Raw genomic sequence first — 118,804 nt, forward strand, 5'->3', positions numbered from 1 at the left:
TGCAAATTTCAAAGCAGAAGACCTGCGCCGATTTCTGTGCGCACCAATAAACGGCATGTGTTACTTTTGGCTTTTGGTGTGGATTCGATAAAGTTTTTGAATAGATCTCGGTCTTCTGTTCAAACTGATGAAATTCTCACCAAAATCACACAATTGACATGCTGTGGATTTCTAAATCCGCACTGCAGGTTACCGTCTGTGCCAAAATAACCAAAGAGGGACATTCATCAATAAAGGCGCGTTTTGCGCCAGAAAAATACTAACATTACAAATCATGTAATCTGCAACGTGTGCCGGTGACCTTAGGGAGAAGACGCAACTAAGAAATGGCTGAACAGCACTGATCCGTTTCTAGGAACGATGGGTGACCAGTAAGCCCTGCCATGCTAGGCCACTTCTATTCAGCTACTTATTACTTTTATCGATTCCCAAATACAATGTACCAGTTTTGGAGAAAGCCAGATGTTAACTACTATGGTATTTTTTGCCTCAGGCTGCAGGAGAGCTATGTGCTCCCCTCAATGCTTTGTGGGAAGGGGGGCCCCCAAGCTGAACTCTTGCATCAGGGCCCATGAGCCTTTAGTTACACTGTCATCCGAATGGAAAAGCTGCCAGTTAATTGGTTAGCTCTGCCACAATGCACCACCCTACTCATATATCCAATGCATAATCAGACAGAGTGGCCATTCAGGAGCCTAAGGCCCCTTTCAGAAGAGCGAGTGTCAGCGACACAGCTGGCCTGACCTTCCAGCACTGCCGGGGTCACAAACAAGCGAGACACTCACTCTTCTGAAAGGGGCCTAGGAAAGCTGGGGATCCACTTTTACTATTTAGGAATTCTGTTTTGCTCTGGATTTGTAGAATAATTTGGAGTGCATCTTGCACATATTTGGCGCTGTGCACTTTCCACAGGCACAATGACTTGTTCTGTAGTCTAGGACACCCGCTGAGCTCCTCAGAAGACAAGGACGTTCTGTTCACAGACTTCTCCTCGCCAATCACCTGGAGCACAATACAGAAAACAGGAAGATTTGCAGCACTGATAATTATAAGGAGCGTGCTCCGGGCTGAAGCCCAGTATACAGACACATAGCGCCATCTGCTGACAGACGCTAACATGTTATCTGGCAGGTTCAAAAGTAGAGATTAATAGCAGGGGAGGGGTCCACTTCCTTCAACATTCTTTATAAGCAGATACGACCCTCCCCCCCCTAATAAATACATGCAATGGGAAATGATAAAGTAGCCCGATAGCACTGCAGATGCTTGGAGGAGTCAAGTGGACACTAGGTTGATCCTTTCATTTTCTAAAGGAGCTCTGGAAATGAAAGGTGGAATCTGGTTGCTATGGGCAACTAAGCCAGTTTTGATAAATCTGATGTTTTTGAGTCCTAGGTATGCACTGTCACCAATGTGTTCAAACTATATGAGAATAACTGCTGTGGACATGTCTGCCCTCTAGGCTTGCGTCGAACGGGAAGGAAGTAGGCTCTTCCATAACACGTTATCACACAGGTCGAATAGATACACCTCACGCTGTAGAACTGAGTGTACAACATATGTGCTTATGGTATATGGATATATACATGTGAAAGTATGTGTGCAAGAATGGGTATATGCGTGTCTGTATGTACGCGAGTACACGCATGTGTCCATAGAAAGTTGCCATGTTATCTCTGGAGCCAAAAATGGCTGTACCATAGATAATCCCTCTGACCACAGATGCACAAAGGCAGACTTAGCATTTCTGGGCCCCCAAGCAAAGGCACTTTTTGTATAGGAAAATAATACCGGTAACATCTTGCCATTACCTCACAAATACGGTTTTACCAGCATCATATTCTGTATTTTTAATACAGGATATCAAAGCTGATAAAACTGTGTCTGTGAGGTAATAACACGATATATTACTAATAACCATATATAATGCTGATAAAACAGCGTCTGTGAGGTAAGAACACGATATATTACTAATAACCGTATATAATGCTGATAAAACAGCATCTGTGAGGTAATAACATAATATATTACTAATAACCGTATATAATGCTGATAAAACAGCATCTGTGAGGTAATAACACAATATATTACTAATAACCGTTATATAATGCTGATAAAACAGCATCTGTGAGGTAATAACACAATATATTACTAATAACCATTATATAATGCTGATAAAACAGCATCTGTGAGGTAATAACACAATATATTACTAATAACCGTTATATAATGCTGATAAATCAGCATCTGTGAGGTAATAACACGATATATTACTAATAACCATATATAATGCTGATAAAACAGCGTCTGTGAGGTAATAACACAATATATTACTAATAACCGTTATATAATGCTGATAAAACAGCGTCTGTGAGGTAATAACATATTACTAATAACCGTATATAATGCTGATAAAACAGTGTCTGTGAGGTAATAACACGATATATTACTAATAACAGTATATAATGCTGATAAGAGGGTGTCTGTGAGCTAATAATGTGATATTAATAATAGTCTAATATATTACATTATTACCTCACAGCCACCATTTTTCCAGCATTACATCACGTATTCTCAGTAACTTATTGTGTTATTACCTCACAGAGACCACGTGATGTCATAGCTCTAGCTTCTCTGGCAGCTAGACACAGTACTGCATCATTCTGCCGAGACTCCATACTGTGCTTCTTGTTTGTGGGAAGCAGTCTCCGTCCACGGGCTTTAATCACATAACCCTCAGCACCCAATCACGTTTTGACTGTGGCGGATGCAGAGGCCTGGGGGCGATCGACAGACAACAGTTAAACACTGTCAGCCAAGTGACGTTATGCTACGCCAGTGCAGCGGCCCAGGCTGACAGTTAAAGAGATTGCCACCATAAATGGCCATTCTTGTCTAGCCGTTTCCAACTGTATCTGTGTCCTTAGGCGGCACATACAGTTGAAAGCTGTGGCGATACCTGACCCGCCTTTCAAGGGCATGGTACTTGATGGGGGAACACACATATTGCATGGTGATAAAGACTGCCACTGCAGGCACATACACCCTCCCCCATGTGGTCACACATAATCCCATGTTTTACACAAGTTAGGATTTCTTTATTAACAAGTATGAAAATCTTTGGTCTGCTCTTGCTCACTTTCTCCTCCACAATGCCGTGCTGCCAGGAGTCGGGTAAGAAATGCTTCAATGTGCAGGTAGCAAAAAAAACAAAAAAAGAATACAAAAATACAAAAAACATCGGAATTGCTGCAAGCCCTGTGGTTACAGTGCATGCAGTTGTGCGTCTCTCTGCCGGCTGTGGCCGCCCCAGGCTACATCGTCCAGTGTATGTCATGTAAATCTCCAGCTTGTCCCAAACCAGCATCAGCTTCTAGAAAGTTCATGAGGGTGGCTTCATCATTCCCAAAATCAAACGGTAAGCTGCCATCTATGGGGGCAAAACACAGTTACCATTAAGATTCAGCCCTCAAGTCCGTTGTTGTAAAAAAAAAATTCTAGACTCTTAATAGCAAAATAGGGGTCTTGACTAGGGCTTGAGCGAATCGACCTTCAGATCATAGATCCGAAGTTGATTCGTTCACGTACTTTGATTTTAATGCTGTTTCCGTACAGCATTAAAATGTATTGGCTCCGTGGAGCTTAAGTCCGTATCGGCCGAAGTCGCGCGAGTATTTACTGAATTCCTACTGTATTTATATCTGCGTATTTAGCAATCCGAAGTGGGCTTTGGTACTGGCTGGCATCTCGGTACCCACTTCAGATTGCTATTTTAAATTGCTCTTTAAATATACAGATATGACTACAGTAGTAATTCACCGAAGTCTTGCACAACTTCGGACAATATGATCTTTGGCTCCACAGAGCCAATACATTTTAATACATTAAAATCAAAGTATGTGAACGGATCAACTTTGGATCTATGATCCGAAGGTCGATTCGCAGCAGCCTAGTCTTGAGCATATGGAGGTTGGGTGGGGGGAGGTGGGGTGTAGTTTGTTCAGTGGTACAAAACGGTTCATGTCTTACTTAGCAAGTCTGGAATTAGGAATGAAGGCATGATGTTGTTCTGAGAAGACGCGTCTAATTTCTCAATTTCTGAGGGAGACAACCGAACCAAGTCATCCTTCTGTGCCTGGGGAAAGTGAAACCAGATGTAAATATACAGAATACACAGAAATTATACCATATGATGACATTATATATAGTCTGATTTCCATATAAGCTGCTGCTGGGGACCTTATTTCTTCAAGCAGTCACAAGTCATACTACTTGCCATGGCAGCCATGATACCAGTAGTATAGCATGTGACCACTGAGGACACTGATTACAAGTGGCCAACACGAGGTCGCTGCAGCCTACAAAGACCAGGGGGACCAACAGAGGTTTTATTTGTTTGTTAACTCACAAGTCATGGCCACCAGGGGTCTCACTTCCACCTAAATTGCTATCCACTGCCTGTTGTCAGACAAGGGCCGCCCCAGAGACTCAGGTGGCAGAAAGGAAATGGGGGGGGGGGGGAGTCACAGCTAGCGGAGATCCTGAGCCTGATAAAAGAACTGCTTCTGGACATCACAGGAGCCTCCTGCCTTTCTGTAAGGGCTCGTCCGTTGCCGCATTGCGGACTGCATTTGCGGATCCGCAAAACACGGGCACTGCCCCGTGTGCATTCTGCATTCACTTCAATGGATCCACAAATCCGGAGATGCGGAACGGAATCACGGAACGGAACACTACGGAGTGCTTCCGTGGGGTTCTGTTCCCTACTTGCTCTATCTTTTTGCGAAATCCAGGTCTGGATTCATCCCGGCAGCTGTATAGAGGTTACCCATGCATTGGGAACCGCAAATTGCGGTCCCCAATGCACGGAACAGCCCACCTACGGCCATGTGAATGATCCCTAAGGGCTCATGCACACGAACATATTTTCTTTCCGTGTCAGTCCCGGTTTTTTTGCGGACCGTATGCAGAACTATTCACTTCAATGGGTCTGCAAAAAAACGGAAGTTACTCTGTGTGCATTTCGTTTCCGTATATCTGTTCCGCAAAAAAAATAGAACCTATCCTATTTTTGTCCGCATTACGGACAAGGATAACTATTCTATGAAGGAATAATATGGCTGAAAAAACAAAAACATTAGGAAAGACCAAGCATACCTGCTCCTTCACAGTTATGATTGTACAAAGAAGCACAGCCATTATAGAAACCTTTGTTGAAAATTCATGTATGCGTTACAGGTTTTTTTTGAGACTTTAAGACTGATGACCTATCCTCAGGATACGTCACCAGTATGTGATTGGGGGGGTCCGACACCTAGAACCTCCCCCAATCAGCTATTCGAGAAGGCAGCAGCGCTTGTAATAGTGACGCGGCCTTCTCACATCTTTTACTAGGCCAGTGAAGACAATTAAATCGCAGCTCAGCCCTGAGCGCAATACCAAGCACAGCCGCTATTCAATGTACGGCGCTATGCTTGGCGAGCACGGACAAGGCTGCAAGTGCCTTCTGAAACAGCTGATCGGCGGGGGTCCCGGGTGTCGGACACCCACCGATCAGATAGTGATGACCTAACCAGAGGACATGTTATCAGCATTAAAGTCTTGGAAAACTCATTTAATGACCTAGCCCTTGTTCCCATTTACCTTTCACACCATGACTCTGCCCCTATCACATGCAGTACTCACTGATATCACCGCATGTGGCCCAGTAATTTTCCCCTCCCCCACCCACAACAACAGCTCACACTTCTTTTGAAATCCTCTATGCTGCTGTATTCTGACTAGTTGAGGAAGAGGGGGCAATAAATATTACTGTGCAAAAAGTAAAACCGCACCTCACAGGGTTGTGGGTCCAAGGCTGGAGAAGACTTCTTTAGGTGGTCACTGGGGCTTATATTACCATTGAACGATGGAGAGTGCAACCTGCAGATGATAACAGATGATGAGAATACTTCTTTATTTCCCTGTCTTTACCACAATGGTGCTAACCACAGAGGTAATTAACCATAGAGACTTTGCATCTCGTCATTAGGCCTCATGCACACGACCATATGTATTTTGAGGTCCGCAAAAAATACGGATGACGTCCGTGTGCATTCTGTATTTTGCAGAACGGAACATCTGGTCCCTAATAGAATAGTACTATCCTTGTCCGTAATGCGGACAATAATAGGACATGTTCTATTTTTTTGCGGAACGAAAATCCCGACATATGGAAACGGAATGCACACGGAGTAACTTCAGTTTTTTTGCTGACCCATTGAAATGAATGGTTCCACATACGGTCCGCAAAAAAACGGAACAGACGTGGAAATAAAATAAGTTTGTGTGCACGAGCCCTTAGCCAGATGAAAAGACAATGGACAGAATTGCTTTTTAAATGAGGGACTCCTGCAATACCACAGTTTCACTCTATCGCAGTGATGGCTGACCTCCGGGACTCCAGCTGTGGTGAAACTACAACTCCCAGCATGCTCCATTCAATTCTATGGAGTTCTGAAAACACCTAAACAAGTGTGCATTTTGGGAGTTGTAGTTTTACGACAGCTGGAGTGCCGGAAGTTAGCCATCACGGCTCTAGGGAGAGTGAGATGTTAAAGGGACTGTTCCCTTTAGAAACCAGCAAAGGACCCCTCCACCACCAAAGTGCCCTTCATCTACTCCCCAAAAAGTCCAGCTACAAAAAGTGTTTTTCTCTCTATAGCAGGCATGCTCAACCTGCGGTCCTCCAGCTGTTGCAAAACTACAACACCCAGCATGCCCGAACAGCCTACAGCTATCAGCCTATAGTACGGCATTGTGGGAGTTGTAGTTTTACAACAGCTGGAGGGCCGCAGGTTGAGCATGCCTGCTCTAGAGGATCCGACACATCCATGTATGAGCTGTACAATACTTAATTTCTCCTCTGGAGACGATGCAGGAGAATTTAACTCTTACTGTTAGTTCTGCCCACAGATTACAATTGATCACTGGAGGTCCCAGTGGTAGGAAACCCCGAGATCATATCATTGTCAGGGGATCAGGGCGAGATCAACCAAAGTGGACATCCCCTTTAAGGTTATCTGAAGGTGTTCACCTGCAGATGGAATGGAAATATACCCCACCTTTGCAGTTCTAGAATTTGCTTTGCAATCTCCCTGCCGATGTTTGCTGCTCCAAGCAGAGTTCCACTGGACATCCCGGGCACACTGAGGAAAGAACGCTTGGAACTATCTACAGGGGACAAAAAAAGACCTTACTAAGATGAAGCTGCCTCATCTAGTACGTGAAGAGAACATTCGTGTTGTCACTTACCCCCTGAGGAATTGGAGCTACCTGGGAGGGATGCCGTCTCCAGCGATGAACCATGACCTCTGTAGCAGAGAGGAATATACACGTGTAATGATATTAATACATAAGCAGCACAATGGAAGAAACTCTAGTACAACTCCACCTATCATGTCACTTTACATAGATGACCCTGGTAGGAGACCATCCTGAGCAGCTGGAAAACTGTAGAATGTTAAAGTGTATATATAATTTCTTATTATGGCTTTGATTAGCTCCCATAATGCCTGACTAGTAAACAAAGCACTTACGACACAACGGTGTTGATGGATACAATGTATTCAAGCTCTTTGGTCCATGGATTGATGAAGCTGAACCATTGGCTTTGTAAAATGATGAAGGACCCATGTTTGGCCTTGAATTTGTAAGGATTTGTCAGGATCTTCTCCTTGCTTTGTAAAACTAGTGATAAAAAAAAAGTAATGACAGATGAGCATGGGAGGAGATGGGCGTGAGATATGGGAGGGATGTGGGATATAGGGAAGGGTCGGGAAGGGTTACTGAATAGCAGACTAGAATGAATACAATGTATTGAAACAAACAGCGTACAGGATCATACTATGCAACATATGCACTCACTAGTTCAAAGCAGATCTTTGCCATGGTGACTTGTCATGAACGAACATGATTAACTGTTTCAAGGAACTTTAATTTATTAAAAAGTGGAGAATCCCTTTAAGCCATTTCAACATAATTTAATTATTAGCATGCGCATTTTTTTACTATAATTACCACTTTCTAAATTGCCGGGGTTCCAAAAATAAATAAATAAATAAATAAATATATACAGTTGAAACCAGAGGTTTACATACACTATATAAAAAGCCACATATGCATGTTTTTCTCAATATCTGACATGAAATCTAAACCTTTCCTGTTTTTGGTCAAGTAGGATTACCTTACTTATTATTATTATTTGCCAAATGCCAGAATAATTAGAGAGAGAGAGAGAGAGAATATGTTTTAAGGCATTTTTATTACTTTCTGCAATGTCAAAAGTTTACATACACTAAGATTACTATGCCTTTAAACTGCCCATATGATGATGTCATGTGTTGGAAGCTTCTGTTTGTTGGCAACATCTGAGTTAATTAGAGACACACTGTGGATGTATTTAAACGCACACCTGAAGCACACTGCTTCTTTGTGTAGCATCATGGGAAAGTCTAAAGAAATAAGCCAAGATATCAGGAAGAGAATTGTGGACTTGCACAAGTCTGGCTCAACTTTGGCTGCAATTTCAAGATACCTGAAGGTGCCTTGTTCATCTGTACAAACATTATATGCAAGTACAAACTAGATGGGAATGTCCAGCCATCATACCGCTCAACAAGGAGACAGATTCTGTGTCCCAGAGATGAACGTGCTTTGGTCCGATGTGCATATCAACCCAAGAACAAAAGGAAAAGACCTTGTGAAGATGATGGTGGAAGCTGGTAAGATTGTGTCAATATCCACAGTGAAATGAGTACTGTATCATCAAGGGCTGAAAGGCCACTCTGCCAGGAAGAAGCCATTACTCCATAAAAAAGCCAGATTAATGTTTGCAAATGCACACAGGAAGAAAGACCAACATTTTTGGAGACACGTCCCGTGGTCTGACGAAACTAAAATTGAACTTTTTGGCCATAATGACCATTGTTACATTTGGAGGAAAAAGGAAGAAGCTTGGAAGCTTAAGAACACCATCCCAACTGCGAAACAGGGGGGGTGGCAAGCATCATGTTGTGGGGTTGTTTTACTGCAGGAGGGACTGATGCACTTCACTAAATAGATGGCATCATGAGAAAAGAAGATTATGTGGAAATACTGAAGAAACAGTCAGGAAGTTAAAGCATGGGCAGAAATGGGTCTTCCAAATGGACAATGACCCGAAGCATACTGCCAAACTGGTTACAAAGTGGCTTAAGGATAACAAAGTCAATGTTTGGAGTGGCCGTCACAAAGTGGCCTTGCCATTTTTCTCCTTAAGGACCAGATTGTTTACTCGTCACATATTGTACTTCATGACAGTGGTAAAATTAAGTAAAATAATTTAATTTTTATTTATAAAAAAATTACAAAATTTACCCAAAATTTTGAATAATTTCCACATTTCAATTTCTCTACTTTTATAATAGATAGTAATAACTCGAAAAATATTTCTTACTTTACATTCCCCATATGTCTACTTCAGGTTTGGATCAATTTACGAATGCCATTTTATTTATGGGGGACGTGAGAAGGCTTAGAAGTTTAGAAGCAAATCTTAACATTTTTCAGAAAATTTCCAAAACCCACTTTTTAAAAGGACCAGTTCAGGTCTGAAGTCACTTTGTGAGACTTACATAATAGAAATCACCCAGAAATGACCCCATTTTAGAAACTACACCCCTCAAGGTATTCAAAACCGATTTTACAAATGTTGTTAACCCTTTAGGTGTTCCACAAGAATTAATGGAAAATGGAGATGAAATTTTAGAATCACTTTTTTGGCAGATTTTCTATTTTAATCCATTATTTTTTTCCGCCAACAAAGCAAGGGTTAACAGCCAAACAAAACTCAATAATTATTCCCCTGATTCTGTCGTTTACAGAAACACCCCATATGTGGTTGTAAACTGCTGTACGGGCACACGGCAGAGCGCAGAAGGAAAGGAATGCCATATGGTTTTTGGAAGGCAGATTTCACTGAGATAATGTTAAGCTGCCATGTCACATTTGAAGACCCCCTGATGCACCCCTAGAGTAGAAACTCCCAAAAAATTACCCCATTTTGGAAACTATAGGATAAGATTGCAGTTTTGTTGGTACTTTTTGATCGCTTGGTATTACACTTTTTGTGATGTGAGGTGACAAAAAATGGCTTTAATATTTTTATAGAGCAGGTTGTTACGGATGCGGCAATACCCAATATGTCTACTTTCTTTTTTTCACTTTAGCACAATGATAGCAGTTTTGAAGCAAAACAAATATCATATTTTAGTGTCTCCATAGTCTGAGAGTGATAGCTTTTTTATTTTTTGACTGATTGTCTTAGGTAGGGTCTCATTTTATGCGGGATGAGGTGACCGATTGGTACTATTTTTAGGGGCATACGCCTTTTTGATCGCTTGATGTTGCAATTTTTGTGATGTAAAGTGAAAAAAATGGCTCTTTTACACCGTTTTTATTTAAAAAATGTTACGGTGTTCATCTGAGGGGTTAGTTCATGTGATAGTTTTATACAGCGGGTTCTTACGGACGCGGAGATACCCTATTTATTTAAATTTTACACAATAACAGCATTTTTTAAACAAAAAAATATCATGTTTTAGTGTCTCTATAGTCTGAGAGCCATATTTTTTATTTTTTGGGGGGAGATTGTCTTAGGATATAATTTTTTTGTGGGATGAGATGATGGTTTGATTGGCACTATTTTGGGTTGCATATGACTTTTTGATCGCTTGCCATTACACTTCTTGTGATGTAAGGTAACATTAATCACCAAACACATGAGCAATATGGGCTGGGAATTGCATTTCTACAGTATGGATCCGCAAAATACGGATGACATATGGATGTGTTCCGTGTGCATTCCGTATTTTTTGCGGACCCATTGACTTGAATGGGGCCTCATACCGTGATTTGCGGACAATAGGACATGCACTACTTTTTTGAGGAACAGAAATACGGAAACGGAATGTACACAAAGTACCTTCCGTTGTTTTTGCGGACCCATTGAAGTGAATGGTTCCGCATATGGTCCTCCAAAAATAAATAAATGGAACGGAAGCGGAAAGAAAATACGTTCGTGTACATAAGCCCTAATTGACCAAAAACAGGAAAGGTTTATTCTGATTTCATGTCAAATATTGTGCATATGTCTTTTTACATAGTGTATGCAATCTTCTGGTTTCAACTGTACATATTTTTTTTTTTTTTAACTGAAGGAAATCAACTAAACATGTTGAAAGAAAACTACAGATGCATTGTATATGATGCATATAAAGTGGTAATGTACAAGTGAAAGTTTTAACACACCGAAATGTATAGTGCATCTGTAAGAGATAGTTGTTTCAAGGATTGAAATGCGTTGGGTATATATCAGATCGTTTCAACCCATTGAAACACATGCTAAGGATTTATTTGTCAGGCATAAACTGTGTTGGTACAACTGGAACACAAACCAATACTTCTAAAGACTGGAATAATTACATTTTATTGGTATGAAAATTAAAACAACGCAGAATAAGCAGAAAGGTCAATCTACAGCAAATGAGACCCAATTGTTAAAAGGAATGAAATGCGTTCGAAAAATTATAAAACATTAACCTGTTTTATGTTGTTCTGTAAGATGGCTGTGGTCATCTGGATGGAAGTATTCATAGCAGGAAGTGCCGAGAAGCTCCTGTGGAAGATAACCTAAAATGGCTGTAGCTCTGAAAGAAGAGAATATTTTTATTTTGATGCATAAATAAACTGCAAAATTCAATACTTATAATCCTGGAATATTTCTTTAGAATAAAAAAAATAAATTATAAAAAATTCTAACTTTAATTAAATTACCATAGTTCAACCCAGACCATAACAGGAAGAGTATTAAAGGGGTTGTCTCACTTCAGCAAGTGGCATTTATCATGTAGAGGAAGTTAATACAAGGCACTTACTAATACATTGATATTATCTTTTCCATAGTTACGACCACCCTGCAATCCATCAGTAGTGGTCGTGCTTGCACATTAAAGGAAAAAGTGATAGACTCTTTGGTGGCCGGGAGTGTTGGAGCTCACATAGGCTGGTGCTTTTTCCTATAGCGTGCAGGCACGACCATCCCTGCTGGATTGCAGCGTGGTTGTAACCATGGAAATAAGCAGTGTATAATGTGATGGAAAAATGAATCCAGCCAGCAAAGGAAGCAATATGGATAATAACAATACATTAGTAATTTGCTTGTATTAACTTTCTCTACATAATAAATGCTATTTTCTGAAAAGAGACAACCCCTTTAAGGAATTACCTATGGCAGTAGTTATGCTGAACAGCAGAGAAAACAAATTCTTGCAGCCAATTACGTTTTTTAAATATTGGTCATTAGGAAAACCTCACAGTTCAAATATATTTTAATCACTATTTAAATTTTGTCACAGCACCGGATTTCCCTGTAACTTCAGATTTATCCTTTGGAGACATGTGGGAGGAGCTTCGGCCTCTGAATGTCCTTACCGTTGATCTACATAAACGAATTTACCATCCATGGTATAACGGGTGACAAACTCTGTGGGTTTCACTTTAATTTCTCCAGTGCTCTCTGGCACAATGTACGGATGTAACCGACCAACGGCTACAAGGCAGCAGATGTTGTATGAATCTTTGTCCACCTCACAATCATCTTTATTGCCTACTTCGCTGGAACGGCAGGTCCTCAAATACCCCGTGCAGTGGATAGTGCAATATCGTCGGTGCTCTGTGAGAACGACAGATGTATGTGAGAATATACACATCCTTTATAATGCAGATGTTATCGAATCAGGGCACTTTATGGGTAGAAAGTGGTAATAAAGGACTGTACATAGTTGGTACGAGAGACACTTGGTCGTAGACATCAATAGTGCAATGAATGTAAATACCTAGTATGAGAAGTGCTCTGGTGGAGTACAGTACAGTGGCAAAAATATAAACAGCTGGTACAGGAGGGGCCCCCAGAGGCCGATAGTGGTAGTGTATTGAATGCAAACAGTTCTGTAGAAAGTCCTCCGGTGTCGCTAGACTGTGGTAGTGCAAGGAATGTAAACAACTGGGTGTTGGACGACCTCTGGTGGTAGACAGTAATAGACCAGCGGTGGCAAACCTATGGCATGGGTGCCAGAGGCGGCACTCAATGCCCTCTCTGTGGGCACCCACACCCTGGAAAAAGTCGATAGTATACCAATATGACTTAGGCTTTTCCTGCCATTCATCAGCGCAGGCCGCACTATGAACAGCACAGACAGCGCACTGAATGTGGGCAGGATATTATAGCCATTTGATAAAGTGCATGGAAGAGATACTATATTGGTATTAAGGTTAAACAGCCGTGTTGGCACTTTACGATAAATAAGTGGGTTTTGGGTTGCAGTTTGGGCACTCTTTCTGTAAAAGGTTTACCATCACTGATGTAAACTGTAGAGAATGTAAATGATGTAGAAGGCCCTCTGGTGGTAGACTGTAGTAGTGTACAGAATGTAAATGATGTAGGAGGCCCTCTGGTGGTAGACTGTAGTAGTGTACAGAATGTAAATGATGTAGGAGGCCCTCTGGTGGTAGACTGTAGTAGTGTACAGAATGTAAATGATGTAGGAGGCCCTCTGGTGGTAGACTGTAGTAGTGTACAGAATGTAAATGATGTAGGAGGCCCTCTGGTGGTAGACTGTAGTAGTGTACAGAATGTAAATGATGTAGGAGGCCCTCTGGTGGTAGACTGTAGTAGTGTACAGAATGTAAATGATGTAGGAGGCCCTCTGGTGGTAGACTGTAGTAGTGTACAGAATGTAAATGATGTAGGAGGCCCTCTGGTGGTAGACTGTAGTAGTGTACAGAATGTAAATTATGTAGGGGGCCCTGTGGTGGTAGACTGTAGTAGTGTACAGAATGTAAATGATGTAGGGGGCCCTGTGGTGGTGTACAGTAGTAGAATAATAAATGCAAACAGCTGGTCTAGGAGAGCTTCTGGTGGTACACTGTAATACAGTGTAGGGTAGAGCATGTAAATGATGTAGGAGGCCCTCTGGTGGTAGACTGTAGTAGTGTACAGAATGTAAATTATGTAGGGGGCCCTGTGGTGGTAGACTGTAGTAGTGTACAGAATGTAAATGATGTAGGGGGCCCTGTGGTGGTGTACAGTAGTAGAATAATGAATGCAAACAGCTGGTCTAGGAGAGCTTCTGGTGGTACACTGTAATACAGTGTAGGGTAGAGCATGTAAATGATGTAGGAGGCCCTCTGGTGGTAGACTGTAGTAGTGTACAGAATGTAAATGATGTAGGAGGCCCTCTGGTGGTGTACAGTAGTAGAATAATGAATGCAAACAGTTGGTGTATGAGAGCCTCTGGTGGTATAAACATAGAAGATAAAAAAGAAAAAGAAAAAGAAAAAAAACACAAGGTCCATTATTTTCGATTTCAGGATAGATGTGTGTATCCCAGGTTTAAATTCACTCACTGTACATTTTTCCACTACACCTGCTAGAAGTTTGTCCCAAGCATGCATCCACTAAGTTTTAAGTAAAATAATATTTCTGAACTAGTTTCTAATCTCACCTCCTATCCCCCCAACAAATACATTTCAGATTGTGCCTCTTGTTCCTGGGTTCATAATGGGCCTATTACACTTGACAATAATCGTGAAGATAATCGAGCAATAATATGATAATTGGAATCTTTTAGCAGGTTTAAAAGTCCTAGTTTTTCGGTAATCGCGATCTGCTGCCGGAAAACAATGACTCAGTATGGGGACAAGTCATAGCATTAGTGATCGCTCCTCCCTATACTAGGGAGAAGATCTCTACATGTAATAGCAACGGTCTCCTCCACTAGAGAGCAGGCGATTGCCAGGAAGGAATACTGCTTCATCTGCCGATGTAATAGGACCTTACCTTTCCCCCTGAACCTTATTAACATATTGTCACGGTCCCTGACTGACTGATGTCAGGAGATCAAGAAGACTGGCTGAGCGTGGAGAAATCTAACAGCCTCCTTGATTTCTCTTTATTCAGTATCGACAGGGTTGATGACCACTTCCCTTTTCTCAGCTGTTGCTCAGTGGTCATCACTTCTATGCTTTATAGTCTGACCCCTCCCTTCTGACTATGCGGTAGATAGCTTAATTTGGGTTTGGCTGTGCTGGTGTGAGGTAGTCTCTGGTGTTCCTTCTCATCCCTCTCTTCAAAAGTTAAGTGTCGCGTTTGTTTGTGTTTTGTATTATTCCCTGTTTGTATCTGGGCCTGAGACAGAGACTTCCATTCGTCCATTTGGGGAGGAATGGGTTGTTTCTGGTCCTAACCTTTTTCCAGGGCCTTATAGGGAAATTGGGGCCTAGGTATACTGCATTTGAATATTCCTACCTTCAGGGTCTATTAATATTGATAGGTAGTCAGGGCCCGGATCAGGGTTGTTTAGGAGGCGACCTGTTTCTTCCAAAGTTTCCAGGCCCAGTTACTGTTCCCCTTCCCTCCTGTGTTCAGTGTGGTTGTTTCCCCCCACACTGATCGTGACACATATAAAGGGAGTGGGTCGCCCAATTTTTTTTTTCTCTCAGCTAAAACCAGATAGTAAAACTTTTTTCCCAAATTTTATTTTAATTTTCTGATTACAGATTTTTAAAATTCTGTTTCCTGAACATGATTATGAGAGTGGAATGCCTAGTGACCCATGCAAAAACTGCAGCATTTTTTTATTTTTTTTTTAAAGGGGATCTGCCAGCAGATTGTGCCTATGACACCGGATGACCTGTTTGTAGCTGTGCTCAGCAGCTGAAGGTGTCGGTTCCATGTTCATATGTGCCGGTGTAGCTGACAAAAATGATGTTTTTATGCATGCAAATGAGCCTCTAGGAGCAATGGGAGCGTTGCCATTACACCTAAAGGCTTTACTCTGCTGCGTCCTCTGCACAATGACTGACAGAGCCAGGCAGTAAAAACATCATCACACCTGGCTCTGTCAAAGTGCAGGGAGCACGGAGGGGACGCAGTTAGAGAAAGCAGAGCCTCTATGTGTAATGGCAATGCCCCCATTGCTCCCAGAGGCTCATTTGCATATATTAAAACATCATTTTTCTCCGCAATGTGGGCACATATGAACATGGCACCAACACAGATGTCTTCAGCCAGGGCTGGCTCCATGTTTATGTAGGCCCTTGGGCGATAAATCTCAGTGGGCCCCCTTGTGCCATTTGTTTTCATTTACATGTCCCCCTCTGGCTCCCACACTGTATAATGACCCCCAGTGGCCCATAACACAGTATAATGACCCCCCCAATTCCCGCGCACACACAGTATAATGACCCCCAGTGGCTCTTCACACAGCATAATGACCCCCCCCAATACCCCCACTCACAGTATAATGACTGACAGTGGCCCCCCACACATTATACTGTGTAATGGGCCCTCACAACCCCCCAGTGGCCCCCTCACATACCTATCACTGCTGGAGCGCAGGGGAGTCGGCAGTCCTTTCATTCACTAACTGCAGCTCATCCTCCCCCCCCCCCCCCCAAAAAAAAAGGGGGCATGGGCAGGGGATACAGTTATTGCCATACTGTAACTGGATAACACCGCCATACAGTCACTGGATAAAAGGGTACAAGAGGGCACAGTACAGGGTATGGTAAGAGGGCACAATGCAGGGTGTAAGGGGGCACAGTACAGGGTGGGGGGCACAGTCACGTGACCCTGTGACGTTAGAAGGTCCTTATGGTGCATGCAGTTTACACACTAGTATAATGAGAGGCAGAGGAGTGAAACAGGTTACTGGGGCACTGCATGGACAGGAGAGGTGGATACAGCAAGTAGGTGGAAGGGGCTCCGAGGAGAGTCATACAAGGAGGAGTGGCAGGAAGTTGGTGCAAGGCAGCAATAGAAGGTAGGAGGGGTTCAACAGGAGCTCTGGATAAGTGAGGGAGGAAAGGAGACAGCAGGGGCTCCATGAGGATGAGATAAAAGAAGGACAGGATATGTGGGGCAGGTGTCAGGGAGTCTATGGAGGCTTAATGAGGCAGTAAAACAACTAAATAGCATGAAGCTGCTGGTCTACTACAGCATCCAGCAGCAGCTTGAAGAGCTCCCTGACCACCACTCCCTGTCCCACAGAGAAGAGACAGTCACAGTGCAGACGCACTCACAATCTGCATCTCCTCACACTGCTGCTTCAGCTGCTGGGGTCTCTCCTCCTCCTCAGGCAGCACATCCACCGTAGAGGTGGCATGTCTGAAGCTTGTAAGGCAACATGTCCTGCTCTGCTGGAGTGCAGAGGGAGCGTGTCTGAAGTTCCGCAGAACAGGAGCTTGTAAAGGGGACCGAAGCAGTGGCTTCCCCGATAGCTACACCCCTGGAGCTGCATTTAGAGAAGGAAAGGACTGCAGCTCCTGGCGCTCCAGCAATGAGCGCTTGCATCTGTATTGATGGAAACGCTCATAGCATGGCAGTGGGGCCCCCCAGGGCCCTGCTGAAAGATGTGCTTTAAATATAAATATTGACATGGAAAATTAAGAAACATCACCAACAATTACTCATGATTTAAACAATAGGTCATTTTCTGATGACACATTCCCTTTAACGAATTAGATCATGTTTTGCTTTTCTATTCTTTCCTAAAGGTTATACAAATGAAGTTGTTTAAGCCTCTTAGTAAGTTTTATGCTTAAACCATTCACAAGCAATTTTCTATATTTTTTTTTTTTCTTTTGTTTTCCTTTTTTTACTCCCTGCCTTCCCGAAGCCATAACTTTTGTATTTTTCCATTCACATTGCCACATGAGGGCTTGTTTTTTTCCAGGTCAAGTACTTTCTAATGGCACCAATTAATATGACATATAATGTAGTGGGAAGCTGAAAAAAAAAAATCCAAATTGAATGGAATTGTAAAAAAAAACTGCAATTCCACCAAAGTTTTATGGATTTAGTTTTTACAGTGTTCCCTATGCTGTAAAATTAACCTGTTATCTTCAATCTCTGGGTCCATAAGATTACAGGGATACCATATTTTATAGTTCTTCTTGTGTTTTAATACGTAAAAAAAAAAAAAACTTTCCTTTGCAATGCCATTTTCTGACCCCCCACAACTTTTTTATATTAAAGAGGACCTTTCACTAGAATAAAAAATCTAAACTAAGCATACAGACATGGAGAGCGGCGCCCAGGGATCTCCCTGCACTTACTATTATCCCTGGGCGCCGCTCCGTTCTCCCGGTATAGGCTCCGATATCTTCATATGTTCGGCTCAACTGGGTGGAGCCTGCCAGCATCTCCTTCTCCCAGGCTGTATCGCTGGCCAATCGCAGCGCTCAGCTCATAGCCTGAGAATTTTTTTTTTCTCTCAGGCTATGAGCTGAGCGCAGCGATTGGCCAGCGCTACAGCCCGGAGAAGGAAACGCTGGCAGGCTCCACCCAGTTGAGCCGAACATATGAAGATACCGGAGCCTATGCCGGGAGAACGGAGCGGCGCCCAGAGATAATAGTAAGTGCAGGGAGATCCCTGGGCGCCGCCCTCCATGTCTGTATACTTAGTTTAGGTTTTTTATTCTAGTGAAAGGTCCCCTTTAAGCTGTGTGATAACTTGTTTTTTGTGGGATGATCTGTAGTTATTATTAATACCATTTTGGGGTGTGTATGACTTTTTGATCACTTTTTACTCAAGTATTATTGGGAGGTGAAGAGATGAAAAAAACTCTGATGATATGGGGAAAGGGGGGTGATTTGAATTTTTATTATTTTAAAAACGTTTTTTTTATTCCCCCACACTTATTTTAGGTCACTCTAGGGGACTTTAACATGCAATCATTTGATCGCTTCTCCCATAGACTGCAATTATTTAATATTGAAGCCTATGGGAGGTTCACTATGTTCCAAAGGCAGGGCTCCATAGGAACTTTACTATAGCAGGCCTCGGAGCCTTCAGAAAGACCGAGGCTGCCATAGCAACCGAGTGGCTCCTTTGCTCTCTGGGAGCTATTCGGGCCCCAGGAGTACCACCACTCAGATGCCATGGTTGCAATTGACCACAACATTTGAGGGCTTAAAAGTCTGTGTCAGCGTTATTGCCTATCATGGACTCTGCTCCAGGTGTCTGCTACTCTTTAAAGATCCAACATCTGCTGTACTTGTACAGAGGATGTTGGGAAGAAGTTAAAGGCAATGTGTCATCAGAAAATGACCTATTGTTTCAATCACGTTTTAATGCTAAACATTTTTTTAGGATTTCTTGTAATTTTCCATGTCACTATTCCTAAAGAAATACCTAAAATCATTCAGTTATCCCACTGACTACTAGGCATAATAAATTGAGACCTTCCATTCGTTACAGGTAACTTTGAACTGCTGCTCCATTCTTGAACTGCTGCTCCTCATTTCAGAGGGCTATGCAGGATATGGGGCTCGTTCTCATGACCAATGGGGGGCTTACAGTAAGACCCCGATCAATCTAACTTGAAATAAATTTAAAGGGAACTAGTCATCAACTTCATGCTGCCTATACTAACGGCAGGTGAGTTGATTTCAGCGGTCTGTCATTTATAAATTAAAAGTAAGTGGTTGCCGAGAACCAACATCACAATCATTGCAGATTATGCCTGGAAAAGAGTCATGGCCACCTGAGAAGAGTCCTGGTTATCCATGGATTGCTGCTCTCCCGCCCACCTGCTGATGACTGACAGTCTTCTACCTAGTTGTCTGCCTTTCTCTCTAGGAGAGAACTGCCAATCATCAGCAGGTGGACGGGAAGAGCAGGAGATTATAATAACCAGGACTCTTCTCAGGTAGATTTGACTCTTTTCAGGGCCTGGGCTGCAATGATTATGATGTTGGTTCTTGGCAACCACTTGCTTTTAGCTCATAAGTGACACACCACTGAAATCAGCATTGCTGTCACTAATTTATGCTGCCCTCAGTGAGATCAGCATAAAGTTAATGACAGGTTCCCTTTAACACCCCTTAACAGAGGTAGTGTAATGAATGAACACAATTGACATTGAAGGCCCTCTGGTGGCAGACAGTGGTATTATAAAGAATGTAAACTGTTGGTATAGGGGGCCCTCTGGTGGCAGACAGTGGCAGTGTAATAAATGAATACAATTGGCAAGGAAGGCCCTCTGGTGGCAGACAGTGGTAGTGTGGGTGATGTAAACAGCTGGTGTAGGAGGCCTAGAGGACCTACACCAGCTGCTGTCTACCCCTGGAAGTCCATGATGCACGCAGTAACCATTGTTTCTTGACAGCAATAGACCTCTGATCATTGACCAGCTACAATAAAGATAGAGCAATATTTTCATAAAGTATTTTGCCCATGTGTCAGTCTTCAGTAGAGTTGCAGCATTCAAATCATGACCCATGAGGCTCAGGATGAACAATGGTGCAAGACCCATTTTTACCCTAAATATTGAGATCAAGTGAAACCTACAGTCATGTAAGGTCATCACTGCAGTGGAATCTATTATGGGCATTAAGAAGCCTCCAATCACCTTTTTTCTTTGGACCAGGTAAGAAGTCGCTGCCTTCTTTCCTTGATGGTCGGCCAACCTTCATCCGGCAGAAGAATGAGCGCCTGGAGCCCCAGTGCAGTCGAGAACGGTCAGTCTGGAAGTGATTGTGCACCTGCAATCCAGCTTTCCAAAGGGTATAAAAAGACTGTGTGATTAATATAGACGAGGGTGAAGAGATAGATGGAGGCTATGTTCTCATAGACATACAAATAATCTAATGGGATCTGCCCCTGCCTAGTTATCTATAGATGGATCCATGCTCCAATATAGGCAAGCCTAGTGGATGGTCAGGATTCTAGTAAAGCTGGGTGAAAAGACCCGTGGAGGTTGTAATAGTGACCATACTGGCTATCACCCAGCACTCCCAGATAATACTAAGGGACAGCAGAATCTAATTTTTATAATCTCTAGAAATTGTAGGGGCGGCATTAACAGCACCCAGGGAAATTGGCAGGACTGTTTAGCAGTGAGCTAAATAAATCCATAGTGCTAGTCTCTCTAGCTAACATGCTACGTGCTAATAGCCCTTAGCTGCACAGATAATTCTGTATGCAGACAGCAAGCAGAGATTTGGAAAACACATGTCTACTAAAAAGAAGAATGTTTCACTATACAATAAGTAAGGTTTACTTGCATATGTCTGGAAAACCCCTGATTCACCTGTTGTAGAGAGTGGACAATTGTAAGTTTGAGGCTAATCTGAAGTCAGCCATAATAAGCACTATTAGACCTGGTATCTTTTAGAGGACATCTGCTGCATTCATATATGGATGATGAGACGGTTCAGTTTTAACTCAATGGTTTAACATAACGGAGCGTCCGCTACAATCACAATGGAGGAAAAGACGAGCGTTACTGCAGACTTTTGACTTACTTTTGGCATCAATTAGCTTCTCCCTCGCAGAGGTGTCAGGGGAAGACAGCTGCTCTTTGACTTTGGCAACATCTTTGGGATGCAGATAGTCAAACAGACTCTGTCCTCTGAGATCAGCCTGAAATAGGAAACGGGAGTGTATTACTTCTACTCTTAACTATAACTAACTACACAGGCCAGGAGTTGTAGTTTCCCAACATCTTGAGAGATGCAGATTGCAGACCTCTGATATACTCCTCTTCAGTAATACAGCCTGCACTATACTGGTGGAGTCACTATCTACACACATCAATTATCCTGGACTGATCCTGAGTTACATCCTGTATTATTCCCCAGAGCTGCACTCAATATTCTGCTGGTGGAGTCACTGTGTACATACATTACTTATCCTGGACTGATCCTGAGTTACATCCTGTATTATGCCCCAGAGCTGCACTCACTATTCTGCTGGTGGAGTCACTGTGTACATACATTACTTATCATATACTGATCCCAAGTTACATCCGTATTATTCCCCAGAGCTGCACTGACTATTCTGCTGGGGGAGTTACTGTGTACATACATTACTTATCCTGAGAGACATCCTGTATTATACTCCAGAGCTGCACTCACTATTTTGCTGGTGGAATCACTATATACATGAATTACATTACTTATCCTGTACTAATCCAATATTACATCTTGTGTTATACTTCAGAGCTGTACTCATATTCTGCCGTGCTTATTCTAAATTACAGGGTAAGAATAGAGCTGCAATATCTTTTAATGTGGGTCAACTTCTTCCTAAGGGGATTTTAAAATATTGTGCAGCAGCAAATGCCTTACATAGACCCCGATAGCAGTCATTTTTATATACTGACTTGCTTTGACCTCCCCAGATCTATTCCCCCCCTGCACAGAACAATGCTGTTACAAAGGAATAAAGGGTCAACCACACAAGACACAATTAAAGTAGACCAGTCATCTTTCTGGGTTACAGTTTTCTGAAGGGCTGAATGGGCGTGAAGAGTTTAGAGAAAGGGAAACCAGGTCACAGATAGGCTGGGTGCAGATGTAACGCACCTGACTGTACTTCAGGGTCTTCGAGACAGATTCAGACACAAACAGGATCTTCCCTCTGTCACAGTCAACCACAAACAGGAACCCATCAGCTGCCTATAATACAAAGAGGGCGCAAGTCACCAGCCAAAATTTTGACCAACTTTGTACATAAGGTTTGCTTCTTCGTCCACATCCAAAGCTACGCTCAGAATTTTTATGGTGTCTAAAGTGCATTGTGGGGATCAGACGATATACATTGGTGCTTGAAAGTTTGTAAACCCTTAGAATTCTCTAGATTTCTTCAAGAATTTGACCTAAACCTACATCAAATAATCCCAAATCCTAAAAGTAGATCATCAAATTAAATAGCAGACTTGGCCACTAATTTATTGATGGAAATTATCCAATATCACATGTCTGAGTTGCAAAAGTGTGTGAACCTTTAGGATTAGCAGTTAATTTGAAGGTGAAATTAAAGTTAGGTGTTTTCAATCAATGGAAGTTGGGGTCCTGTTTTATTCAAAGAACAGGAATCTGTCAAAGTCTGATCTTCACTGCACAATTGTGGATGCACATCATTGCACAAACAAAGGAGATTTCTGAGGACCTCAGAAGAAGAGTTGCTGATGCTCACCAGGGGTCACACCAGATACTAAAAGCAAAGGTTCACTTATTTTTGCAACTGACAAGCATGTGATATTGAATCATTATTCAATCTTTATTAGCTTTTAGGACTTGTGTGAAATTCTGATGTAGTTTTAGGTCAAATGTATACAGATTCTGAAGGGTTCACAAACTTCCAAACATCACTGTATATTCAGTTACAGGTCAGATATTGGGTCACACGTCAGAAACAGTAACCAGCAGAATATTTAATTTGGCACTGGATGTGACTAGACAACTAAACAATAACTGAAGCCAAGGTTTTACAAGATTACACCAATGTCAGGCATAGTTAAAGAGGACCTTTCACCTTGAAAAACATTGTGAACGAAGTATGCTGCCATGGAGAGCGGCACCCGGGGATCTCACTGCACTTACTATTATCCCCGGGCGCCACTCCGTTCTCCCGTTATGCCCTCCGGTATGTTCACTCTCTAAGTTATAGTAGGCGGAGACTGGCCTTGTCCTGTGGGCGTCTCCTTCTCCTAGGCTGCAGCGCTGGCCAATCGCAGCACACAGCTCACAGCTTGGGAGTTTTTTTTCTCCCAGGCTGTGAGCTCTGTGCTGCGATTGGCCAGCGCTGCAGCCTAGGAGAAGGAGACGCCCACAGGACAAGGCCAGTCTCCGCCTACTATAACTTAGTGAGCGGAGATACCGGAGGGCATAACGGGAGAACGGAGCGGCGCCCGGGGATAATAGTAAGTGCAGCGAGATCCCCGGGCGCCGCTCTCCATGGCAGCATACTTCGTTCACAATGTTTTTCAAGGTGAAAGGTCCTCTTTAAGAAAAGATCAGAGTTAATCATTATTCAATAATTAATACAAGACCGGATGTAAATAAGGACTTGAATAAAAGGTTGCTTACAAGTCATTATCTGCTATGAATAGAATGGCTCAACTATAGAATCCACTATTTAGGCTTGGGGAATTCTATGTCCCCGTGACAGCGAAGCGTCCGACCCCCAGGAGGCGCCACATAGCAGAGCCCTGTCCATCGTCCTCACTGTCTACCTGCTGCCCAATCCTATACATTCCAATAACAATGAGTGACAAACCGTCAAAATTAATTGCTTTATGTCATCCTGCTGTAAGAATGATGGCTTGTAACTCTCCTCAGTGAATGAGCTGCTGGAACCTGAAATGAAAGGGGCCATAGTCATGATAAATGCTACACTCCAAGACTGCTGCATTTCCAACAACGTGACTACTGGGGGTGCTGTTGCATTGGTGTCTATGAAAAGTATTTAGTTAGAGTACTTCTGCACTGTCCACATCAGCAAAGCAAACATAATAATAATCTATTTATATAGCGCCAACATATTCCGTAGCGCTTTACAGTTCAGGGGTTCATGTACAAACAGTCAGAAATAACATAGCAACACACAAGTCAATAATTACAACGAGAGGAAAGAGGACCCTGCTCGCAAGAGCTTACAATCTATGAGCAAACAGACATATCCCCACAGGCTACTGCCAATAACATCTCTATTATATACATACTTATAATACTAGTGAATAAAGTGAAAAAAACTGTAAAACATGATCAACATTCACTGGATTTGTTTGTTCACGGATAACTGTGTGTGGTTCTATATAATCATATAATGTGTTAAAACGTAAGCCTATATTATTTAGGCAGATTTTCTGCCAGATTATCGCTAAGGAGTATTCATAGTAGCGTTCCTTAGCGATGATCTAGCAGTCTAATACTGCCACTGATTACCCGATGAATGTTCATCAGGCAATCCAAATCTTTTGACATGTTTAAAAATCTGCATTTGCAGGAGGCCGATCATGGTGTCTAATCACGATCTGCCGGCAAACAATGATTCAGTATAGGGAAGAGCGATGGCAATAGTGATTGCTCCTCCCTATACTGAGGAGAAGATCGCTGCATGTAATAGCATCAGTCTCCTCCACTAGCGAGCAGGCGATTGCCTTGAAGGAATGCATCCTTCCTGACAATCGCCGGCAGACTCAACTGTCTAATAAGTCTTAACGTTTTTTCCTACCAATAACTATTTATTATAGAATTCTTTCCATTTACTTATCAAGATAAAAGAGAAATCCAAACAATGAGCCATGGTGAAGAAGGGGGAATTTGGCAGTAAATTTACAGACAGCAGCTACCACAGAATTTTAATGCTATTAAAGAGGGAATCCTGAAAACTGCAGGCTTTACTGTCCACAACAAGTCATTTGCTGATTGTATCTCTTTCAGAACTGATATACAGCCTTGCCCCAGAGGATCTGTTTTTGGAATACAAGGCGCACACCACATAGAAAAATTATTTCTAAATTATTTCTAAATCCTGGGTCCAAAGGGGTCTATGAAAAAGAACACCACATAGAAGTCACTGTCCCAGTTCAGGACTCACATACCCTTCAATGACTTTAGGTGCTGGACTGCCATCTTCAGTACCGTTAGTTTGTCCAGCTTACGGGGTAAAGGGTCCGACTGGGGAAGCATCGCAGAAAGTTCCTCGATCAAGGTGTTCATTTTATTCCGCCGTCTCTTCTCTGTTTCACTGTGAGCCTGTCTGCAAGGAACAATTAAAAGTAATGAGAAATGGAGAAAGGAAGGCAGAAAGGAGGGACAACAAGATTTTTTTTAAAAAAGGGAAGGTAACAAAGTTAATAAAAATAAAAAAAAAAGGAGGAAAAAAAAGCAAGGGAGGAAGGGACAAGAATAAAAAAAGACAAAAGGAAAAGAAAGGAGGAAGGAAGGGAGTAAGAGAAAGCAGGGGAATTTAAAATATAATGGAGAACAAAAAGGAACAAAGGAAACGAAGAAAGACAACAGAAGGAAGGAATGCAAGTAAAGAAATGAATAAAAAGAAAATAAAAAAGTGAAGAAAGGAAGGAATATATGAAATGTAAGGAAGTATAGAAAAGGAAGAAAAAAGGGATATTGGGTTAAGGAGTAAAAAAAAAAAAAAAAAGGCAGGAAACCTAAAGAACAACAAAGAAGTCAAGGAGGAAGAGAGGGGAAGAATAAGGAAAACAACACAAAAAATAAATAAAAGACAGTAAAATTCAAAGCCATACAATGTGGCAGTTTATATCTTACTTGCTTTGGACATCGCTGCTGTCTGATCCTTCAGTGGTTCTGTGAGAAACAAACGAAGAAACGGTTAACTGCAGGAAGTGACTGCTATTTTTTTGGGGTAAAGGGGGAACTAACTCTTCTTAGGGAGAGAGCACCTTCATCGGTGTGAGGAGACTTATAGGCCACACAGGCTCCTCTGGAATTCTGGGAGGGAAGGGATGCAAATGAGCTCTTAACAAGCTCTGCCTCTAATGCCCCCAGATGTAAGGCAGCTATCCTATAAGTCAGCTCTTAAAATAAGCCTTGAGACATGACTTGGATATTAAATAAGCCAGCACATCATCTCACCTCATTTGATATCCAAGTCATGTTTCAAGGCTTATTTTAATAGCTGAACATCCCTATTTTTATTTTTTTTGTAAACGGGTTTAATTTAAAGATCATGTGAAGCACATGGCATATATGAATGACATATATGCTAAAAGCAGATTCAGCAAAAGTAGTAGCAAAGTTACAATCCCATTACAAAAAGATAAGCATGATCATATCAAAGCAAAGTATGGCAAACCAGAACTGTTCCAATACATGAATCAGTTCCAAGTATTCAATGGACAGACAGCTAAAAGGGGTTGTCCATTTTTTTTTTTAAATATTGATGACCTACCCTCAGGATAGGTCATCAATATCAGATCAGTGAATAGGAAGGAGCCACTGAAGTGAATGAGGCAGCTGAGATGTAAAATTACCTGCTCACCACTGTGGTTGCGATGGTGAGCTGGTAAACAATGAGAACACAGCACTTGTACGAGCACTGCTTTCTCTTCAAACAGCTGATCGGCAGGGGTGCCGGGAGTCTGCCCGTGCCAATCTGATATGGATGACCTATCCCGAGTGACCTGGACATACATGAAAGGTAGTTTGCCTACATATTTTCTGTATGCCAGATCAACACATAAAATATATAATCAGCTTTTGGGCTATGGAATATTTTAGAGTACAGCACGCATTTGTAAAATGGTGTAATGTGTCGTAGGAGGTCTCATTTATAACCCCAATACCTGACCTAGTTTATTGGGACAATTCCTCTATTTAAAGATGACTGCATCATATGGGATAACCTGTTTTGCCTGAGATTTATACATAGCTAACATGGATGTAATAGGGATATACCAGCAAAGTGCTGTACACCTTCCGGCTAAAAATAACATCTCTCAGAAATATTCCCTCATGATGCGACCAGTCGTTTTCAGCCAGGAGACCTAAAGGACAGACCTGGGGAGAGCAAGGAACTGACCAGGTAAGAAGAGTGGACAAAAAGTGGTAACATCTTTCCAAAAGTCAGCAATCAGCTAACAGGTCCACTGCATGTGCCAAAAATCTGCACCAGGACAATGACACCTAGGACAATCAGTATACACAACTCTGCCTGTCCAAAATAAGAGGACCGGGGTTAAATAGGAGTGATAAATAATGTATAGTTGGGTCTGTCTATTGTTTACTGAAGATGAAAATTTCAAGTGTGATAAAAATAAATTGTAGATATCCCATACCGAGTGGGTATTCAAGCTTTTCATCTGTGACCTATCTTCAAGGAGGGGTCAGCGATTTTATTTGAGATGAGGTGGGAGTCTAAAGCCGAAAGGAGCCCTCTAGGGCCTGGGAGCGCAAGACACCCATTAAGGGATACTTTGATATGTTGGGCCCAGGTGGCAGGATTAGGAGAGAAAAAGCATGCCTCAACAGTAGGTATCTGCAATTGTCATATCAGGAGCGTTCCATTTTTTTGTAGCTCTGAATATGTCCGTTCCTATTTTATATATTAGCATATAAAGTGCATTTGGAAAGTCTTCAGACACTTTCACCTTCACGTTTTGTTTTGTTTCAGCCTTTTTCTAAAAAAAATTAAATACATTTGAAACTTCTCCCCATCAGTCAACAAGCGACCAAGTGAAAACAGCATGTTAGAAATCTTTGCTTATTTATTGAATAGCAAAACCTAAAATCTTGCACTGATGAAAGTATTCAGACCCTTTACTTAGGACTTAGGCTACTTTCACACTTGCGTTCAGAGCGGATCCGTCTGGGGTCTGCCCAGACGGATCCGCTCATATAATGCAGACGTTGGGATCCGTTCAGAACGGATCCGTCTGCATTATATTGTAGAAAAGTAGCTGCAGACGGATCCGTCCAGACTTTACATTGAATGTCAATGGGGGACAGATCCGTTTGAAAATTGAGCCATAGTGTGTCAAATTCAAACGGATCCGTCCCCATTGACTTACATTGTAAGTCTGGACAGATCCGTTTGCCTCCGCACGGCCAGGCGGACACCCGAACGCTGCAAGCTGCGTTCGGGTGTCCGCCTGCTGAGCGGAGCGGAGGACAAACGGTGCCAGACTGATGCATTCTGAGCGGATCCGCATCCACTCAGAATGCATTAGGGCTGGATGGATGCGGTCGGGGCCGCTTGTGAGAGCCTTTAAACGGAACTCACAAGCGGAGCCCCGAACGCAAATGTGAAAGTAGCCTTAGTTGAAGCATCTTTTCCAGTTTTACAGCCTCCAGTCATCTTAGGAATTTGAGGATTTTTTTTAATTCTTCCTGTAGATCCTCTCAAGCTCTGTCAGGTTGGATGGGGACTGTCGGTTGACAGCCATTATCCGGACTCTCCAGAGATGTTCTTAAGTCAGGGTTCTGGCTTGACCACTCAAGGACATTCACACAGTTGTCCCTAAGCCACTCCTGCATTGTCTTGGCTGTGTGCTTAGGGTCATTGTCTTGTTGAAAGGTGAACCTTCGGCCCAGTCTGAGGTCCAGAGCACACAGAATCAGGTTTTCATTAAGAATATCTCTATACTTTACTCAATTCTGCTTTCCCTCAACCCTGACCATTTGCCCAGTCACTGTAGGGATGGAATTGGGCAGGTGATGAGCAATGCCTGGTTTCCTACAGACAGGACACTCAGAATTGAGGCAAAAAAGTTAAATTTTGATTTAATTAGAGTAAGAATATTGTTTCTCACAGTCTGAGAGTCCTTTAGGTTCTTATTTGCAAACTTTCATGTGTTTATTATTGAGGAGATGCTTCTTTCTGGCCACTCTGCCATAAAGCCCAGACTGGTGGTAACCTGCAGTGATGGTTGACCTTCTGGAAGTTTCATCTACACATAGGATGTTTGAAGCTGAGCCACAGTGACCATTGTGTTCTGGGTCACTTCTCTTAGCAAGGCCCTTCTTCTCAGATTACTTAGTTTGGTGTGCCAAGCAGATTAGAGTCCTGGTTGTTCCAAACTTCTTCCATTTAAGAATTATGGAGGTCACTGGGCTCTTGGGAACTTTCAGTGCAGCAGAAAATATTTGCACCCTTCCCTAGATATGTGCTCCACACAATCCTGTCTCTGAGCTCTACAAGTGTCCTCCCCATGGCTTGTTTTTTTCCTCCAATATGCATTGTAAGCTGTGAGACCTTATATAGACAGGACTGTGTCTTTCCAAATTAAGTCTATTCAACTGAATTTACCACAGGAAGACTCCAGTCAATTTCAAAGATGATCAAGAGAAATGGGAGGCCACCAGAGCTTAATTTCAAAAGTCATAGCAAAGAGTCTAAATACTTATGCCCAGGCAAAATTTTATTATTTCCTTTTTAATACATTTGCAAACATTTATAAAATTATGTTTTTCTTTTTCATTAAGGGGAATTGTGTGTAGAATGATGGGGAAAAACTTGAACTTTTTTTTATTTTAGCACAAGGCCCCAACATAATAAAATGTGAGAGAAAAGTGAAAAGGTCTGAAGACTTTCCAAATGCACAGCTACATTCACACTCGCGTTTGGTGCGGATCCGTCATGGATCTGCAGAAACGCATCCGTTCAGAGCGGATCCGTTTGTATTATCTTTAACAGAGCTTTAACGGATCAGTCTTGAACACCATTTGAAAGTCAATGGGGGAAGGATCAGTTTTCTATTGTGCCAGATTGTGTCAGTAAAAACGGATCCGTCCCCATTGACTTACATTGTGTGCCAGAAGGAATCCGTTTGGCTCAGTTGGACACCAACTGAACTAATGCATTCTGAGCGGATCCTTATCCATTCAGAATGCATTAAGGGCAAAACTGATCCATTTTGGACCGCTTGTGAGAGCCCTGAACGGATCTTACAAACAGAAACCAAAACGCCAGTGTGAAAGTAACCTATGCTGTACAGGATTTTCACAAGTTTGCAAATAGACCTTATTAGGTTGTGTAGTCTGACCCTGCGTTCAGGTGTTACTCCACTCCCTCGGTTACTCTACTTGATAACCTACCGACAGTAAAACAGATAGTTAGCAGAGAGTAATCGTGGATTTAGACGGGACTATTCTGCAGGCTGCGGATTCAGTGAAGGAGACTGCTGTATTTACATGCAGTGATCTCCTTCACAGTACGAGGAGCAGATCACTATTTAGACTACACAATCTGCTGCCCAGAAACTATCATCTGTGGTGCCTGCATGAACAATAGGATCACCCGATGATCATCGGATGATCGGCAGCACATTTGCATGGGCAGAATGTTTGGAACAACCATTCGCAGGAACGGTCGTTCCCAATAATCTGGACAATTATTGGCTCATGTAAATGCAGCTTAAAGGGGTCTTCCAGGAATACAGAAACATGGGTGCTTTCCTCCAAAGACAGTGCCATGTCTGTCCGTGGGTTGTTTGCGCTATTGCAGCTCAGCCCCATTCCTTTCAAAAGAGCTGTACTGCAATTTCAGACATGACCTGCGGACGGGTTTGGCACTCTTTGGGTCCATTCACACATGCGTGTGTGTTTTGCGGATCCGCAAAACACGGACAGCAGCAATGTGCGTTCCGCATTTTGCGGACCACACATTGCCGGCACTAAGACCCGCAATTCCGGATCGGGGTAGTACGTCGTGCGGCCCCATAGAAATGTATGGGTCCGCAATTCCGTTCCGCAAAATGCGGAATGGAATTGCGGATGTGTGAATGGAGCCTTAATGGGAGTAAAAAGACACAATCCTCTAATTCTGGACAACCCCTTTAACATATGATTGTATGAGAACACTTCACAAGTTTTCTTTGTAGCCTGTGCCCATGAAGACGCACAGGTTTCAATAGGCGCTGTATAAACAAACCAGTAAGAAATTTTATTCAAGACTATTTGCAAAGTTTTAGGTGGATTGGAGCCAGGGTTGCCAACTGTCCAGAAATTTCCTGGACCGTACATAAAATAGGCAACATTTTTTCTGTGTCCGTTAAAAAACAAAATAGATGTGTCAGATTTTTTTTGAGGCTGGTGGTAATTGACTAGCTTATTTTGGTGGTAATGATCATTTTACAGCTCTCAGTAATTGCTGCTAATGAGGTATTATCAGTATATTGAGCTGCCGCCCCATATTACTTATCACCTTTATCATTCATTAAGGTTTTCCAATTTGTCCGCAAAAATGCTAGCCGATTGGAGCATAAGAAACTTGCTGCAAAAGTATACACTTTTTCCCTGCTACTCTTTTGTAGTGGTGAATTTTTGGCGATTTCACCATTAACCCCTTAGTGACCACCTATATACCCTTTTTACGGCAGTCACTAAGGGACCTTAGGCTGGGCCGCCCTTTTTTCATGCTAGCCCAGTCTAAGCGCTGCATGGGTCCCCAGTGCAGCGGGGAGCGGGGACCCGGCTCTCACATGATCCAGGCTATTTGACACTTTACATGCTGCGGGCAATGGCGCCCGCTGCATATAAAGTGTTGACAGAGGGAGCGGACTTCCCCTGTCTCCCATCGGCACCCCGCAAATGCGATCGCGGGGTGCCGATGTGTGTGAAGGGTGCCTGGGGTCTGATGTAGGCCAAAGACCAGCCTTCAGTAATTTTCAGCAGGCTGCGCCTCTCTGGCACAGCCTGCTGGTCAATGTCAGAATAGCATTGCCATTAAAATGCAATGCACTATAGGGATAGTGCATTGCATTTTAAAAACAATCAAAAAGCTGTCTGTTATAGTCCCCCCCCCCCCTTGTGGAACTATTAAGTGGTAAAAAAAAGTGCTTTTTTAAAAAAAAAACATAAATAAAAATCATTTATTCAATAAAAAAAGTCCTATAAAAAAAATTACACTTTTTTTCCCATTGAAAATACTCCTTCAATGAAAAAAATTGCAAAAAATAATAATCTTCCCCATATGTTTGATATTCCCGCATCCGTACTACCCGGACTACATAAATATCATGTAAATATCCTCTACGGTGAATGCCTAAAAAAAAATAAAAAAATACACTGAATTTCTAATTTATTCTTTTGCAACCGAAAAATCGTAATAACAAGCGATCAAAAAGCGCCATTTTACTCCAAAATGATACCAAGTCGTCTCCCAAAAATCAAGCCCTCACACAACTTCATATAAATAAAAATAAAAAAGTTATGGCTTTGGGAAGTGGCAATGCAAAAACATTTTTTTCTTTAAGTTATAGCTCTTGGAATGTGACGATGGAAAAAAGGAAGAAAAATGCTTGGTCAGTAAGGCCCAAAAAAGGCTGGTCACTAAGGGGTTAATAGCAGACTAGTCATGATCAGTAAAATAATTTTCTGGTTTGCATCCACATTCCTTTAAAATAATCATTTATGAAGGCAGCTATAATTAATTTATTTTACCTATATTGCTCCTATTTTCAGTTCTGGATCACATGACCATGTCCATGCAGCTCCTTCTTATTTTCTGTGATGTCCATGGGCAGTGATAGGAGAGTGTCTATGTAACTAGTTGGGCGGGAGGAGCTATAAACCAGCTGGGGGTTGTTAGGGGCAGTTCTGGGGCAGTGGCAGAAAAAGGAGAAGTGCATCATGGGTTTGGTTGGATACAGGAACAGGAAGTGCTACATACAGGATGGAAAAGAACCAGAGTGATTGGTTTACATCAGGCATGCTCAACCTGCGGCCCTCCAGCTGTTGTAAAACTACAACTCCCACAATGCCCTGCTGTAGGCTGATCGCTGTTCGGGCATGCTGGGAGTTGTAGTTTTGCAACAGCTGGAGGGCTGCAGGTTCAGCATGCCTGGTTTACATGATGAAAATGTTAGGATCCCGAAATTTCCATATGGAGGGATCGTCATGGGATTTTGATCATCCCATGTTGTTAGGTGGTGGTTTTGGCTGGAGTTTTCCCGCCAAAAGTGGTGGTCAGGGTGCCTAAAATTAGCCATTGTCTCTGGGTAGGGGGCAAAGGTTTAGGGATTGGATACTCAGGGCACCTATGGAGGGACGTTGCTGGGAAGATTAAATGTTGATGCCCAGCAACAGTTAGGGCATTGGGTGATGTGTTGTTGGGAGGAGGATCGACTTGTGTATATATTGCGGCGGCTGACAGTGATTTTGCAGTCAGCCAAGCCCCCTTTTTTATCTTCATTGTCACGGCTGCTTTATTAGAAGGAGGGGTAAAGTCGCTCACTGAAATGGTGAGCGGACGACTCTTATTCTGGTATTTAGGCCGAGCTTATGGCTGGTCTAATCTGTGGTTATTAAGTTAGATGGTCCGAGCTTATGGCTGGTCCAATACGTGGTTAGTAAGTTATATGGTTCATGGTTTTAATGTTCTAATTGGTTTAAGCTGTTCTTTAATAAAGCTGGTCGTGGCCAAATCCACCATATTAAGTGTCCACGTGTCTTATTTTATTTATGTCTTATGATATTTATGTTATTGACTGTGAAGGGCTATTGCTTTATGCACTGATGTATATGATCTATAATCCATGGATCAGGAGAGTCCAAATTGGAAAAAATTAAAAAAAGCACAGTGAAGATGTACACGAGCTAAGCAACTACTTAAGCATGTTGGTTAAAAACCATGCTAATCCCCACAAAACCTTTAAGGCCAAATTATACATCCTTACAATCAATCCCTATCAGGGTACATATCCTAGTACGTAGCTCCAGCCTCTCATGGCCCTCCCGTTACAGGAGACCATGCTTCTACAGCCAGCTCGGCTTTACAAAGAGGAAACAAGAATTCCTTTTCCTCACAAACATCAGTGACATCTAGTTTAAATAGACAACAAATATTTCCTAGTTTGGGTGAATTGTTTTGCGGAGCAGAATTCTGCTGGAATGATTTGGCTCCGAAAGTGAATATTTTATAGCTGTTGCAGACTATTGTATTCCTTGGAATGTGCTCTTAAAGCGTCCTACCCCTACAGGGAAAACAAAGATTACACCAGCGTAGATGCAGCCCTGAACATGAGATGTGCTCAGAATGGTGGTGGTGGGATCATGATCCATCATGGATCGTGCATTTCTGTAATACAGGTCATCCATTAAAATGAATGGACTGTCGATACAATACACTTTCTTTATGGTGGCTATTCTAAAAGAGGGCATATGAATACAAGTTGTTATACAAAGGGGACAACTCCTTAAAAATAAATGTTACAATGATGTCAGATCCAGGATATGACTGGATTTCCTAATCTACTCTCCCTGGCTATTCAGGTGTCACCCAAAATAGGTAGCCGTCTTCAGCTATCACTAGGGGGTAGCTTGCTACATATGGATTTATATTGCTCCTCGACTTTAATGACAGCTGTAATTATCTTTATGCAGTTAGCTCCACCTTGTGGTGGCTACAGGAAACCAGGATTTTGGCTGTGTGAATGAAAGAAACCATTATAAAGACGTGCTATGAAGAAGCCCAGGAATTTCTACCCATTTACAGGAAATAATACTGTGCCTACACTATGGTGGAAAAACGCATGAGATTGGAACCATTTCTTAAAGGGGTTGTCCCATCTCAACATTTATGGCATATCACTAGGATATGCCACAAATGTCAAATAAGAGTGGTTCCCAGAGGTGGGACCTGCACCTTATCTCTATAGATCTCTATAATGGGAACCCTGAAGTGAAGTACATGTGCATCCTCTCCATTTACTGCTATGGAACGTCCGAAAATATTTGAGCAAGTGTGGCCACCTCTCCAGTCTCTGCTAAAGGGCTGCTGGAAAGAGCAGTCTGCACTCGGCTATTTTGGGAACTCTGACAGTGATGGATGGAGGGTAGATGGGCAAACATGGCAGTTTCACTTCAGCTCTACAGATAGAAGCAATTCCAAGAGGTAGCGCCTGCATCTGACATTTGTAGCATATATTCGCAACAAGCCATAAATGTTAAAATGGAATTGCCCCTGTAATGAAGATATTCTGCTGGTACAGTTGATAGAGTCATTCTGGTTGTGTGGTTAATAGAGACTCTTTGGCTGTATTTAGAATCTTAAGACTTTGTTAAAAAGGGTTAAAAAAAAAAGTATAATCTCAAAAGACAAACCAGATTAACCACGGAACAGAGATGGAAAGGAACTTACTGTTTATCAGATTCACTATGTTTCCTTTTTCGAGGATATCCCGCCATGAGGGAAGTGAAGGGATTTGAGGAGTTGGCTGTAGTACCTGGTTTAGGCCCCAGGATGCTGGAGACAATGAGGCACTGACTTGGTTCCATTATCAGGGTATCTATGGAAGAAGACAACAGTCATGAATCCACATGCCGGAGTAAGTGTGCTTGTTAAATACAAGGCTTAGCTCATATCGTGAGAGGTAAAATGGTATTTGGTTTCTACCCTAATCCACAGTTACAATGACAATGGCCACGTGTTACGAGGACCCAGTTAAAGAGATATCATGAAGAAAACCGCAATTTTGTTAGAACCCTTTGTGGTTATCAGCTGACTGTCACCTCTGGCTTCTAGCCCCAATAAAGCTGAGTCTGGTCATACACTTCCCCTAGAAATGCAGAGAGGATACACACTGCTCTGGGGTAGTGGGGAAGATTATTTGCATTCTTATTGGTCTTGTCTCTCTGGTTAGCTGTATGTGAGAGGATACACACTGCTCTGGGGTAGTGGAGGATGTTATCTGCATTCTTATTGGCCTTCTCTGTCTCTGGTTAGCTGTATGTGAGAGGATACACACTGCTCTGGGGTAGTGGGGGAGGTTATCTGCATTCTTATTGGTCTTGTCTGTCTCTGGTTAGCTGTATGTGAGAGGATACACACTGCTCTGGGGTAGTGGGGAAGGTTATCTGCATTCTTATTGGTCTTGTCTCTCTGGTTAGCTGTATGTGAAAGGATACACACTGCTCTGGGGTAGTGGGGGAGGTTATCTGCATTCTGATTGGTCCTGCTAGTTCATGTGAGGAGAGCAAGGGCTTATGGGAAGTGAGGGAAATACAGGATGTCCTCAAGGACAGGGCAAAGTCCATCACAGAAAGTGCAGCAAAGGCCATCTTAGGAAGATGCTGAAATAGAGACACAGACAAATAGGGTTGCTAAGGGCCGAATACAGACATCAGAAAGGTGAAATTAGCTTAAAAATAAAGCTTCATAAATATCTTCCCTTCAGCATCACATATGTTAGGAATTCTTATTTTTGGTAGTGAAATGGCAGTTACACTTTAAAGGAAAAGTGTTGGGTTAGTCCTATAATTTACTACTGCATGAGCAGAGCTCCACTTTCATGGGAGGAAGCGCTTTCCATTATGCCCACTGCTTTCCCTAGGCAGGCAACCACTGCTACATAAGGAATGGAACAAGTGATAAATAGTCATGGTTGATTTCAAGAGGGTGGCCATACTGGGTATTTGCACAGGGCTCCTAGTTTGCCCATCTCGATATCTGGACTCACAGAAGCAATCAGAAAGCTGGATAATGTATGCGTAGGCAAAAAGTTGCCAATGTCTAACTTGCAACTTTAATCTGGCCATCTACTGACATACACCCAACCTTGGCAATATAATGGAGAGGACTCCTTAGTGCTTCAGCGCACAGAACATCCAGGCTGATTGCAGGGGAACGCCAGTGAGAAACAAGCTACAAATGATATATTCAGAACCACGATTTTTCACCTATCCAGCCACTGGAGCAGCAAAACCGGGACAGACTGCTTCACTGTTTAGCTGTGCTCTGGCGGTATTCTTTGTAATGGCAGTATTGTGAGGGAAATATATGGCACTGTTATGTGAACACTATATGGCGATAGTATCTGTACACAGTATGGGAGTAATATTTAGGCATTGTGTGGCAATATTACCGTATTTTTGGACTATAAGGTGAACCTAGGATTTGGAGGAGGAAAATAAGAAAAAATATTTTCAATCAGACCTCAGAGCAGATCCCCATTCCTCATCAGACCACCAGTCCTCATCAGACCCACCAAATTAGAGCACCATTCTTCATCAGACCATTATCAGACTCCCAAATCAGACCCCCATTCTTCATCAAACCCCTCAACCTCCATCAGACTTAGATCAAACCCTCCCCAGCCTCCAAACAGCCTCAGATCACAACCCCCCAGCCTCCATTAGCCTCAGATCAGCTCCCCAACAGAACCCCCCCAGCCTCTGTCAGCCTCAGATCAGACCCGCCAGCCTCCATTAGCCTCAGATAAGACATTTAAAAAAAATAATTAAATAAACTTGCCTCGCTTGTTCCGGACAACACTGCATATCCAGGACTCACCACCCCATCGCCTCTTCCGGGTCCCGCTATGTACTATGTCCTGCCACTGTGCACGGTTAGGATACCATATAGCAGGACCCGTAAGAAGACCAGGGAAGGAGAGTACAGCCAGCGCAACGCTGCCCTCGCCTCCCTGTGCCTCCTGCATGTTAATTAGCATTCAGACTATAAGATGCACTGCCACTTTGCCTCCATTTTTTGGGCGGAAAAAAAGTGTCTTATAGTCTGAAAAATACAGTACTTAGCATTACAGTACTTAGCATTCAGGTATAAAATTAGCAATCTGAGAAATAGGCCAACACTTAAAGGGGTTGGGCACTTTCTTATTACTGATGACCAATGTGTATATAAGGCCTGTTTCACACTTGTTAACTCCGGATCTCAAAACCAGAATTAAACGGATCCATTTTGATTTTGCACTTCAGTATGCATCCATTAGGCTAAATAAATTGAAAGTCAATGGGTGACGGATCCGTTTTTTTTAGCTCCCCAAAATACGGATCCGTCACCATTGACATTGTTTTCAGTGATAAGGTTTGTTCCGTTTTGATGACCGGACACAAAACCGCAGTTTGCAGCGTTTTTTTTGTCCGGTCACAAAACGGAATGCTTACCGTACGGAAGACATCCTGAACGGATCTCTTTCCATTCAGAATGCATTAGGACTAAACTGAAACGTTTTTTCTGGTTTTAAGATCCTCTGCCGGATCTCAATACTGGAAAACAACAACCCACGTGTGAAACAGGCCTAAGATGAATATATGGCACTTAATAATATACCAGTCAATGATATTCTGTACCGTTTGCTATATTTCAATAGCCATGCCCCCTTGTTAGACAAATCTTCTGTGCCATGCGCATAGAGGTCCTGTCCATAAGATGATAGCTGGTGGAGGGTCATGTGACCAGACATCACTAAGCCTCTTGATGATGGATTCCCATTTACAGTAAACAGCAGGGGTTCAACCCATCCTAATGGCTTTTTTCTTGGAACAACCTGTGCCTACTGCACCTTACACCCATTTGTATGCAGCTGCCAGCCTCACCAAAGTCATTTAGCCCAATGTGGAATTCCCCTATAAGAAGCCACAGCTAAGAACATGAGATAGGAGCTGTATACAAAAAGTCATGTCACCCAATTGTTTGCTCCAATTTTCTTTGCTGTTGATCATTCCACCATTGCCTAATCCCCTGGTAATTGTACAGTAGGGAATTCTGGAAAACCCACAATGCCAATGCAACATTGAGTGAGAGGACGCTGTTTCAAAGCAGATAAGGGGTAGAAGAATAAAAACAATGAAATCCTTCTCCGAGTGCCATCCTAGCATGGCAACGTAAATGGTGTAAAAATACAAAATTCTATCTGCAGATTAAGCCACGTGCAGATCTTGCGAGACCCACTAACTTAAATACTTATAAATACGCAGACAGACGGCAGGCTGCATCCATTTAAAGAAACTAGAGCAGGGATTAGAGGACGGCTCAGATTAAATTTATAGCCTGAGCTTCAGCACACATCAGAAATCAACTATGCCCTGGAATACTAAGAAACCGGCCTGAGCAATTACAGCCACTGAACAGGCCCCCTGCCACACCAACCCAACACCCCACAGTACGATCGCATGATGAAGCAGGTACTACTCAACACAGCGGGGTAGATTTACTACTACAGTCCAATTTTTAGACAGTCTTTTACAAGGACTGATATAATCAGACAATTAATTCGATACTAACTAAACATTCCCAATAATTGACTGGTCTTCAGAGGAGATAAGGGCCGTATTTACATGCAGCAATTTCTTCTGCTGTATGAGGACAATTGATCAATATAGTGATCGCTTGTCCCTATACAGCAGGGGTGGGGAACATTTTTGCTGCCAAGGGCCATTTGGATATTTGCAACATCATTCGCAGGCCATAAAAAATTTGCAACTTAAAAATGTGACTGCTGTATTTGGTCAAACATATAAATGACTTAGGCTACTTTCACACTAGCGTTCGTCGGTCCGCTCGTGAGCTCCGTTTGAAGGGGCTCACGAGCGGACCCGAACGCTTCCGTCCAGCCCTGATGCAGTCTGAATGGATGCGGATCCGCTCAGACTGCATCAGTCTGGCGGCGTTCAGCCTCCGCTCCGCTCGCCTCCGCACAGACAGGCGGACAGCTGAACGCTGCTTGCAGCGTTCGGGTGTCCGCCTGGCCGTGCGGAGGCGTGCGGATCCGTCCAGACTTACAATGTAAGTCAATGGGGACGGATCCGTTTGAAGATGCCACAATATGGCTCAATCTTCAAGCGGATCCGTCCCCCATTGACTTTACATTGAAAGTCTGGACGGATCCGTCCGAGGCTATTTTCACACTTAGCTTTTATATGCTAATATAATGCAGACGGATCCGTTCTGAACGGAGCCTCCGTCTGCATTATTATGATCGGATCCGTTCAGAACGGATCCGATCGAACGCTAGTGTGAAAGTAGCCTTAGGGGTAAGTTACACAAATTGCCGCTTTAATTAAAAAAAATATAGAATACTGTATTTTTGCAGCACAAAATGGCGCCTGCACTATATATACTACAGGTACCATTTTGAGCACACATAGCAGTCTAATTTTCAGAATGTTACATATTTAGTTCTTTATTTGGCATTAATGACAGGAAGCTCATACCAGGGGGGTCCAGAGAGGGGTTCAACCAGCTTTCATTTTCCCTGCCATTGTCCCTGCCTCTTTCTTCACAACTGTCCCTGCCTTTGTCCCTTTTTCAACCTCAGATCTGCCCCCCACCTCTATCAGCCTCAAATCAGACCCCCCCAGCCTCAGATCAGACACCCAGCATTGGATCAGACCCTCCCCAGCCTCAGATTAAACCCCCATCAGACCTCCTAGCCTCAGATCAAACCCCCAGCCTCAGATCAGACCCCCCATTAGACCCTCACTGGTCTTCTTCCCGCCACGCTGTACTGTACTGTGACCTGACAGCGCACCATAATGGAAGCGGTCATTAGCATTTTCACAATATGTTCTGGCAGGGGGCCGGGGGGCCACATGAAATGCCCCTGCTATAGAGGATCATTGTACCTGGGCAGCATATCGCTGTTTAGACCGTACGACCTGCTGCACAGAAACAATGATTTTCTGTGCTGGCTTATGACACAATCACCCAATGAACAAGCATTTTCTCGTTTATCAGACAGGCCAATACAAATGCTCATCATGTAAAGGGACCTTTAGATTAGATGGTCTAAAAAGATTTATCACAGTGGCTGGAGGATAACTCTGGCACACCTTTAAGGCCGTGTTAACTAAACAGATAGAGCAGCTGAGGAGAGGAAGTGTTCCTTCTGACAATCGGCTGCTCGTTCAGTGAAGGAGACCGTTGTATTTACATGCAGTGATCTCCTTTACAGTATGAGGATGGGGTATAGCTAGAGTGATCCCTCATCCCCATACAGAATAATTGTTTCTGGGCAGCAGATCACTGTTTAGACCGCACGATCTGCTGCCCAGAAACAATGAATGGTGACGCCTGCATGAACAAAGGGATCACCAATGAACGAGCGTTTCGTTCATTCATAGGGTGATCAGCAGCACATTTAGATGGCTAGATTATCGGGAACGATTAGTCTAAATCCACCTTTAGACTGTGTAGTCTACATTTACACCACCTATTGGTTGGCTTACACTTACTGACAAAAAACAAAATAATAACCACAAAGTTTTGGAGAGGAAATGACACTTTCTAGCTGCGAATGTAATGATGATATATGTAAGTGATTACAATATCACAGCAAAAGAATAAGATTACTAGCGAAAACTGTACAAGTGAAAGGAAGCTCTAGTGTCCTGTTGGGACACCTCTATGGGCCACATTTGCCCCCAAATGTTGCTGCTGTGCCTGTACATCCCACATATTCATAGGTTGCTGAAGTAGGCATCCCAGCTGGTCCCATAAATGCTCGATCAGCAAGTAACACGTTTTTTCAAATCCGGTAAATATTCCACACAATAAAAGGAACAGTCTTACCAGTAGATGGGGATCATCTGGATGTCGTGATGTGGTTGCAGAGATCAGTCTTACTTGCGGGCAGGGTCCAGATGAGACTCACTGTCCCTAGAAAGCCCTGTCAAGCCTAGAATGCCCTCTGGCCCGACCCAGGGCGACCCGTCCAGAACCTGGCCCTACAATATTAGAGACCCTGGACGTCCCTGCCTAAGGGTACTAGTTGAGTGTGGACCCCTAAGACAGGAAAGATCCCTACGCGCTTCGTCTGTAGTTAAACTAAGCCCCAGACTCATCAGGGGAAAAAGAGCTTGAAGAGGCGGAGGTGGTTGTTAAACCACTTATGGCTGGTGTGAACCAAGCGGGCCCCCCACTCTCTCACTAAGGTATCAGGAAGATGGTGTCTTATATATAAAGCTGAAGTGGACCTAACAGTACAGAAATGGAGACCTGACGGGGTGCACTAAGGCGTATAGCTATTAGAAAATTGCCCCCAGTCAATAATTCAGAAGGTCCAGTGGTCCAAGTATCAGCAGGGAGGACGGCGTATGGCCCTGCTCAACACGTGTAGTGCGGGCCGGTGTATCTCGCCGCCCAGTGTTTAAATGCATGTAGAGAAGGCGCAAACCCCCCCTCGGGGAGGACGCACGTAGGGGTGCGGCCTTGGCGATGCGCTGAGAGCGCCGTATTACTAGCCGCTCATCAGCGCATCGTTCCACACACAGCAAAGGCAGGAGCGAAACCCTCACCACGAGGCCTCCATACATGAACCTGACCATCAGGGGATTACAAACAAAAGCTAGATTTGTTACTAAAGACGATAATGTAGTCCGTATCAGTCCAGGTTTCTCATTCACAACACCACTGTAAACAAAGGTAACTGTGGCTGGCTGTCAATGGCAGGACACGTAATGGGCATCATGACACCACATGTGCTTCTGCTAAAGCACCTGGAAATGGTCCAGACAGAGAGAGACAGGGTGTGTAACAAAGGTGCCACCTATGTGTGGATGGTGGACAACAAAATTATGGAAACTGCTCATGGCTGTCAGAGGATCAAACAATCCTCTCTTCTGGTGGTCTGTGCCGTCCTAGCCTGTTCCCCATGCATGTCCTCATGTAACCACTGCTTTCAACACCTCCTAACATCTAGCTCAGAACGACGTAGACAGTGGGCAATTTGTTGAAATGACCATCCTGCTGCTCTCAGTCTAATGAGGTGCCCCCTCTCAAAGTCTGTCAACTGGGCACAATATCCGAGTGCATCGAGGGGAAAGGGCAAGTAGTGAACGATCTCTCACCAAGAGGTACAAACAGTTCTATCTGGGTGTGTTATTTATTTTTGTCAATGAGTGTACTTTATGCCATAATTTTGCGAAAATTCTAAGTACAATCTTAAGCCACACCCTTTCTGATAGGCCCCACCCCTTAGTCAGAAGAGTTGAAGAAAACCAAAACACTTGTGATGTAAAGCATGCACGCCAGTTAGTATGGAGACGTTGGGGGAGGTCCACTAATCAAGATGCACCAAATGTTATACAATGTTCTGCAGAGGAACAGTATGAATTCCATGCAATTGTGTGATGTTCTTCTATTCGCACAAGTCTAGTATAGGTTCCATACAGTATTCCATACAGGAACAATTATAGGTTCTAAAGTGTTTCCTGCTTCAGAAGAAGTCTTCCTTCCCAGTACTTTAGGGGAGAAAACTGGTACTATTTTTTTCAGTTTCCATTGAGCTCTATAGGGGAAATCATCAGCCATACAGTATTCAATAGAGCATGGCACAATTCCAGTCTGCGGCATAAGGACTAGGTGAAGGTACTGGATATAGTGATTCTAGCCTCTAGGTGGCACTATTACAAGTCTCATTTACCCTACTGATTTTTCTTATTGTCATCAGTATTCACAACTTAAAGTGTACCTAAACTTTCAACAACAATTTTGAAGCATATATAATACAAATCAGTATCTGTAGACTGCATACATGGCTGCGGTGTACGGATTCAGTATACTCTGTAGTGAATGGCACTTCAGGGGTGTCTTTTGATGGCGAAATATGAAAATAAAGTATATTCGAAAAATTATTTTAGGGTATTTCTGAATGTTTTGGTAAACTTAAATTATTAGACAATAAAATACTATTAAAATTAACGCAGGCTTTTAAAAATAACGAGTCCTACAGTATTAAAATGTGCTCCATGGATTAAGATCTCAGACTAGATATGGGAGAAATTGTTGCATTAAAGGCAATCTGTCACTAGTGATATACAGTGGATATAAAAAGTCTACACACCCCTGTTAAAATGTCAGGTTTATGTGCTGTAAAAAAATTAGACAAAGATAAATCATTTCAGAACTTTTTCCACCTTTAGGCTACATGAACACGAATGTTGTTTGTTTCTGTGTCCGTTCATTTTTTTTTTGCGGATAGGATGCGGACCCATTCATTTCAACGGGTCCGCAAAAAATGCGGACAGTACACGGTGTGCTATCCGTATGTCCGTTCCGTAGCCTCACAAAAAAAATATAACATGTCCAATTCTTGTCCGTTTTAGGCATGGTTACAATGGATCCGCAACAACAACAAAAAAAACGGATGACATGTGGATGTCATCTGCTATTTTTTTTACTTTACGGATCCGCAAAACACATACGGTGGTGTGCATGTAGCCTTAATGTGACCTATAAACTGTACAACTCATACAAAAAATATAAAAATAAAATGGTTGCATAAGTGTGCACACCCTTAAACTAATACTTTGTTAAACACCTTTTGATTTTATTACAGCACTCAGTCTTTTTGGGTAGGAGTCTATCAGTATGGCACATTTTGACTTTGCCCGCTCTTCTTTGCAAAAACACTCCAAATCTGTCAGATTGCGAGGGCATCTCCTGTGCACAGCCCTTCAGATCACCTCACAGATTTTCAATCAGATTCAGGTCTGGGCTCTGGCTGGGCCATTCCAAAACTTTAATCTTATTCTGGTGCAGCCATTCCTTTGTTGATTTGGATGTATGCTTTGGGTCGTTGTCATGCTGAAAGATGAAGTTCCTCTTCATGTTCAGCTTTCTAGCAGAAGCCTGAAGGTTTTGTGCCAATATTGACTGGTATTTGGAACTGTTCATAATCTTCTCTAGCTTAACTAAGGCCCCAGTTCCAGCTGAAGAAAAACAGCCCCTTGGCATGATGCGGCCACCACCATGCTTCACTGTGGGTATGGTGTTCACAGAGTTGATTGGGTTTGGATCCTTTCCAGCCACCACACAGACGTTGCCCGTGCATTGGGTCCCAATGCATGGAAATTGCGGTCCCCAATGCACGGAACGGAACCAATACGTTTGTGTGAAAGAGGCGTTAGAAAAAGGAGTTAACTCTTTGTGAAAGAAAGGCTCAATATTTTTAATAAAGGCCAACTGAAAATATGATTTTTAGCCAAAAATGAGTAAAATGCAATCAAACACAAATTGTCCCCAAAGGTGTACATCGCCTTCAAGTGTCCATGAAAAAAAAAAACTAAAAAGTGGCTCCATGTTATGAGTGGGTCCAAATTGACAGAAGGCAGGGCAACACAAGTAGACAGAGCCAACACCTGTAGGATGAGGCAACAGAAGTAGGCGGGCTAGCAATATCGTAGTGCAGCACAAAATACCACCCCAGCAGAGCCAAATACCACTGTGCAGCACAAAATGACACACCTGCGCCACAGTATTAAACTGTATCAAAGTCCAGAGGATGACAATACAGCAGAATTTAGGGGAGCACCTACAGCCGCTGGCCAGGTGCATAAGTGCCTGATGCTCTACATACTCTTCATGTACCTGGCTGGCCATGAGGAAAGCTTGCATGGCCTCCTTGGCATCAGCCCACCAGGATTTTTCCCTGTTGGGTCTATGGCCAGTCCGCCCCTAGTGACATGCACAGGTGAGTTCACTTGACAGTAACCGGCTCAATGTTTTAACATAAAATACCTACTGTATGGTTTTCCCTGTATTCGGTCCAATGGATGATTTTTTAATATTTTAATAGTTCAGACTCTTTTGGGCGTGGCGATACCAAATGTTTTTTTGACCAATTCTCTTAGGTAAGAACTAGGGATCGACCGATATAGATTTTTTAGGGCAGATACTGATAATCTATGAACTTTCAGGCCGATAGCTGATAATTTATACCGATATTCTGTGAATTTTCATTTTTGGAAAAAAAATATATATATAAATTCCTACACAAATCTGCTGATAATGAATATGTTTACTGGCAACATTTTTTTTTAATCTTTCTTTTTCATTTATAATTAAGATTTTGGTGTTTTTTTATTTTTATTTACTAACTATTAGCCCCTTTAGGGACTAGAACCCTTGTCCTATTCACCCTGATAGATCTCTATCAGGGTGAATAGGACCTCACACTCTCCCTGCTGCCCTGTGCTTTGTGCACACAGCAGCAAGGGAGCTGACTATGGCAGCCAGGGCTTCAATAGCGTCCTGGCTGCCATGGTAACCAATCGGAGCCCCAGACTTACACTGCTGGGGCTCCGATCGAAACTTCCACTGAGGAGGAGGAGGGGGGACCCTGTGGCCACTGCCACCACTGATAAATACTGGGGGGCTTGGGTGGGGGCGCGCACTGCGCCACCAATGATTAATACTGGGGTTTGGGGGCGTGCACTGCACCACCAATGAAGATAACTGTCTCATTAATTCAAATACAGGAGGCGGGAGCTGGCTGCAGAATCACATAGCCGGCTTCCGACCTCTATGCGCGGTAGCTGCGATCCGCGGCAGTTAACCCCTCAGGTGCGGCACCTGAGGGGTTAACTACCGCAGATCGCAGCTACTTGTCATAGAGGTCGGGAGCCGGCTATGTCATTCTGCAGCCAGCTCCCGCCTCCTGTATTTGAATTAATGAGACAGTTATCTTCATTAGTGGCGCAGTGGCCATAGCCTCGCCCCTCCTCTTGTCCTCCCTCCTCTCATTGGTGGCAGCGGCACAGGGGGGAAGGGAGATTCTGCTTTCTTCTCCCCTGTGCTGCTGAGGGAACATAGAGAGCGCTGTCAGCAGCGCGATCCTTGTTCCCCATACGTTATCGGTATATCGGCAAAATAGATGCCGATACCGATAACGTTCAAAATCCTGAATATCGGCCGATAATATCGGTGAAACCAATAATTGGTAGTAAGAACTCATTTTTTGAGGGATGAGGCGACAGTTTGATTGTTACTATTTTAGGGGGAACATGCCATTTTTATTGCTTGGTGTTGCAATTTTTGTGATGAAGGTGACAAAATGGCATTTTTTTTTTTTTTTTACGGTGTTCACCTGAGGGGTTAGGTCATGTGATATTTTTTATAGAGCTGGTTGTTACGGATGTGGCGATACCTAATATGTATTTTTTATTTATTTATTTCACTTTAGCACAAAAATAGCAGTTTTGAGCAAAAAAATCTTATTTTATAGTGTCTCCAGTGTCGGAGAGTGATAGCTTTTTTATTTTTTGATCGATTCTCTTAGGTAGGGTCTCAATTTTTGCTTCTTTTTTTTTTTAACTTTTTTTTTTTTTTTTTACGGTGTTCATCTGAGGGGTTAGGTCATGTGATATTTTTATAGAGCTGGTTTTTACAGACGTGGCGATATTTATTTTTATGTATTTCACTTTACACAATAATAGTTTTGAAACAAAAAAAATGATGTTTTAGTGTCTCCATGTTCTGAGAGCTATAGTTTTTTATTGTTTGGGTGACTGTCTTAGGTAGGATAAGGTGACGGTTTTATTGATACCATTTTGTGGGACATACGCCTTTTTGATCGCTTGGTGTTGCACTTTTTGTGATGTAAGGTAACAAAAAGTGCTTTTTTTTTACTGCGTTTATCGGACAATGTGTGTTTTTTTTCTGTTTTTTATTATAAAATAAAGGGAAAGGGGTGTTTTTTTTGTCCTTTATTAATTTTATTAAAAACACTTTTTTTTTACTTTTCTTTCTTTACTTTATTTCTGATGTTCACTTTTGGGGGGTGATCCCATCTGCAATGCATTACAATACATCTGTATTGTAATGCATTGCCTGTTCGTGTACTATAGTGAGTAGTACACGAACAGGTTGCCTAGGAGACCCAGCCTGAGGATGGATCTCCTAGGCACCCGTAGAAGGCAGGTCCTGATGCCGTGCAAGGCATTGGGCAGCCTCTGCACGGCATCGGGCTGCCTTCTGACACATCGAGTCCCCGCCACAGCAGTGCGGGGACTTTTTAGCGATACCATTTTGGAGTGTGTATGACTTTTTGATCACTTTTTATTAAAAACTTTTTTGGGAGTTGAAGAGACATTTTGATATTTTCCGATAAGACGTTTACTGTAAGGGATAAATCTGGTAAGTTTATATTTTTATAGTTCAGACATTTTGTGACACAGCAATGCCTATGCCCTTTTTAGACCTCCAAGGAGACCTCAACATTTCTATTCAGTAATGGGATTTAATTCATTATGGCATAGAAAATTCTGTAATTCTGAACATTCCTAAGTAGTGCTCTGGCTTTTCACATGCAAGGAACGGCTCCCCCGATCACAGCATGGGTGAAGCCTTTCCAGCTCTGGGAGTGCATCGCTCCCAGGTTTTTCGCTCTCAGATGCTGTGGTTCCATTTGACTACAGCATCTGAGGGGTTAAATCTCTGCAATCGGCGTTAGAGTGGTTGCCATCCTTTAAGCCCAGACATAACCCATACATATACGGCGGATGTCGTCAAGGGATTAAAGGGGTTGTCTGAGACTTTGATATTGATGGCCCATCCTCAGGATAAGTTGTTAATATCTGATTGGTGGGGTTCCAACTGCCAGCAAACGCGCCTCTGGCGAGTGCTGCTGTCTCCTTACAGCTTGCCAAGCACAATTCCGTGCATTGTATAGTGGCTGTGCTTGGTACTGCAGCTCAGGCCCATTAACTTGAATGGGACTGAGCTGCACCAAGGCCATGTGACCGATGAATGTGATATCACTGGTCTAGGAAGAGGCCGCTGATTGTTGGGCATTCTAGGACTCAGACCCCAACCAATCTCATAATATAAGTATATATCATATACTTATCCGTCTGGGCTCCAATGGCAAATCTGGCCGCAGTATGGCGACGTCTTTCTGTTGCTACGGCCTATCAGGGAGCAAAGATGCCGGAACAATAAGGCTCGGTGCTGGCGTCACATGCTTCCTGAGGGTGAGCCATGTAAACACACAGCTACTGGCCACAGTTGCCTGTGATTGGTATTTCTGCCCAGGCTCGGACTGGCCCACAGGGGTACAGGTGAATCCTACGGTGGGCTCTGAGCAAGGTGGGCCCCTAGTCTCCCACCCCTTGCACAAGTGGCACATAACACAGTAAACTTACTGCAATACATACGGTACAGACGTGGACAAAATTGTTGGTACCCTTTGGTCAATGAAAGAAAAAGTCACAATGGTCACAGAAATAACTTTAATCTGACAAAAGTAATAATAAATTAAAATTCTATAAATGTTAACCAATGAAAGTCAGACATTGTTTTTCAACCATGCTTCAACAGAATTATGTAAAAAAATAAACTCATGAAACAGGCATGGACAAAAATGATGGTACCCCTAACTTAATATTTTGTTGCGCAACCTTTTGAGGCAATCACTGCAATCAAACGCTTCCTGTAACTGTCAATGAGACATCTGCACCTCTCAGCAGGTATTTTGGCCCACTCCTCATGAGCAAACTGCTCCAGTTGTGTCCGGTTTGAAGGGTGCCTTTTCCAGACTGCATGTTTCAGCTCCTTCCAAAGATGCTCAATAGGATTGAGGTCAGGGCTCATAGAAGGCCACTTTAGAATAGTCCAATTTTTTCCTCTTAGCCATTCTTGGGTGTTTTTAGCGGTGTGTTTTGGGTCATTGTCCTGTTGCAAGACCCATGACCTGCGACTGAGACCAAGCTTTCTGACACTGGCTAGTACATTTCTCTCTAGAATTCCTTGATAGTCTTGAGATTTCATTGTACCCTGCACAGATTCAAGACACCCTGTGCCAGACGCAGCAAAGCAGCCCCAGAACATAACAGAGCCTCCTCCATGTTTCACAGTAGGGACAGTGTTCTTTTCTTGATATGCTTCATTTTTTCGTCTGTGAACATACAGCTGATGTGCCTTGGCAAAAACTTCGATTTTTGTCTCATCTGTCCACAGGACATTCTCCCAGAAGCTTTGTGGCTTGTCAACATGTAGTTTGGCATATTCCAGTCTTGCTTTTTTATGATTCGTTTTCAACAATGGTGTCCTCCTTGGTCGTCTCCCATGTAGTCCACTTTGGCTCAAACAACGACGGATGGTGCGATCTGACACTGATGTTCCTTGAGCATGAAGTTCACCTTGAATCTCTTTAGAAGTCTTTCTAGGCTCTTTTGTTACCATTCGGATTATCCGTCTCTTAGATTTGTCATCAATTTTCCTCCTGCGGCCACGTCCAGGGAGGTTGGCTACAGTCCCATGGATCTTAAACTTATGAATAATATGTGCAACTGTACTCACAGGAACATCTAGTTGCTTGGAGATGGTCTTATAGCCTTTACCTTTAACATGCTTGTCTATAATTTTCTTTCTGATCTCTTGAGACAGCTCTTTCCTTTGCTTCCTCTGGTCCATGTCGAGTGTGGTACACACCATATCACCAAACAACACAGTGATTACCTGGAGCCATATATATAGGCCCAATGGCTGATTACAAGGTTGTAGACACCTGTGATGCTAATTAGTGGACACACCTTGAATTAACATGTCCCTTTGGTCACATTATGTTCTGTGTTTTCTAGGGGTACCATCATTTTTGTCCATGCCTGTTTCATGAGTTTATTTTTTTACATAATTCTGTTGAAGCATGGTTGAAAAACAATGTCTGACTTTCATTGGTTAACATTTATAGAATTTTAATTTATTATTACTTTTGTCAGATTAAAGTTATTTCTGTGACCATTGTGACTTTTTCTTTCATTGACCAAAGGGTACCAACAATTTTGTCCACGTCTGTACACTGCAATACATACGGTACATATATTCAATGTACAGCACCTCTGCCAGAATATGTTCATATAAAGAAACTCCCCAGTTTATTACTATAGACACGATCAGAGCTGAGATTACTTCTAGGTTTAGAGGAAAGCTGCCAGTGTGCTCTTCTCCCCAGTTTATTACTATAGACACGATCAGAGCTGAGATGACTTCTAGGTATAGAGGAAAGCTGCCAGTGTGCTCTTCTCCCCAGTTTATTACTATAGACACGATCAGAGCTAAGATGACTTCTAGGTATAGAGGAAAGCTGCCAGTGTGCTCTTCTCCCCAGTTTATTATTATAGACACGATCAGAGCTGAGATGACTTCTAGGTATAGAGGAAAGCTGCCAGTGTGCTCTTCTCCCCAGTTTATTACTATAGACACGATCAGAGCTGAGATGACTTCTAGGTATAGAGGAAAGCTGCCAGTGTGCTCTTCTCCCCAGTTTATTATTATAGACACGATCAGAGCTGAGATGACTTCTAGGTATAGAGGAAAGCTGCCAGTGTGCTCTTCTCCCCAGAACCTACTTTCTCAAAGTTGCTGCAGAGACCCCATATTCAATCATCTGGTAGCATCTTACTGCTGTGTGAGCAAGTAATATTTGAATGCATCTGTACAGTGGGGCCGCCAAAATAATTTTACTGGTGGGCCCTGGCACCCCAGTCCGACACTGTTCCTGCCTCACTAGTTTTGTGTTTCTCTGTATCGCTGACCTTTGGCCGTTTCTCTGACTTTGACTCTGAAGTGACCTCCTGGTATTTGACTTTGATTCTAATTCGGTCCTGGTTTTCACTTTATGTCTGACTACACTTTACCCATTTAGGTTTAGGCCCCTGCACTTAGTTAAAGTGTAATTATTGTGTTTTCGTTTGGTTTTATAATATCCTTTTTTTTTTTTTTTTTAATCATACATTTATAGGAGAAAACTTAGCAGCTCTCTCTTAAATGAGCATTTCTAAGGCACATCATTCTTCCTAATAGCATCGAGCAGCACTGACTGGGAAGACGGGCTGGGAGCTGCCGCCCTCTGCTTCCTCACATAGTGGACAACAGATTAAAGGGATTCTGCAGTTTGTTTAAACGGATGATCTATCCTCTGGTTAGATCATCAGCATCTGATCGGCTGGGGTCCGACACCTGGGACCCCCGCCGATCAGCTGTTTGAGAAGGCCGCGGCGCTCCAGCAGCGCCGCGGCCTTCTCGCTGTTTACCGCTGGCCCAGTGACGTCACGATTAGTATCAACTAGCCTGGGCGCGGCTAAGCTCTGTTCCCTTGAATGTTGATACAAGTCGTGACGTCACTGGGCCTGCGGTAAACAGTGAGAAGGCTGTGGCGCTGCTGCCTTCTCAAACTGATCGGCGGGGGTCCCAGGAGTCGGACCCGGGCCGATCAGATGCTGATGATCTATCCAGAGGATAAATCATCAGTTTAAACAAACTGCAGAACCCCTTTAATATCTGTACACTAAATATATATCCATTTCCCTGCTATTTCTCAGCCTGTACAGACAGTGAGTGGATGTACGGTATCTCCTGCGCGCTGAGCAATTAACTAGCTGCCGGGAGATGCATGACAGCACGCACTCATTGTTGTCAATGCACGAGGAAGCTGTGCTACTGTATATAGGGACAGTTATAGTGTGTAAAATTTATATATATATATATATATAATGAAAAAATATAAATATAATGGAGCAGCACTCCAAAGTAGCAGTAAAAAATTGTATCAATGCGAGATATATACAGGTCCTTCTAAAAAAAATTAGCATATTGTGATAAAGTTCATTATTTTCTGTAATGTACTGATAAACATTAGACTTTCATATATTTTAGATTCATTACACACAACTGAAGTAGTTCAAGCCTTTTATTGTTTTAATATTGATGATTTTGGCATACAGCTCATGAAAACCCAAAATTCCTATCTCAAAAAATTAGCATATTTCATCCGACCAATAAAAGAAAAGTGTTTTTAATACAAAAAAAGTCAACCTTCAAATAATTATGTTCAGTTATGCACTCAATACTTGGTCGGGAATCCTTTTGCAGAAATGACTGCTTCAATGCGGCGTGGCATGGAGGCAATCAGCCTGTGGCACTGCTGAGGTGTTATGGAGGCCCAGGATGCTTCGATAGCGGCCTTAAGCTCATCCAGAGTGTTGGGTCTTGCGTCTCTCAACTTTCTCTTCCCAATATCCCACAGATTCTCTATGGCAGTGATGGCGAACCTATGGCACAGGTGCCAGAGGCGGCACTCAGAGCCCTCTCTGTGGGCACCTGCACTCTGGAAAAAGTCTATGGTGTACAATATGCCTTAGACTTTTCCTGCCATTCATCAGCGCAGGGCACGCACTGAATGTAGGCAGGCTATTATAGCTAAATAATAAAGTACATAGAGGATATACTATATTGGACTATAGTATTCAGGTTAAATTGCTTTGTTGGCACTTTGCAATAAATAAGTGGGTTTTGGGTTGCAGTTTGGGCACTCGGCCTTTAAAAGGTTCGCCATCACTGCTCTATGGGGTTCAGGTCAGGAGAGTTGGCAGGCCAATTGAGCACAGTAATACCATGGTCAGTAAACCATTTACCAGTGGTTTTGGCACTGTGAGCAGGTGCCAGGTCGTGCTGAAAAATGAAATCTTCATCTCCATAAAGCTTTTCAGCAGATGGAAGCATGAGGTGCTCCAAAATCTCCTGATAGCTAGCTGCATTGACCCTGCCCTTGATAAAACACAGTGGACCAACACCAGCAGCTGACATGGCACCCCAGACCATCACTGACTGTGGGTACTTGACACTGGACTTCAGGCATTTTGGCATTTCCCTCTCCCCAGTCTTCCTCCAGACTCTGGCACCTTGATTTCCGAATGACATGCAAAATTTGCTTTCATCCGAAAAAAGTACTTTGGACCACTGAGCAACAGTCCAGTGCTGCTTCTCTGTAGCCCAGGTCAGGCGCTTCTGCCGCTGTTTCTGGTTCAAAAGTGGCTTGACCTGGGGAATGCGGCACCTGTAGCCCATTTCCTGCACACGCCTGTACACGGGGGCTCTGGATGTTTCTACTCCAGGCTCAGTCCACTGCTTCCGCAGGTCCCCCAAGGTCTGGAATCGGTCCTTCTCCACAATCTTCCTCAGGGTCCGGTCACCTCTTCTCGTTGTGCAGCGTTTTCTGCCACACTTTTTCCTTCCCACAGACTTCCCACTGAGGTGCATTGATACAGCACTCTGGGAACAGCCTATTCGTTCAGAAATTTCTTTCTGTGTCTTACCCTCTTGCTTGAGGGTGTCAATGATGGCCTTCTGGACAGCAGTCAGGTCGGCAGTCTTACCCATGATTGCGGTTTTGAGTAATGAACCAGGCTGGGAGTTTTTAAAAGCCTCAGGAATCTTTTGCAGGTGTTTAGAGTTAATTAGTTGATTCAGATGATTAGGTTAATAGCTCGTTTAGAGAACCTTTTCATGATATGCTAATTTTTTTAGATAGGAATTTGGGGTTTTCATGAGCTGTATGCCAAAATCATCAATATTAAAACAATAAAAGGCTTGAACTACTTCAGTTGTGTGTAATGAATCTAAAATATATGAAAGTCTAATGTTTATCAGTACATTACAGAAAATAATGAACTTTATCACAATATGCTAATTTTTTTAGAAGGACCTGTATATATATATATATATATATATATATATATATATATATATATATATATATATATATATATATATACACACACACATACACACACACACACACTCTATTATATATACACAATTTTTTATTTTTTTTTGTATTTATTTTTTTCACAAAAGTTAGTACACCCCTCACATTTTTGTAAATATTTTATTCCATCTTTTCATTGGACAACACTGAAGATATGACACTTTGATACAATGTAAAGTAGTCAGTGTACAGCTTGTATAACAGTATAAATTTGGTGTGACCTCAAAATAACTCGGCACACCGCTGGCAACAAAAGTGAGTTCAAATGGCCACATTGTGCCCAATTAGCCATTTTCCCTCTCCGGTGTCATGTGACTCATTAGTGTTACAAGGTCTCTGGTGTGAATGGGGAGCAAGTGTGTTACATTTGGTGTCATCGCTCTCACACTGGTTACTGGCATGGCACCTCATTGCAAAGAACTCTTCGAGGATCTGAAAAAAGACTTGTTGCTTTACATAAAGATAGCTGAGGCTACAAGAAGATTGCCACCACCCTGAAACTGAGCCGCAGCGCGGTGGCCAAGACCATACAGCAGTTTAACAAGACAGGTTCCACTGAGAACAGGCCTCGCTGTGGTCAACCAAAGAAGTGGAGTGCACGTGCTCAGTGTAATATCCAGAGGTTGTCTTTTCAATACAGACGTATGAGTCCTGCCGGCATTGCTGCAGAGATTAACGGGATGGGGGGGTCAGCCTGTCAGTGCTCAGACCATATGCCGCACACTACATCAAACCGGTCTGCCTCCCTGCATTGACAATAATAAGTGCTTACTGCTGGCTGTCATGTATCTCCTGGTGGCTGGTTAATTACTCAGAGAGCAGAGGATACAGCAGAAACACTCACAGTCATGCATTCACATGCGTGTGGCCGCTCCATGCATTTCTATGGGAGTTCCACAGATAGCCAGCTATCTCCAGAATTCCCACAGAAATGAATGGAGCGGCTGCACGCATGCGTGACCGGCTGCTCTGTTCTTTTCTGGGGGGCCGCTGGAGTTTCAGTGCCCCCCTTCTCGTGAACGGTGGTTTTCCCAGCAGTAGGACCTCCACCGTTCTAAGGGCTTGTTCACACGACCGCGGTTTTGGTCCGCATCCGAGCCACATTTTTAGAACTTCGGGTGCGGACCCATTCACTTCAATGGGGCCGCAAAAGATGCGGACAGTACTTAGTTTGCTGTCCGCATCCGTTGCTCCGTTCCCTGGCCCCGCAGAAATTAGGAGGCATGTCCTATTCTTGTCCGTTTTGCGGACAAGAATAGGCATTTCTATAATGGGCCTCCTGTTCAGTTCCGCAAATTGCGGAAGGCACATGGGCGGCATCCGTGTTTTGCGGATCTGCAAAACACGGCACGGTCGTGTGAACAAACCCTAATAGTTATGCCCTATCCTGTGGATAGGGGATAACTTCTAACAATCAGAATATCCCTTTTAGAGAGAGCTGCTAAGGGACGTTTCTGGGCAAGTTTTCTAGTATAAATTTATGATTTCTCTCTTTCCTTACATATTAGTGAAAAAAAAAAAAAAATAACAAACACATGACAGTTACACTTTAACAGGTTGCCGACCCTGGGCAAGAATGCTCGTCCCAACTGGCATTCTCGTCCTAGGGTTAACCGACTGCTCCAGATGTATTGTGCTGTATTGAAACAGGGCTCAGACCCTGAAATGTTGAAGTCCCATAGTGGGCCCAAAAAAATATAAATAAAATAAAAATATAATAATAATAATAATAATAATAATAATAGTGAAACAAAAAAGTGTTTTTAACAATAAAAAAATAAAAATAAATAATAATTAAAAAAAGCCCCTTCCCCATAAAAAAAAAAAGACATAAAAATTGTAAAAAAAAATAGAAAATAAAAAAATAAAATAATAATAATAATAATAATAATAATAATACACATACAAATTAGGTATTGCCACATCCGTAACAACTGCTCTATAAAAATATCCCATGATCCACCCTGTCCAGTCAACACCGTAAAACACAATTTTTTTGTCACCTTTCATCACAAAAAGTGTAATACCAAGTGATCAAAAAGTCATATGTACCCAAAAATAATACCAATCAAACCGTCATCTCATCCTGCAAAAAATAAGATCTACATAAGACAAGCGGCCAAAAAAAAAAAAAAAAAAAAAGATATGGCTTTCAGAAAATGGAGACCTAAAAACAATTGTTTGGTTCAAAAATGCTTTTATTGTTTAAAACCTAAATAAAATAAAAAAATAAAAAAAACTGACATATTATGTATCGCCACGTCTGTAACAACCTGTTCTAAAAAAATATCACATGAGCTAACCTGTCTCGTGAACACCGTAAAAAATAAATAAAATAAAAACTGCGCCAAAGAAGCCATTTTTTTATCACCTTACATATACCCTAAGTTCACACCTGAGCGTTTTACAGCACGTTCAAACGCGCTGTAAAACGCTCAACACGTGAAAACCAATGCTTCCCTATGGCCCTGGTTCACACTTGAGCGTTTTACAGCGCATTTGAACGCGCTGTAAAAAGCCTGACGCATAAACAAGTTCTTGAGCTTTTTTTGGGGCGTTTGTCACGCGTTTTGGCCCATAGACTCATTGGACAACACTGCAGTCAATCACACAAACGCGCGTCAAACACGCGTTTACTATTGCAAAAAACATGCATAAAAACGCGCGTCTCCGAAACGCTCAGGTGTGAACCCAGGGTTAAAGGGTGTAATACCAAGCGATCAAAAAGTAGTATGTACCCAAAAAAAATACCATAATTTTTTTTGTCACCGTACATCATAAAAAGTGTAATCCTAAACCATCAAAAATGTACCCCAAAATAGAACCAATCAAACCGTCACCTTATGCTGCAAAAATTGAGCCCCTACATAAGATAATCGCCCGAAAAATTAAAATAATATGGCTTTCAGAAAAAGGAAACACAAAAACATGATTTCTTTTTTCAAAAATGCTTTATTATGTTAAACTACGGTAAAACAAAAGAAAAAGAAAAGTAGACATATCTGATATCGTAGACTCCATAACAACATGCTCTATAAAAACAGCACAAGTGCGGTAGTGTCCCGCAAGCTGCGGTACTTTGTCTGGTCAAATACCGTACAGACGGAACGGAAAACATCCTGATGCATACTGAACGGATTGCTTTCAATTCAGAATGCATTGGGACAAAACTGATGCATTTTTCTCCGGTATTAAGACCCTTTACTGGATTTCAATACGGAAAAAGAACAACGCCAGTATGAAAGTACCCTTACAGGAAAAAATTAATAAAAATCGAGAATCTGCCCAAAAAAAAAATGAAATTTAAAAATGGCCTCTCCTTTTTCCTTTCATTCTTGTTGAACACCTAACGGGTTAACAAAGTTTGTAACATCAGTTTTGAAAACCTTGAGGGGTGTAGTTTCTACAATGGGGTCAAGCCCCACAAAGTGACTCCATAACTGAAGTTGTCGCAAAAAAAAAAAAGGGGTTTCAGAAATGTTCCTAAATATTTGCTTCTAAAATTCTAAGCCTTATAAGAGCCTAAAAAATAAAATTACATTTATAAAATGATGCAAACATGAAAGGGGACATATGGGGAATGTAAAGTAATAACTCTGTTATGATGCATCACTATTTGCCCTAATTGCTAATTTTTCCTAAATATCTGTAAATTTGGGATTTGGTAAATTTTATCGACTAAAATTTTTCACTATCATAAAGTACAATGTATCACGAGAAAACAGTCTCCCAATGGTTTGGATAAGTAAAAGCGTTCCGAAGTCATCACCACATTAAGCGACATGTCAAGTTTCCAAAAAACGGCCTGGTCCTTAAGGTGAAAAATGGCAAGGTCCTTAAGGTTTTAGGTCAGGGACTGCCGCCAAGTTGTGGGGCTCTATTAAGGGCAGATCAGGCAGGGTCAGAGTGTTGCAGGTGGAGTACAGGGCTGCACTGTTCCCTACCCTAACATTAAAATGTATGAGACTGAGCTGTAATACCACACAAAACCTATAGACATGAGTGGAACTATTTCTAAAAGAAAACAACCGTGTTTTTCTTATCCTGGAATACTCCTTTAATAGAGCTTTTTAGTAGTCAGAGCTTTGGTATCTGACAGAGAGCTCCAAACCCTCTGCATAGAAAGTCATAAACTAAAAGTAAGGCTGCCTGTTGCCACCACTAGAGGGAGCTTACTGCATTCTGGTTTATGACGTAAGCTCCCCCTAGTGGTGGATGCAGGCAGACAAAACATTATTTACCTCTAGGTTCATGGGATTTGGTGGCTATATGCAAGACAATAAAACACAATAACCTGTCCACAATAGAAGTGCTCACCTCTGAGGTGAATAGCGAACGCTGCGAGGGCGATCGATAAAAGCACAATGCATCCTTGTGAGGGCCACACCCTGACCTACTTCTCCAGCTAGGTGAAGAAATATTAGGATAGCATGTGAAGATGACACTACATGTTTGGTTTTCTTGGCATGCCCACAGTTTCTTGTCATTTCTGGCTGTTTTACAGAGGAGTAATGTTTCCGTATAATCGTGTTTGCTGAAACAAGGAAGGATCACTCTGAGGTGACAAATGAGCAAGACAAGGTATTTTCGGAGGGCAGGAGACGCATAAATACAGAACATGATTAATGAAAGTTAGAAAAATACAGTAAAATTAGCAATAACATGAATAAAGTTGACTGCCCATCCTGACCCTCCTGATTCATAAAAAGAAAACCAGAGCTACAGAGTCTATGGAAAGCAAATTTATAGCGTTTTGGAGTAGGGTTTTATCATTGGTGCCTATTTGTAAAGGGGTATTTGCATCTTATTGCTAGGAAATGCAATCAGTTTTATATCTGAGGGAGTTCAACCTCTGGGACCCCCCACTAATCCTGAGAATGAAAAGACTACAGCACTAATGTAGCACTGCATCTCCTTCATTGTTTTTCCTTGTACAGCGGCATTCGATCCACCCTGCCATGCAGGGAACTGCAGGGAAGCCAATAGCAAAGAAAAATGGGGTTAGCTGCAGTTTCCTGCACAGCCGGATGGCAGCATAGCTCTTTACGAGAAAGAATGGAATGCAAATGAGCTCTTAACGAAGCCTGCCTCTAATACCACCAGATGTAAGGCAGCTATCCTGTAAGTCAATGTTTGACCCCTTTAAGGCTACTTTCACACTAGCGTTCGGGGCTCCGCTTGTGAGTTCCGTTTCAAGGCTCTCACAAGCGGCCCCGAACGCTTGCGTCCAGCCCTAATGCATTCTGAGTGGATGCGGATCCGCTCAGAATGCATCAGTCTGGCAGCGTTTGGGCTCCGCTCCACTCAGCAGGCGGACACCTGAACGCTGCTTGCAGCGTTCGGGTGTCCGCCTGGCCGTGCGGAGGCAAACGGATCCGTCCAGACTTACAATGGAAGTCAATGGGGACGGATCCGTTTGAATTTGACACAATATGGCTCAATCTTCAAACGGATCCGTCCCCCATTGACTTTCAATGTAAAGTCAAAACGGATCCGTTTGCATTACCATGAAAAAAATAAATTTAAACATTTATTTATTTTTGTTCATGGTAATGCAAACGGATCCGTTCTGAACGGATACCAGTGTTTGCATTATAGGTGCGGATCCGTCTGTGCAGATACCAGACGGATCCGCTCCGAACGCAAGTGTGAAAGTAGCCTAACTAGGCCTTGAGACATGACTCTGATATTAAATAAGCCAACATCTCATCTGCAGATGAGGTGCTGGCTTATTTAATATCCAAATCACATCTCAAGGCCTATTTAAAGGGTCTAACATTGACTTATAGGATAGCTGCCTTACATCTGGTGGTATTAGAGGAAGAGCTTGTTCAGAGCTCATTTGCATCCCTTTCTTCCCAGAATTCCAGAGGAACATGTGTGGCCTATAAGTCTCCTCACGCCAATTAAGGCGCTCTCTCCCCATGGAGAGACAGTACCCCCAAAATCTTTGCGAGGAGAAATTGCACAAGGACACACAATTACCGGTATTTGGGCCCGTCATTCTCAAGATTATTGGGAGTACCTGAGGTCACACCTCCACCCATCGGTAAAGAGCACCTTTCATCAGAATTAAACTTCTAAAGTAACTATACAGGCATGTAGAGCGGCGCCCAAAGACCCCCCTGCACTTACTGGTATACCTGGGCGCCGCTCCGTTCTCCGGTAATTGCCTCCGGTATCTTTACAGTTAGGCTCCACCCAGGGGAACCTGCCGGCGCCTCCTTCTCCCATGCTGCAGCGCTGGCCAATCACAGCGCTCAGCTCTCTCTCAGGCTATGAGCTGAGCGCTGTGATTGGCCAGCGCTGCAGCATTGGAGAATGAGCCGACGGCAGGTTCCCCTGGGTGGAGCCTAACTGTAAAGATACCGGAGGCAATTACCGGAGAACGGAGCGGCGCCCAGGTATACCAGTAAGTGCAGGGGGGTCCCTGGGCGCCGCTCTACACGCCTGTATAGTTACTTTAGAAGTTTAATTCTGATGAAAGGTCCTCTTTAAGTGGCGACATATCCTAGCAATGCCATCAATATCTTATATGGCATTTGCAGTACCTGAGACCAGGGGTATCTGCAATTGTTTGGAAATGTACTGTACAGTAATGTTATGTTTTACACTGCTATGTAATGCGACACACAATATGATTAAAGAGTTGCGGTCACCTCTCATGACATGTCCGTTTTAGTAAATTCTTGCATTCCCCATGTAATAACAATTCTGGAACATCTGTTCTTATGGCTCTATGTTGTGCCAGTCCTTTATTACTCCTGCTAGAAATTATGAATCAATTGTCAACAGTTTGTAGTAAAGGTACAGCTGTGTATTGCCTGTTGGGGGGGGTCCCTGCACAGTCTGACACTAGCAGAACTGATTGGACAGAGTCAGACACACCTGCTACTGATAACACCCAGCAGTTTACTGCAGACTGCTGGCAATTTACTTGTAAACTTCTAGCAGGAATAATACCGTAATGGCACAGCAAAGTCATAAGAATAGATGCTCCAGAATTGTTGTTATATGGGGAATGCAAATAGTTACTAAAACAGACATATCAGGAAGGTGACAGGTCCTCCTTAAGCATGGGACAGGCATGACCAGAGTCAACTATCCTGGCCCAACCCTCTGGAGATTAGGGTGTGGGCTGGCCCCTCCAGAAGATTCTGGTTGAGCTAGGAGTAGGCAGTACGTAAACGGGCCTGAAGAAGGCTGGGAGCAGAATTCAGCTTCAATGCCTCTGGAAACTAAGGCCTCTTGAACACGAACGATACGGATTGGTTCCGTATGCGTTCAGGGTGCGTTCAGTGAAACTTTCACCATTTTGTAAGCAAGTTCAGTCAGTTCTGTCTGCGATTGAGTTCGGTTGTGCTATTTTTTCTGCGTGGGTGCAATGAGTTTTGATGCAACCATCAGTAAAAAACGCATTGCATCCGGATTTGTTTCCAGATGCAATGTGTTTTCACTGAAGCCCCATTCAATTCTATGGGGCCAGAGCTGCGTGAAAAACGCAGAATATAGAACAAGCTGTGTTTTTCATGCAACGCAGAAATTATGCGTGAAAAAATAAAAATAAAACGCTCATGTACACAGATCAGGATTCAGTGTGGGTGCTATGCGTTCACGTCACACATTGAACCCGCGTGGAAAACTTGCTCTAGTGAAAGAGTCCTAACAGATGCATGTGTGTCCACCAACACAGAGAGAGAGAGATTTTGGAGAATTTACATGGTTACAGCATGAGTGTCAGCAGGGTAACCATAGTAGATCATTACAGAATTTTCTGCTGCACCAGGGAAACAAGTTAAGACACTCTTTGCACCCCATATTAGTGGATTCAAGAGGTAGAACATTTTAGTCAGCAAGGTGATCAGTATACAGCATACTCGGGTCCTGCTGTAGTGGAGGGATAACAAGTTCAGATACCTTGCACACCTACAGTCACATGTTGCAGACATTGTGATAGATTACGGTTGCTAGCCAGTGATCCCAGTAGTAAAGACTGTAGCAAGAGAGAGTAATTTGAGAGCAATGTCTGTAAACATCTGCTTAGCTCACTCTTGGACACGTACAGATAATTACTGGATGTACTACAAGTTTTATTTTGTGCACAGTAAAGACAGACTTTTGTGAAATTTAAAGGGACACTGACAGGCCTTCTGAGCATAATTAGCTCTTTATATGCCCCCCTAGGTCTTATAATAAGTTTCCAATTCATATAAGTATTATCCCTGTGCGCATTGTAAAACGTTAAAAATAATCTTTATAATTACCTGTCCTTTCTGCCCAAGGGGCGTTCTTTGTACTGCATTTGTGCCCAGCCGCGTCCCAACTGCCGGATCCTTAGACACGCCCATCTCATTAGTATTCACTTCGCTGGGCGGTATTTTCCTGTCCCCGACATTCGGAGATCCTGCGCATGCGCCCGGCACCCTCGCTCGCCGCGATCACATTGCGCCAAGTGAATACTAATGAGATGGGCGTGTCTAAGGATCAGGCAGTTAGGACACGGCTGGGCACAAATGCGGCACAAAGAACGCCCCTTGGGCAGAAAGGACAGGTGATTATAAAGATTATTTTTAACGTTTTACAATGCGCAGAGGGATAATACTTATATGAATTGGAAACTTATTATAAGACCTAGGGGGGCATATAAAGAGCTAATTATGCTCAGAAGGCCTGTCAGTGTCCCTTTAATCTGGCCTGGTTACTGATGCTCCTAACACACGCTGGTCACTGCATCATTTCACACCCTGCCTTGCACCCAAATGGACATTTAACATCTAGGGCACCCCCAAACTACTATCAGGCAGGTTCCCTAGCTACAGGGAGTGACCCAAAGGGAATAAAAGTTGCCCCTCCCTCACTGCACCAACCCCAGAGAGGGACAGCCTGAAGGAGTACACAGCAACACATCATTACCAGGACCACTACCATCCTCTGCTCCGGCTCCTCAGGGGCACACACTGCAAAATACTCCTTTAAAGGGAACCTGTGCTACCCTCACTAAGCATTTATAAATGTTCATTTTGTTACCCTAAACATATAAATTACACTTAATTTCATTTGCAGACGAATTCAATAAGTATTATGCATTTTTGTACTTCCCCGCCTTTTATGCAAATTAACATAAAAGAGTCATATCTTACTTGTGTGACCAGAGAAGAGTCATATTTTCAAGCTCTGACTCATCTCAGGGTAATTTGCTTATGTATCAAATAATTTTCTTTACACAATAATAGCACACAGAGCTATGTGGACTGGGTATTGCGGATGTGCTAGCGGCGATCTAGCAACCCATGTCCTCAGCTCTATACACAAAATCCCGGTGACAGGTTCCCTTTAATAGGGGTTGTTTGGGATTTTTTAGGTGATGGCCTATCCTCAGGATAGGCCATTACTATCTGGTCGGCGTGGTCCAACATCCTGATCAAAATGGTGCTGGTACTGTGTAGCTCCGTCGACGGAAGTCAAAGCCGAAGCTACACAGCACCAGCAACATTTAGCGGTGGGAGCCCTTGAGAAAGAAATCAGAAGAGGAACATGGAAGTGGGGATGAAGAGTGTTTGGTTATTTTAGCATATTGTGTATTATAGTTGCACGCATGCTCACCATATGGTTTATCTTGCATTGTTTTGTATAAACTGCCCTCATTGTAGTCATACTAATGTCAAAACATAAAGCCAGGGTCCCAATGTCCTACAATTCCCAAACTGAACATTATTTTGGCTTAAAGGGTTATTCCCATCTCAGACACTCGGGGCATATCGCTAGGATGTGCCCCCAATGTCTGATAGGTATGGGTCGCACCTCTGGGATCAGCACCTTTGCTTAGAACAGAGCCCGCAAAGTCCCAGAGAGCACACTGCGCATGCGCAGCCGCCTTCCATTCAGTCCTAGGATAGCACAGAGTTGGGACCCACACCTGTCAGACATTGGGGGCATATCCTGGCGATATGCCCCCAATGTCTGAGATGGGAATACCCCTTTAAGCCTCAGATTCTTAATAGATAAGCCCTAAATCCCCTAGTCCAGGCATGCTCAACCTGTGGCCCTCCAGCTGTTGCAAAACTAATAACTCCCACGATGCCCTTCTGTTGGATGATAGCTGTAGGCTGTCAGGGAATGATGGGAGTTGTAGTTTTGCAACAGCTGGAGGGCCGCAGGTTGAGCATGCCTGGACTAGGGGATTTAGGGCTTATCTATTAAGAATCTGAGGCTTAAAGGGGTATTCCCATCTCAGACATTGGGGGCATATCGCCAGGATATGCCCCCAATGTCTGACAGGTGTGGGTCCCAACTCTAAAACTAGATGTCTAAGAGGCCCCCTGCTTCAGTGCTTAACATCTGAGGAAGCAAACGGGTGGACAGCTGAACAGCTGCACTTTACAATGCAGTGTACAGTCTCCTCCCTCACATATAAGAGAAATCATTACCACAGTGCTGACAGGACCTGCCATAATGTCATATGCAGGAGGCGGAGCTCAGCAGAGAAGAGGGGATGAAGGACCTGCAATGACCTCTCCATCATGTGACCAGAACAGGAGGCGGAGCTCAGCAGTGCAGTAAAGTAATGAAGAAAAAGACCAGCCATGCATGTGAAGAAGTATGGATTCAATGTAAGTGCCAGGGAAATGCTGGGAGTTGTAGTCCTCTCCTCTTATACCTCCTGTTATGTGATATCCATTATACATTATAAGAGGAGAGGACTACAACTCTTAGCATGTCCAGGCCTTTGTTATATAATATCAGGGTACATTACAACACCCTGGATATGCTGGGAGTTGTATACCTCCTCTTATAATGTACTATGATATTACATAATAACGGCTTGGACATGCTAGGAGTTGTAGTCCCATCCTCTTATACGTCCCCCTGTAACGTGCTCGGATATTAAATAGACATGCTGGGAGTTATAGTCCTCTCCTGTTATACCTCCTGCAGTAATGTGCTCTGAATTAGGGCCGGACGATTGATAGGGGAGGGTAGTCATCCGCCTAGGGTGCCACTTTGCTACCCATAAAGGGGGGCGCACTCATGGCAGTCCAACTTCACAAGCCTCAGGCCACCAGGCCTCAAGCCTGTGAGGCATTAGAACAGAGCTAGAAGCCGAAATGACATCACTGCAACCTTCTGCTCTGGGTCTCGCATGACGACGTCCTCATGTGAGACCCGGAGCAGAAGTGGTAATGTCATTGGGACCGCATGCATCAGGACGCAGAAACACAAGCCACAGATAAAACTGTGGTTTTCATCGCAGACAGCCACGGGGGGACAGGGATGGGGGGGGAGGGGAGAAGATCATTATATATACTTGGCACTACTGGGGAGGAATGGAGGAGCATTATATACATACTGGCACTACCGTGGAACATTATATATATATATATACATATACACACACAGTACAGACCAAAAGTTTGGACACGCCTTCTCATTCAAAACGTTTTCTTTATTTTCATGACTATGAAAATTGTAGATTCACACTGAAGGCATCAAAACTATGAATTAACACATGTGGAATTATATACATAACAAAAAAGGGTGAAACAACTGAAAATATTTCATATTCTAGGTTCTTCAAAGTAGCCACCTTTTGCTTTGATTACTGCTTTGCACACTCTTGGCATTCTCTTGATGAGCTTCAAGAGGTAGTCACCTGAATTTTTTTTCACTTCACAGGTGTGCCCTGTCAGGTTTAATAAGTGGGATTTCTTGCCTTATAAATGGGGTTGGGACCATCAGTTGCGTTGTGGAGAAGTCAGGTGGATACACAGCTGATAGTCCTACTGAATAGACTGTTAGAATTTGTATTATGGCAAGAAAAAAGCAGCTAAGTAAAGAAAAACGAGTGGCCATCATTACTTTAAGAAATTAAGGTCAGTCAGTCCGAAAAATTGGGAAAACTTTGAAAGTGTCCCAAAGTGCAGTCACAAAAACCATCAAGCGCTACAAAGAAACTGGCTCACATGCGGACCACCCCAGGAAAGGAAGACCAAGAGTCACCTCTGCTGCGGAGGATAAGTTCATCCGAGTCACCAGCCTCAGAAATCGCAGGTTAACAGCAGCTCAGATTAGAGACCAGGTCAATGCCACACAGAGTTCTAGCAGCAGACACATCTCTAGAACAACTGTTAAGAGGAGACTGTGTGAATCAGGCCTTCATGGTAGAATATCTGCTAGGAAACCACTGCTAAGGACAGGCAACAAGCAGAAGAGACTTGTTTGGGCTAAAGAACACAAGGAATGGACATTAGACCAGTGGAAATCTGTGCTTTGGTCTGATGAGTCCAAATTTGAGATCTTTGGTTCCAACCACCGTGTCTTTGTGCGACGCAGAAAAGGTGAATGGATGAACTCTACATGCCTGGTTCCCACTCTGAAGCATGGAGGAGGAGGGGTGATGGTGTAGGGGTGCTTTGCTGGTGACACTGTTGGGGATTTATTCAAAATTGAAGGCATACTGAACCAGCATGGCTACCACAGCATCTTGCAGCGGCATGCTATTCCATCCAGTTTGCATTTAGTTGGACTATTATTTATTTTTCAACAGGACAATGACCCCAGGCTGTGTAAGGGCTATTTGACCATGAAGGAGAGTGATGGGGTGCTGCGCCAGATGACCTGGCCTCCACAGTCACCGGACCTGAACCCAATCGAGATGGTTTGGGGTGAGCTGGACAGCTGAGAGTGAAGGCAAAAGGGCCAACAAGTGCTAAGCACCTCTGGGAACTCCTTCAAGACTGTTGGAAGACCATTTCAGGTGACTACCTCTTGAAGCTCATCAAGAGAATGCCAAGAGTATGCAAAGCAGTAATCAAAGCAAAAGGTGGCTACTTTGAAGAACCTAGAATATGACATATTTTCAGTTGTTTCACACTTTTTTGTTATGTATATAACTCCACGTGTGTTAATTCATAGTTTTGATGCCTTTAGTGTGAATCTACAATTTTCATAGTCATGAAAATAAAGAAAACTCTTTGAATGAGAAGGTGTGTCCAAACTTTTGGTCTGTACTAAAATATATATATATATATATAGGAAGCATTATATATTGGAACTAGTGGGGGGCACTACAGGGGGACATTAGAGCCACTGGGAGCATTATGGTTATATTATTACTACTAATGAGGGCATTCTGGGTGTATATTATAGTGTTTGTGGACATGGGGGGGGGGGAGCGTAACAGGCACAGTATTGGGGGTAGCTTCAGGAGGTTCTCAGTTTTTTTTTTTCATATTGATGACCTATCCTTAGGATAGGTAATCAATATTAGATTGGCGGGGGTCCTACAGCCACGCCGATCAGCTGTCTGAGGAGATTCAGTGCGCACATGCCATCTCCCTTCTCTCTTCCTGCTCTGCTGCTGTATGTCTGTGGGACAGCAGCAGTCAACAGCATGCACCGTCTCTTCAAACAGCTGATTGGCGGGGGTGTTGGACTGTGTTTTTAGCACATTATTACAAGATGTGGGCCCCCTCTTTTGATTTTGCCCAGGACCACATTTTGTCTAAAACCGGCCCTGGTGACAGAAAGCTAGGGATTGTAGCTCTAGATTATAAAAACTGAGCTCTAACCACTACAAAAATATGTTGCAAAATGAAATCAGCAAAGAATTAAAGGTTAACTTTTATTTTAGCATATGTTACTGCTGCAGCAGCATTAGGCATAAAGCAATCTTTAGTTTCTTCACATACCACTGTTTTCCTTGAGTTTTTCCCTTAGTTACGGCTGTTTCAACTTTTACAATATGAGGACCTTATTAAGATGGCTCATCTGCCAGTTCTGAGGCCAAAACTGCTTTCCCTCACTTTCCATACACACTTGCTGTAGCCAGCAGCTCCCTGCCAGCCAATCAGATTGGATTACTGAGAGACACGCCTCCTCACTCTGAAGCCTAATGCAGGCATGAAGTGTGAAGGACTGCCCCTCCGTCTTCCTGTCTTTTAAGCCAGAGACAGACAAGCCATAGCAACTGTCCTTATGGGAGCAGTGGAAAGGGACAGAGGACATTAAAGGGAACCCATCATCAACCTTATGCTGCCCATACTAACGGCAGTATAAAGTAGACACAGGTGAGTTGATTTCAGCGGTCTGTCGTTTAAAAACGAAGTGGTTGCCGAGAACCAACATCACAATCTTTGCAGACTGGGCCTGGAAAAGAGTCATGGCTGCCTGAGAAGAGTCCTGGTTATTCATGAATTCCTGCTCTCCTGCCCACCTGCTGATGACTGACAGTCCTCTACCTAGTTTTCTCTAGGAGAGAACTGTCAGTCATCAGCAGATGGGCAGGAGATCAGGAGATTATGTATAACCAGGACTCTTCTCAGGTAGATTTGACTCTTTTCCAGGCCTGGGCTGCAATGATTATGATGCTGGTTCTCAGCAACCACTTACTTTTAGCTGATGAGTGACACACCACTGACATCAGCATTTCTGTCACTAATTTGTGCTGTCCTCAGTGAGGTCAGCATAAAGTTGATGACAGGTTCCCTTTAATGAAAACTGTTATTATAAGGTAATTACAGATCTTTTGACAATCATTGACAGACTAACTCAGGTATACATGCCTAGCTCTAATAAACTAGCAAATAAAAATAAATGACAGTTACACTTTAAGGTGTTGGGTTTCCGACCTAGTACAGATGGTCTCCACGACCCTTGGGCCAATCCTTTGTATAACTGTCCTTTTCTGACAATGTATTTCCTCAGCAGAGACAAAGTCCTGCTAACTAACCACAAAAAGGATGGGGAAAAGGCTCAGCTCCTTCTCTCCAAGGGTCCCACAGCAGCTGCATCTATGGTACATACCTACACCCTTAGTTGCACCATGTCCCAATAGAAGTTTAATGTGCTCTGAATGATTGTACAGGGCATCGCATGACCTTGTTAAGGGTTGGTGACAGGTTCGCTGCCATTATGGAGATGCCCACTGCCACTTCCTCTATTTGATTATCACAGAGTGAGAGTCAAGTAACAATGTGAGCGAGCACGCAGCACTTCTACAACCATTCCAAAGACTGGGAGAGGATCTGATCGACGGGTTAGTCACTGGCACTCGCGCATTAATATTTCTGCAGAACTGGCAAGTCTCACCAATTTTTTGTTTCCGCCACAGAGAATCCAGCCTGCGCCCTGTGCCAGCAAAGCAAGCAGAGGTCTTCACGAGATCCGTGAGGAATATCGCTATACCAACCCTCACAAGATCACCCAACTCTCCTGAAATACTCTGTTCTGCTGGTGGACTCCATTCCTTCTACTACATAACTCATCTTATGACCTCATACAAGATCGGCACAGTCCTCTCCTGAAATACTCTGTACTGCTGCAGGATTCTGCTCCTTCTACTACATAACAATACGAGCACAGTCTTCTTCCAAAATATTCAAGCTGCTGGGGACCCAGCTCCCTCCACTATATTAATCTCAGCCTAGGAGCATATTCCTCCTGAAATACTCTGTGCTGATCTGTGCAGTTACATTCTACAACTCCACAGCTCATAGGCACAACTTTGGTGTTTTCTCGGTTGCAAGTTGTCCAGGCTTTTTCTATCGATTACCTATCCTCAAGATAGGTCATCAATATCAGATCAGATAGGTCATCAACAGAAAAAGCCCAGACAACTTGTGTTATCAGCGGGGAGAGAAGACCCCTCTGGCGTCCGCTTATCTCCTGGGAGAACAAAATGATTAGGCACAAAAGATGCAGTTCGCCCGATACTTCTTTCCCCCCCCCGACACATAATGAGTCGGGAGCTGCCCATACACATTAGGTTACTTCGCACGTGCAGAAAAATCCGCCAGAAAATCCGCTGATGCGGGTTTTTACAATGGTGCACATTTTGGGTGTGGAATTTTACACCTCGATTCATTTGTGAATTTTGATGAGAGATTTCTGTGCAGATTTTGTTTTGCAGCTGAACACAGGGCAGGGACAGACACTTTTTAACCCGATACATGGAGGAAGTCTTTATGTGGTAGATTTTCTGGTGGATTTTTCCATCACGTGTGAAGGCACCCTTTGGGGTCATTTATCACACTGGTGTAAAGTAGAACTGGCTGAGTTGCCCATAGCAACCAATCAGATTCCACCTTTCATTTTTCACAGCTCCTTTGGAAAATGAAAGGTGGAATCTGATTGGTTGCTTTGGTCAATTAAAGCCAGTTCAATAAATGACCCCAAGTGGGTTTGGCCAACAATACACTAATGTGTCTGGGGTCCTTATAGCTCTAATTATCTGGAGATACCTGGTTCATGAACAGAATTCTAGCACTACAGTGAAGACTAAGATACAGCTCCATGTTCGGATAGGTCCTATGGCTCATATTATCCTGAAGAGAATTCCAGTACTACAGTAAAGACTGACACACATGCATTGCAAGTGGAGAGACAAAGTCAGTGATGGGAGGTATATAAGTTATCAATGCCATTCAAGGGATGCTCATCACTGCAAATAGTGGTCGTCACCCAAACACCTATTCCTCGTGTACCTAGGAAATGAAAGCCCTGATTCGGATGGCTGTATTTCTCGTCCATGTGTCCATAGAACACATACATAACCGGCGACAATTAGCTCTGACGGTCACCAGATCTGGGACATACAGACGTCACTACAATGCAGGCAATTTTTAATAAAGAGTATGAATTCTACCCAACATATCAGGAGCGAAACAGTTAATTCTGGTGTAAAGTTTGGCGCTGCCGCTCTGCTCAACATGCGATTTAGGTACCCAGCGCAGAAGGGAAAAGATACCATCTAGGGGAAAATGAGGACAGAAGAGATTCATGCCCTCCACTGGGCGCGGCTACTTATACATTTGGCACACACTACATGCTTATAGCCACAAAACATATTAACTGTTTCATCACAAGTGCACAGAAACACAAGTGGCGCTGTCTTTAAAAGGGACAGTCACTATTTTACCAAGTTCAAGGAGAGATGTCAAAATGTGCCTCCCAGAAACTGCATCATTTGCTGTGCATATATGAGGGGGGGGTTAAAGTGGAAAATTGTATGAGCTCACAGAGTGGAAGCTTTGCATTGAAGAACTGCAGACAGCTGCATTTTTGACCATTAGAGTCAATGGTTTACCCATTTAAAATGACTCCCAGAGGCACAGCGCAGTCATACAACAGCTTCAAATGGGGTTGGATTTGGAAATTCTTGATGCACAAATAAAAAAATAAAAAGAACAGGGAACTTCTCAGAAGCTGAGAGCGTACAAATAGGTAGTATTAAAGTGACACTCCACCTTTGATCAACACATTTAAAGGGGTTCTGCAGTTTGTTTAAACTGATGATCTATCCTCTGGATAAATCATCAGCATCTGATCGGCGGGTGTCCGACACCCGAGAACCCCGCCGATCAATTGTTTGAGAAGGCAGTGGCGCTCCAGGAGCACCACGGCCTTATCACCGTTTACCGCAGCCCCAGTGACGTCACGACTAGTATCAACTGGCCTGGGCGCGGCTAAGCTCCATTCAAGTGAACAGAGCTTAGCCGCGCCCAAGCCAGTGATACTAGTTGTGACGTCACTGGGCCGGCGGTAAACAGTGAGAAGGCCGTGGTGCTCCTGGAGCACAGCTGTCTTCTCAAACAGCTGATCGGCGGGGGTCCCGGGTGTCGGACTCCCGACGATCAGATGCTGATGATCTATCCAGAGGATAGATCATCTGTTTAAACAAACTGCAGAACCCCTTTAAACATCAACATGCCAATCTGCCAAACGTCAGGCTCTCCTCCAAAGGAAGATGTCAGGAGAGTAAAAGGGGTATTTCGGTCTCATAATACTGATGACCTATTCTCAGGACCGGTCATCAATATCAGATTGGTGGGGGTCTGCAACGCTGGTGCATGAACTGCGTTCTCTTGACGGATTACCTGCCCGCCATCTCTCTTATAGTGGTGGTGCAGTGTAATTACACCTTCCGCTCCCATTCACTTTAATGGGACAAACAGCTGTAAATATACTGCACCACCAATACAATGTAGACGGTGTGCAGGTAAATAATGAAGAGAACGCGGGTCTTGTAATAGCATTGCAGCCCCTTCAAACGGCTGATCGATGGGGATGCCAAGAGTCAGAGCACCTTCAGGATTGGTCATCAGTCTCAGGAAACCTAAACACCCCTTAAAGGGGTTCTCCGGGCTTTGATGACCTATCCTCAGAATAGTGTGAAATGTGAATCAGTCAGCACTGTGAATATAGTGTGGGGGTGCACGTGTCCTAGGATTGGCATCCCATATAATAGTAGTAATAGCAAAGGACCGGCACTCACTCTGGCTATCTTGCAAAATATTTCTTTATGGCCACATGTCTGACGCGTTTCGGCACAAACTGTGCCGAAACGCGTCACAGACATGTGGCAATAAAGAAATATTTTGCAAGATAGCCAGAGTGAGTGCCGGTCCTTTGCTATTACTACTATCCTCAGGATAGGTCATCAATATCAGATCGGCGGGGCCCGACACCCGGCACCCCCACCGATCAGCTGTATTAGGGTCCATTCACACACCCACAACTGTTTTGCGGTCCGCAAATTGCGGATCCGCAAAACATGGACTCCGGCCATGTGCCTTTTGTGGACCACACATGGCCAGCACCATGATAGAAATGCCTATTCTTGTCCGTGGCTGCGGACAATAGGACATGTTCTATATATATATATATTTTTTTTTTGTGGGGTCGTCGAACGGAAGTGCGTATGCAGACAGCACACAGTGTGCTGTCCGCATCTTTTGCTGCCCCATTGAAAATGAACAGCTACCTAATGTACATGGCCAACCTTACCATATCTGGCATAGCTGGATACTGCTGCCCACTGCCAGATCACCACTCATTATAAAGGAATCTGCAGCCATTTCTTTGGCGGCGGATCCCATTATAGTCAATGGGGTTCTAGCGGTGTGAGGCAGTACCTGGCTAGGCTGTATACAGTAAGCTCTGGTAGTCTGATCCTCCGCCGGAATAGACTGCTGTCACATGTGAAGCTACCCTTAATTTCAGTCAGTTTTTACCCTGTGCAGAGTGGAAAAAGATTGCTGCTAAATGCAAACAGTCAACATGGAGGCTATGTGCTGTTGACAGATCTTATGATTGTGTTCGACCTAATTACAACATGCACTAATACCCAGAATAGCAGCTCTTATTGAGACTTGGTTTCTATGTGTTAATGAGTTGTGCCAATCTGTTGGGCTGGGGGTTGGAAGAAAGAGGTAGGGCTTCTTGAAAACTTTGGTAATGCTAATATACTTAGTTTTAATACCTTTCCAGTTTAACATCTCTGCTTGCTGTCAGTAAACGGGAATTTTTACATCTAGAAGCGGATAATCGCTTTCTCAAAGTTGCTTTTTTACAATTGTATTAAGGGCTCTTTCACACTTGCGTTGTCCGGATCCGTCGTGTACTCCATTTGCCGGAAGTGCCCGCCGGATCCGTAACACCGCAAGTGAACTGAAAGCATTTGAAGACTGATCCGTCTTCAAAATGCGTTCAGTGTTACTATGGCAGCCAGGACGCTATTAAAGTCCTGGTTGCCATAGTAGTAGTGGGGAGCGGGGGAGCAGTATACTTACCGTCCATGCGGCTCCCGGGGCGCTCCAGAGTGACGTCAGGGCGCCCCAGGCGCATGAATGACGTGATCCATGCGATCACGTGATCCATGTGCTTGGGGCGCCCTGACGTCACTCTGAAGCGCCCCGGGAGCCGCACGGAAGGTATGTATACTGCTCCCCCGCTCCCCACTACACTTTACCATGGCAAACAGGACTTTAGCGTCCCGGCAGCCATGGTAACCATTCAGAAAAAGCTAAACGTCGGATCCGGCAATGCGTCGAAACGACGTTTAGCTTAAGGCCGGATCCGGATTAATGCCTTTCAATGGGCATTCATTCCGGATCCGGCCTTGCGGCAAGTGTTCAGGATTTTTGGCCGGAGCAAAAAGTGCAGCATGCTGCGGTATTTTCTCCGGCCAAAAAACGTTCCGGTCCTGAACTGAAGACATCCTGATGCATCCTGAACGGATTTCTCTTCATTCAGAATGCATGGGGATAATCCTGATCAGGATTCTTCCGGCATAGAGCCCCGACGACGGAACTCTATGCCGGAAGAAAAGAATGCAAGTGTGAAAGAGCCCTAAGTCTGTACAAACAGTGCTAAACGCCTGAGACATTGTACCTGCACTGACACATTGTAACAAACAGGACAGCAGAGAGGGTTGTGCTGTGGGAGAACATTAGGATGTGGCCAAACATTAGACTAAAGGGGTTGTGCCAAGTATGAAAGTTATCACCTGTCCTGTCCACATGATAGGGAAAACCTAAGTGATCTGTGAGGTCTGGCCTTTGGGACCCCTACGATCCCAAGAAGTAGAGTCCAATGTTCCCGTCCCTACGTGGCCCTGCGGCTCCATTTATTCTCTATAGAACTGCCGGAGATCGCCTACCACTTCACCAAGATGAGACCACGGGGCCCCTGGTATAAGGAGCGGTGTGGACCCCAGCAGTCAGACCCCCACCAATCAATTAGTTACCCCCTATCCTGTGGATTGGATAACTTACATACTTGGCACAACCCACTAATTTAGATGGGGGGGGGCACTATCTGATGAGAAAGGGGGTGTCCCAATTTTCAATCGATAAGATGATGTAAGGGGCAAAGCTAAGCGCATCGAGGCCCTAAGGGTAAGACTGCATGTACACCAGACTATAAATCATCATCATCAAAGAAGGACGGAGTACGTTACATTTCAACTCTTTTCTCCGGGGTTGCCAACCTAAATTTTTTCCCATTTCTGGACAACATATGTAAAAGTCGCAGGCAGCCAACATTTTTATGGAGCAGAAAATTAGTTCCATTCATCTGACTGGAGTTGTTTTGGTGGGAAGCACCCGGATTTCTACAAGCCACTTTTAGGCCTCTTTCACGCAAGCGTGACGAATTGGCTCCGGATGCGTTCAGTGAAACTCGCACTATTTTGCAAGTAAGTTCAGTCAGTTTTGTCTGCGATTGCTTTCAGTTTTCACGCGAGTGATAAAAAAAAACTGAAGGTTTACAAACAACATCTCCTAGCAACCATCAGTGAAAAACGCATTACATCTGCACTTGCTTCCGGGGTCAATGCGTTTTTCACTGAAGACCCATTCACTTCTATGGGGCCAGGGCTGCGTGAAAAACGCTGAATATAGAACATGCTGCGCGTTTCACGCAACGCAGAACTGATGAGTGAAAAAACTAAATGCTCATGTACACAAACCCATTGAAGTGAATGGGTCAGGATTCAGTGCGGGTACTATGCGTTCACACCACGCATTGTACCCGTGTGGAAAACTCGCTCGTGTGAAAGGGGACTTAGGCCCCTTTCACACAAGTGAGAATTCCGCGCGGGTGCAATGCGTTACCCGCATTGAATCCGGACCCATTCATTTCTATGGGGCTGTGCACATGAGCAGTGATTTTCACGCATCACTTGTGCGTTGTGTGAAAAATCGCAGCATGCTCTATATTGTCTTTCACGCAACGCAGGCCCCACAGAGGTGAATGGGGCTGCGTGAAAAATCGCAAGCAAGTGCGGATGTGGTGCGATTTTCACGCATGGTTTCTAGGTGTCGATTGGGATGGGGACCCCATCTTTATTATTTTCCCTTATAAACATGGTTATAAGGGAAAATAACAGCATTCCTAATACAAAATGCTTAGTAAAATAGGGATGGAGGGTTTAAAAAAATAATAAAAAATTAAACCCACCTCATTCACTTGTTCGCACTGCCCGGCTCGTCTTCATTCTTCTTCTTTGAGGACCTGGGAGGAAAGGGACCTTTGGTGACATCACTGTGCTCATCACATGGTCCCTCACCAGCGCGAACAAGTGGATGAGGCGAGTTTAATTTATTTTTTAACCCCTCCATCCCTATTTTACTAAGCATTCTGTATTAGGAATGCTATTATTTTCCCTTATAACCATGTTATAAGGGAAAATAATAAAATCTACAGAACACCTAACCCAAACTTCTGTGAAGAAGTCCGGGTTCGGGTACCAAACATTCTGATTTTTCTCACGCGCGTGCAAGACGTATTAAAACGCTTTGCACTCGCAGGGAAAAATAAATCGCGCCTTTTCCCCACAAAGCAGCCACATCTTTTTACGCACATCACCCGCAACGCCTATGTGAAAGAGGCCTTTGAAAACCAGGTTCAGGAAACTACCAAAAAGAAAAACTGTCTGTGTTGCCCTCAGCAACCAATCACAGCGCAGCTCTCATTTTTCAAGAGCAATATAATAAATGAAAGGTGTGCTGTGATTGGTTGCTATGGGTAACAAAGACCATTAATCTGCCCTGTATAGGTAATCTATGTCTCTAGGTCAGACACTGACATGAACTCATTACCAGCTATAAAGTGATGATTATTACAATCAGAATTGCCAGCCGCACCAAATAAAAAAACCTCTATTATATTTCAAGCCCATCATTTTTTTAAGGACTGTCCAGGAATTTACAGATATTTGGCGACCCAGTTTTAATCTCAAGAGAGATAAGGCCGCATTCACAGGCTATTCCAGTAGAGAGCAAAGGGCCAGATTTCGCCGGTTCTGGCATTTTATAGTTCAGCGCCAGTCTCTAATGAGGTCACGTGGTGATCCGCCCGCTTTTCAGCATAAATGCTGGGTTTTGGCAGAACAAAAAGTGCTGAATGATATGGTCTTTCAACCAGCCAACAGACAGAAATTGTGCCAGATCAGTTTGCCAGAGATGTGAACACTGCCGATGCCACTTCCGGGGATGTCCAGCAGCAGCTTATTCCCCTCTCCCCACTGGGAAAACATGCATGCTCGACTGAACTGAGCATTCATGTACAGTACAGACCAAAAGTTTGGACACACCTTCTCATTCAAAGAGTTTTCTTTATTTTCATGACTATGAAAATTGTAGATTCACACTGAAGGCATCAAAACTATGAATTTAGGGCTCTTTCACACTTGCGTTCTTTTCTTCCGGCATAGAGTTCCGTCGTCGGGGCTCTATGCCGGAAGAATCCTGATCAGTTTTATCCTAATGCATTCTGAATGGAGAGAAATGCGTTCAGGATGCATCAGGATGTCTTCAGTTCAGGAACGGAACGTTTTTTGGCCGTAGAAAATACCGCAGCATGCTGCGCTTTTTGCTCCGGCCAAAAATCCTGAACACTTGCCGCAAGGCCGGATCCGGAATGAATGCCCATTGAAAGGCATTGATCCGGATCCGGCCTTAAGCTAAACGTCGTTTCGGCGCATTGCCGGATCCGACGTTTAGCTTTTTCTGAATGGTTACCATGGCTGCCGGGACGCTAAAGTCCTGGCAGCCATGGTAAAGTGTAGTGGGGAGCGGGGGAGCAGTATACTTACCGTCCGTGCAGCTCCCGGGGCGCTCCAGAGTGACGTCAGGGCGCCCCACGCGCATGGATGACGTGATCGCATGGCACGTCATCCATGCGCATGGGGCGCTCTGACGTCATTCTGGAGCGCCCCGGGAGCCGCACAGACTGTAAGTATACCGCTCCCCCGCTCCCCACTACTATGGCAACCAGGACTTTAATAGCGTCCTGGCTGCCATAGTAACACTGAACGCATTTTGAAGACGGATCCGTCTTCAAATGCTTTTAGTTCAATTGCGTTCTTCCGGATCCGGCGTGTAATTCCGGCAAGTGGAGTACACGCCGGATCCGGACAACGCAAGTGTGAAAGAGGCCTAACACATGTGGAATTATATACATAACAAAAAAGTGTGAAACAACTGAAAATATGTCATATTCTAGGTTCTTCAAAGTAGCAGTAGTGGGGAGCGGGGGAGCGGTATACTTACAGTCTCTAAAGTGAAGACAAATAAGTCACAGGGGCCTGATGAGATACACCCAAAATTATTAAAAGAGCTTAGTGGTGAGCTGGCAAAACCGTTAACAGATTTATTTAACCAATCATTAGTAACAGGAGTCGTCCCGGAAGATTGGAAATTGGCAAATGTCGTGCCCATTCACAAGAAAGGTAGTAATAAGGAATCGAGCAACTATAGACCAGTGAGTCTGACATCAATAGTAGGCAAATTAATGGAAACCCTATTAAAGGATAGGATTGTGGAACATCTAAAATCCCATGGATTGCAAGATGAAAAACAGCATGGGTTTACTTCAGGGAGATCATGTCAAACAAATCTTATAGATTTTTTTGACTGGGTGACTAAAATAATAGACGGTGGAGGTGCAGTAGACATCGCATATCTAGATTTTAGTAAGGCATTTGACACTGTCCCACATAGAAGACTTATCAATAAACTGCAGTCATTGAGCATGGACTCCCATATTGTTGAGTGGATTAGGCAGTGGCCGAGTGACAGACAACAGAGGGTTGTAGTCAATGGAGAACATTCAAAACAAGGTCATGTTACCAGTGGGATTCCACAGGGATCTGTACTGGGACCAATTTTGTTTAATATCTTCATAAGTGATATTGCAAAAGGCCTCAATGGTAAGGTTTGTCTTTTTGCTGATGACAAAGATATGTAACAGGGTTGATGTTCCTGGAGGGAAACGCCAAATGGAAAAGGATTTAGGAAAACTAGAAGAATGGTCAGAACTCTGGCAACTGAAATTTAATGTGGATAAGTGCAAGATAATGCACCTGGGGCGTAAAAACCCAAGGGCAGAATATAGAATATTTGACACAGTCCTGACCTCAGTATCTGAGGAAAGGGATTTAGGAGTAATTATTTCAGAAGACTTAAAGGTGTAAAGGTGGGAAGACAATGTAATAAAGCAGCACGAAATGCCAGCAGAATGCTTGGATGTATAGGGAGAGGTATAAGCAGTAGAAAGAGTGAAGTGCTTATGCCGCTGTACAGATCACTGGTGAGACCTCACTTGGAGTATTGTGCGCAGTACTGGAGGCCATATCTCCAGAAGGATATAGATACTCTAGAGAGAGTTCAGAGAAGAGCTACTAAACTGGTCCATGGATTGCAGGATAAAACTTACCAGGAAAGGTTAAAAGACCTTAATATGTATAGCTTGGAAGAAAGAAGAGACCGAGGGGATATGATAGAAACTTTTAAATACATAAAGGGAATCAACTCGGTAAAGGAGGAGAGCATATTTAAAAGAAGAAAAACTACCACAAGAGGACACAGTTTTAAATTAGAGGGGCAAAGGTTTAAAAGTAATATAAGGAAGTATTACTTTACTGAGAGAGTAGTGGATGCATGGAATAGCCTTCCTGCAGAAGTAGTAGCTGCAAATACAGTGAAGGAGTTTAAGCATGCATGGGATAGGCATAAGGCTATCCTTCATATAAGATAGGGCCAGGGACTATTCATAGGATTCAGATATATTGGGCAGACTAGATGGGCCAAATGGTTCTTATCTGCCGACACATTCTATGTTTCTAGCAACCTTTTGCTTTGATTACTGCTTTGCACACTCTTGGCATTCTCTTGATGAGCTTCAAGAGGTAGTCACCTGAAATGCTCTTCACTTCACAGGTGTGCCCTGTCAGGTTTAATAAGTGGGATTTCTTGCCTTATAAATGGGGTTGGGACCATCAGTTGCGTTGTGGAGAAGTCAGGTGGATACACAGCTGATAGTCCTACTGAATAGACTGTTAGAATTTGTATTATGGCAAGAAAAAAGCAGCTAAGTAAAGAAAAACGAGTGGCCATCATTACTTTAAGAAATGAAGGTCAGTCAGTCCGAAAAATTGGGAAAACTTTGAAAGTGTCCCCAAGTGCAGTCACAGAAACCATCAAGCGCTACAAAGAAACTGGCTCACATGCGGACCGCCCCAGGAAAGGAAGACCAAGAGTCACCTCTGCTGCGGAGGATAAGTTCATCTGAGTCACCAGCCTCAGAAATCGCAGGTTAACAGCAGCTCAGATTAGAGACCAGGTCAATGCCACACAGAGTTCTAGCAGCAGACACATCTCTAGAACAACTGTTAATGGCATGACCTTAATATGTATAGCTTGGAAGAAAGAAGAGACCGAGGGGATATGATAGAAACTTTTAAATACATAAAGGGAATCAACTCGGTAAAGGAGGAGAGCATATTTAAAAGAAGAAAAACTACCACAAGAGGACACAGTTTTAAATTAGAGGGGCAAAGGTTTAAAAGTAATATAAGGAAGTATTACTTTACTGAGAGGGTAGTGGATGCATGGAATAGCCTTCCTGCAGAAGTGGTAGCTGCAAATACAGTGAAGGAGTTTAAGCATGCATGGGATAGGCATAAGGCCATCCTTCATATAAGATAGGGCCGGGGCTATTCATAGGATTCAGATATATTGGGCAGACTAGATGGGCCAAATGGTTCTTATCTGCCGACACATTCTATGTTTCTATGTTTCTATGTTAAGAGAAGACTGTGTGAATCAGGCCTTCATGGTAGAATATCTGCTAGGAAACCACTGCTAAGGACAGGCAACAAGCAGAAGAGACGTGTTTGGGCTAAAGAACACAAGGAATGGACATTAGACCAGTGGAAATCTGTGCTTTGGTCTGATGAGTCCAAATTTGAGATCTCTGGTTCCAACCACCATGTCTTTGTGCGACGCAGAAAAGGTGAACGGGTGGACTCTACATGCCTGGTTCCCACCGTGAAGCATGGAGGAGGAGGTGTGATGGTGTGGGGGTGCTTTGCTGGTGACACTGTTGGGGATTTATTCAAAATTGAAGGCATACTTAACCAGCATGGCTACCACAGCATCTTGCAGCAGCATGCTATTCCATGCGGTTTGCATTTAGTTGGACCATCATTTATTTTTCAACAGGACAATGACCCCAAACACACCTCCAGGCTGTGTAAGGGATATTTGACCATGAAGGAGAGTGATGGGGTGCTGCGCCAGATGACCTGGCCTCCACAGTCACCGGACCTGAACCCAATCGAGATGGTTTGGGGTGAGCTGGACCGCAGAGTAAAGGCAAAAGGGCCAACAAGTGCTAAGCATCTCTGGGAACTCCTTCAAGACTGTTGGAAGACCATTTCAGGTGACTACCTCTTGAAGCTCATCAAGAGAATGCCAAGAGTGTGCAAAGCAGTAATCAAAGCAAAAGGTGGCTACTTTGAAGAACCTAGAATATGACATATTTTCAGTTGTTTCACACTTTTTTGTTATGTATATAATTCCACATGTGTTAATTCATAGTTTTGATGCCTTCAGTGTGAATCTACAATTTTCATAGTCATGAAAATAAAGAAAACTCTTTGAATGAGAAGGGGTGTCCAAACTTTTGGTCTGTACTGTATATGGGGCAGTCAGGAGGAATAGCTCACAGTCAAATGAGCGGTCACATGGCATACATGCAAGCATCAACGTGAGATTGGAGGCATGGGTGACACGAGGCACGTGGAGTCATCGCTGCAGGACTGGAATGGTGGTTATTTTACTCGTCGGAAACTTTATTAAAATCCTAGACAAGCGCTTTATTTGCCTGTCGCATGTGGTAGTCACCTGCCACCTGCTGAACTTCCACGTGAGGAACGACTCAGGGATTTATGTAACTCACAGAAACGTGATTAGAGCAGAGCATAACTGGTTAATCCTGAAATACTGTATAAATATGACGGTTTAATAAATGCCGTAGGTCATGTGACTCACACTTTCTATTCGCACTTACACACCAATTATTCAGTAGCTGAAAACCCTGAATCTTTGCACAAGCGGTCACCGACATCACCGGACACCCCAACAAACCGCCATTGAACAGCGCCTCTAGTTACATATACTGACTGGGGTATTACTAATGTAATTGCGCCAAGTGCTTCTTAAGTAATTAGTCAAAATGTGGTGAATAAAATCACTTTTCAGACTCCTTTATGAATTCATGAAGCAAATGCACCACAAAGAACGATCGCCTGCGCCTAGTTCGCCTGCTGGGACTCCAGCTCAACCTGGTGCCGCGGATAAGATGTGCCGCCAATTATCCAATGAAAAAGCAAAATGCTTGTTCTATAGGTAATAGAATCATTGGTGCGGTCACCTAATCATCATTTACCGGTGGCAGATTCTGCCGTCTAAACAGCCTCTGCTGCCCCAAACAATGATTCTGTATGGAGATGAGCGAAGGCATTAGTGATTACATCTCCCCATACTGTGGAGGAGATCACTACATGTAAGAGCAACTGTCTCCTCCACTGACGAGCAGGCAATTGCCGGGAAGGAATGCTTCCTCATCTGTCAGTGTAAAGGGTCCTTAAAGGGCATCTGCCAGCAGATTTGTACCTATGACACGGGCTGACCTGTCACATCTACACTTGGCAGCTGAAGACATCTGTGTTGGTCCCATGTTCATATGTGCCCGCATTACTGAAATGTTTCAATATAAGCAAATGAGCCTCTAGGAGCAACGGGGGCGTTACCGTTACACCTACAGGCTCTGCTCTCTTTGCAACTGCAGTGTCCTCTGCACTTTGACAGGGCCTGGAGTGATGATGTTTTCAATGCCTGGTCCTGTTAATCTAAGTGCAGAGGGTGCTGCAGATGCAGAGAGAGCAGAGCCTCTAGGTGTAATGGCAACGCCCCTGTTGCTCCTTAAAGGGGCTGTCAGGGTTCAGAGCTGAACCCGGACATACCCATATTTTACCCAGGCAGCCCCCCTGATGTTGGCATCGGAGCATCTCATGCTCCGATGCTCTCCTTTGCCCTGCACTGGATCGCACATGGCAAGGGCTCTTTTATTACAAAAACACACTGCCGGGCGGAGGCTTCCGCCCAGCAGTGCGTTCAGGGACGTCGCCGGCTCTGATGGGCGGGCTTTAGCATTGCCCTAGCCACTTTACAGGCTACGGCAGCGCTAAAGCCCACCCATCAATGCCAGTGACGTCACCGGACTCACTGCTGGGCGGAAGCCTCTGTCCGGCAGCCCTATGGAGAGCCCAGTACGTCACCGGATCTCCCCAAAAAAATGCCTTTCTTCTGCACAATTTAGCGCAGGGCAAAAGAGAGCATCGGAGCATGAACTGCTCCGATGCTCAAGTCATGGGGGGCTGCGTGGGTGAAAATAGGGATATGTCCAGGTTCAGCTCTGAACCCAGACAATCCCTTTAAGGCTCATTTGCATATATTAAAACATCACTTTTCTCAGCAATGCGGACACATATGAACATGGGACCAACACAGACGTCTTCAGCTGCCAAGTGCACATGTGACAGGTCAGCCAGTGTCATAGGTACAAACCTGCTGACAGATGCCCTTTAACCTACAGTGTAAACGTGTCTAGCCATGAACCAAATTTATCAGCAAGCTTGAGCCACTGTGACAAATTTGGCACATCTTCACAGATTACATTTTAGACAGGATAAGTAAATACAGACATGATGAGATCTGTAGAGAGGAGATGCATATACAGTGCCTTGCAAAATAATTCACCCCCTTGACTTTTTTCATGTTTTGTTACATTACAGCCTTAAGTTCAATGTTTTGCTAATTAGTATTTTATGGGCTGGATCAGAACACAATAGTCTAAGTTGGTGAAGTGAAATGAGAAAAATATATAAATAAAACTATTGTTTAGAAATGGAAAACAGAAAATTGGCCTGTGCGTATGTATTCACCCCCTTTTGTTAGGAAGACCATAAAAAGCTCTGGTGCAACCAATTTCCTTCAGAAGTCACATAATTAGTGAAATGATGTCCACCTATGTGCAATCTAAGGCCTCATGCACACGACAGTTTTTTTTCACGGCCCGCAAAAACTGGGTCCGTGGGTCCGTGATCCGTGACCGTTTTTTCGTCCGTGGGTCTTCCTTGATTTTTGGAGGATCCACGGACATGAAAAAAAAGTCGTTTTGGCGTCCGCCTGGCCGTGCGGAGCCAAACGGATCCGTCCTGAATTACAATGCAAGTCAATAGGGACGGATCCGTTTGAAGTTGACACAATATGGTGCCATTTCAAACGGATCCGTCCCCATTGACTTTCAATGTAAAGTCTGGAGTTCTGTTATACCATCGGATTGGAGTTTTCTCCAATCCGATGGTATATTTTAACTTGTAGCGTCCCCATCACCATGGGAACGCCTCTATGTTAGAATATACTGTCGGATATGAGCTACATCGTGAAACTCATTTCCGACAGTATATTCTAACACAGAGGCGTTCCCATGGTGATGGAGACGCTTCAGGTTAGAATATACAAAAAAACTGTGTACATGACTGTCCCCTGCTGCCTGGCAGGTGCTGCCAGGCAGCAGGGGGCAGACCCCCCCCCTGTTTTTAACTCATTGGTGGCCAGTGGGCCCCCCCTCCCCTGTTGTTAACTCGTTGGTGGCCAGTGTGCGCACCCCCCTCCCTCCCTCTATTGTTTTAATACATTGGGGCCAGTGTGCGCGCGCCCCCCAACCCCCCCTCTATTATTTTAATACATTGGGGCCAGTGTGCGCGCGCCCCCACAACCCCCCCCCCTCCCTCCCTCTATTGTTTTAATACATTGGGGCCAGTGTGCGCGCGCCCCCCCAACCCCCCCTCCCTCCCTCTCTCTATTGTTTTAATACATTGGGGCCAGTGTGCGCACCCCCCCAACCCCCCCCCTCCCTCCCTCTATTGTAATCATCATCGGTGGCAGCGGAGTAGAAGATTTTCATACTTACCTGCTTCTTGCTGCTGCGATGTCTGCGTCCGGCCGGGAGCTCCTCCTACTGGTAAGTGACAGCAATGCGCCGCACAGACCTGTCACTTACCAGTAGGAGGAGCTCCCGGCCGGACGCAGACATCGCAGCAGCAAGAAGCAGGTAAGTATGAAAATCTTCTACTCCGCTGCCACCGATGATGATTACAATAGAGGGAGGGAGGGGGGGTTGGGGGTTGGGGGGGTGCGCACACTGGCCCCAATGTATTAAAACAATAGAGGGAGGGAGGGGGGGTTGGGGGGGCGCGCGCACACTGGCCCCAATGTATTAAAACAATAGAGGGAGGGAGGGGGGGTTGGGGGGGGGGCGCGCACACTGGCCCCAATGTATTAAAACAATAGAGGGAGGGAGGGAGGGGGGTGCGCACACTGGCCACCAACGAGTTAACAACAGGGGAGGGGGGGGGCCGCACAATGATATTCAAACTGGGGAGGGGGGGGGGGGTCTGCCCCCTGCTGCCTGGCAGCCCTGATCTCTTACAGGGGGATATGATGGGGTTAATTGTACTATCATATCCCCCTGTAAGAGATCGGGTGCTGCCAGGCAGCAGGGGGCAGTCTTGTACGAAGTTTGCAGTGTATTCTAACTAGAAGCGTCCCCATCACCATGGGAACGCTTCTGTGTTAGAATATACTGTCGGAAATGAGTTTTCACGAAGTGAAAACTTAGATCAGAAAAAGCTTTTATGCAGACGGATCTTCGGATCCGTCTGTATGAAACTAAAACCTACGGCCACGGATCACGGACACGGATGCCAATCTTGTGTGCATCCGTGTTCTTTCACGGACCCATTGACTTGAATGGGCCCGTGAACCGTTGGCCGTGAAAAAAATAGGACAGGTCATATTTTTTTCACGGCCAGGAAACACGGCTCACGGATGCGGCTGCCAAACGGTGCATTTTCCGATTTTTCCACGGACCCATTGAAAGTCAATGGGTCCGTGAAAAAAAACGGAAAACGGCACAACGGCCACGGATGCACACAACGGTCGTGTGCATGAGGCCTAAGTGTCACATTATCTGTCATTACATATGCACATCTTTTTTGAAAGGCCCCAGAGGCTGCAACACATAGGCAAGAGGCATCACTAACCAAACACTGCCATGAAGACCAAGGAACTCTCCAAACAAGTAAGGGACAATGTTGTTGAGAAGTCCAATCAGGGTTAGGTTATAAAAAAAATATCCAAATCTTTGATGATCCCCAGGAGCACCATCAAATCTATCAATAGAAATGGAAAGAACATGGCACAACAGCAAACCTGCCAAGAGACGGCTGCCCACCAAAACTCATGGGCTGGGCAAGGAGGTCATTAATCAGAGAGGCAGCACAGAGACCTGCGGAGTTCCACAGTAGAGACTGGAGTATCTGTACATAGGACGACAATAAGCCGTAAGCGCCATAGAGTTGGGCTTTATGGCAGAGTGGCCAGAAGAAAGCCATTACTTTCAGCTAAAAACAATAAGGCACGTTGTGAGTTTGTGTAAAGGCATGTGGGAGACTCCCAAAATGTATGGAGGAAGGTGCTCTGGTCTGAGGAGACTAAAATTGAACTTTTCAGCCATCAAAGAAAACGTTATGTCTGGCACAAACCCAACACATCACATCACCCAAAGAACACCATCCCCACAGTGAGACATGGCGGTGGCAGCATCATGCTGGGGGGATGGACTGGGAAACTGGTCAGAGTTGAGGGAAAGATGGATGGTGCTAAATACAGGAATATTCTTGAGCAGAACCTGTATCACTCTGTGCGTGATTTCAGGCTAGGACGGAGGTTCACCTTCCAGCAGGACAATGGCCCCAAACACACGGCTAAAGCAACACTTGAGTGGTTTAAGGGGAAACATGTAAATGTGTTGGAATGGCCTAGTCAAAGCCCAGATCTCAATCCAATAGAAAATCTGTGGTCAGACTTAAAGATTGCTGTTCACAAGCGCAAACCATCCAACTTGAAGCAGCTGGAGCAGTTCTGCAAGGAGGAGTGGGCAAAAATCCCAGTGGTAAGATGTGGGAAGCTCATAGAGACTTATCCAAAGCGACTTGGAGTTGTGATTGCCGCAAAAGGTGGCTCTACAAAGTATTGGCTTTAGGGGGGTGAATAGTTATGCACATTGACTTTTTCAGTTATTTTCCCATTTGTCGTTTGCTTCACAATAAATAAATAAAAAAATCTTCAGAGTTGTGGGCATGTTCTGTAAATTACATGATGCAAATCCTCAAACAATCCATGTTAATTCCAAATTGTGAGGCACCAAAATATGAAAAAAGTCAAGGGGGTGAATACTTTTGCAAGGCACTGTAGAGGTCTAATACAGACATGATGAGATCTGTAGAGAGGATATGCATATAGGGGAACTCTAGAGGTCTAATACAGGCATGATGAGCTCTATAGAGAAGAGATGCATATAGGGGCACTCCAGAGGTCTAATACAGACATGATGAGCTCTATAGAGAGGAGATGCATATAGGGGAACTCTAGAGGTATAATACAGGCATGATGAGCTCTATAGAGAGGAGATGCATATAGGGGCACTCTAGAGGTATAATACAGACATGATAATCTCTGTAGAGAGGAGATGCATATAGGGCACTGTAGAGGTATAATACAGACATGATAAGATCTGTAGAGAGGAGATGCATATAGGGGCACTCTAGAGGTATAATACAGACATAATAATCTCTGTAGAGAGGGGATGCATATAGGGGCACTCCAGAGGTCTAATACAGACATGATGAGCTCTATAGAGAGGAGATGCATATAGGGGAACTCTAGAGGTATAATACAGACATGATAAGCTCTGTAGAGAGGAGATGCATATAGGGCACTCTAGAGGTCTAATACAGGCATGATAAGCTCTGTAGAGAGGAGAGGCATATAGGGCACTCTAGAGGTCTAATACAGGCATGATAAGCTCTGTAGAGAGGAGATGCATATAGGGGCACTCTAGAGGTATAATACAGACATGATAATCTCTGTAGAGAGGAGATGCATATAGGGCACTGTAGAGGTCTAATACAGACATGATGAGATCTGTAGAGAGGAGATGCATATAGGGCACTGTAGAGGTATAATACAGACATGATAAGATCTGTAGAGAGGAGATGCATATAGGGGCACTCTAGAGGTATAATACAGACATAATAATCTCTGTAGAGAGGGGATGCATATAGGGGCACTCTAGAGGTCTAATACAGGCATGATGAGCTCTATAGAGAGGAGATGCATATAGGGGCACTCCAGAGGTCTAATACAGGCATGATGAGCTCTATAGAGAGGAGATGCATATAGGGGCACTCTAGAGGTCTAATACAGACATGATAAGCTCTGTAGAGAGGAGATGCATATAGGGCACTCTAGAGGTCTAATACAGGCATGATAAGCTCTGTAGAGAGGAGATGCATATAGGGGCACTCTAGAGGTCTAATACAGACATGATAAGCTCTGTAGAGAGGAGATGCATATAGGGCACTCTAGAGGTCTAATACAGGCATGATAAGCTCTGTAGAGAGGAGATGCATATAGGGCACTCTAGAGGTCTAATACAGGCATGATAAGCTCTGTAGAGAGGAGATGCATATAGGGCACTCTAGAGGTCTAATACAGGCATGATAAGCTCTGTAGAGAGGAGATGCATATAGGGGCACTCTGGAGGTATAATACAGACATGATAATCTCTGTAGAGAGGAGATTCATATAGGGGAACTCTAGAGGTATAATACAGACATGATGAGATCTGTAGAGAGGAGATGCATATAGGGGCACTCTAGAGGTATAATACAGACATGATGAGATCTGTAGAGAGGAGATGCATATAGGGGCACTCTAGAGGTATAATACAGACATGATGAGATCTGTAGAGAGGAGATGCATATAGGGGCACTCTAGAGGTCTAATACAGACATGATGCACCCATGTAGGGGGATATATCCATATAGCCATAGCTGTCCATGTAAAACAATACATTCTGCAGATGTAGCAGAGCTCAATATGTCATGTATATGTGTAACATACTTCTATAAAGGGCTGAGTAGATTGATGTAGCAGAGCCGATGCTGCGGTTTACAGAAACACCTACTACAGCATCCTGTCATTCACAAGCCATGATGCCCGATGTGCTGTACTCAGCACAGATCTAGAAAAACGTCGCAACCATTTTCAGCGCAACTGCATAGAAAGTTACACCTGTGCATGGCTGTAACAATATACATATATAATATACTACACAGACTGACCTGGCAGCTCCTCCCCGGTCCCCCCGGTGGTCGACATGATGCACCCCGACAGCCAGCATCGAGGATCACACACTCCTAGCCGGTGACGCGTTATACTGCCCTACCTCGTGAGATTTCCCTACCCTCTGACTTCCTGTCGCATGAGCGATGACGTCGGGGGGCGTGTCTCACTTTTCTCCATCTGCGCATGCCCAAAAGGACACTCTAGTGAAAATCTCAAGGCTGAACTTAGCAGCACGCCGGGAACCTGCGCATGCGTCTGGGAGCCGAGACGCGCCTGCGCAATGTGATGGTAGGGAAAAATTACGTCCCAGTGCGCAAGCGCCGAGGGTAAGCATGAATATCCATGCCAAAAGCACTTTTAACCCTTTGCAGGAGCTATTCTCATATTGGTTCTTGACTGATTGTCCTCCTATATATAGGTTCTATTATATAGGGGGTCTGTCTGCACAGTATATGGGGGGGTCTGTCTGCACAGTATATTTGGGGGGCTGTCTGCACAGTATATTTGGGGGGCTGTCTGCACAGTATATTTGGGGGGCTGTCTGCACAGTATATAGGGGGCTGTCTGCACATTAAATGGGGGGGCTGTCTGCGCAGTATATGGGGGGCTGTGTGCGCAGTATATGGGGGGGCTGTGTGCGCAGTATATGGGGGGGCTGTGTGCGCAGTATATGGGGGGCTGTCTGCGCAGTGTATGGGGGGGCTGTCTGCGCAGTGTATTGGGGGGCTGTCTGCGCAGTGTATTGGGGGGCTGTCTGCGCAGTGTATTGGGGGGCTGTCGCACAGTATATGGGGGGGATGTCGCACAGTATATGGGGGGGCTGTCTGCGCAGTATATGGGGGGGCTGTCTGCGCATTAAATGGGGGGCTGTCTGCGCAGTATATGGGGGGGCTGTGTGCGCAGTATATGGGGGGCTGTCTGTGCAGTATATGGGGGGGTGTCTGCTCATTATATAGGGAGGTCTGTGCAGTATATGGGGGGGGGGCTGTCTGTGCAGTATATGGGGGGGCTGTCTGTGCGGTACGGTATATTGGGGGATGTATGTGCAGCATATTTGGGGGGGGCAGTGTATTATATTTGTGGCCTGTGTGTTAGATGTGTACAACCCTATTTTAACAAAAAAATAATAAAAATTCCCTATATCTCCTATGCCATGGCATGTTTTTTGCTACGAAACTGCAGTCATCTCGTCACTTGGAGAAGGATGAGAAGCGGCCCCCATCCAGAAGGACACACCTGCCACCAAATCCGTCTCTCACTGGATTCTGTAATCCCCGTCTGCTGTGTATATGTGCACCGTCCGTCTGCTGCACTGCGTCTGTTCTGCCATTTGCTCTAACTATTTTAATAAAAAAAATTGTGTCACAACTCTGACCAGCATGTTCTCCTATGGAACACAAAGTACCTGAAGTGGTAAGAAGAAGCCCATGTGTGAGGCCCGCGCCCTGGCGGGAGCATTGAAGGGGCATCTGACAGGTGACGAGCTGCTCCTGTGTACTGTGATCACCGCGAGTTCAGAGGTCGGCACCCATAGGCTGTCCACATGCTGTGAATTACATCTCCCATCATGCTGGTAAAGTATTATGGGAGGTGTAGTCCAAAACATCTGGAATACCAAATGCGTATGAATGAAAAGCATGGTGTGTGACTGGTCAGTAACAAGGGTTGAAGCCTTGACGTGGCGTTACTGCTCACATGTGTATCCATGTGCCAATTCAACCAATGTGAGTGACTGTAATTAATACTGATTAGGTAACTATAAATACTGTGACAATGGAGAATTAAACGACTGTATCTCCTACACACTGCTTACACCGTGACCGTATCTCCTACACACCGCTTACACTGTGACCGTATCTCCTACACACCGCTTACACTGTGACCGTATCTCCTACACACTGCTTACACCGTGACCGTATCTCCTACACACCGCTTACACTGTGACCGTATCTCCTACACACTGCTTACACCGTGACCGTATCTCCTACACACTGCTTACACCGTGACCGTATCTCCTACACACTGCTTACACCGTGACCGTATCTCCTACACACTGCTTACACCGTGACCGTATCTCCTACACACCGCTTACACTGTGACTGTATCTCCTACACACTGCTTACACCGTGACCGTATCACCTACACACTGCTTACACCGTGACCGTATCTCACCTTTTGGACTCTTGTACACGACTATATGCACTAAAACATGTATAGTGATAGTTAACGGGCGATATTGATCGTGCGTACAGGAGCACATGGCATCTTGATGTTGTTCATGTTGTGCCTCACAATGGGCTATTGTCCCGCATTCATATGATCTATTCTCTATTCGTGCTAAACAATAGCCCCACCTGAAGCTCGACTTGCGCAGCATCATTGTAATCTAGGATTGTGTGTACTCCTGTTGGCATGATCAATGCCAGTGTGGGACATATGGCCCTCTTGTAGGGAATACAGTCGTGTGAAAGAGGCCTTAAAATGAGTTTTCTCATCTCAGACAATAGGGGCATATCGCTTGGATATGCCCCCATTGTCTTATAGCTGCTGTTCCCCGCACCTATATTGAGAACTGGTCCCCGAAATTGGAGTATGGCGCAATGCGCATGCTCTGCCGCCCTCCATTCTTCTCTATGTTAGAGTTGTGGATTAGCAAACAGTGGTCGACGGACCCCATTAAATCTGGTGTCCTCCAGCCACAGCGCTACCTGCTCCGTTCTCAATATAGGTGCGTGTCCCATCGGTGGTACCCACACCTATCAGACAATGGTTGCATATTCAAGTGATATGCCACCATTGATTGGGATACCCCTTTAACAGCAGTTAGTCCCTTGTGTGTCCATTGTGGTAATCACACTAGTTATGTCATAGCGTCATAGGGAAATCATTAATCAAACTGTTAAATTACAATTTATTAATGAATTCCTGATGATGCTGATGGACCGTGACTCCCACAAGGGCTCAAATGAAAAGGGGCAAGATTGAACAACGAACAAGCCTTTGCTGTTCATGTGCCAATCATAGGGTCTACGATCAATAAAGAGCCAAAACATAGCTCATTACTGATGGTATTGTTCATGGTTCACCTTTGGCAATAATGTAGTTTAGGGCAAAAAAAAATACCAAGGGCTTTTCAATAAACGTACAGTAGTGACCCTATGGTGGTTTTAATGTCACCACAGCGGTAGTGCCAAAGGGTACTGTTACCCTGTACCGGCCAATGAAAACACAAATACATCGAAGTTAACTATACATTTTTTTATTTTTGTATAAATTACAATATATCCATAAAAAAAAAATATATATATATACATACTATACAAAAAATAATTTTTTTTAGTGGAGTAGGACTGTCGTGTAGGTGGTTTGAGGTTGGCAATGGTAGCCCCCCTGTCCTCTTTATTCTCTGAGCTAAAAATACAGTCCACAGGAAAGGATGCAGGTTGAAATTGTGGGTTGTATAAGGGTCTGAGGAGGAGGGTACCCGAGCATGTGTAGAGGTGGTGGGGAAAATAGTGGGACGGAGAAGTAGAAAAGAGACAGAAGGGAACACATGCCCGGGGGCTGGGAATGGGAAGGTTGTCGGTAATGGTCACTGGTGTGGGATGAGGTTGTGGGGGCCGTGGCCAATTTCTGTGACACATTCTCTAAGCATGATATTAAACTCATGCAACTGCTCGGGCGTCATTGAGTCCACCAAATTGATTATGCTTACCCCATAATGGTAGTTAGGGCTGCATTGGATCGCCGACTCTGCTCCCTCCCAGCGGCGAATCAAGGCAGCACTAAACTCCTTCTGATGTTCGTCCAAACCTTCTACAGTGTTGGAAACAACCTCTACACGGTCCACATTTTGCTTTGGCACACCGGATCTCTGCATGCTCAGCAGGGCTCTTAAATTTGGATGTCAACCTAAGAGCCTCTGTTGAGCAGAGGGATCCGGTAGGGGACCCGGATTCTCCCGAGCAGATGCATGAGGGACAGGAGGTCTGGCGTTGGCGATCCATTCATTTTCCGCATCAGGAGGTTGTTCAGTCTCCAGAGTGCTGCTCTTAGTTCTGTATGAAAAAAATTAAATAAAAATTTACCTTTAAAAACACCATCCATGTCCGATGCTACGTCTACATTACACCATAAGTTGGCTGTCCAAAACAGGGTAGCCAAACGCTCTGCTGTTACAGACAGTCCCTTAAAGGGAACCTGTCACTGGGATTTTGTGTATAGAGCTGAGGGCATGGGTTGTTAGATGGCCGCTAGCACATCCTCAATACCCAGTCCCCATAGCTCTGTGTGCTCTTATTGTGTAAGAAAACAGATTTGATACATATGCAAATTAACCTGAGATGAGTCCTGTCCCTGACTCCTCTCACATACAGGACTCATCTCAGGTTAATTTGCATATGTATCAAATTGATTTTTTTAAGCAATAAAAGCACACAGAGCTATGGGGACTGGGTATTGCGGATGTGCTAGAGGCCATCTAGCAACCCATGTCCTCAGCGCTATACCCCAAATCCCGGTGACAGGTTCCCTTTAAATTACATTTCTTTTTACATTTCATTTACATTTCTTTAAAAAATATATATAATTTACCTTCTTTGTGCCATTGTGCGTCGTCGTAAACCAAGGCCGCTATATATGTACTCCCTGAGGTTGCGCCGGACCCAATCGGGACTGAACCTCCTTCTTATAGTCCATCCTGAAGCCGTCCTGGATAGATCAGCAACGCGTTGTGTAACCTGTTTAAATGTTGGGAAAAAAAAACATAACATGATGTAAGGTTAAGAACAATATGAATGTTTAAAAAAAAAATTGCTGTTCTTACAACATATCTTCTGAGACACCGCATTTAAATCCCCCCAGGTCTCAGAAAGGTCAGAACATATGTCCCTCTATGGCCGTGTAAGCAGTGTGTAGGTGATACGGTCACAGTGTAAGCAGTGTGTAGGAGATACGGTCACGGTGTAAGCAGTGTGTAGGAGATACGGTCACAGTGTAAGCAGTGTGTAGGAGATACGGTCACAGTGTAAGCGGTGTGTAGGAGATACGGTCACAGTGTAAGCGGTGTGTAGGAGATACGGTCACGGTGTAAGCGGTGTGTAGGAGATACGGTCACGGTGTAAGCAGTGTGTAGGAGATACGGTCACAGTGTAAGCAGTGTGTAGGAGATACGGTCACGGTGTAAGCAGTGTGTAGGAGATACGGTCACGGTGTAAGCAGTTTGTAGGAGATACGGTCACAGTGTAAGCAGTGTGTAGGAGATACAGTCACGGTGTAAGCAGTGTGTAGGAGATACGGTCACGGTGTAAGCAGTGTGTAGGAGATACGGTCACAGTGTAAGCAGTGTGTAGGAGATACGGTCACGGTGTAAGCGGTGTGTAGGAGATACGGTCACGGTGTAAGCAGTGTGTAGGAGATACGGTCACAGTGTAAGCAGTGTGTAGGAGATACGGTCACGGTGTAAGCAGTGTGTAGGAGATACGGTCACAGTGTAAGCAGTGTGTAGGAGATACGGTCACGGTGTAAGCGGTGTGTAGGAGATACGGTCACGGTGTAAGCAGTGTGTAGGAGATACGGTCACAGTGTAAGCAGTGTGTAGGAGATACGGTCACGGTGTAAGCAGTGTGTAGGAGATACGGTCACAGTGTAAGCGGTGTGTAGGAGATACGGTCACGGTGTAAGCGGTGTGTAGGAGATACGGTCACGGTGTAAGCGGTGTGTAGGAGATACGGTCACGGTGTAAGCAGTGTGTAGGAGATACGGTCACAGTGTAAGCAGTGTGTAGGAGATACGGTCACGGTGTAAGCAGTGTGTAGGAGATACGGTCACGGTGTAAGCAGTTTGTAGGAGATACGGTCACAGTGTAAGCAGTGTGTAGGAGATACGGTCACGGTGTAAGCAGTGTGTAGGAGATACGGTCACGGTGTAAGCAGTGTGTAGGAGATACGGTCACAGTGTAAGCAGTGTGTAGGAGATACGGTCACGGTGTAAGCGGTGTGTAGGAGATACGGTCACGGTGTAAGCAGTGTGTAGGAGATACGGTCACAGTGTAAGCAGTGTGTAGGAGATACGGTCACGGTGTAAGCAGTGTGTAGGAGATACGGTCACAGTGTAAGCGGTGTGTAGGAGATACGGTCACGGTGTAAGCGGTGTGTAGGAGATACGGTCACGGTGTAAGCGGTGTGTAGGAGATACGGTCACGGTGTAAGCAGTGTGTAGGAGATACGGTCACAGTGTAAGCAGTGTGTAGGAGATACGGTCACGGTGTAAGCAGTGTGTAGGAGATACGGTCACGGTGTAAGCAGTTTGTAGGAGATACGGTCACAGTGTAAGCAGTGTGTAGGAGATACGGTCACGGTGTAAGCAGTGTGTAGGAGATACGGTCACGGTGTAAGCAGTGTGTAGGAGATACGGTCACGGTGTAAGCAGTGTGTAGGAGATACGGTCACGGTGTAAGCAGTGTGTAGGAGATACAGTCACGGTGTAAGCAGTGTGTAGGAGATACGGTCACGGTGTAAGCAGTGTGTAGGAGATACGGTCACAGTGTAAGCAGTGTGTAGGAGATACGGTCACGGTGTAAGCGGTGTGTAGGAGATACGGTCACAGTGTAAGCGGTGTGTAGGAGATACGGTCACGGTGTAAGCGGTGTGTAGGACATACGGTCACAGTGTAAGCAGTGTGTAGGAGATACGGTCACGGTGTAAGCAGTGTGTAGGAGATACGGTCACGGTGTAAGCAGTGTGTAGGAGATACGGTCACGGTGTAAGCAGTGTGTAGGAGATACGGTCACGGTGTAAGCAGTGTGTAGGAGATACAGTCACGGTGTAAGCAGTGTGTAGGAGATACGGTCACGGTGTAAGCAGTGTGTAGGAGATACGGTCACAGTGTAAGCAGTGTGTAGGAGATACGGTCACGGTGTAAGCGGTGTGTAGGAGATACGGTCACAGTGTAAGCGGTGTGTAGGAGATACGGTCACGGTGTAAGCGGTGTGTAGGACATACGGTCACAGTGTAAGCAGTGTGTAGGAGATACGGTCACGGTGTAAGCAGTGTGTAGGAGATACGGTCACAGTGTAAGCAGTGTGTAGGAGATACGGTCACGGTGTAAGCAGTTTGTAGGAGATACGGTCACGGTGTAAGCAGTGTGTAGGAGATACGGTCACGGTGTAAGCGGTGTGTAGGAGATACGGTCACAGTGTAAGCGGTGTGTAGGAGATACGGTCACGGTGTAAGCAGTGTGTAGGAGATACGGTCACGGTGTAAGCAGTGTGTAGGAGATACGGTCACAGTGTAAGCGGTGTGTAGGAGATACGGTCACGGTGTAAGCAGTGTGTAGGAGATACAGTCGTTTAATTCTCCATTGTCACAGTATTTATAGTTACCTAATCAGTATTAATTACAGTCACTCACATTGGTTGAATTGGCACATGGATACACATGTGAGCAGTAACGCCACGTCAAGGCTTCAACCCTTGTTACTGACCAGTCACACACCATGCTTTTCATTCATACGCATTTGGTATTCCAGATGTTTTGGACTACACCTCCCATAATACTTTACCAGCATGATGGGAGATGTAATTCACAGCATGTGGACAGCCTATGGGTGCCGACCTCTGAACTCGCGGTGATCACAGTACACAGGAGCAGCTCGTCACCTGTCAGATGCCCCTTCAATGCTCCCGCCAGGGCGCGGGCCTCACACATGGGCTTCTTCTTACCACTTCAGGTACTTTGTGTTCCATAGGAGAACATGCTGGTCAGAGTTGTGACACAATTTTTTTTTATTAAAATAGTTAGAGCAAATGGCAGAACAGACGCAGTGCAGCAGACGGACGGTGCACATATACACAGCAGACGGGGATTACAGAATCCAGTGAGAGACGGATTTGGTGGCAGGTGTGTCCTTCTGGATGGGGGCCGCTTCTCATCCTTCTCCAAGTGACGAGATGACTGCAGTTTCGTAGCAAAAAACATGCCATGGCATAGGAGATATAGGGAATTTTTATTATTTTTTTGTTAAAATAGGGTTGTACACATCTAACACACAGGCCACAAATATAATACACTGCCCCCCCCAAATATGCTGCACATACATCCCCCAATATACCGTACCGCACAGACAGCCCCCCCATATACTGCACAGACAGCCCCCCCCCCATATACTGCACAGACCTCCCTATATAATGAGCAGACACCCCCCCATATACTGCACAGACAGCCCCCCATATACTGCGCACACAGCCCCCCCATATACTGCGCAGACAGCCCCCCATTTAATGCGCAGACAGCCCCCCCATATACTGCGCAGACAGCCCCCCCATATACTGTGCGACATCCCCCCCATATACTGTGCGACAGCCCCCCAATACACTGCGCAGACAGCCCCCCAATACACTGCGCAGACAGCCCCCCAATACACTGCGCAGACAGCCCCCCCATACACTGCGCAGACAGCCCCCCATATACTGCGCACACAGCCCCCCCATATACTGCGCACACAGCCCCCCCATATACTGCGCACACAGCCCCCCATATACTGCGCAGACAGCCCCCCCATTTAATGTGCAGACAGCCCCCTATATACTGTGCAGACAGCCCCCCAAATATACTGTGCAGACAGCCCCCCAAATATACTGTGCAGACAGCCCCCCAAATATACTGTGCAGACAGCCCCCCAAATATACTGTGCAGACAGACCCCCCCATATACTGTGCAGACAGACCCCCTATATAATAGAACCTATATATAGGAGGACAATCAGTCAAGAACCAATATGAGAATAGCTCCTGCAAAGGGTTAAAAGTGCTTTTGGCATGGATATTCATGCTTACCCTCGGCGCTTGCGCACTGGGACGTAATTTTTCCCTACCATCACATTGCGCAGGCGCGTCTCGGCTCCCAGACGCATGCGCAGGTTCCCGGCGTGCTGCTAAGTTCAGCCTTGAGATTTTCACTAGAGTGTCCTTTTGGGCATGCGCAGATGGAGAAAAGTGAGACACGCCCCCCGACGTCATCGCTCATGCGACAGGAAGTCAGAGGGTAGGGAAATCTCACGAGGTAGGGCAGTATAACGCGTCACCGGCGCAGGCTCCGATTGCTGAGCCTGATGACAGACCACGCCCCTTCCTGCCAGTCACACCCCGCCCACAATACGAACTAGACATATTACTGGACGGCTGAAAAAACGCGAGCGTTATGGGAGGCGGAGCCCAGCATCTCCAAGGAAACCGCCACGCTAAATATATATTGCGGCTTGCAGGGCAGAACTGGGGCGCACGGGGCAAGGTCACATGACTTACGGCAAACTCAGCAAACGTGGTGGCTTTATGGAGAGATTTCTTCTAGCAACCTGCCGGACTGCTGCGAGCATTTAAAAAATGAGAGCTGGAATCTGGTTGGCAACAGCATCACGTTTCCTTTATGTTTTCGGGTGCAGGGGTTATGTTGTCTGTAATTATTTGTGGCTCTCAGTTTAGAGGCTCTGATCTGGGGTCTGTATTAGTATAGATGTTGTGGTCTGGGAGTCTGTATTAGTTTAAGGGATCTGGTCTGGGGTCTAATAGTTTAGGGGTCTGTATTGGTTTAGGGGATCTGGTCTGGCACCTGTATTAGTTTAGGCAGGGATCTGGTCTGGCACCTGTATTAGTTTAGGCAGGGATCTGGTCTGGCACCTGTATTAGTTTAGGCAGGGATCTGGTCTGGCACCTGTATTAGTTTAGGCAGGGATCTGGTCTGGCACCTGTATTAGTTTAGGCAGGGATCTGGTCTGGCACCTGTATTAGTTTAGGCAGGGATCTGGTCTGGTACCTGTATTAGTTTAGGCAGGGATCTGGTCTGGTACCTGTATTAGTTTAGGCAGGGATCTGGTCTGGTACCTGTATTAGTTTAGGCAGGGATCTGGTCTGGTACCTGTATTAGTTTAGGCAGGGATCTGGTCTGGCACCTGTATTAGTTTAGGCAGGGATCTGGTCTGGCACCTGTATTAGTTTAGGCAGGGATCTGGATTTGTATTAGTATATGTGTTCTGGTCTGTGGGCACCCGCACCCTGGGAAAAGTTTATGGTGTACCGATGTGCCTTATCTTTTCCTGCCATTCAGCAGCGCGGGGCGCACTATGAACAGCACAGGCAGCACACTGAATGTAGGCAGGCTATTATAGCTAAGTGATAAAGTACATGGAAGAGATACTATTATTGGACTGCAGTATTCAGGTAAAATTGGCACTTTGCCATAAATAAGTGGGTTTTGGGTTGCAGTTTGGACACTCGGTCTATAAAAGGTTCACTGGTTTAGGGTTTCTTGTCTGGAATTGGTATCCGTATAGGAATATGGCCTGGGGTCTGTATTAGTTTAGGGGTTCTGGTCTGGGGTCTGTATTTGTGTAGGGGTTCTGGTCTGATAACGGTATTAGTATAGGGATCTGGTCTGGGGTCTGTATTCATTTTGGGGTGTGAGCATATGCACAACTCGTGATTCAAATGTGTCGTGCCTCATTTACACATCAGTGTTTGGTCAGTTATTTCCATCAGTGATTTTGAGCCAAAACCAGGTGCGGCTCTGAACACAGAACAGGAGCAGATCTTTTCCCTGTCGTCCATGACAGCACCATCAGAGAGGGTCCGCCTTCCAGGACAAGAAACCCACAGGTATAAAAAAAAAAGGAGGAGCCTCTCTCTTCCTCAGTGGTTTTCTGTCCTAGGAAGTGGATCCTACAGGTATGTGCCAGAGGGGGAGTAGTTTCTTACTGGGCAGCTTAAGGATTCTCCCACAGCAGTAGATGCCCTCCTTTAGCCCTGGGGCAGGGGTCTTCTGTATGCTTTCCCTCTATTACAATGGATTCCCAGGGTGTTGAACAAAATAAGGGAAGACAGAGCTTCTGTGATCTTGATAGCCCCCTTTTGGCCCCGTCGAGCATGGTTCACCTGGTTAAAGACTACTGTCTGTCAGGGAGACATGGGTCCTCCGGAAATTCCGGATCTCTTATGTCAAGGGCCAGCGATTCATCCCCCAGTCAAGGGCCTTCACTTGACGGCTTGGTTTTTGAATGGTCGCTATTGATCAAAAAGGGGCTATTGGGGGTTGATACTCTCTAACTTATTAAAGAGTAGGAAGGAAGTGACTACATTTTTTAAAAAGTTTTTAGGGATATCTCCTTCACCTTCTTGTCAGCTTAGCATCCCTAGGATTTTAGAATTTCTCCTGAGGGAATTAGATAAGGAATTGGCCTTAAAGGGGTTCTGCACTTTCAATTAACTGATGATCTATCCAATGGATAGATCATCAGCTTCTGATCGGCGGGGGTCCGACACCCGGGACCCCCGCCGATCAGCTGTTTGAGAAGGCAGCGGCGCTTCAGCAGCGCCGCGGCCTTCTCACTGTTTACCGCCGGGCCGCCCGCCCACTGACGTCACGACTTGTATCAACTAGAGTGGGCGCGGCTAAGCTCTGTTCACTTGAATGGAGTTTAGCCGCGCCCACTGTAGTTGATACAAGTCGTGACGTCAGTGGGCGGGAGGCCTGGCGGTAAACAGTGAGAAGGCCGCGGCGCTCCTGGAGCGCCGGTGCCTTCTCAAAAAGCTGATCGACGGGGGTCCCGGGTGTTGGACTCCCGCGGATCAGAAGCTGATGATCTATCCAGAGGATAGATCATCAGTTAATTGAAAGTGCAGAACCCCTTTAAGTACCTTAAAGGTTCAGGTTTCGGCCCTAAGTGTTTTGTTTGATTAAAGTCTAGCAGCTCATCCTCTGATTGTTAGATTTTGTAAGGCCGTTGCTAGGAACACCCCGGCTAGGATTGCAAGGGTCCCTCTTTGGGACCTTGGCTTGGTCCTTCATGCTTTGGTTAAAGCTCCCTTTGAACCCCTCTTTGAAGTCTCCATTAAGATTCTAACATTAAAATGTGTCTTTTTAGTGGCCATCACATCAGCCAGGAGATTAGGTGAAATGCAAGCTCTTTCCATCAACCCTCCTTATATGTCCATTCAGGAGGATAGGATTACTCTTCGCCCCGCTCCAGCATTTCTCCCCAAGGTAGTCTTTGATTTTCACAGGGGCCAGGAAGTGTTTCGCCCTTCCTTTTTGTGATCACCCTAAGGAAGCTGAGCTCTATCATTTGGATGTTAGGAGATGTGTGCTGGCTTATTTAGAGGCTACCAAGGGGTGGAGAAAGACAAACTCTTTGTTTATACAATTTGCAGGATAGAGGAAAATTTCATTAGCTAGGTGGATAAGGCATGCTATCTGTTTAGCTTGTGTTTCCCTACAGAATCCGGTTCCCCGAAGAAGGTTGGCTCACCCAACAAGAGCGGTGGCAACTTCTTGGGCAGAGAGAGCAGAAGCTTCAATACAAGGCATCTGCAAAGCCGCAACTTGGTCATTTCCTTTGACCTTCTTTAAGCACTGTAGTTCTTCTGACTTGTCCTTTGGTTGTAAGGTTCTCCAGGCCGTGGTCCCACCCTAGTTTGTTCTCGGGGATCTCTCATGGTGCTGTCATGGACGATGGGGAATAATAATAATTACACTTACTGGTAATTTGATTTTCAGGAGTCCATGACAGCACCCCTAATTTTCCCACCCTTTTTACTTTGGTGTTGGTGACGTTCTTGAAGGTGTGAAAAAAAAAAAAAAACTGTGGATAACATGAAAAGAGCATATGCCTTCTGCCAAGCAAGAACAGTTGGAGAATTAGATTATAGGGGGCTTCCCATCTCTGAAAACCACTGAGGAAAAGAGAGGCTCCTCCTTTTTTTATACCTGTGTGTTTATTGCTCAGTCATGCAACTTACCACCCAAATGAATTTTACCTCCTTTTCTTCTCACTAATAGAGCTTTCATTTGGTGGAATTTCATTGCTGCTGACATTTTTACTTTTTTTGTTATTAATCGAAATATCCCGAAATTTTTGCAAAAAAATGAAATTTTTCAGTTGTAAATAAAAAAAAATCTATATATAAATTTTTCTCTAAATTTATTGTTCTACATGTCTTTGATAATAAAAAAAATTCGGGTAAAAAAAAAAATGGTTTGGGTAAAAGTTATAGCGTTTACAAACTATGGTGCAAAAATGTGAATTTCAGCTTTTTGAAGCAGCTCTGACTTTCTGAGCACCTGTCATGTTTGCTGAGGTTCTACAATGCCCAGACAGTAGAAAAACCCTACAAATGACCCCATTTCGGAAAGTAGACACCCTAAGGTATTCACTGATGAGCATAGTGAGTTCATAGAACTTTTTTTATTTTTAGTCACAAGTTAGCGGAAAATGATTTTAAATTTTTTTTTTTTTCCCCTTACAAAGTCTCACATTCCACTAACTTGTGACAAAAAAATAAAAACTTCCATGAACTCGCTATGCCCATCACGAAATACCTTGGGGTGTCTTCTTTCCAAAATGGGGTCACTTGTGGGGTAGTTATACTGCCCTGGCATTTTAGGGGCCCTAATGTGTGGGAAGTAGTTTGAAATCAAAATGCCCAGTGAAATCCTAAAGGTGCTCTTTGGAATGTGGGCCCCTTTGCCCACCTAGGCTGCAAAAAAGTATCACACATGTGGTATCGCAGTACTCAGGAGAAGTTGGGCAATGTGTTTTGGGGTGTCATTTTACATATACCCATGCTGGGTGAGAGAAATATTTCGGCAAAAGACAACTTTTCAATTTTTTTTATACAAAGTTGGCATTTGACCGAGATATTTATCTCACCCAGCATGGGTATATGTAAAATGACACCCCAAAACACATTGCCCAACTTCTCCTGAGTACGGCGATGCCACATGTGTGACACTTTTTTGCAGCCTAGATACGCAAAGGGGCCCAAATTCCTTTTAGGAGGGCATTTTTAGATATTTGGATCCCAGACTTCTTCTCGCGCTTTAGGGCCCCTAAAATGCCAGGGCAGTATAAATACCCCACGTGACCCCATTTTGAAAAGAAGACACCCCAAGGTATTCAATGAGGGGCATGGCGAGTTCATAGAATTTATTATTATTATTTTTGGCACAAGTTAGCGGAAATGGATTTTTTTTTTCTTTCCCTTACAAAGTCTCCCTTTCCGCTAACTTGGGACAAAAATTTCAATCTTTCATGGACTCAATATGCCCCTCAGCGAATACCTTGGGGTGTCTTCTTTCCAAAATGGGGTCATTTGTGGGGTGTTTGTACTGCCCTGGCATTTGAGGGTCTCCGCAATCATTACATGTATGGCCAGCATTAGGAGTTTCTGCTATTCTCCTTATATTGAGCATACAGGTAATGATATTTTTTTTTTTCCGTTCAAAGCATATGAACACCGCCGCCCCCTCAGCTCATATGCCTCGGCAAACGTATCTTTTACTGCAGAGGAGAAATCTCATCATGCAGCGCCGCATACACGACTTTTGTGTAATCTGACAGCAGCGCAATGCTTCTGTCAGAATGCACATAAGTGCTGCAGCTAGTCGATCGGTTGGTCCACCTGGAAGGTAAAAAAAACAAAACAAAAAAGAAAAAACCAGGCCGCAACGCAATAAATTTATTAACTTTATAATAACATTTGAACGGAACATATAAACTTTATTTAACTTTTTGAACAGAACCTTAACTTTTTTGCTTACTGGTGATTTTATTTTTATTTTTACCTTTTTATAGAACAAACCTCTCCTTCCCCAGTGGGTCAATGTGCAAAGCGCAAATCGCCCAGAGATGTGGCGAAGTACATTATTCACTTTGTCCCAGGTGAAAGGAGAGGTTTGCAGCAGCTCTGTGTGAATGGGCCCTAATAGCCCTGTGTGCCTGTCCTGTGAGATGCACACAGGGCAGGGTGGTCAGGGCAGTCAGGATAGAAATAGCGGGTGTCACGCCTTATTCCACTCCTGCTACAGACACAACATTTTTTCGGGGTGACGATTGGTTTGAGGTACCGGCAACGACACTGGGGAAATGTCGCTCATGTAGACGGCTGACTACACTGGTGGTTGGGGCCACGGAACCTCCTGGATACAGGAGGTTCTCGATGATCTCTTCCTGAAATTTGAGGAAGGATCTTGTTCTCCCAGCCTTACTGTAGAGAACAAAACTATTTTATATACAGCCAATTGAATCAAATATACAGACACCTTCTTATACCAGCGTCTGGTTCTGCGGGAAAGTAAATAGGGAGCCAACATCTGGTCATTGTTGTCCACCCCTCCCATGAGCGAATTATAGTTGTGGACACAGAGGGGCTTTTCAATGACACTGGTTGCTCGTTCAGTTTGGATTGTCGTGTCTGCGTGAATGGAGGAGAGCATGTAAACGTCACGCTTGTCTCTCCATTTCACCGCGAGCAGTTCTTGGTTACACAAGGCAGCCCTCTCCCCCCTTGCAAGACGGGTGGTAATGAGCCATTGGGGGAAGCCCCGGCGACTAGGTCGCGCGGTGCCACAGCAGCCAATCTGTTCTAGGAACAAATGCCTGAAGAGGGGCACACTTGTGTAGAAATTGTCCACATAAAGATGGTACCCCTTGCCAAATAAGGGTGACACCAAGTCCCAGACTGTCTTCCCACTGCTCCCCAGGTTGTCAGGGCAACCGACCGGCTCCAGGGTCTGATCTTTACCCTCATAGATCCGAAATTTAAGGGTATAGCCTGTGGCCCTTTCACAGAGCTTATACAATTTGACCCCATACCGGGCGCGCTTGCTTGGTATGTATTGTTTGAAGCCAAGGCGCCCAGTAAAATGTATAAGGGACTCGTCTACGCAGATGTTTTGCTCAGGGGTATACAAATCTGCAAATTTCTGGTTGAAGTGGTCTATGAGGGGCCGAATTTTGTGAAGCCGGTCAACAGCTGGGTGGCCTCTGGGACGGGAGGTGGTGTCGCTAAAGTGCAGGAAACGCAGGATGGTCTCAAATCGTGTCCTGGACATGGGCATGTGATGAATTGGGTTTGTGGACCAATATGACCACAATTCATGCTTCTTTGTTAGGCCCATGTTGAGGAGAAGGCCCAGAAAAGTTTTAATTTAGGAAACTTGGATGGGTTTCCACCAGAAAGACTGGGCATAAAAGCTTCCCGGGTTGGCGGCTATAAATTGAGTGGCATATCAATTTGTTTCTGCCACAACTAAGTCTAACAGCTCCGCAGTCAAGAACAGCTCAAAAAACCCCAGTGCCGGACCGATCTGAGCTGTCTCAACCCGAACTCCAGACTGGGCGGTGAAAGGGGGAACTACTGGTGCGGCTGTAGTTGGGGGCTGCCAATCAGGGTTTGCCAACACCTCAGGGACTCTACGGGCCTGTCTGTACGGTGGCTGCGACGGGGGAACTACTGCACGTGCCACCGTACCAGCTTCAACTGCCCTTCTGGTGCCCGCCACTTCACCATGTTGTATGGCAGTGCTGGTACTAGCTCCAAGATGGGCTGCGCTGCTAGTGTATGCCTCACCACATAATCCGACAGCGCCAGCCCCACTCTGCTGCCCTTGAAGCGGATCCTGCGCAACCTGTGGTCTAGCAACACGGGGCCGGGTACGCCTGGTGGTATCAGGGACCTCAACCTCCTCGTCCGAACTTTGGGTCAGACTGCCACTGCTTTCTACAGTTTTATATTCTGACCCGCTGGATTCGTCAGATGAGGGCTCCCATTCCTCATCCGACTGGGTAAGAAGCCTGTAGGCCTCTTCAGAAGAATACCCCTTATTTGCCATTTGGACTACTAAATTTAGGGGGTATTCCCTGAGACTACCCAAGAAAAAAAGCAAGCCTGTCTTACAAATGGGAGGCTAGCAAAGTACCGGAGGCCGCTGCGATTGCTAAAAAATATAAAAACTGTTTTTTGTTTTTTTTATTGCCGCAGCGCTTGTAAAGTGATTGTGCAGTGATAAAAAAAAAAAAATGTTTTTGTCACTGCGGCAGGGCGGGCGTGGGTGAACGCACGTATGCGCGACCGATCAGACCTGATCGGGCAAACACTGCGTTTTGGGTGGAGGGCGAGCTAAGGTGACACTAATACTATTATAGAGCTGACTGTGATCAGTTCTGATCACTTACAGATACTATAAAAGTACACATGCTGATTAGCGATACGCTAATCAGCGAATCAGTGACTGCGGTGTGGTGGGCTGGGCGCTAAACGATCGCTAACTACCTAACCAAGGGGCCCAAACTATCCTAAAACTATCAGTCAATACCAGTGAAAAAAAATATAAAGTGACAGTTTACACTGATCACTTTTTTCCCTTTCACTAGGTGATTGACAGGGGCGATCAAGGGGTTAATTGGGTTGATCTGGGGGCTAAGTGTTGTGTCTTGTGTACTCACTGTGATCTGTGCTCCTCTGCTGAAACCAACCGACGAAAAGGACCAGCAGAGGAGCACAGCAGCGATTTAACACATTATATTTATAAATATAATGTGCTAACTGGCTTCTGATTCGATATTATTATTATTATTATTATTATTTTTTTAAATCAGCCTGCCAGCCACGATCATTGTGACGAAATTGTGATTTAACTTTTGCCGGCCCGCGATGCGCTGGCCGGCTCTGACCGAAATCTCGCATCTCGCGAGATGATGCGCCGGCGCGTCCAGGAGGAATTACAGGGCCGCCGCAAAGTGCGGCGGTCCTGAGGAGGTTAAAGATTAACTGTTCTAACTCCTCCTTCTACTAGTTTCCTTGCCTCTCCTCACACCCACTATGCTCCCATCACAACCTGTTCTGGGTGGCTAACTTGCTCCAAAGTTGTACCTCATATTGCCGCACAGGGGCATATTGGCCATAGACCTTACAGGGAAATTTTCCGGTGGGCCGATGCCCAGGAGGCCGTCTGAGCCCTCTTCATGGCCTGCCAGTGGAAGTTTTTGGGGATGCATTTTGTGATGGACTATGGTATTTGGTCTTTTAGGGTGGTATAATGTGCCACACAATATGGTATTGCTGGCCCTGCCTTCCATCAATTCAGACCCGACTACATAACAGGGCCACTTTTAGTATTTTCTTTTCCCAGGGCCACTTTAAAGAGGACCTTTCACCAGAATTAAACTTCTAAAGTAACTATACAGGCATGTAGAGCGGTGCCCAGGGACCCCCCTGCACTTACTGTTATACCTGGGCGCCGCTCCGTTCTCCCGTAATTGCCTCCGGTATCTTTACAGTTAGGCTCCACCCAGGGGAACCTGCCGTCAGCTCATTCTCTCATGCTGTAGCGCTGGCCAATCACAGCGCTCAGCTCATAGCCTGAGAGAGAAAAAAGCCTCTCCGGCTATGAGCTGAGCGCTGTGATTGGTCAGCGCTGCAGCATGGGAGAAGGAGGCGCCGGCAGGTTCCCCTGGGTGGAGCCTAACTGTAAAGATACCGGAGGCAATAACTGGAGAACGGAGCGGCGCCCAGGTATAACAGTAAGTGCAGGGGGTCCCTGGGCACCGCTCTACATGCCTATATAGTTACTTTAGAAGTTTAATTCTGGTGAAAGGTCCTCTTTAAGTTCCCAGTCCCCCCATGTTGCTGCCACTTAAACTGCATCCCCTTTCCACTATGCCATACCCCTTTCTTGAGCTGAAAAACAGAAGAAGGCGAGCTGGGCAAAATGGATAACTCATTTTTGTGCATTTGCTTCATAAATTGGTCTAAAATGCTTATGCAAAATTAGGGCATATCTTATGACGAGGTCTAGATGCAAACACATTAGTAAACTTTCCCCAAAGATTCTTCGGCTGATAATGGCTAACGAGTGTTCTCATGAGTGTAATACTGCCGCCAATTGCCCGATAAACAAGCAAACTCTTTAAAGGGGTTTTCAGGGAATTAGGAAAATTAAAATAACATAAATATTACTTTATTATAAATATATTCCCAAATACCTTTCATTAGTTATAATGGCTTGTTTTTGTCTAGGGAGCAATCATTAGGAGAAATAAAATGGCCGCTGTCCTATAAGTGCACACAAAGCATGTCCTAATCACACAGCAGGACAAGTTACTTTACAACACTGCGTTAAAGAGCTGCCTCATCCTCTTCTATTTGTCTGGAATTATGATCCTGAATACAGATTAGAAGATCTTCAGCTGAATCTCTGTAGGAATGGAGTTGATGAGGAGACATGAAGGACAGGACAGACTGTGGTAATGGAGACTGCATACAAGTGCTGCTGCTCATTAGCCACATCTGCTCATGAACTCCATTTCTACAGAGATTCAGCTGATAATCATATTAAACTGTATTTAGGATGATAATTCCTGACGAGCAGAGAGGAGGATGAGGTTGTGAAGTAACTTGTCCTCCTGTGTGATTAGGACAGGTTTTATGTCTACTAATAGGAAGACAGCCATTTTGTTTTTCCTAATGATTGCTCCCCAGACAAAACGAGCCATTATAACTAATGTAAGGCATTTGGGAATATATTTATAATGAACTAATATTAAAGTATTTTCATTTTCTTAATTCCCGGAGAACCCCTTTAAGCCTGTATTAGACAGGCAGAGCAGCAAGCAATGTTCTCCCAGCAATGCTTGCTAGCTAGTGGAGGAGGCCGCTGTTATTACATGCAGTGATCTTCGCAGCATGGGGAGGAGCGATCACTATGATATTAGCGATCATCTTGCAGTGTAATACTGCCACCAATTGCCTGATGAATGAGCAAACTCATTCATCGGGCAATTCTGATGAATGAGCATGCTTAAAAATCAGCACTTTCTGGCAGCAAATCACGCTGTCTTATTAGGATCTGCCACTGGCAAACCACTATACAGTATGGGGATGAGTGATAGCATAGTGATCACTCCTTCCCGTGCTGTGGAGGAGATTGCTGCATAAAACCTGGATTTTTGTACTTACTGTAAAATCCTTTTCTCATTGGATGCATTGGGGACCCAGCACCATGGGTATATGCCCAGCTGCCATTAGGAGGCTGTTACTAGAAAAAGTAAAGTGTTAGCTCCGCTCAGATGGGCTATACGCGCTGCACAGACACTGAACTAACCAGTTGATACTAAAGCAGTAGGAGCACCAAAAACCAGATAGAAGAACAAAAGCCAACATGTCCTAAACCAGGAAGAGGACCATCAACCAAGAGTCCCGGGAAACACTGTAAACCGAATGAAGAAAAAGAAACAAGGGCGGGATCTATGTCCCCCAATGCATCCAACGAGAAAAGGATTTTACGGTAAGTACAAAAATCTAGTTTTCTCGTGAATGGCATTGGGGGGACACAGAACCATGGAACGTCCCAAAGCAGTCCACGAGGGTGGAAAGAGACAGCGATGCAAACAGCCTAACACACCACCGCTTGCAGGACCTTGCGACCCAATGTGGCGTCAGCAGAAGCCAAGGAATGGATGTGGGAAAACCTGGAGAAGGTGTGAACTGAGGCCCAGGTGGCAGCCTTGCAGACATGGGAAGCAGAAGCCTGATGCCGGACCGCTCAGGATGGCCCCGACCGCCCTAGTGGAGTGAGCGGTCAACCTGAAAAGGGAAACACGACTCTTAGCCACATAGGCTTCCTTGACAGCCGACCGAATCCAACGGGAGATGGTGGCCTTGGAGGCTTGTAAGCCCTTACATAGCCCTCAGGGACGGCAAAGAGGGAGTCAGAGGGACGGAAGGAATCCGCTTAAGATAAAGCCGGAGCGCCCGGACCACGTCAAGACGGTGGAGAGATTGCTCCCTGGGATGAGAGATGTTGGGACAGAATGAAGGCAGTACAATCTCGTCATTAATGTGGAAAGAAGAAACCACCTTGGGGAGAAAGGAGAGAACCGGGCGTAGGACAACCTTGTCCTGGTGAAAAAACAAAAAGGGGTCCGGCTTGAGACTCTCTGCAAATGGAGGTAATTGCGACCAGAAAGGCAACCTTAAAAGAGACTAAAGAAAGCTCTCCTTCAAGAGCTTGAAGGGGGAGGACTGAAGGGCATCTAAGACCAGATTAAAATCCCATGGTTCCATGGGATAACAGAAGGAAGGTTTTTACTTGGGCGAGAATCCAAAGGCCTTTGGAAAAGGACAGATAAAGTTGAGACCTGACCCTTGAGGGAGGCAAGGCTGAGGCCCTTCTCAAGCTCGACCTGAAGAAAGGTAAGAATCCTTGGGACGGAAAAAAGAAAAGGATGAACACCGCTGGATTCACACCAGGTAAAATAGGCCTTCCAGGTACGAAGAGTACCTACCGTCCAGCGACTGATATCCCTTCAGCAAACTCGCAGTTACGTGGGATTGCTGGCATGCCACTGCGGATGCAGTAATGTGGGATTGGGTGACCGGCGAGGTACCAGAGTACGCGCCCGTGTGGGGGGGGGGGGGGTTACTAAAGTGGATATCCACAATGAAGACCCTCCTGCAGCAGGCAGAGGCCTGCAGAAGAAAAGAAAAAAAGCAACAAGACCTAAAAAAAGAAAACAGCAGGTTATGTCTGCCTCCTACAGACACTAGACTCGAACTGGTTAGTTCAGTGTCTGTGCAGAGGGTATAGCCCACCTGGGCGGAGCCAACCCTTTTCTAGTGTCAGCCTCCTAGTGGTAGGATTGCCACCTCACCACCTCCATTTGCTCGCGCTGCTGACTGGATGTGCAGGACAGGACCTGCGAGATGTCATCATGCTAAAGCGCAGGTCCTTTCCTGAGCCTCCAGTCAGCAGGGGGCATTCACCACAGCACGAACAAATGGAGGCGATGAGCAGGGGCGGACTGGGAGCTTAAAGTGGCCCTGAAAAAATACTAAAAGTGGCCTTGTTTTGTAGTCGGGTCCAAACTGATGGAAGGCAGGGCCAGTAATACCATATTGTGGCACATTATACCAACCCAACAGAGCCAAATACCACAGTCCATCATAAAATACTGCCAGCAGCACAAAATACATGCCCAAAAACTTAGACTGGATGGCTGTGAGAAGGGCTCAGGCGGCCCACTGGGCATCGGCCCACCAGGAAATTTCCCTGTAAGGTCTATGGGCAATCTACACCTGGAGGTGAGTGCTTTTTTTTTTTTCTTTTTGCAGAAGCAAACTGGGGGCACTAATGGGGGCATAATTCTAACTGGGGGAACGAATGGGGGCATTCTTCTTCTTGGGGAACACAAATGGTGGGAATTCTTCCTGGAGGCACTAATGGGGCCATTACTCTGACTGGGGGATACTACTTGGGGGGATTAATTCAGGGGGCACAAATATTATTGTGTTAAGCCGTGCCCACACAACCACACCCCCTTTGGGGCGTGGCTTAACTTGGCCGGTATTTTTTGTTGGGAAAGGTGGCAACCCTACCTAGTTGCAGCAGGGGATATACCCATGGTGCTGTGTCCCCCCCCAATGCCATGAGAAATAGCAGCGGTCTCCTCAACCAGCTAGCAAGCGAATGCCAGGAGGGAACGCTTCCCTCCCGACAATTGCTTGCTGATCTGCCTAATACAGTAATGGAGTATTAGAGACTAGACACATTCACATAAACTGAATTCAACATGCCTGGCGCTAGATTCCGCCCTTCTGCAGCAATAACTCATACAGCTTCTATATATCAATGCCAGGCAGAAGGGTGTTACGTGCCTGGGCAAGGCATTGGGTAAAGTTTAAAAATATTAATGATGCCAAACCCTTCCTGTTGTTTACGTAATCGCATCTCCAGCACAGAAGCAGGGAGAGAAGACTCCTCCTGTACTCCACATCAGCAGGGTATGATCTCGTAGATGGCACCAAGGCTGGTAAAGATGATATATATCAATTATACATAGCAGATCTTGATGACATGTAAGTAGGGCTGTACGGTATAATGGGGGCATCATCTGGACATGTGTGGTTGTGTCACATGCATGGAGAAGTACGTTGCCTTAAAGTCTTTTTAGCAACTCATTTATTGAACATGGCATGCACCAATTTGTGTGATGCTGTGCATATTTCTAGGGACACAAAGTGTACATTAAATAATTTCACCCACTAACTAGGGGAAACAATCCTAAATGCGGTTTAAGAAAATGAGGTCTGTTACAGCACCATCTAGTGGAGAAAATCAAATTTCTCCCACACTGCAAACTGCGCGCTTAACCTGTAGGATACCAGCGCCATACATGTATCGGAGTCACAAATCCCAGCGCTGTACATCTACAGCGCTCGGATGGGGCGGGCGCAGGAGCTGTGACCGCCTGATCAGCTGCAGGGTCCGGCAGTCCCCGATAGCCTGACCCCTGCTGTATGCACCAGCATCGGTGAAAACAACGATGTCGGCAGCACCTGCGGTATCCTGCCGGGAGGGGGGTGGCCATCAGGTCCCCGCACTGCTGTGATCTCACAGGCAGGAAGCTGTAAGTGTATTACAGTGCGTAATACACTTACAGCCAATGCATTACAATACAGAAGTATTGTAATGCATTGTAAAGGGGATCAGACCCCCAGAAGTTAAAGTCCCAGAGTGGGACAAAAAGTAAATTGAAAAAAGTAAAAGCATCCTTTTCCCAAAATAAAGTAAAAAATAAATAAAAATAAAAAAATAGGGGGAAAAAAAAAAGGAGACATTAGGTATCGCCGCGTCCATATCGACTGGCTCTATAAAAAGATCACACGATCCATCCTGTCAGGTGAACGCCGTAAAAATAAATAAATAAAAACGGTTTCAAAAAAGCCATTTTCTGTTCACCTTGGCTCACAAAAAGTGTAATACCAAGTGATCAAAAAGTCTTATGTTCCCCAAAATGGTACCAAACAGTCATCTCATCCCGCATAAAATGAGCACCTAACTAAGGCAATCGCCCAAAAAATAAATAGGACTCTCAGAAAATAGCAACACAAAAACAAGATTTCTCGCCCCCATATTCATTGGGGGACACAGAGACCGTGGGTATAGCTATGTCCTCTAGGAGGCGTTGACACTAGTAAAAGCTGTTAGCTCCTCCCCTAGCAGCTATACCCCCTCTGGAGAGAGAGCTTCAGTTTTTTCTAGTGTCAATAGGAGGCAAGACCTCCCTGTGACGTTTTTTTCCAACTCCTATCCGTTGGTCCTGGGTGTACTTACCCGTATCTACAACTACCTCTCAAGACTTGACTAGTGACTGCCATGTCAGTCCGATGTAGTCATGCCTTTTCACTGCACGTTCCGTGGCTAGACTACGAGACTCACCACGCCAGGCTGAGCGAGGGTGCTGTCACGACTGTTGATGGAGTTTTGTTTCTGGAACGGAACACCGCTTTTCTTCTTACTGTTCAAGGCAGGAGTTTTTTTTTCTCTCGTCTTGGTCTGTTTGAAATTTCCTGTCAAGCAGTGTTGCTTCTCCATTAATACACGGACGTTGACGGAACTCCACCGCCGGGGATTCTCATATCGTCTCTGCTTTTACCTAGCCAATGTGTTGTTTCCTGGGCACATGCAGTTCCTCCATACAGTCCTCCTTTGCCGCCTTGGGATCTGACCTTAGTCCTTTCAGTGCTCCGGAATTCTCTCCTCGAACCCTTGCGGGAGATGTCTCTCCGACTCCAGTTCTGGAAGGTGTTTTTTCTTATGGCTATCACATCCATCAGATGGGTGTCCGAGTTGGGGCGCTCTCTTGCAGAGAACCTCCTGGTTCTAACAGGGATAAGCGGTTTCCCGGCCCGTTCATTCCTTTCTTCGACGGTAGAGTTCCATTTCAATAAAGAAACTGTCCTTCCATCACTGTGTCCCTTCCCTTCACCCCCTAGAAAACGGGAGTTAGATCATTTGGAAGTTGTCAAGGCTCTGACAATTTATTGCTAGCCTCCAGTTCCTTCCGGGGTACGGACTCTCCTTTTTTGTCATCATGGAGGGTCCTCGCAAGGCATTGGCGGCCTCCAGGGGGCAATTGCACATCAACATTTGCTTGAGCGTACTGCACCCGGGGCAGGGTCCCGCCCTTCAGTGTCACGGCTCACTCCACCAGAGCGGTGGCGCTCTTGGGCTCGGAGGATTCAAAGTTCGGCGGCACAGTTGTGCAGGGTGGCTACTGTCCTCCTTGCGCACATTCACAAAGGTTTGCCAGATGCATGCTTATGCTTTGGCGGGCGCTGCCTTTGGACCACTTGGTCTTACAGGCGGCAGTTCTTAGTTATCTGCAGGGGCGCTGACTCCATGGGTCTGTGGTTTTCCCTCTCTGTGGACTGCTCTAGGACGTCCCACGGTCTCAGTGTCCCCCAATGAATATGGGCGAGAAAACGAGTTTTTAGTAAAACTTACCTGTAAAATCTCTTTCTCGCTCTTCATTGGGGGACACAGCACCCACCCAGTATTGTTGTTAGACCACAGTTGTGGCTGTTGCTGGTTAGAACCTGGTTCGGTTCTTGGCATTGTTGCTGTTCCACTTTTTTTGTTGGTTTACTTGCTTCTCCTACTGCTTCTCACAAACTGAAACGCTCTCTCCAGACTGGAGGGGGTATAGCTGCCAGAGGAGGAGCTAACAGTTTTTACTAGTGTCAACGCCTCCTAGAGGACATAGCTATACCCACGGTCTCTGTGTGCCCCAATGAAGAGCAAGAAAGATTTTACAGGTAAGTTTTACAAAAATCTCGTTTTTATTCTGTTCAAAAATGATTTCACTGTGTAAAACTTAACAAACATAAAAATGATCGATATATTCAGTATGGCCACGTCCGTAACAACCTGCTCTATAAGAATATCACATTATATGCCCCCTCAGGTGAATGCTGTAAAAAAAATAAAACCATGCCAAAACAGCCACTTTTTTCACCTTGCCTCACAAAAAGTTTAATACCAAGCGATCAAAAAGTCTTATGTAGCCCAAAATGGTATCAATCAGTCGGTCACCTCATCCCGCACAAAAATGAGCCCCACATAAGACAATCACTTAAAAAAATAAAAACCAATGGCACCCATAAACCTATCCATAAAAATTAGCGCTGCAAAAGCCATATGGCGCTCCTTCCATTCTGAATTCTGCCATGTGCCCCCACAGCAGTTTACCACCACATATGGGGTGTTGCCGTATTCAGGAGAAAATGAGTAACAAATTAAGGGGTGCTTTTTCTCCTGTTACCCCTTGTGAAAATGAAAAATTTGGGGCTAAAGCAACATTTTATTGGAAGAAACAAAACTTTTAATTTTTACAGCCAAGTGTTTCCAAATTCCGTAAACCGCTTAGGGGGTCAGAGTTCTCAGTACCCCCATTAATATATTTTTCAAGGGGTGTAGTTTCCAAAATGGGGTCACTTTTTGAGGGTTTCCACTGTAGGGGTACATCAGGGTCTCTTCAAATACAAAATGGCGCCTAAAAACCATTATAGCGAAATCTGCCTCCAAAATCCATATGCCGCTTCTTTACTTCTGACCACTGCCATGTGTTCATAGAGCAGTTTACCGCCACATATGGGGTATTTCTGTAAACTGCAGAATCAGAGTAATATATATTGAGGTTTATTTTGCTAATAACCCTTGCTGTGTTGCAAGAGAAAATGTATTAACAAAACAATTACCAAAAAGGGGAAATTTTGAAATTTCACTTTCATTGTCCTTTAATTCTTGTGGAACACTTCAAGGGTTAACAAAGTTTGTAACATCAGTTTTAAATAATTTGAGGGGTGTAGTTTCTAAAATGGGGTCATTTATTGGTGGTTTCTAGATATGAACGAATTTCCGCTTACGAAATTCATCCACACTTCGTTTGTTGGTTCGTTATGGATTTCGTTACCACAGACCATAACGCAGTTCTATGACGGAATGGCTTTAGTGGCATTCCGTCATAATAGAAGTCTATAGGCTGCAAAACTAATCCGTCACGTTTCCAACATAAAGCAGACATATTGATTGTTAACCATTTTTGAGGCATTACTATTTGTCTTAAAAAGTAGAGAAATTCAAATTTAGAAAATTGTGAATTCTTCCAAATTTTGGATTATTTTATAAATAAAGGTGAAATAAATCGACTCAAGTCATGAAGTACAATGTGTCACGAGAAAACAATCTCAGAATGGCTTGGATAAGTAAAAGTTATTACCACATAAAGTGACATGTCAGATTTGCAAAAATCGGCCTGGGATTTAAAGGGAACCTGTCACCGGGATTTTGTGTATATAGCTGAGGACATGGGTTGCTAGATGGACGCTAGCACATCCGCAATATCCAGCCCCATAGCTCTGTGTGCTTTTATTGTGTCAAAAAACGATTTGATACATATGCAAATTAACCTGAGATGAGTCCTGTCCCTGACTCATCTCACATACAGGACTCATCTCAGGTTAATTTGCATATGTATCAAATCATTTTTTTTTACACAATAAAAGCACACAGAGCTATGGGGACTGGGTATTGCAGATGTGCTAGCGGCCATCTAGCAACCCATGTCCTCAGCTCTATACACAAAATCCCGGTGACAGGTTCCCTTTAAAGAGGACCTTTCATCTGATTTACTTATAGAAGCTAAATACCTGTACTGGCGGGGTACCGAGTTTATTTTTTTTAAACATCGCCCCCTACGCCCCGCCCGCCTGAAGTTCTCACACTCAGTATGTAAATACTGAGCATCGAAACAGGAAGGAGGAGACGCCAGGGTTTCTCAATGGGCGTCTCCTTCACCCTGGCTGTGCTGCGATCCAATCATATCGGAGAGAGTCACAGCCAGGGAGGATGTAGGGGCGATGTTTATTATATATAAAAAAAATATTAAAATAAAAACACATGGCAGCATCAGCCTGTACTTGCGGGGTTGCCCGCAAGTACAGGTATTTAGCTCCTATAAGTAAAACAAAATGAAAGGTCCTCTTTAAGGTGAAAAGTGGCCCAGTACTGAAAGGGCTAAAGGGGTTTTCCGAGATTTTTATACTGATCGGTGGGGGTTCTACACCTGGGACTCTCGCCGATCAGCTGTTTGAGAAGGCACCAGCTCTCCTCTGAGCACCATGGCTTTCTCGCAGCTTACCAAGCACAGTGCCATACATTGTGTAGCGGCTGTGCTTGGTATTGCGCTCAGCCCCATTTATTTGAATAAGACCCAGCTGCTTCTAGGCAAAGTGACAGATAAACGGTCACATGGCCTAGGGAAAGCTGAGAGAAGGCCACGTCGTTGCTGCCTTCTGAAACAGCTGATTGGTGGTGGTCCCAGGTGTCTGACCCCCACGATTAGTTTAAAAATCTTGGAAAGCCCCTTTAAAAAGAGGACCTGTCACCTCTCCTGACATGTCTGTTTTAGTAACTACTTGCATATCCTATGTAACGACTCTGGAGCATCTATTCTTATTACTCTTTGTTGTGCCATTACTTTAGTTTTCCGGTTAAAAATTCTGAGTGAAATACTAGCAGTTTGCAATGAAGATCCAGATGGGTGTTACCAGTTGGGGGGGTGTCCCTGTACAGTCTGACACAATCCAATCAGTGCTGCCCATGTCCGAACGTGCAGGGCAGGGGTGGATTGGCAATGCACATTCAGCCTCATTTTTGACACATGGATTGCGTTGTCGGCCTGGCCCCAATACACATTGCTGGGCGCAGTCTCATTACCATATACTCTGTAGGATAATGACCATATTGGCCTGCGCAATGTTTGTTACAGTCTGTAATACACATTGCAAGCCGTTCGCCTGCAGCAGGGCTGTGACGTGTATTACACATTGTGCAGGGGGCGATAGTGTCATCTTACACATACGGTTGCTGCAACCTGTATGTCGGGTCTGATTGGCTGTATTGTGTATGAGAGGAGGGGCTGTGTGGCCCACTGCTTACTGCCGGCACTGTAGTGGCTACCGGGGAGCAGCTGTCAGGTCGGCAACTACCGAATTGTTTACACTGTAGGGGAGGGTGTGTGCAGGGTGCTGGAAGGATGCAGGGACACATACCCAGCTGGTAACACCCATCTGAACCTTCACTGCAAACTACTAGCAATGCCTTAATATTCTAGAAGGAACAGCACTAGAGTCATAAGAATAGCTGCTCCAGAAAAGTTATTGCATGGGTCATGCAAGTAGTTACTAAGACATGTCAGGAGAGGTCCCCTTTAACAGCCTCAGCAGACCATAGTAAATAGACTGTATACAGAAGTGTGGGAATAGTAATAGATTCATTTCATACACACAAGCTCGACAATAAAAATGCACTTTTGAGAAAATATCTTTATTAGTATTAGTTGAGTTTATTGCATGCCCCTTGTGGTTCAGATGACCTTACATATGGCCAAACTAGACATCCACTACCCTTGATGGGTACAGAAAAGTATGCGATTCCAAAATTTGACCAGGAGAAAGTCTGTAAAGTCCCATTTTTTAGGAGTCCGTGTCATATCTACTATAGAGGCATTGCAGACAGATTTTATGGTGTGGTGCTGAACTGCTTCTGACATGGTCATAGCAGCTGCCACTAGGCGGGAAGAGGCTCACATCATACAGATTTACACAGCTCTCATTGAGTTCAATGCTAAATAAATATTCATATACTGCAAGCTCCCCCTAGTGGTGGCTGCAGCCAGAATTTCATAATATATGCCATGAAATTACTCGGCACAGAGTTTTGGAATTCAATTTACCTCCCATCTGCCTCCTGCTATTCATAGCAATTAAATAGGGTTTCTGTACATAGAGCTTAATCACTGTATAATGAAAAGGTCTACAACTTAACATTCTTTGT

The 118,804-nt window shown here is 44.5% G+C and overlaps 1 protein-coding gene across 2 annotated transcripts; it reads right to left on the reverse strand.

Annotated features, from left to right (window-relative positions):
* Positions 1–3,076: 3,076 nt before the first annotated feature.
* Positions 3,077–89,411, reverse strand: ARNTL2 (aryl hydrocarbon receptor nuclear translocator like 2). Of its 2 annotated transcripts, none has more exons than XM_044281446.1 (16): positions 89,294–89,411; positions 35,493–35,640; positions 26,162–26,200; positions 25,474–25,631; positions 24,147–24,226; positions 22,451–22,543; positions 21,389–21,506; positions 20,494–20,637; positions 12,511–12,751; positions 11,620–11,726; positions 7,578–7,728; positions 7,294–7,352; positions 7,104–7,212; positions 5,835–5,922; positions 4,030–4,129; positions 3,077–3,430 (listed from the first exon to the last, which is right to left on the reverse strand). In XM_044281446.1, exons 1-16 carry the CDS (start codon positions 89,328–89,330, stop codon positions 3,315–3,317), a joined length of 1,788 nt encoding a protein of 595 aa, XP_044137381.1. In that variant the 5' UTR covers positions 89,331–89,411; the 3' UTR covers positions 3,077–3,314. The 2 variants fall into 2 exon arrangements, with proteins under 2 accessions (XP_044137381.1, XP_044137380.1); XM_044281445.1 differs by having other exon boundaries at positions 4,030–4,135.
* Between the last annotated feature and the right edge of the window lie 29,393 nt (positions 89,412–118,804).

Source organism: Bufo gargarizans, chromosome 2, assembly GCF_014858855.1.
Source record: "Bufo gargarizans isolate SCDJY-AF-19 chromosome 2, ASM1485885v1, whole genome shotgun sequence".
Classification (NCBI taxonomy): Eukaryota; Metazoa; Chordata; class Amphibia; order Anura; family Bufonidae; genus Bufo; species Bufo gargarizans.

Coding starts and splice junctions, on each gene's coding strand:
- ARNTL2 (XM_044281445.1), bottom strand. CDS start 89,330: ATGTCGACCACCGGGGGGACCGGGGAGGAGCTGCCAG. Junction 26,201..35,492: donor CATAGTGAATCTGATAAACA/GTAAGTTCCTTT, acceptor TGTTTCTCACAG/AACCACTGAAGGATCAGACA. Junction 7,729..11,619: donor TACAGAACAACATAAAACAG/GTTAATGTTTTA, acceptor TTTTATCACTAG/TTTTACAAAGCAAGGAGAAG.